Source organism: Phyllosticta citriasiana, assembly GCF_038021145.1.
Source record: "Phyllosticta citriasiana strain CBS 120426 chromosome Unknown IWZ02scaffold_14, whole genome shotgun sequence".
Taxonomy (NCBI): domain Eukaryota; kingdom Fungi; phylum Ascomycota; class Dothideomycetes; order Botryosphaeriales; family Phyllostictaceae; genus Phyllosticta; species Phyllosticta citriasiana.
In genome coordinates, this window is record NW_027117291.1 from 1 (window position 1) to 104,937 (window position 104,937).

General features: G+C 52.6%; 34 protein-coding genes across 34 annotated transcripts; 16 read left to right on the plus strand and 18 right to left on the minus strand.

Annotated features, from left to right (window-relative positions):
• Nucleotides 1–10,157: 10,157 nt before the first annotated feature.
• Nucleotides 10,158–11,839, minus strand: IWZ02DRAFT_436118 (uncharacterized protein; the record flags this gene model as incomplete). Its single annotated transcript, XM_066766503.1, has 4 exons — nucleotides 10,158–10,933; nucleotides 11,012–11,480; nucleotides 11,529–11,666; nucleotides 11,720–11,839. 4 exons carry the CDS (start codon nucleotides 11,837–11,839, stop codon nucleotides 10,158–10,160), a joined length of 1,503 nt encoding a protein of 500 aa, XP_066619180.1.
• A 1,198-nt stretch (nucleotides 11,840–13,037) lies between these two features.
• On the plus strand, nucleotides 13,038–14,252 carry IWZ02DRAFT_75394 (uncharacterized protein). The gene is made up of 2 exons (XM_066771178.1): nucleotides 13,038–13,610; nucleotides 13,660–14,252. Exons 1-2 carry the CDS (start codon nucleotides 13,338–13,340, stop codon nucleotides 14,167–14,169), a joined length of 783 nt encoding a protein of 260 aa, XP_066619181.1. The 5' UTR covers nucleotides 13,038–13,337; the 3' UTR covers nucleotides 14,170–14,252.
• On the plus strand, nucleotides 14,002–14,893 carry IWZ02DRAFT_75324 (uncharacterized protein). Its single transcript, XM_066771177.1, has one exon. The coding sequence runs from the start codon at nucleotides 14,213–14,215 to the stop codon at nucleotides 14,708–14,710; it is 498 nt and encodes a 165-aa protein (XP_066619182.1). The 5' UTR covers nucleotides 14,002–14,212; the 3' UTR covers nucleotides 14,711–14,893.
• Nucleotides 14,894–14,900: 7 nt separating this feature from the next.
• IWZ02DRAFT_460654 (kinase-like domain-containing protein) lies at nucleotides 14,901–16,666 on the plus strand. Its single transcript, XM_066768170.1, has one exon. It carries the CDS (start codon nucleotides 14,966–14,968, stop codon nucleotides 16,283–16,285), a length of 1,320 nt encoding a protein of 439 aa, XP_066619183.1. The 5' UTR covers nucleotides 14,901–14,965; the 3' UTR covers nucleotides 16,286–16,666.
• A 706-nt stretch (nucleotides 16,667–17,372) lies between these two features.
• On the plus strand, nucleotides 17,373–18,344 carry IWZ02DRAFT_384114 (putative phospholipase/carboxylesterase; the record flags this gene model as incomplete). Its single annotated transcript, XM_066765313.1, has 2 exons — nucleotides 17,373–17,958; nucleotides 18,022–18,344. The coding sequence occupies 2 exons, from the start codon at nucleotides 17,373–17,375 to the stop codon at nucleotides 18,342–18,344; spliced, it is 909 nt and encodes a 302-aa protein (XP_066619184.1).
• A 1,546-nt stretch (nucleotides 18,345–19,890) lies between these two features.
• Nucleotides 19,891–21,024, minus strand: IWZ02DRAFT_75410 (uncharacterized protein). Its single transcript, XM_066771179.1, has one exon. It carries the CDS (start codon nucleotides 20,770–20,772, stop codon nucleotides 20,086–20,088), a length of 687 nt encoding a protein of 228 aa, XP_066619185.1. The 5' UTR covers nucleotides 20,773–21,024; the 3' UTR covers nucleotides 19,891–20,085.
• A 2,791-nt stretch (nucleotides 21,025–23,815) lies between these two features.
• On the minus strand, nucleotides 23,816–25,515 carry IWZ02DRAFT_75442 (uncharacterized protein). The gene has a single exon (XM_066771180.1). The coding sequence runs from the start codon at nucleotides 25,190–25,192 to the stop codon at nucleotides 23,978–23,980; it is 1,215 nt and encodes a 404-aa protein (XP_066619186.1). The 5' UTR covers nucleotides 25,193–25,515; the 3' UTR covers nucleotides 23,816–23,977.
• Nucleotides 25,516–27,142: 1,627 nt separating this feature from the next.
• IWZ02DRAFT_471604 (Molybdopterin biosynthesis MoaE) lies at nucleotides 27,143–28,131 on the plus strand (the record flags this gene model as incomplete). The annotated part of the gene is made up of 2 exons (XM_066768887.1): nucleotides 27,143–27,296; nucleotides 27,758–28,131. 2 exons carry the CDS (start codon nucleotides 27,143–27,145, stop codon nucleotides 28,129–28,131), a joined length of 528 nt encoding a protein of 175 aa, XP_066619187.1.
• Nucleotides 28,132–28,636: 505 nt separating this feature from the next.
• IWZ02DRAFT_75496 (uncharacterized protein) lies at nucleotides 28,637–29,627 on the minus strand. Its single transcript, XM_066771181.1, has 2 exons — nucleotides 28,901–29,627; nucleotides 28,637–28,833 (listed from the first exon to the last, which is right to left on the minus strand). Exon 1 carries the CDS (start codon nucleotides 29,546–29,548, stop codon nucleotides 28,970–28,972), a length of 579 nt encoding a protein of 192 aa, XP_066619188.1. The 5' UTR covers nucleotides 29,549–29,627; the 3' UTR covers nucleotides 28,637–28,833; nucleotides 28,901–28,969.
• A 1,177-nt stretch (nucleotides 29,628–30,804) lies between these two features.
• IWZ02DRAFT_436125 (uncharacterized protein) lies at nucleotides 30,805–31,431 on the plus strand (the record flags this gene model as incomplete). Its single annotated transcript, XM_066766504.1, has 2 exons — nucleotides 30,805–30,851; nucleotides 30,900–31,431. 2 exons carry the CDS (start codon nucleotides 30,805–30,807, stop codon nucleotides 31,429–31,431), a joined length of 579 nt encoding a protein of 192 aa, XP_066619189.1.
• Nucleotides 31,432–32,026: 595 nt separating this feature from the next.
• IWZ02DRAFT_484591 (uncharacterized protein) lies at nucleotides 32,027–36,404 on the minus strand. The gene has a single exon (XM_066769193.1). It carries the CDS (start codon nucleotides 36,048–36,050, stop codon nucleotides 32,097–32,099), a length of 3,954 nt encoding a protein of 1,317 aa, XP_066619190.1. The 5' UTR covers nucleotides 36,051–36,404; the 3' UTR covers nucleotides 32,027–32,096.
• A 319-nt stretch (nucleotides 36,405–36,723) lies between these two features.
• Nucleotides 36,724–41,433, minus strand: IWZ02DRAFT_384284 (DUF221 domain-containing protein; the record flags this gene model as incomplete). Its single annotated transcript, XM_066765326.1, has 5 exons — nucleotides 36,724–37,221; nucleotides 37,720–39,282; nucleotides 39,346–39,570; nucleotides 39,874–41,152; nucleotides 41,201–41,433. 5 exons carry the CDS (start codon nucleotides 41,431–41,433, stop codon nucleotides 36,724–36,726), a joined length of 3,798 nt encoding a protein of 1,265 aa, XP_066619191.1.
• Nucleotides 41,434–41,977: 544 nt separating this feature from the next.
• On the minus strand, nucleotides 41,978–43,141 carry IWZ02DRAFT_75575 (uncharacterized protein). The gene has a single exon (XM_066771182.1). It carries the CDS (start codon nucleotides 42,794–42,796, stop codon nucleotides 42,191–42,193), a length of 606 nt encoding a protein of 201 aa, XP_066619192.1. The 5' UTR covers nucleotides 42,797–43,141; the 3' UTR covers nucleotides 41,978–42,190.
• Nucleotides 43,142–43,863: 722 nt separating this feature from the next.
• On the plus strand, nucleotides 43,864–46,403 carry IWZ02DRAFT_75641 (uncharacterized protein). The gene has a single exon (XM_066771184.1). The coding sequence runs from the start codon at nucleotides 44,180–44,182 to the stop codon at nucleotides 46,187–46,189; it is 2,010 nt and encodes a 669-aa protein (XP_066619193.1). The 5' UTR covers nucleotides 43,864–44,179; the 3' UTR covers nucleotides 46,190–46,403.
• A 131-nt stretch (nucleotides 46,404–46,534) lies between these two features.
• Nucleotides 46,535–48,359, minus strand: IWZ02DRAFT_75598 (alpha-galactosidase). The gene is made up of 3 exons (XM_066771183.1): nucleotides 47,757–48,359; nucleotides 47,326–47,696; nucleotides 46,535–47,279 (listed from the first exon to the last, which is right to left on the minus strand). Exons 1-3 carry the CDS (start codon nucleotides 48,233–48,235, stop codon nucleotides 46,618–46,620), a joined length of 1,512 nt encoding a protein of 503 aa, XP_066619194.1. The 5' UTR covers nucleotides 48,236–48,359; the 3' UTR covers nucleotides 46,535–46,617.
• An 879-nt stretch (nucleotides 48,360–49,238) lies between these two features.
• On the minus strand, nucleotides 49,239–53,450 carry IWZ02DRAFT_493552 (uncharacterized protein; the record flags this gene model as incomplete). Its single annotated transcript, XM_066769941.1, has 1 exon — nucleotides 49,239–53,450. The coding sequence occupies one exon, from the start codon at nucleotides 53,448–53,450 to the stop codon at nucleotides 49,239–49,241; it is 4,212 nt and encodes a 1,403-aa protein (XP_066619195.1).
• A 638-nt stretch (nucleotides 53,451–54,088) lies between these two features.
• On the minus strand, nucleotides 54,089–57,669 carry IWZ02DRAFT_493553 (uncharacterized protein; the record flags this gene model as incomplete). Its single annotated transcript, XM_066769942.1, has 2 exons — nucleotides 54,089–57,566; nucleotides 57,623–57,669. The coding sequence occupies 2 exons, from the start codon at nucleotides 57,667–57,669 to the stop codon at nucleotides 54,089–54,091; spliced, it is 3,525 nt and encodes a 1,174-aa protein (XP_066619196.1).
• A 962-nt stretch (nucleotides 57,670–58,631) lies between these two features.
• On the plus strand, nucleotides 58,632–59,749 carry IWZ02DRAFT_384137 (putative ER-golgi SNARE complex subunit; the record flags this gene model as incomplete). The annotated part of the gene is made up of 2 exons (XM_066765314.1): nucleotides 58,632–59,667; nucleotides 59,718–59,749. 2 exons carry the CDS (start codon nucleotides 58,632–58,634, stop codon nucleotides 59,747–59,749), a joined length of 1,068 nt encoding a protein of 355 aa, XP_066619197.1.
• A 2,401-nt stretch (nucleotides 59,750–62,150) lies between these two features.
• Nucleotides 62,151–64,405, minus strand: IWZ02DRAFT_75768 (uncharacterized protein). The gene is made up of 5 exons (XM_066771185.1): nucleotides 64,084–64,405; nucleotides 63,668–64,027; nucleotides 63,540–63,614; nucleotides 62,866–63,489; nucleotides 62,151–62,794 (listed from the first exon to the last, which is right to left on the minus strand). Exons 1-5 carry the CDS (start codon nucleotides 64,312–64,314, stop codon nucleotides 62,387–62,389), a joined length of 1,698 nt encoding a protein of 565 aa, XP_066619198.1. The 5' UTR covers nucleotides 64,315–64,405; the 3' UTR covers nucleotides 62,151–62,386.
• Nucleotides 64,406–64,418: 13 nt separating this feature from the next.
• IWZ02DRAFT_460694 (Alpha/Beta hydrolase protein) lies at nucleotides 64,419–67,327 on the minus strand. Its single transcript, XM_066768171.1, has 9 exons — nucleotides 66,751–67,327; nucleotides 66,626–66,705; nucleotides 66,473–66,577; nucleotides 66,353–66,423; nucleotides 66,131–66,303; nucleotides 65,941–66,076; nucleotides 65,804–65,892; nucleotides 65,463–65,758; nucleotides 64,419–65,412 (listed from the first exon to the last, which is right to left on the minus strand). Exons 1-9 carry the CDS (start codon nucleotides 67,301–67,303, stop codon nucleotides 64,891–64,893), a joined length of 2,025 nt encoding a protein of 674 aa, XP_066619199.1. The 5' UTR covers nucleotides 67,304–67,327; the 3' UTR covers nucleotides 64,419–64,890.
• Nucleotides 67,328–67,889: 562 nt separating this feature from the next.
• Nucleotides 67,890–68,222, plus strand: IWZ02DRAFT_460696 (uncharacterized protein). The gene has a single exon (XM_066768172.1). It carries the CDS (start codon nucleotides 67,947–67,949, stop codon nucleotides 68,157–68,159), a length of 213 nt encoding a protein of 70 aa, XP_066619200.1. The 5' UTR covers nucleotides 67,890–67,946; the 3' UTR covers nucleotides 68,160–68,222.
• Nucleotides 68,223–68,243: 21 nt separating this feature from the next.
• Nucleotides 68,244–70,381, plus strand: IWZ02DRAFT_477124 (cytochrome P450; the record flags this gene model as incomplete). Its single annotated transcript, XM_066769043.1, has 5 exons — nucleotides 68,244–68,267; nucleotides 68,288–68,624; nucleotides 68,646–68,690; nucleotides 68,746–69,828; nucleotides 69,919–70,381. 5 exons carry the CDS (start codon nucleotides 68,244–68,246, stop codon nucleotides 70,113–70,115), a joined length of 1,686 nt encoding a protein of 561 aa, XP_066619201.1. The 3' UTR covers nucleotides 70,116–70,381.
• A 3,435-nt stretch (nucleotides 70,382–73,816) lies between these two features.
• Nucleotides 73,817–74,917, minus strand: IWZ02DRAFT_484599 (uncharacterized protein; the record flags this gene model as incomplete). Its single annotated transcript, XM_066769194.1, has 4 exons — nucleotides 74,816–74,917; nucleotides 74,730–74,756; nucleotides 74,528–74,668; nucleotides 73,817–74,407 (listed from the first exon to the last, which is right to left on the minus strand). The coding sequence occupies exons 3-4, from the start codon at nucleotides 74,663–74,665 to the stop codon at nucleotides 73,817–73,819; spliced, it is 729 nt and encodes a 242-aa protein (XP_066619202.1). The 5' UTR covers nucleotides 74,666–74,668; nucleotides 74,730–74,756; nucleotides 74,816–74,917.
• A 288-nt stretch (nucleotides 74,918–75,205) lies between these two features.
• Nucleotides 75,206–76,471, plus strand: IWZ02DRAFT_493559 (uncharacterized protein; the record flags this gene model as incomplete). Its single annotated transcript, XM_066769943.1, has 6 exons — nucleotides 75,206–75,316; nucleotides 75,463–75,711; nucleotides 75,792–75,912; nucleotides 75,959–76,173; nucleotides 76,223–76,315; nucleotides 76,463–76,471. 6 exons carry the CDS (start codon nucleotides 75,206–75,208, stop codon nucleotides 76,469–76,471), a joined length of 798 nt encoding a protein of 265 aa, XP_066619203.1.
• A 1,237-nt stretch (nucleotides 76,472–77,708) lies between these two features.
• On the minus strand, nucleotides 77,709–78,794 carry IWZ02DRAFT_484602 (uncharacterized protein). Its single transcript, XM_066769195.1, has 2 exons — nucleotides 78,315–78,794; nucleotides 77,709–78,260 (listed from the first exon to the last, which is right to left on the minus strand). Exons 1-2 carry the CDS (start codon nucleotides 78,751–78,753, stop codon nucleotides 77,926–77,928), a joined length of 774 nt encoding a protein of 257 aa, XP_066619204.1. The 5' UTR covers nucleotides 78,754–78,794; the 3' UTR covers nucleotides 77,709–77,925.
• Nucleotides 78,795–82,361: 3,567 nt separating this feature from the next.
• IWZ02DRAFT_436139 (uncharacterized protein) lies at nucleotides 82,362–83,616 on the plus strand (the record flags this gene model as incomplete). Its single annotated transcript, XM_066766505.1, has 4 exons — nucleotides 82,362–82,422; nucleotides 82,476–82,512; nucleotides 82,537–83,013; nucleotides 83,073–83,616. The coding sequence occupies 4 exons, from the start codon at nucleotides 82,362–82,364 to the stop codon at nucleotides 83,614–83,616; spliced, it is 1,119 nt and encodes a 372-aa protein (XP_066619205.1).
• A 298-nt stretch (nucleotides 83,617–83,914) lies between these two features.
• IWZ02DRAFT_408068 (uncharacterized protein) lies at nucleotides 83,915–86,493 on the plus strand. The gene is made up of 3 exons (XM_066765690.1): nucleotides 83,915–84,322; nucleotides 84,376–85,213; nucleotides 85,260–86,493. Exons 1-3 carry the CDS (start codon nucleotides 84,235–84,237, stop codon nucleotides 86,419–86,421), a joined length of 2,088 nt encoding a protein of 695 aa, XP_066619206.1. The 5' UTR covers nucleotides 83,915–84,234; the 3' UTR covers nucleotides 86,422–86,493.
• A 1,313-nt stretch (nucleotides 86,494–87,806) lies between these two features.
• On the plus strand, nucleotides 87,807–88,945 carry IWZ02DRAFT_460711 (NADH-cytochrome b5 reductase-like protein). Its single transcript, XM_066768173.1, has 2 exons — nucleotides 87,807–88,141; nucleotides 88,195–88,945. The coding sequence occupies exons 1-2, from the start codon at nucleotides 87,826–87,828 to the stop codon at nucleotides 88,836–88,838; spliced, it is 960 nt and encodes a 319-aa protein (XP_066619207.1). The 5' UTR covers nucleotides 87,807–87,825; the 3' UTR covers nucleotides 88,839–88,945.
• Nucleotides 88,873–89,634, minus strand: IWZ02DRAFT_75858 (uncharacterized protein). Its single transcript, XM_066771186.1, has one exon. It carries the CDS (start codon nucleotides 89,429–89,431, stop codon nucleotides 88,916–88,918), a length of 516 nt encoding a protein of 171 aa, XP_066619208.1. The 5' UTR covers nucleotides 89,432–89,634; the 3' UTR covers nucleotides 88,873–88,915.
• A 407-nt stretch (nucleotides 89,635–90,041) lies between these two features.
• On the minus strand, nucleotides 90,042–91,320 carry IWZ02DRAFT_76012 (uncharacterized protein). Its single transcript, XM_066771188.1, has 2 exons — nucleotides 90,651–91,320; nucleotides 90,042–90,566 (listed from the first exon to the last, which is right to left on the minus strand). The coding sequence occupies exons 1-2, from the start codon at nucleotides 91,162–91,164 to the stop codon at nucleotides 90,196–90,198; spliced, it is 885 nt and encodes a 294-aa protein (XP_066619209.1). The 5' UTR covers nucleotides 91,165–91,320; the 3' UTR covers nucleotides 90,042–90,195.
• A 1,574-nt stretch (nucleotides 91,321–92,894) lies between these two features.
• Nucleotides 92,895–94,579, minus strand: IWZ02DRAFT_75872 (uncharacterized protein). The gene has a single exon (XM_066771187.1). It carries the CDS (start codon nucleotides 94,356–94,358, stop codon nucleotides 93,060–93,062), a length of 1,299 nt encoding a protein of 432 aa, XP_066619210.1. The 5' UTR covers nucleotides 94,359–94,579; the 3' UTR covers nucleotides 92,895–93,059.
• A 340-nt stretch (nucleotides 94,580–94,919) lies between these two features.
• Nucleotides 94,920–97,051, plus strand: IWZ02DRAFT_477127 (uncharacterized protein). The gene is made up of 2 exons (XM_066769044.1): nucleotides 94,920–95,737; nucleotides 95,799–97,051. The coding sequence occupies exons 1-2, from the start codon at nucleotides 95,135–95,137 to the stop codon at nucleotides 96,924–96,926; spliced, it is 1,731 nt and encodes a 576-aa protein (XP_066619211.1). The 5' UTR covers nucleotides 94,920–95,134; the 3' UTR covers nucleotides 96,927–97,051.
• Nucleotides 97,052–98,669: 1,618 nt separating this feature from the next.
• On the minus strand, nucleotides 98,670–100,257 carry IWZ02DRAFT_76130 (phosphopantothenate-cysteine ligase). The gene is made up of 2 exons (XM_066771189.1): nucleotides 98,828–100,257; nucleotides 98,670–98,750 (listed from the first exon to the last, which is right to left on the minus strand). Exon 1 carries the CDS (start codon nucleotides 100,117–100,119, stop codon nucleotides 98,878–98,880), a length of 1,242 nt encoding a protein of 413 aa, XP_066619212.1. The 5' UTR covers nucleotides 100,120–100,257; the 3' UTR covers nucleotides 98,670–98,750; nucleotides 98,828–98,877.
• Nucleotides 100,258–101,382: 1,125 nt separating this feature from the next.
• On the plus strand, nucleotides 101,383–104,702 carry IWZ02DRAFT_493566 (fungal-specific transcription factor domain-containing protein; the record flags this gene model as incomplete). Its single annotated transcript, XM_066769944.1, has 4 exons — nucleotides 101,383–101,603; nucleotides 101,655–101,760; nucleotides 101,876–102,717; nucleotides 102,767–104,702. The coding sequence occupies 4 exons, from the start codon at nucleotides 101,383–101,385 to the stop codon at nucleotides 104,700–104,702; spliced, it is 3,105 nt and encodes a 1,034-aa protein (XP_066619213.1).
• Nucleotides 104,703–104,937: the final 235 nt, after the last annotated feature.

Genomic DNA, 104,937 nt, shown 5'->3' on the forward strand with positions numbered 1-104,937 from the left:
AACCCTAACCCTAACCCTAACCCTAACCCTAACCCTAACCCTAACCCTAACCCTAACCCTAACCCTAACCCTAACCCTAACCCTAACCCTAACCCTAACCCTAACCCTAACCCTAACCCTAACCCTAACCCTAACCCTAACCCTAACCCTAACCCTAACCCTAACCCTAACTAAACGGCGTTACTAATGATATATATAGTCTAATTTAACGGTTAGTTAACTATAGCCTATAGGTAGACCTCCTTTAAGATATACTACTATAGCTAGAAGTTAAATATAACTATAATAATAAGTTAGATAGTTCTAGTAAATTAGATATAATAGAATATACTAAAATCTAATATAAGGTGTTAGGGTAGACCTATACTAAATAGATCTAGATACTATAGAGACTCTAGATCTAACCTTTACTACCTAACTATTAGTATTCTAACTTAGAGTTATAGTTTTAACCTAACTTTTAGTTATAAATCTTAAGAATAGTAGAAGTTTTAGCTATAACTTCTATAAGAAAAATAGAACTTTTAGTTATAGGTTATTATTATTTAGAGGGTAGGTAGATAATAAGAATATCTTCTAATATTAAGCTACTATTTTATTATAGTAGTATACTAGGTATAGTTTAGGGCCTAGTATATAGTATATATAGGGTTAGATAGATTCCTAAATAGATAGAATAGATAGTAGGGTATATACCTTCTAGAGGTATTCTAGTTAGAGAGGATTATAATTTAATATATTTATAATATTATAGGACCTATTATAAAACGTATTAGTAAATTACTATTAGTAAACTATAATCTAACTTTAGATACTTATATAGAAATAGATATAAGTAATAGAGTAGTTATAGGAGTTCTATTATAATATTAAGATAATTATAAATAGAAACTAGTATCCTTTTATTCTAAGGTAATATTAGATACTAAACTCTACTATAGAATACCTAATAAAGAACTCCTAGCTATTATATAAGGACTAGAGGAATAGAGATCTATACTTATAGGCCTTTATAAACCTTTTCTTATAATTATAGACTATTAAGCCTTAGAATACTTTACTTCTAAGTACTAATTATCTATATAATAAGTAAGATAGACTAAGTAACTTACTAAGTACTAAGTCTAGTTTACCTACTAACTAGGAAAGAAAAATATTATTATAGATATTCTTATAAGAAAGTAAGAGTAACTTAAGACTTAAAAAGAGAAAGTAAGAGCTATATAAGAGTAGTATCTTATTTCTACTTTCTAGGTAGTCCTACTTATAATAATAGAGCTAGAAGTTTCTCTACTAATAATTTTCCTTAATAAACTTCTCTATATAAATAGAGAAAATCTAGATCTTAAACTATAGAGAGAAATAGCCTATCTTTAACTAGAAAATAAATTATATTAGAAGCTATAGGATAGATTACTTCTTTACTATAGTATATTAGTTATTCCTAACTAGGATAACCTTTATATAAGAATAATTAAAGTAATATATACTACTTATATTACTACCTATCCTAGAATTAATAAAATATAAAAGCTATTATAGTAATACTATTACTAGTCTAGCTAGACTTATATAATTAAGAGATATAGCTAAAACTACTATATTTACTACTAGAACTATAAATTTACTAATAAGATACCTAGTCTTCTATATCCTCTACTAATTCCTAACTATCCCTAGTAATATCTAGCTATAGATTTTAAAGAGATACTATAAGACTAAAAGAGATTTAATTATATTCTTATTATTATAGACTAGTTATCCTAAAGAACCTTTAGTTTACCTTATATAAAGAAAATTAACGCTAAAGGAGTCTCTTAACTTTTTTATAATTATATCTACTAAATTTTCGAAAATCCTAAAAGTATACTATTAGATTAAGGTCCTTAGTTTATTTTAGCCTTTATATAGGAGCTATATAAGTTAACTAGTATTAAATAATACTTTAATTTAGCCTATTACTCTTAGATAAATAGAATTACTAAGATAGTAAATTAGGTCCTTATATACTAACTATAACCCTTTATTAATTACTACTAAAATAACTAGTCTAATCTTCTACTATTAATAGACTTAGCTTAGGCTACCCTTCTATATAAGGCTATAGGTCTTATACTAGTAGAAGTAGATCTTAGCTTTATACTATATATATATTATAACTAGACTACTTATATAATAATAACTACTTTATCTAAAGATAGAATATAGTCTATAGCTTAGTCTCTCTAAAAAAGAAGATAAGAGGCCTATAAGTACGCCTATAAATTAATTTACTAATTATAAGAAAAGAACTACTAATAAGCTAATAAATACTATTATATACCTAACTTTAATATTAGAGACTTTATTTATATTAAGAAGACTAGCTAGATAATAGACTAGCTAAATCTAAAATTAGATACTCCTAATATAGGACTATTTAAGATTACTAGAATAAAAGGATATTTATATAAATTAGATCTTCTAAAAAGTATAAAGATTATAAATCTTTTCTATACTAATTACCTACCTAAAGTAGCTATAGACCTATTACTATAATAGAGATATACTAAGCTAGAACCTAAGGTTATTAATAACTAGTAAGAATAGGAAGTTAACTTTATCTATATAAGTAAGGTTACTTATAGAATTTTAAGGTATTAGGTCTAATAGGTAGGAAATAATTAAGATAATAAGTAGTATATAGTAAGTTCTTTTATTAGGACTCCCTAAAAAGTAGAGAACTTCTATACTACTAATCCTTCTACCTATAGACTACTAAAGAACCTAGAAAAATAGAAAAGAGGCTTCCTCTAATAAGAATTATAGAAAGAAATAAAATCTAATAACTAGCCTACCTATACTCTAGTAAAGAGAATTCTTTAACGCTATAGTAAATAACCCTTATCTATATAAACTAATTTATCCTTATCTATTCTATTTTCCTATTTTAATTTTATTCCTTATCTTTTATACCCTTACTTCTCTTCCTTCTCTTTAGTAGAAACTAGAGCTAACTTCTTAAGTTTAGGCCTTATTATATCTTTAACTAAGTTCTAGAGAAAGTTTTTAACCTAGTTATCTATTATATAGTAAAGAGTAAGGTACTCTCTAGGCTATATCTTATCCTTATACCTTTTATATTAATTAGGGGAATAAGTACTAGTAAGGTTACTTATAGTATAGTTAAGGTTACTAGTACCCTAGATATAGTTTATATATTAACCCTATAAGAAACCTAGTAACTTATAGTAACTATAGAAGATATAAGTAGAGAGATTATTCTAGTACTTAGTATAACTAGTAGCCTAATTAATACCTATATATTAGATTAAATAAGTATTATATAAAGAATAATAAGATTTTATAGATATAATATTAAAATAATCCTTAGAAACTAGGATAATAGTATAATAAGCTAAGTTACTAAGGCCTAATTTATATATTATATATTAGCTAGTTTTATTACTACTAAGGGATTTCTATAATAAGTTAGCTATTACGTAAGGATAAGTAAGTAGTAATATATATCTTAGTAAGTTTTTTAAAGGCCTTATATAGGATAAAGACTATAATCTTATTAGAAGTATCTACCTCTAAGTTCTAATCTAAAGGTTCTACTAGTAATTCTATAGGTAAAGTAGCTAGATAAATAATACTACTATTATTACTTTTATATAAAGGTATACTTAGTAGTATACTAATATAACGGCTACTAGAATATATATATAAAGGTAAGATAGGTAAATTAGCTTATATAATATTTATATAAGGATTTATAGATAGAATAGTAATATATACTAGCTCTTAAGAGCTAGATACTATACCTAGACTAGTTAGCTTTACTTTATCTTTTTAAAACTCTAGATATATAGATAATTAGCTAATTATATATAACGTCTTATATAATAGTTCTAAGTTACCTTAGTATTCTCTTAAGGTATTATATTACCTTTAGGGCGCTTAGAGTAATAAAGTTAATTAGATACTATTACGTAATAATTAGTTAAGCGTTTTTAGACCTACTATAAATAGGAGGACTTACTATTATTACTAGAGCTAGTTACTTAAGTAAGAGATAGGCTAAGAGTAATAAAAAGATATAATAATAGAAGTAAGGTCTATTATTATTATTAAGGTAGTAGTAAAGAAGGTTAGTTAAACTATAAACCTAATAATAAGATATACCTAGTAGTCCTATACTTTACGCCCTTACTAAAATAGTACTAGTTAGTTATCTATATAAGTATCTAATAAGCTAACTTAGGCTTTCTATTAGGGGGGGGAATATTATAATAGCTATTAGATACTAGTAATATAAGTATATATTAGGTACTAGTAATATAAGTATATATTAGATACTAGTAATATAAGTATATTATAACTATACCCTTATATAATTACTTAATAAGCTAAAGCTAATTATAACTAAGCTATATAAACTAGCTAAGCTATATAAGCTAGTAGTACTAATAGATAATAAATACTACTAAGGATATATAGCCTACTTAATAGCTAATAAAACTTTATATAGTAATAAGAAGATTAATTTCTTATCTATTTTAATAACGTAACTAAAGTAGTAATTTACGTAGTAAAGAGAGAGTTTAGTTCTTATTTTACTTCTTATATAAATATATATAGAAGATAGAAGAGTATATAGTATCTTCTATATTTATAATAATTAAGAAGACTTTACTTAACTTTATCTTTTAATTACTTAACTTTAATTAAGTTCTTTTTAATTTTATATATATCTAACTAAGTAGATAGCCTTTAGGTAAAAAGCCTATATATTAGCTACTTAATAATTTATAATACTTAGTATTAATAAGCGCTTTATAGTCTAGTAGAGCTACCTATTACCTAGCTATATTACTAACTACTATATCTACTTATAGTAGATCTATAGTAATAAGCTAGAGTATAACGCGTTTATTATTTACTACTCTAACGCCTATCTCTTTCTATTCCTCTCCCTTAGTAATATAATTAAGGCTATATATAGTCTTATTCTTAACTACTCTAGTAGTCTATCTAACTATAAGACCTAGTTTCTTACCTACTCTACTAGTACTAATATCCTACTATTTAGCTAGCTACCTAATAAGTATAAGTCTAGCTAGGGTCTTATCCTCCCTATTAAGTAGTTCTACTACCTAATCTTTATCTATATTAGAAACCTCCCTAACCTAGGCTATATTCTCTATAAGTATTCTAGTAATAAGGAGTTCTAGGCCTACCTTATCTCTTATAGCTTTACTAATAAGTAAGCTACTATAGTAATCCTAGTAGCTATCTTAGCTCCTACTCTTTCCTTACTATTCCCTTTTTTTATATAGTAGATTAGCGTTATATTTAATAGCGTAAATAGGGGGGTATTATTATAGTTTCTAACTATTTATATTCTTAGATAGATCCTATAGTTAAAGTATTAGGCTTAAAGTACTAATTCTCTATATATACTTACTTAGATTAGTACTTTAATCCTACTATTATAAGACTAGCTTACTACGACTAATTATTACTATAAGAAAGGAGTTAACTTACGTATCTATATCTTAATCTCCTAATAAGTACTAGGGTTAGTACTATCTTATAGACTCCTTTCTAGTCTTTTTCTTCTTTACTTCTATAGTATCTAATAAGGTACTAGCTAGGGCCTAACTAGCCTTCTATAGAAGTTTATATAGAGGTTAGGTTAGCGTAGAGTAGTTCTAGATAAACTAGTAATAGAAGTTAGTAAAGCCTAGAAATACTTAGATATCCTTATAGCTTTATAGTTCTAGCTATTCTTTAATAGTCTAGACCCTCTTAGCGTCTATTTAGATGCTATTAGGGGTAATTATAAACCTAAGGAACTTAATATATTTTATATAGAATATATACTTTAAGATTTTAGTATATAGTTTCTATTTCTATAGATATTATAAGATTTACTTTATATACTATATATAGTCTACCTTATTTTAGGAGTATATAAGAATATTATCTAGATAGATAATATAGATAGAATCTAGGAGCCTAGCTATAGCTTAGTAGATATATACTTAGAAAGATATAGGAGTATTAGCTAGCCTAAAAGATATAACTAGATACTTATAGTAGCTATACTATATCTTAAAGGCTATCTTCTACTTATCTCCTACCTTAATCTAGAGTCTATAGTAGGTATTATAGAGGTCTAACTTTATATATATAGTAGCCCCTAATATATAGTCTATTAGCTCTCTAATTAGAGGTAAGAAGTAGTAGTTCTTAATAGTAACCTTATTAAGTTCCTAGTAGTCTATATAAAGGCGTAGGGTTCTATTAGCCTTAGGTATAAAGAGGATTAGGGCCTCTATAGGTAACTTACTTAGTCTAATCTATCTAAGATATAGTATCTTTTCTAGATACTCTCTAAGAATACTTAATTCTCTCTTAGATAGGTTATATATAGGTAACTATAGTAGTATTCTACTATCCTTAAGATTAATTATATAGTTATATACTAAGTTCTAGGCTAATATACTAGTAAGATTACTATTAAAGATATTATTAAATTTAGTATATTACTCTAGGAGGCCCTAGATTAGGCTCCTACTAGTATCTATATAGGCTACTAGATATAGAGTATAACTACCTTTATTAGAATAACTAGTAGTTACTAGTAATTATATACTCTATAGAGTTCTACTAGGGCCTAGATAGCTAACCTATTAAGGTTATTATACTATAGACCTATAGGTCTAGGTACTATAGATATATCTCTTAGGACTAACCTTCTTTCTTAATTCCTCTAATAATACTTATTTAATTATAGATTTATAGTCTAGGTTTACCTAGAAGAAAGATAGCCTATATTTCTAGAAGTACTTAAAATAGTATTTAGCCTTAGAAATCTATTCTAGGCTAAGGATAAGTTTAAATACTATATCTTAGCTCTTCTAGAATAGTTAGGGGCCTATAGCTTAGCTCTAACCTTAATTATCTTACGTAGTTATAGTAAGCTAATAGGCTAGTTCTAAGATAAGAGGAGACCTATTAGCTAAGGTAGTATTTAGATAGTAACTAGATAGCTCTTAGATAGAGACTAGGCCCTTATTCTAAGCTACTAACCTCTAAACTAGGTTTAGGGTAGTACTATTATTAATAAGAGCTATTAGAAAGTATATCCTAGTAGCTATATTATATATAATATAAACTACTAATAAGTAATATATTACTTAATAGTCTTCTTATTAATTCTCCTACTCTAGTTACTAAGATACTCTTAGGTATATAACTAGGGCACGCCTTTTTCTAACTTTTTATTAGTTAGTAGTAGTTAGTCTCTTCTTAGCTAGGGAGTACTACCCTTTTAGTACTAATTACTAGTCTAATAGTTCTTTAGCCTACTCCCCTATTAGGTTACTTTATTAGCTATACCCCTAGATAGAGAGTTCTAGTATTTCTTCTTAGACCTTAGCCCCTAGGGGGGTACTAAGCTAGATTTAAACTAGTCTCTTTTAGGCGTCCCTTTAGGGTTACCCTTTAGGGATATCTACTCTAGAAGCTCCTCTACCTTCTTAACTTTAGTAAATATATTATACTTAGTCTTTATATAACTCTTAGTACTTATCTTAGTTAGCTTAGTATATAAGATTAGGTATACCTATAAGAACTAGTATATAACGTAGTACTCCTTATTAATAATCTTAAACTTAAGATATTATTTCTTAGCTTCTAGTATAGACTATAGGCTTTTAAACTCTTACCCCTTTATTTAGGTTATATTAAAGAACTTTATATATATCTTAAACCTCTATATATTAGGGTCCTAGATCTAGTCTATAATAAATATATAGAAGTCTTTAAAGTAGACTAGGGGGTTTATTTTTAAGTTAAGGGTATTAAATACCTTATTATATAGGTTTACCTTACTAATAGCTAACCCCTAGATAGCCTATTATAACTAATACCCTAAATCTTTAGAGGTACTATATATCTTAAACGCGTTATTTAGAGTCTAAAACTAGGAGTCTATATTCTTTACCTCTAAGCTTATAAGCTTAGGCGTAGGGGCCTTAATAAGGAAGCTAAAGGGATTATAATAGAGAGCTTATAAATTAGGTTATAAGTTAGGCCTAACTAGAGTTATAATAGATAGCTCTAAGAGACTTTATTTAATCTTCTAAAGCCTCTAAACCTATTAGTATAAGTTAGTAAGCTCCTCTATATTTATAGAATTAAGTATTACTAAGAGCGCTATAATTTTATTATTAATAGTTATAATATATAGATTTAGTATTAGAGTAGCTAAGAGCTAGCTCTTACTATTATTTAGGGACTAGATTTTAATATAAGTATCTTTATTAACTAGGAGGAGAACTATTCTCTAGTTAGTAGCCTCTTAGCCTCTAACTAGCTAGTTTATAGCTAGAGAGCTAGCCTCTAGGTTAATACTTCCTAAATAAGTTATAGGAGCTATTTTTAATTTAACTAGCTATAGTAGTTAAAGGTTTTAAATATAAGATTTAGTACTATAGAGAGTTAAATTAAGGGTAAATAATAATAATATATTTAGTATAGATATTAGATAAAACCTTAGTTTATTAGGTTTTATCTCTTAGGGCGTTTATATATTCTTACTAATATATATAGCCCTCTTTAGGTCCTAGTATAGCCTTCTTTAGGTTCTAGTTAGAGTTCTCTAGGCTCTATCTTAGTTATAGTATTATATTCCTATTCTTAATAAAGTAGTATAAGAAGCCTAAGTTCTAAAGGAGTAACTATTTATCTATTTATCTAGTCTAAGTAGATTTATAGATAGCTACTAAACTAATATATAGCTTCTAATCTTTACTCTTACTCTTTCTACTACTCTTATTTTATTTAGTAATAGCCTTACTCTTAGTATATACCTTCTTACCTTTTTTAGAATTCTTCTTATCTTCTTTCTTATTATTACGTCTTTTAGTACTCTAGCTATTAGGAGTCTTTTTAGGATATTATTTATAATAGGTCTTAGGGCTTACTATCTATAGATTTACTAGTAAGCTTATCTATAGCTAATATAGTAATAGTAGTCTCTTAACCTAAATTATATTATCTAGCTACCTCTTAAAGAGTACTTATTATAGTATTAATATCTATATATCCCTCTTCCTTAATAGCCTTAGTATTATACTAGGATATAACCTAATTAGTACTACTTATACCTCTTATAAATAGTACTACTACTAATCCTAGGGGTACTTAATACTACTTAAGATAGGACTTATTAGTATATATAAGGTAAGCTATATTCTTAATTAATTTAAGATTCTAGCTAAAGGAGCTAATATACTTATTAATATCTAATATAAGCTTAATATAGAGTAGCTTATCTATAGCTTTAACGTATAGGGTTAAGAAAGATAGTTTAAATAATCTTATAATATAGTTATATATCTCTTTAGCTATAGTACCTTTAGTTATCTCTAGTTTTATAGTTTTATTAAGATAGATTATAATTAACTTAGCTATAATCTTATCCTTTAAGATCTACTTCTTAATCTCTTAGGCTCTAGCTTTAATCTTAGCTACTTTAGAGTTAATATTAAGTAGTAGAGAATATAGCTAAGGCCTAATACTATCTATATTATAGAAGATATATTCTATTATCTTATCTTTAGCTAATCTAGCCTATAGGCTAGTCCTCTATAATAAGAATAATATATTCTTCTTTAGAATAGTTATCTTAGAGTATTTATTATCTAAAAATATAGTATTATAGTAAAATAATTATTTTAATAGGGTAGTAAATAAGTTAGGAGAAATAAGAATAAGTAAGTCTTAAGAGAGAACTTAAGTTAGGTAAGTAGTAGTTATAACTTACCTAGGCTTATAACCTATTATAATCTTAGTAATAATAAATAATCTATTAAATCTAACTTAATAACTACTACTAATATATAATAATAATTCTTATTATACTAGCTAGATTAGATTAGGTAAGTAATACCTAACTAATTACTTATTATAAATTTAGATATTCCTAAAGCTAATATAGGTAGATATTAGATTATTAACTACTAATATCTAGCCTTAGGTATAATAGTTATCTTAATTATAGTAGCGTCCTTACTAACTCTCTTAGATATTTAAGAGATAGCGGCCTTCATAGATATAGCATGGCTCTCTATTAGTAAGTCCCTAATATCGACCGCAGTTAGCTACTCCCTAGCGGAGGCGGTCCGGAATGTTGTGGCAAGTGCGGTCCGAGGTTTCTTGAAAGCCTTCGTGGTGGAGCGCATGATGTCCTTCTCGCGTAAATGTTTGCTTTTTGAGGCAGCGGACGTGGCAGCAAGCTTGCGCATAGAGGGGACAGTACCTGGCTCCGGAATCTCGCGCAGTTCTCGATGAACAATCACCGGGTCGGGGTCGAGGCAAAGCCTTTTGGCCATAACCTCGTAAACGCCTTCAACAACTCCGGCCACGTTGTTCATCAAGTCTACCTCAAATTCCGTGACCTTTTTTCTGTACAGATCCAGCTCGTCGTGTCGCGCTTGATAGTCGTCGCGCTGTCGCTTGTAGTCGTCACGCTGTTGTCTATACCGGTCTCGGTTCCTTTTCGTGTCTTCTTGCTGATTCGTCCAGTAGTCACGGTTCCGCTTGGCCTCATCGCGATCCTTGATGGCTTGCTCGAACTCTTTGAAGTAGTGGTCGCGCTCCCGTAGGTATTGGTCGCGTTCGTTCTTGTACTGGTTGCACTCCTGCAGGTACTGGTAACGTTCGTTCTTATACTGGTTGCGCTCCTGTAAGTACTGATCGCGCTCTTTCTTGTACTGATCGCGCTTGTTTTTGTACCGGTCGCGCTCGTTCTTGTACTGGTCGCACTCCTGTTCGCACTGCTCATTCTCGGCCTTGAGCCGGGCGTTCTCTTCATGGCCTTTGCGAAATGCTTGAGTGATAAGCTCAGCCTGATGCTCAACCTCGCCGGGTGAATTGGCTTGATTGGCGCTGAGACGGACCGTGTCGGCATTTTGTCGAAACGTGTGCCTGGAACTGAATTATTCCATGACTTTACCCTTTTTGTCCCTGGCGGTATCGAGCCGAGCTTCGGTTCTCTTGCCATCACCCTCGCGGATGCCGAAGACAATCTCCAAGTCCCTCTTCTTTTGGACCATGCGGTCACGCACATAGGTCATCTGATCGCTCATCTCATAAGGGCGACCCGATGTCCTTCCTCGAGGTGGATCAGGGTCGTAGTTGCGATCCATCGTGATGGGAAGGGCGTGGTCGAGGAGCAGTCGAAGTAGGGGCTGCGGGTTGGAGCGGTCAAGTTGTGGTACGTGCCGGTTGCAGTCGTGGACGGTGACGAGTCGGCGCGGTGGAGGAGCGGTCAAGATGTGGCACCAGCCGGGCGCAGTAGTTGACGGTAACGAGTCGGCGATGTCGAGCAGCTGTTGACGCGTCCGAGGAGCAGTCGACAGATGAAGCGCGAGGCCGAAACGCGAGGGCGACACGTAAACACCGCGACTGAATGGAGCTCGGGCCTATGCGACCGCTGCTTTGCCACCAGCGCGATGCAGCATCAACCTCACATCATCCTCACCGGCGTTCTTCTTCGTCTCCGTCCGCTCCGAGTCAGGTCCTCCATGTGATTGCGCGAATCCACCCCAAACGACCTTGCTAGCAGAGACGACCAGCAACTCGCTCCGCAGCGACTCGTCCGCGCCAGTCTACCTCAGCACCAGCGATCCCACTCCCGCAACGCAGCGCTGGCGCGCCTTACCCACGGATCTACACGGAAAATGAGTTGGAAGGGATGGGCGGGGGTCCCAAGCAAGAGCAACGGGACGGGGCGCCCCGAACTTGCTTCAAGAGGCAAGAGGATGCGCCGCCACGGGGGCATCTTCTCTGGTTCGGGCCGTAGGGTGACGGTTTTGTCGCAAGGATCGATCGGTGTTCCACACTCGCCTCTGCGTCCACGACCATCCGGTCGTGGAAGGGGGCCCTTGCAGTGTGCTCTACGTAGCAGTGCAAAATGTGGATTTTTTTTGGCAAGCGCATGCGTTGGACGTGAGCAGCGGCGGCGTTGAGGCATGCGATTGGAGGTCAGCCTTCGTCGTTGGAATTGGGGTGATTGTCAAGACAGCATACTTTCCCATCTCCAAAGGGATGGTTGCTAACGTCACAATGTCAATGAGGTCCTGGCGACAGCAAGCTCGGTGTGTTTTGAGGCCGGGGGAGGCTCCATTTTTGTCTATTTGCGCGAGAGATGAGCGAAAAGGTGCGTCTGACGGTGCGAGCCCCCAGATTAGAGCACCCCAGAATTCCGGCATCTGCCAATTTTTCAATCCGAGTTTGATTGGCATCGGCTTGGCCTTTTTCGACCCTCCCGATACGTATCGACTGACGGTCCAACCGGGCCATGTTCCTTTTACATTCGTGTCTCCGGGCCAACTCCGTGGAGTTTGCAGCAAACCGCCCTGAATGTGGAGTCTTGTCAAGTATCTGCATGTACGGGAGGTTCCTTGGCCTTCACCATCTTTGCTGCTGCCCTAGAAATTCTTGGAGAGGCTTGGGCCCCTGCACTTTTTTTTTTTTTTTTTTTCCCCTCCACGGCCACAGGCCTTACTCAACCGCCATGACGAGCCTGCTAAAGTTTTTTTTCGAGCCACACCATAAGATACTGCTGCCGCGCACGCACAGTCTTCCTGGTTGGTTGGATACCGTCCCCACGTCTCCCTTGGGAGAATCTGGGGAAGCCGGCTCGGTCGAGCCACGGCCGATTCCACAACTACTACCATAACACTTACCGATATCTACTGCTTTGGACCTCAACCTCGCCTATTCCAAGAAAAATTCGAGCAGATCTCTCCCCCCGCTATCCCAGTATCGTGCTTTGTTGCAGTATCGCTATCTTCATCTACACCCCCACCTTGCTTACACACGCAAGACCGCGTTGATTCTCGGTGGCTTTGCTGCTTTTGATCCTCCCATGTCTTGCTTACACCTTCTCTCGCCATTGGCTGATTGAGGCTTCGCTTTTCCACTCTTGTATATAGCGAACTTGCTATCCTTCTAGTTTTCTGATGAACCGTTCTTTCAGTCTGCCGTCAATCTCCATTATTTTCGTCGCCCAGGATGCCGGCGGCTGTACATAATGCTGGACAGCTGGAAGGGCTCCAGAACAACACGGATCCCAAGTGGTGACGAGATGCTGGACTCAGGCGCCTTATCTTCTGGCAAGGTTGTGTCTTGGTGTCGCAGATGATGGTCTGCTACGATGAAAGTGTGATCGGAAGTTTGCAAACCATGCAGCCGTGGACAGATGGTGAGGGTTCACTCGAACTTCCCATGTCTGAGTTGTTAGCAAACGGGTTCTATGAGAAGTCCTTCTTCGTCGGATGTTGGCCTCATCACGGCCATTTTCTTTGTTGGCGGTGTTGTTGGAATCTTTTTTGCTTCTTCGCTGGCAGATCGGTATGGACGAAGAGCATCCATCGCCTTTGGATCCTTCCTCTGCATTGTGGGAACCACGTTGCAGAGCTCAAGGCAAGGGCATGTTCATCGGATGTCGGTTCGTGATTGGACTGGGCACGAGCTTCACCATCTCTGCCGGCCCAAGCCTCCTTAACGAACTGTCGCATCCTCGCATGAGGGGACAAATTGCTTCCACGGTATATCCACTCGTTATTCTTTACCGCTCTCCCTAACGATTCCTTCCAGTTTAACGTGCTGTGGTACGTCGGATCCATTGTCGCGTCCTGGCTTACCTTCGGGACTGGACATCTTACCTCGACCTGGTCCTGGCGCATTCCATCCATCGTCCAAGGCGCTCTCAGCGTCTTCGTTATCATCTCCACAATTTTAATGCCCGAATCTCCAAGCTTTTTTTACGCTCGCGGCCGAACAGACGAAATTCTTGCCGTGCTCGCAGAATACCACGCCAACGGGGATTACACCGACTCGCTCGTCACAGGAGAATCGGCGCAAATAGCCGCAGCTCTTGAACTCGACCGTGTCAATGCCGTAACCTCGTGGCGTCGCATCGCGCTTGGCCGTTGTCTTCGCGGTCGCGGTGCTGGCTCTCTGGAGCGGCCAAAGCGCCATCTCGTACTATTTTTCCCAAATTCTGACCTCCGTTGGTATCACTTCCACAAATGCTCAGACCGGGATCAACGGCGGTATGCAGATATGAAATCTGATTTGCTCCGTCACTGGTGTCATCCTCGCTGAACGCATTGGTCGACGCCCACTCTGGTTGGTTTCCTTCGTCGGCATGCTGGCTGCCAACGTCCCGCTGACAATTGCTGCCGCTCGGTACGCCGCTGCTGGCTGTTCTGCTGCCGGATACGTGACTGTCGTCTTCATATTCCTGTACAATGCGGCGTTCAACATTGCATGCAATCTTTTGGTGTACGCATATCCCGCCGAAATCCTACCCTACAACATCAGGACCAAAGGACTTGGATTCTTCCTTGTCGTGGCCGACGCGCTCCTGATGTGGAACTCGTACGTCAATCCCATCGCGCTGGAAAGGATTGGATTCTGGGTGTTTGTGTGCTACGCCGGCTTATTGGCTTGTGCGACAGGAATCATTTGGAAGTGGTTCCCAGAGACCAAGCCAATGACATTGGAGGAGCTGGCGGACTTGTTTGTCGACGACAAGGAGATCATTGGAGTGGAGTGTGGCAGTCAGAACGATAAAGAAGAAGGCGAGGCCACTGTCGTCCCGAAAGGAGAGGACAAGATTTCGCAAAACCCCATTGAAGACTGATAGTCGGGACAAATTGGACATGCAGACGAGCACAGGACGGGAAACATTCGATCAAGAAAGCCCCATCCGCATCCCCTGCATTCTCCCCAATGAGATTGGGCTGCCCCACTGTTGCTGCGCTGCTTCCGTAAAGTCTGACTCAGCAAATGCAGACGCTATTAAGCGCCAGCCGTGCATTTTCTCTCCTGTCAACCCATATCCTTCCACATCTTCACGTCTCATTCAACCACACAACGGCAGCATCAAACCGCAGACATGGATCTCGATAAACTCCGGAGAGCTGAATTTTCTCGTACCGCCGACGACTGGGCCTCGACGCTGACGATAAGAGATATCCAAAAATTGGCATCGTCATACAACGGCGACCAGCCATGTACACTTGGCGTACGACTGAGGGGCTCGTACAATCTGAGCTTCCCTGTTCATTTTGAAGATGGCACAAAATGGCTCATAAGATTCCCCATTCCCGGCTACTTGACTTGCCTGAAAGAGAAGTTCCTCTCTGAGATTGCCACAATGAAGCTTGTTCAAGAACAGACAAACATCAGAATCCCTGCCTTGATTGCTTGGTCAACTGAAGGCGACCACCCGACTGGATCTGCTTTCATGCTGATTGAGTTCTTAGAGGGTGAACCCCTCGGCAAGTGGAAAATTCCCGAGCTTCCTCTGGACAAGAAGGTGTTTGTGTATCGTCAGCTGGCCCAAGTTCTGCTCAGTCTTTCAGATCTCAGATATGAGAAGATCGGCTCCTGGACGCTGCAGGGCGAAGACGACTCTATAGCCTTGAATAATCGGCCTCTTGCTCATCAGATGAATGGACTTATCTTGGACGGAGTCAACGTCGACGCTATTCTTCCGGTCGATCAAACTTTCGACTCCCGCGCCGAATACATCACCTGTCTCGCTCGCATGATCCGCGCCCGTTTCGAACAGCAGCGAAACAGTGTCTACGATGAAGCAGACGGCCAACAAAAAGCATGCGCTATTCATCTCTTCGAATCACTCCTCGAGGGCTCTGAAATCCCTGACTTTGACAGCGGATCTTTCGTGCTCATCCACGGCGATTTGCGCACGCCAAACATCATGATCAACCCGGACACCTTTGAATTTACTGGCATTGTGGACTGGGAGTGGGCTCGTGTTGTTCCTATTGAGTTGGTGTTGCCACCGTTCTGGCTGACTGGCTTGAGTGTCCACGAGCTCGCCGAGTCGGATGCAGGATCATACTTTGAAGAATGCAACCAGTTTATCAAAATCATTGAGGAACTTGAGGCCTCAAAGCGTTACCCGGAGGATCATTTACGGCTTTCAACAGTTATGCAGAATACGGTGGCAAGTACAAGGAGATTCTGGATTGCCATGTGCCTCCAACACCCATACGACTTTGACACTATCTACTGGGATAAAATCGACCTTCTGCGCAGGCCTTCGGATCAGACGGAGGGGGAAGTGGTGGAAGAATTTCTCAGCGGACCGTGCAGACAAGCAGTGGATGACCTTGTCAAGCGGAAAGTGGCAGATTTGGATGACTACCGCTGCGACTTTGCACGAGCTGATCAATCCGAGTCGCCCTGAATGCAGTACCATCTATTTCCCTTTTATCTTCTGGTCGCTGTCTTTCTTTTCCCTCTCGGACTTTTGGCGACGCCTCTGGGCCTCATTTCCACTTTCCGTAAGTTGTCGGGCCTCTTCTTCCGTTAATTCGAGATGCTTCTGCCCAGACGAACTTTGGGCACTTCGGCTTTGGCTTTGGCTTTCGCTGCTGGGCATTGTCTGCTGAGGCGTCAGTAAAAGACATGATGGCTGCTCTTGTTCGAGGAGTTACCGATGAGACGTCTCTTATTGAACGTGATTGTAGAATGGAGACTTGGGTTTGATGATTACAACAGAAAGGCATCTAGTCGCTGCATTCTTATATAGTTGCCATCTCTCTGTTTTCCAGCTCGGCTGTCTTTTTCCGATCTCCTGTACAACCTCAAAACGAAAAAACTTGCAGACAGAACAGCTGGTCCAGTCATCTCGCGCTTCAATAACTGTCGCCCCGTTGAGTCGTTCAGCAAAGCGCCTTGCCTCAGCCACTTTCGATGCAATCATGCGAGACTGCGCAGCCAATGCACATATTTTCGAAGGATCTGTTCGTGTTGACACTAACTCCAGTCTGATTCGCTGCACTGGGCAGTCCGTACGTTCATTGAGAGATGCATAGAACTCTCGCTGACCATTGGGAAAGACTGATTTGGCTGTGCCACTCAACGCGCCCACGTGTCTCTGAAAGAGACGCCCGCCATTCCTTGCAGGCTCTTGGAAGGCCTCATTCTGGTAAATCTGCCGCGGCATTTTTTCTACCGCATTCTCGGACGCGTCTCTCGAAATGACTCCAAAAGCGGAGACGGGAGGCAAACGACCGGACAAAACAAGTCACTGCATCACAGAAGGGCAAACGCGCTTAGGTCACATTTACACTCTGTGACTCCCAGCCACAGCTGTGTTACTGGCTGCTTAAATTTGGCGCTCTGTCCCGATTGGCTCCAGCCTGGCTCCGCAACAATCTTCCCATGACCTCTTCACTTCCTTCCTTTCACTGCATCCAAGAATGATGGAAGCCATGGAACAGGGAGACGCAGGCGACAGCGCTTCATTGAGCAAAACAAAGCGAAAGCAGATGATTTGGCCAGACCCTCTGATCTTCAGCCCGACTGCGCCGCACTCTCACAGCATCATCCTCCTCCACGGTCGCGGTAGCAACGCCGAGCGCTTCGGTGTCGAACTTCTCAAGAGCCGGAACTCCGAAGGCAAGACTCTAGCCGAATGCTTCCCTGGGACCAAATTCATCTTTCCTGCTGCAAAGAAGCGCCGCTCTACCGTCCTCAAGCGCATTCCAATCAACCAATGGTTCGACAATTTTTCGTTGGATGACCCTTCCGAGCGGCAACATCTCCAATACGACGGCATTCGGGAGACGAGCGCATTTATCCATGATCTGACTGAAAAGGAAGCCTGCCTCGTTGGACTGTCGAACGTTGTGATTGGTGGGCTCAGTCAGGGCTGCGCGGCTGCGCTTCACGTGCTCCTCAACTTCGGGCCAAAAGAATGCGTCGGCAAAGAGTCTGCGTCGCTGGCAGGGTTCGTGGGTATGAGTGGTTGGCTGCCTTTTGCGGACATGTTGGACCCGCAAGCCACGGACAGGCATGAGCAAGATGGAGAGGAATGCGTTGATCATGAGGACGACGACATCTTCGGATCTGACGGTGAGCACAGCGACTACGACGACGGCAACAAAGATGAGAAAGACCGCGTTGAGGGCGAGAAAGAAGAAAGCCTCGAGCCGCGCCAGCTTCGCGCGTTCAACACGGCGCGCGACATCGCCTCGCTGCCACCGCTTTCTGGGACTCTGGACGAGGCCGCAGCTTTCGCCCGCACGCCCGTGTTCTTGGGACACGGCAGACACGACGAAAAGGTGTCTGTGAAGCTGGGCTCTCAGGCAAGAGCTGTGCTTGAAGCACTGGGTTGCAAGGTGCGCTGGGAGGACTACGACGAGGGCCACTGGTACAAGGTTCCCGACGAGATCGATGACATTGTGGACTTCTTGCAGACCGAGGCGGGCTTTAGGATGGCAGAAAATGATTTAGTATGAGCAGTATCATCAGGATAGCAGATGAACTTCATTCGACCGATGCAATACTGGGCAGGAGGGTTATCGCTTGCTGTGGAGACGCCTTTTTCTTTGCGGGCTCTTTCGGCACGGAGCTCCAGATTACCATGGCGGAAAAAAAAAACGACGTCTGAGCTGTGAGCAAAGATTTCTTCGAGTGGTTTAGAAACGGCATCGCCAGGAAGAATTGGACTCTGCACCAGATTGGAAACTCAAATACACTATCGTGTTCCATGTCAAATTAATGTTTACCACCGTTTCGTCTGCATTTAAGCCTCGACTATGGAGGGCTTTTAAACTTCCTTTTCCTGACTCCAGGTGGCAAGCCAAGAAGGTCCATAGTGTCCAGAAGACTTCTTATCAAGCCATAAAGCTCTCTCCGCGTCTTCAGACGGTCAGTTCCTCGATTTCCACCTTCAATTTCAACCAATGTCATTTCTCCAACGTTGTCAAGCATCCTCACGCACCGCTATCGGAGCAAGCTCATCGGCAGCGATTTTTGGCCCTCCCTCACATCGCTCGAACGCATCAGCGGCGCTATTCTTCAAGGGCTGCCTTTTTGCCTGTCACACTGGGCAACTGCCATTGGTGCGACGATACAATACAGGCACCGTGTGCATGGTCGCAGTAGACCAGACCGTGCTGCACATGAGCTGCACATCTGCTGTGGTGCTGCGCGGGCAGATATGTAAGGTCCAGAGAAGAGACAAAGGGAGCTGCAAAAAAGTTGCTGAACACTGGAGTGCGCGTGATGCAGTAGTGTGCTGCCAAGGTGCCGCCGCTAGTCGTGTCTGCCGTAGTCGGTGATGCAGGAACGACGGCAGGATTTTCTTCCTCCTCGCTCGCCGATGCGGCCAGAGAAGATTTCGGTAGTGAGATGGAGAGGCGGAAGGATCCGAAGCAATGCGCATGTACGAAGACGAATGGGTGGTCGGTTGGTTGGCTGAGTGGTGAGACGTTGCATCCATCAATACGTCGAGCCCAACCTCATCCTTTGACAGACAGATGGTTTTTCGGCTGCTTTAGCACAGCAGAATCACCTGCAGTCAATAAAGTCGAGTGGCAAGGAAGATTTCTACTCCATGGCGACACAGACACGGGCACAGCGGCGGCAGAAGCATGCTCCCCCTGTCAAGCTCAACGGTCACTGTCCCACCACGTCGAGGCAACCAACTTCGCGCTCGCGGCACTGAAAAGCAAAGGTTGACGCCCACCAGCATTCCTTACATCAATTCTCGCTTTGCCCTGCGCACGCCGTGCTTTTTGATTACGCCCAAAAAGCATCTAGTCAGCTCGCTCGACGACGGCACCACGGGAAGCCCGCTAATGTAGGCACGCGAACATGTCTCACTTCCACGCGATGCGCTGCGCTGCGAGCTGAGGAATGCGACGGAACCACCGGGGGGAACCACTGCCGTCGGCAATGTCAACACCACCATTGAGCGAATACCACCATCACGATTGCAGCCGCTGACCACCAATTCACTCGCCTCTCTTTCTTTGCAACGCACGTCACTTACATCCCTAGACTGACAGTCAGGAATGACCTATCTCATCGACGATCTCGCAAATAGGCCTCAACTTCAAACAGGAAGTCCGCATCAGTTCGACGCCAATCGATTCTCGGCACGGAGCTCGTCGCCCTTCCATTCTCGCCATTTCCAGCATCACGACCAGACCACATGATGCAAAGCGCACGCTGCCAAATCCGCCCCGCAGCAGTTCAGAGGGCCAGGTGGGCAGGCAAGCAGGCACCTGCTCCCTCCCTCCGCCGTCTCCTTGCTTCGCAGCGAGTCCAGTCCGCCCCGCCCGCTGTGTCTCGACGCTGGGGATGGCACGATATTGCCTTTATTGCCATCGGTCGTGGAGCCATCGCAGCAGAGGCTGAAGCAGAAGCAGAAGCCGTGGAAACAGCCGCGGATGAAAAAGAACCGTGCGCGCAGTGGAGGCGAGTCAATACACGCTGGAGCTGCGGCGAGGCTGGCAAGCTGGCTCTGCAGCTTCGACGAGTAGGGTAGTGTCCGCGCAGGTTGCTGCTAGATCGAAGGGCTTGACTCTTGGTTTTCGCACTGGACACCTTCCTCGTTGTTTGCTTGCCCGTGCCCAGGCGCCACGATGCTTGAGCGAGGGTGCCAAGTTCATGCTCCGACTGATGGTGGGTTGATCGCAAAGATAGGGCAGAAGCGAAGCTGCGTAGGGGTTCTGAACCAAGTGCTGCAAGCAGGTCAGTGAGCGATTGAATTGAAGGGCGAGAGTACGGAATTGAGAGGCTCCGTGAGAACACCATTGCCCCTCCTACATCAGACAGTTCAAGCGTCTTTTCCTGTCCTGGGTTGGAAAAATGTTTGCCAATAGCACAAGAAATCATTCCATCTATTTGCATCGTGGATCGGACTCCAGATCTTGACATCCCAAGATCCCGCCCACCTCAATCACCAAGGGAACATACTCCCGTCGCCGCGCTTCAAAGAACAAGGACCTTCACTCCTTGTTCCAAGATCTTTGGCACCCCACCTTCACACGAGCCCGCTGCTGCTGCGTCACCACTTGCGATCGTCCAATTTTGGTTGCCCTTCCTATGCGCAGTCCGTATCATCCTTTTTGTTTTTCATTTTTCATCTCTCTTCGTGTCTGTCGCCTTCAGGGGAAGCGGGGTAAGTTGGGCTTGACGAGCGAAATCAAAAAATTAGACCAGCGGTGAAAGGCTAGAAAAATAAAATAAAAAATGAAACAAGACGGTACATGTACGAGGTCAAAAAGGCGTGCAGACAACAAAAAAGCAAAAAAGCATGAGGGAAAAAAGGGCAAGGAGGATAGAAACAATGAAATGGGATAAATCTAATGAAGCGATCGGGGCAAGCTGTGGCTTGGATCCGCATCCTTTGCGGGACCGCCTGCCCGTGCTTCCTGTGTGATGCTGCATCTGGTCGCTGTGTGGGCTGATGAGGACGATTCTGAGGCTCTTGCTCCTGGCTGGCTCTGGCTGGCTGGCGGCTGTTCGACCCCCGTTGCCGCCCCGCAGGTGTCTCCACTGCTTGCGAAATCCCCACACCAAACGCGTAACGCACATGCCATCACGCGTGGCGGCCTGTCAGGCTGTGGTGCGATTCCGCGGACGGCTACTGGGTCAACATTGGACGATGGATGGGTTGTTGATCGGCTCAGGCTCCAGGCGTTCGTCAATCGTTTACCAAAATCATTTACGATATTTGGTTTGAGTCGCAGGATTAATTGAATTTGTTGCAATCGACTTCTGACAGGGAAACGCTCACCACTAAACACTTTGTGATTTTGGTAGTGGCGATGAGCGGGGAATACGATGAACAGCACTGCTGGTGTGGTCTGGTGGTGAGATTGGCCTACGTATCCAAAACAAACAACAACGTGAGGTCAAGCCACGGCAAATACGTGCCCGTTGCCATGTTGCGCTTCAGCCATGTGTAACCAGCGGCTGCATCTGCTCTAGTTACCCCCTGCTGCACAGTTGAAAGCTGAAACGAACAGGGCATATGTTTTGACAGACGAGAGATGAGAGATTGCTGAGGCGGTCGAATGCGTAGACGTGTTGAGGCCAGGTGGTGGTAAAATGAGATTGTAGATGGCCGCATAAGTGCGTGGCGTTGAGAAAAGACAGCGGGTTCCTGCATTGCCATCTTTACAACTCACCACATCATCATCTCACCACCGTGTTTTGGTCGGCCGGTGCGAGTTTAGAGTTCGAGCGTCGTCGAGTATGTAAGAATGTGCCAGACATAGCACACACATGCCAGTAAATATAGGCAAGTGTGTTGACGCATGTGGGTACGACGATGTACGGTAATGATGAGCCATTGTTGGTGGGACGAAATCTCGACAACAACAGCAACGGCCTTGTCTCAGACCTGTGCGGCGAATGCAAGATGCGAGATGCGATATGCAGCCTCAACAGCAACTATCCACCCATAGAGCGCGGCGTTGGCTGTCAGTGGTCGGCAGAATGAAACGGACGTTGAGCTTGGTCAATCTCAAACTCGGCTCGCCTGCGCCTCCTCACCCTGTTTCCGAATTCTCTCGTCAGTCAGGCAGTCCAGAACCTGAGCCGCGCGTTACACAGGATGCACGCGCGATGATGGGACATGCCTGTCAGGAAGTCAGCAGCCGGGCAGGCGGACAGACGGGCTGCCATTACCGCCCGTCGCCAATCGTGAGATCCCAGAGTCCAATCGGCCGCGGACCCAGGGCGATGTGGGATTGGCAGACGAGCCGGCGATGCGGTGAGATGCGATGAGATGAGCAAAGAGGCGCGAGCCATCCGACCCAACCCAGCACCAAAGTCCCTCAATGAAGCAGAGATCGATCAGCCAAGCCGTCCCAATCGGAACGACGTATCGCAAAACCAACAATCAAACCTGATCGACTGCCGGGAAGAGCGACGGCGCGTCGTTCCGTCGACCGTTTGGTCCGGTTGAGTCGTCAAGCCACAGAGACAGGCGACGACCGGCCGCTGAGCCGTCGACTTGGATGCAGCACATCATATAATATCGACAACGACAGCGTCGCTGCGAACCCCTGTCGCTCGCCCACACCGCCTCTCGCGAGCCGCTGTTCCGCGGACGGGGGTGCCGATCCTCCCATCCACCCCCTGCCCTGTGCCTAGGCTGGGCGACGGGAGCAGGGGTGGTCGTCTCGTCCGGCGTCCAAGGGTCTGAGACGTGTTGTAGGGGCTGGCGGGAGGAAACAGAGTGAGAAGTCGGGGCTCGGTGTCTGTCGTTTGTGTGGGTTTGCTGGTTGTGGAGACTGGACCGGTGTCGTGTGGGCGAAAGGACGGACTACACCTGCTGACTGGCCAAGTGGAGTGTGGAACCTGGAATTGGAATTGGGCTTGGAAGTGGAGAGTCAATAACGACTGTCCACCGGGTCAGGTGGAGAGAGGAAAAATCGATTGCGTCAATCGCATCATGCGACGCTGGAGGTGACGGCGACGAAAGAGCAGGTGGATAAATAAGACAGACGACAAAACATCAAGAAAAGCGCGCGCAAAAGGACCAAAGTGTATGCAAATGGTTAAATTCGTGCCAAAGAGGCGTCAGAAATCCCGAAATGTCCATGTCCCGCTCTAGTCTCTTTTCCTCTGCCGTCTATGTGCAACCAACTCCCAAGTTCCTCCACAATCGGTAGAGACTGCAGGCAGACAAAAGAAAAACAAATCAGCCGTGATAGCAAGCAATACTTTTGGGTGTTCGCCGTTTCGTTTGTCCACGCGTCCAAGCAGCCGTTTCAAATTTCCGTGACCAAGACCGTAATCCGTTGACCGTTGCAAAAAGAAAGTCGTTAATGGTTCCGAGCGCCGTCGTTCCTGTGGCCATTTTTTTGTTTCGTGTTCCAAACACCAAGAGAATGAGTTCAACAACCAAGGCCGTGACGCAAAGATGGACAGACAAACCGAACAGACAAAAGGGTCAAAGCAACACTCAGCAATAATGAACCAAGACAGTCGAATCGTGCCGCCAAAGCAAAAAACAAACAAACAGTTACGCTACATACAAACAAACAGGATATCTAGTAGAAGGTTGAACGCAAAGGCAAATCATGTCCCGTACCATCCTTTATCATGCGCCATCAAACCAAAAGAGAAATCATGGACTCTGCTCAGGCGTCTTACCGCATCCAAACACTCGAATGACGGCTTCGCGCATCGTGCTGCGCCTTCTCCTCCTCCTCTCTCTCAACTTGCTGTCTTGGTCGTCGTCAGAGCTCTTTGACCGCTCGCTCGCTGCGCTTTCCCTAGACTTTTCCCGCTTCTCACGATCCGAAGAAGTGCGACCAGACATGCTGCTCTTGCTTGCGTGGAGGGTGCGGCGGACGTAGTGCATCAATCCTGCATCCTCTTCGTCGTCCGAGTCGTCCGAATCCCACACCGAGACGGTCTGGTGCAGAGCGAACGACGCGTTGTGCACGGGCGTCATAGGCGGAGAGGGCTCCGAAAAGGACTTGGGAGCCGCCGATGCGGTAAAGGATGGAGTGGAATGGGAAGAGCGGGGAGGAGTAACGTCTTGGGCCTCGGCAATGGAGTTTTCCGGAATGCTCTCGGTGCACCGGCGACGCGATGACGATGAGCGGTTGCTGCGGTCTGCGCTAGATTGAGCCGCCTGGCAGAGACTGGGAATGAAGAGAATTTCGTCGGGGCGGGGAGGGCGCGGCGGGCACTTGCGCCGTTGAGATGAAGAGGATGTCTTGGGACGCGTAGGACTCAGAAGTGCAGGAGAGGCGAGGGTTTGACCTTCCCGCCGACGGCCAGAGGCGCGCTTGTTGGTAGGAGGGAAGACGTGAAGTGTTTGGGAGCTCTTTTCTTTCTGAACTTCTTGGGGGCACTTGAGTGATTCGACGACGCCCTCAGTCTCGTGCGCCGAGTCGGCGCGATCCCGCTCGGGAAATCCAAAGTTGAATGAGCTCTGAGAGCAGCTGTCTGGCTTGGGCGTGGGAGGATCGTCCTCTCCTTGGCTGGAAATCATTTCCAAGGCAGCTCGGTTTTGGCGGGAGTGACGGCTCGACTTGCTTGCCCTTTTTGTCCTGCGCTCTCTCAAATGCTTCTCCAGAGCGTGATCCCAGTACTCGGCAGTGCTGGTGGGCGAGAGTGGTAGAGCAGGTGTTGGTGAGGCGGGAGGTGTGATGCGATCCGAGTCTGGAGAGGTGCACCTTTGGGTGTGTCTTCTTGTTGGATGGGAAAGTGTGTCGGCCATGTTGTTGTAGAGGTAACCTGAGCCGCGAGGCGATGGTGGTTGTGAAGTGGTGGTGAGGAACGGAAGCGGTTGGTTGGTGTCGAAACAAGGCACGATAGGCTGCTGGATCATATATGCGGACGAAGACCCCTTCAACACAGCCAGTCAAGGGGCCAAGAGACCCACTTGTTTATTCGGTCGTCCTTGTGGCTCAATGTTGAGCGTCATTGCCCGCGTTACCTGACCCTACGCCCTGGACTCTGGCCCAGTCGAAAATCAGGCAAATCCACCACACGTTATTTGGCCCTTGTTCAGTCCGAGCGGCATGGCCCGCCGGTCGAGACCAATCAGACGATCGAGTGCGCGCGTAATTTTGACGCTGTGTACTCGACCGTCTCTCAGGCGTGCGGCGATCAAAGCAAGGGGACAGGGTATTGGCTGGTGCGTTCCTTGCGTGGGCAAGAAAGCGCAACACGGGCAAGTGATGCATCGCAGAGCGGACGAGTGGCCCGCGCTGCGAGAAAGCAATACTGGGTAAAAGTTTTAATGGCCATAGCTCAACGGCGGATCTCCAGCATCGTGCATCGGGGAAGCAAGATTCGAAATCAAGAAGAGATGTGGTGCATGGGCCCATGGCCAGGGAAGCGAACTGCATCTGGAGAGCAATCGAAGTCGCACAGCTACGAGGAATGAGACAGACGACGACGAGGAGGACGCCCGAGACATTTCCAGAAACCATACGGCCCATGGACGCAGCAGCGGGCCGCTGATAGAGACCTCATGCCTCGACAAGACTCAACAACGAAAGGTTTTTTTTTTTTTTTTTTTTTTTTTTTTTGTTCTTGGCCGTTGGACTATCCATTGCAACGAAGCAGGGAACAAGGGTTCCTTGCTTGCGTCCCGGACCCGCGCGTAGATCTCGCGGCAATCGGCTGACTGGCAACAGCAAACAATTGTCGAAGGTCGAGAGCTCATGTGGACGCAGCGGGGGGCTCAGTTGATACTCGAGCATGGGGTTGACGTCTGGTTCCGTGGCCGCGAGTGACCAGGACTGTGGTTGCGACCGAGTGAACCACATGTGTTACGACCATGTCATGCTCTCTTCTCTACTGAATCAGCTCGTTCAGCCCGCACGCAAAGAGCGACGAGAAGGGACGCTGCCATGACGTGCGGCCAAAGCCCCGCCTTGCAGATTACTGCCACTCTTCCATTCTTGCTCAGAGGCGTGGTCCGCAAAGAGCAAGTCACGATGGTGTCGAGGCTGACGTCTGAGACGGTGAATCAGATCTCAGAATCATGGCGCCTGTCATGCCCCGGGGCCTTGATCGTAAGGGATCTCGCATATGCGACGCCTCGCAATCGAGTCGACTGCCAAAATGTGATAGAAAGGAGGTTTCTTACCCTCGCATCTGCCAGGGTCCACATATAGGTACACGCCAGCCCCGCTACGATCGGGTCATCCTGGAAGGAGGTTGGGGGAGAGCGCGATCATGGAATCCAGACCAGATTCAACCTGCGCAGGCCCGCCGGTCGGCTCGCTCCCGCTGCACGCTCACTCGAGATCAAGACCGCCGACCGGGGAAGAGGGAGCGCGGGCTCCGCGTCCGGGGTTGCCGTCGCCATATCGTCCGCGGCCCATGAGACGCGGGATTCCTGCAATCATCCAGTCCTACTCCACTTTGATGAGGTGGCAGCAGAAACAAAATGACAATGAGACGACGACGACAGTGATTCCAGACGATGCGACGGGGCCCGGTCGAGGGCGCTTCATTCCTGGAAACGACGGCGGAACCCGGCAGGATCTCTGTTGAGCACAGTGCCATGGTGCAATGGTGCACGATGAAGGGTAGTGGACGTGGATGAATGGCGATGGATGGGATTGATCCAGAGCGGGTGAAGCTTTTCGGCTCAAAGAGGCCAAGCCGAGCCTTAGCCCCACGTCAGCTCGCCCGAATCCGTCGCGCTGCGTCTTCTTCGCCCTCGACCCTTCTCTGTCTCAGACCCTCGTACTATCAAGCAAGCATTCTTTGGCCTGGTTGTCGGTGCAGCTTGAGCGCGTACAAACGCAGGTTGCCGCTGACAATGGCCTCCACCTCTTCCAGCGCAACCGATGCCGGACCCATGGTGCGGGAAGACGACGTCGTCCACGTCGAGTTGACCTACAACCCTTTGGATGCTGTCTCGGCCATGGCCAGAGTCAAGAGCCCCAAGGCCGGCGCCGTCGTCCTGTTTGCCGGTTAGTTTTTCCTTTTTTCCCCTTTTTTGGGGGGGTTTTTTTTTTTTTTTTGGTCCATTTTTCATTTTTCGGTTTTTTCATATTTTTGGTCCTCTTCCGCGCTTCTACCCGTCGTCGCGCTCCACTTTCGTCCAGACCGCTTCGTCCGTCACCTTTTCTTTTTTCTGCCCTCTCGATGCCCGCCGCCCAAACGGGGAGTCGTTTGTAATCCAACCCCGAGTTCCTTCTCGAATTCCTCTTTCCCTCGATTCCTGCACGAAAGACCCGGGCCGGCTGGCCGCTGGCAGTCTTTTGGCAAAGCAAAGCGATTCGGCATCTCAAATCGAGAGACCCTGACGATACGAATCACTCTCGAATGTTGCCAAAAACAATCAATTCCTGCTATTCCTAATCCAACGTCTCCTGCGTTGTCTTTCCCCACTTTCGCCAGTCAACAGCCCACTTCTAACCATCCCTCCAAGGCACCACTCGCGACAACTTTGCCAACAAAGCCGTCGCGTCTCTCACCTACACTGCATACGTTCCTCTCGCTCTGCGCACCCTCCACTCTCTTGCCTCTGATCTCGTAAAGAAACACGACTTGACCGCAATCAGCATGACTCACCGTCTGGGTCCTGTGCCCATCGGAGAAGAGTCGATTCTCATTGCCGTCTCGAGCCCGCACCGTCAGGCTGCCTGGCGGGCCGGGGAGGAGGCGCTCGAGGTCTGCAAAGAAAAGGTCGAGGTGTGGAAGCTCGAAAGATTTGTTGGCGAAGAGGGAGGCATGTGGAAGGCAAATAGGGATGGACTGCAGGGAGTTTGGGTGCCAGACAAGAACGAAAAAGACAATCCTTGAGAAGAAAGGGCGGGCGCGACGTTGGGATTTGGGAATGCAGATGCAAATTTGTCGGCTGTGGACCATCGGCGCGTCAACTATGCCATTGTTTGGACTCGGCTGATTTCTGAGCAGACTGAGTGATGAGGTGAGCCGGCGATGCGCTGCGTGCCACTTTGACTGCGCCAAGACGTCTCCATTGACGCAGGAGGCTGCATTTGCTTGATGGAAAAGTGCTCTGCATGCTTCCGGCAGCGGCATCAGCACTCGATCCCGTTTCAGTGTTGGCAGTGTCGGGGGCCTTGCTGCTGCTCGAAAGGCTCATGATGAGGAGCAGTTGACAGACCAGGGGAAGAGGCCAATTGCTTGCCAGATGGCTAACGTGCAGCAGGCGGCTCGTCGGCAATGTTAGCAACTGCATAGTGCACAAATTATCTTGTTCAACGCAGTACGGCGGTTATGCGCTAGCAAAATTCTATTCTTGCCTGCTTCTGTGAGGAGATGCGCAGCCCGGGAACATCTGGTACTACCGAGGTGGCTGTCTGCCGTGGCTCCCGACCGCTTGGCCTGTCATTTGCCAATCAAAGGTGCATGTCCAGCCCCATGAGCAACGAACCCCACGAGCTACCAGAGTTGAATTTTAGTCGCGTTAGGTCCGATGTCGTCTGTTATTGTGCCGCCTGCAGCACATGGAGCCTGAACTGGGAAAATTGAGCGGAGGTGGTAACGTCTCTCATCAAGTGTCGATGGATGAGATCATCATCGCGTGATTGACTTGACAAGGCTCCATGTGCTCATCCACCTCCGTGGCAGACTCGTGAGCTCAAGGCTTCACCACGTTTTCCAGCTTGTGGCCCTGCTACCTCTTGGCGTCGCCGTGCTCTTCGCCTTCTGCGGCCTTTTCCTTCTCCAGCAGGGTAGCCACATCCATGCCCGTGGCCGTCTTGACAGCCTCCTTCATCTCTTTGCGTGCGAGTATACTGGCGATCCACTCTTCAATCTCCTCGTCCGACTGCTGGGTATCTCCCGTCCCGACGCGGTGCCGCACCTTGGCCCTCAGATCCTCCACACTGCTGACGTCCATGGCCCACATGGCACCGCCCGTGAACATCATGGCAGCGCTGACAACGCTCAATGTGGCCAGGTTCAGAGCTTCAAAAGCCTCGATGGCGCCGTTGGCTTGGGTATAAGGTTGGGTGTTTGGCTGGTAGAATTTGGGTTTGCAAGCAATGTAGCGGCGGACGCGTGCGCGACGTGTGACGAGCTGAGTGACGGTCATGAACGTTGCGCCTGCGCAAAAGAGGCCGAGCTGGCGAAGTGATCGGCGCGTCGCAAAGGCATTGGTAAGAGTGGAGAGCTTGTCGGGCATCGCGTCGGGTGTTTGTGGCTGGTCATGGGGAATCGACTGCGACGGCTCTGCTTGCGACGAGCTCAGCATGGCTGGAGAACGAAATAAGACTGGCTGTATGCGAGGATCGGGAGGAAGCGCTCCAATGCAGGTCGCGGTGGAGTAGCTGCGGCTTGTGCCCGTCGCCTTTTCGCCTGACAGAGAGCCTGCGGAGTACGGACAGATGGACCTAACGACGGTGGGCGTGGTCAATGGCTGCGAGACGCAAAAAGAGAGAGCTGAGAGAAGAACACGAGCATATGCAAAGGACTGCGGTCAGCGGAGTTGGCTGATGCCGGTGGAGGTTGGAGCAAGCTATCCACGCCACGGGTGTTAGTCAGCGGGTTAGCGCGATGCGGCGATGTGATTGGCCCCGCCGTTACCTCGACATCCACCCACCCGACCATGCACCACGAGCATCTGCATTTGATTCAGCGCCGTCTTTTCTTTTGCTCCAGCCAGTTGTCTCCTGAGAAACTGCCCGCTTCTTCCGACTCCAAACTCGCCGACCCGTGGCTTGCTCACCCAACAACCTCGCCTACTCTACCTGTGCCTGAAGCTAGGTAATGCTGCTTGGAGCTCCTCCCGTCTCGCACCAAGCTATTTCAGTCTCACTGTTGACCACGGAACTTTAGCTGGACCATCGTTGAAGGCGAGAATGAAAAATGCGACACGGTTCCCCGCACTCATGTATACTGCTGCATCGTGGGTTCCCCAGACGCTGCCATGTTCTGCAGATGCCAGCCTATCCCGAGCTCGATCGCATATTGAGATAGCACCGCACGTCTGGTGGCTATGCTTACTTCTTTTGGCTCACTTTACTACAGTTTCCCAAGACCAACTCAGCAACATGATGCGCCCATGTCCTGCCACCGCCTGCGAGGCGATTATGGACTCCCTCATGAGGCTATCTCCGCTGACTGGAGCTTACCACAATGAGACATTTTCTTTTTCAAACGCTCATTTTGGCCCCGCAACTGCTCTTCTGATGCCGGGTGCCTTGCCAGCGACCTCAGACTTGCATGCATGGGCAGCTGGAACATCGTGAACGAAAATGTGAGGAGAGCCGTCGACACCACTGACGTCTACGCCGTCTCGACGCCATGCTGCCTCGGAGCCAGCCTCACCATGTGGTACTTTTGGTCTTGGTCCTTTGTCGTGGACTTGAATAGAAACTCTATAAAAGGACTCTTGTCCGCAGTGAATTCCCATCATCACCAGCAGACAGCTTCATCGCCTTCGCTCAGCAGCAATCTTTGCAAAATTACCATCGCTCGATTCCATCGTTAGCTCAACTAGCCGCAAAAATGCTTTCAAACATGAAGCTCGCCCTTGTTGCCCTTCTGGCCTCGACGTGAGTTTTTCGTCCACTCTTTACAGTTCCATAACTTACTTGAACCAGCTCCGTGGTTGTTGCCGCTCCTGGCCAGCCCAAGTCGGAATCTTCTCCCGCCTATGCTCCGCCTCCGAAGACCTATGCTTCGCCCTCTTGCACGGAAGAGCTCAAGACCATCTACTCGACGGGCAAGTCCAGCGTCGTCGTCACCGAAACCAAGACTGTCCCGGCCGTCATCACCAAGACGGGAGTCAACAGCGTGACCGAAGTCGTCACGATCCCCTACACGACCGAAATCGTCGTGACCAAACCGTACACCATCACCAAGCCCTATGTCGAGACCTTGACCAAGAGCAAAGTCATCACCAAGACCTACACCGAGGTCGTCAGCACGAACAAGGTCATCACGGGCGCCAAGAGCGAGACCAGCCCCAGCGTCGGCCACAAGACGACCCAGACGGTCGTGACCAAGCCCTACACCACCGTTCTGACGACCGAGACGGCCAGCATCTGCCCCCTTACTTCGTACGTGCCTTACACCACCTCTTACGTCAAGACGGAGAGCAAGTGCGAGACCAAGACCAAGGGCGGCTGGTAAATTCGGTCCCGGTATCGCAGTTCTACTCTTTCGGCAAGTCTCCTGCAGTCGGGGTGTGGCGGCCGAGTCTGATTGAGAGCGGGATATGACAGGCGAACAGGGCCAATGAAGAATGGCAGGGCATTGCAGGGTGTTGGAAATCATCTTCCTTTCGTTGCGCTTGCAGCCACGTACGTGCTGCAGCGCCCTCTTAATTTTTGAGATTGGTGGTTGGTTGGGTGATAGACTCGTCAGAGTCTCCAGACACGCTCCTTTTGCAAAGAGTTGGCAGAATAGCGGGGCTAGATAGTGCTGAATAAAACAAATAAATTTGGATTAAAGGAATTGCCTGGCTACTCTGCTTTGCTCTTCTTTGTGTTAATTTTTGAGATGAGCTCGAGTTGCTGACCAACTTCTTCAGAAAGATTCATACCTCGTTGAGGTGTGAGCGGTATAATAATCTTCCTGTTATGCTGCCGCAAAGTTTGAGGCAGCTGCCGTCCATCTGCATCCTTTTGAAGAATCAAAGTTCTGGCTGATTTCTTGAAAAATAAACACTGAATTTTTTTCGAGGAATACGTCGAGCGCGAGTCTGAGAGATGAAAGAATTGTTAAGCCAGAAAAATTAAACGCTTTATTCGGTCAATCATTTAACCACCCGGCGAAAATCGTTTTTTCGTAATCACTCATCTCCTCAAAAGCCCCTCCGGCCACGCAAAAACGACGCGGCGTTCGCTCGTCGCGCAATCGACATCTGCCTCCTTTCCTTCCTCTCCTTCATCATCATCATCATCATCATCATCATCATCATCATCATCATCACCATTCGCCTCGTCCTCGTCCTTATCGCCATCATCGGCAGCCCCCGCGTCCGCCGCCTTGCTCGAAGCTTTCGCTCTTGAACGCATCCGCGCCTTCGTCCACGTACCACTACCACTGCCGCGAGACTGCGACGCCGTCACTTTCGCCTTTGTCGTTGTCTTCGTTTTCGTTTTCTTCCCCACGACAGCGCGTGCTTTGGTCGGCTTCGTCTTCGATCCCGCGTTCGCTTTTGCCACTTTTGACCTCGAGGCTGTGGCCCTGCGCGGCGCAGTTGCCGCCGAATTAGCGCAACATGGCTCGCAAAAGGATTTTAGCGTCACCGGCGAATGTGATGGCAAAAAGCCCAATCCGTTGATCCAGCGCTTCGTGCGTAGGACGGGAGGCGCTGGCGCTGCATCAGTAGCCGCAACCTCACTACTCCGCCGTCGCCGAGTGCTTTCAGACCCGGAGACCGAGCGCGAGGATTTTGCGCTGCTTCTTCTTCTTGCCGCACTCCCTCGTCGAGGGTGGATTCCCGTTTCTTTCTCAGCCTTGTTCGCGTCCGCGGATAGAGACGAAGCAGGTGGTGGGTCAACATGGTCCAGCGCGACCTCCAGCGACACGAATTTGTCGATGCGGCTCTCCTCGAGCGCGGCACGGCGGTCGAAGCGGTACCGTGTGTTGTGCGGCGTGTGGCTTGTGAAGGCGAGGGTGGGTTTGAATGGAGCGGCAGCTTTTCGACGCGTTTCCGTCACGTTGTCGGTCTCGCTCGAGTTCGGAGAGTTTGGTGATGGTGATGACGAGGAAAGTGTTGAGGAGGAAGAGGACGAGGACGAGGATGATGATGGTCTTGTTTCGGTGGTGTTGGTGTTATTGTGCCGCGCTTTCGTGCGTGATGGCAGCTGTGATTTTGGTTTTGTTGTCGATAGCCGTCGCGAGAGGATTAGGGGAGTGTCTGATTCGGAGTCTGAATCCGAGTCCTGGACGTCAGACCAGTCTGCTGCAGCTTCTTCCTCTTCCTCTTCCTCTTCCTCTTCCTCTTGTTTCGCCTTCGGATCCAAAGTCCTCTGTTCCGGTGCTGTCAGGCCCTTCTCGCCATTTTCACCGGTATCTCTTGCATCCTCGCCATCACTGCTGCTCTCGCTCATCGCAGCAGCGCCGTTTCCGCCCTGAGGCGACTCATCCCAGATAAAAACACCGCGGTAAATTTTCTTCGCCTTTCGTCTGTCCCCTTGTTCCTCATCATCGCCATGATGCTCAGCACTCGGATTCTCCTCGCCATCCCAGAGACGAGCAAGAATCAAATCGCGGCCATCCCGTATTGCCTCCGCGACAGCATCCGCCATGCAGCGATCAAACGTGGTAACCGACGCACGAAGGCGCCCCAGTGCTGCCTCATCAAGCTTCGGTTTGGTCCAGTTCTTGCCCTTACCCCTGATCCCCACAGCAGTGGCGGGAGAATAAGCGTTGTTCTTTCTGCCGTTTGTGCCCCTGAGATTGAGCACGCGCACACTGACGCCCATCTGCTTCGCGCGACGCCTCCTCTCGCGTTTTTCCTCGCTCTTCTGCCGCGCCTCCGCTCGCACCGCAACCATGGCGTCCAGTCTTGCCGCCAGCCAGCGATACCGTCCTCCCTGCACAGGTACTTTACCCTGTCCATGCCTTCCATTTCCCCCCGCCTCTTCTCCTCTTTTCCGCAACTCCCCCGCCAACATCGCCAGCGGATCGACCCTATTCCTCCTTCTCCGCCACCACTTCCCACCCGCGTTGCTTTGCGCAACGGGGCCATTCCACTCGCTACTCGCAATACGCTCGTCCAGTACCCACATGTGTCCGTGCGTCCCGACGCCAGCGCGGCACAACTGGACGTCGCGGAAGCGGCAGGATTTGAGGAAGGTGAGGGGTCCGGCGCGGAAGGCGCTGGACGAGGGAGGTGGCGGGATGAAAGAGTCGAGGGTGGTTGTCGAGAGGAAGGAGAGAGCGGTTCCTTGCGCAGGAGGCGGCGTGATGGGTGGAATTGTGGTTGAAGCGGAGGCAGAGGCGGAAGCGGAGGAGGGTGAGAGGGGGGAGAGTTTTGTTGAGAGTTTGAGGGAGAGGGGTGCATCGGAAATGTCGAAGTCGTTGTTTTTGGACTCATCTGCCTCCCTTTGAGGGCTTTTGATGGTGCCGTCTAGGCCATGGTCTCCATCTTCAGCTCCAGTCATCCCTTTGGCATCCACCGTGGAAATCGTGATATCCGGATACTGTTCCGGTGGCAACGGCTCCGGTGGCGGTGGCAGCATATTCTTGAAAACCTCCCCATTCAGGAACCACAGGGCGAGCACGGCCGCACTGAGGCTCTCATACACGCTGTCAATGCTCCTCCTCCTTTTTCCACTGTTCTTCGTTTCTCCTGAGAGTCCCGCCAGCATCTCAGCCGCCTTCGCTACGGTGCTCGCGCTGCGCAGTGCTTTGGTGTCGAGGCGCACGTCATAAGCACAGCAATTCGCCGCAATGGCAAGAATATCATGGGGCTGCGTGATGCGGCGAGCAGCCAGATCGGCAAAGATGGTGGTGCTCATGGCGCGCGAAAAGGGGCGCGAAGAGGCATGCTTCTTCTGGCTCTTGTGGCCGCGGTGATGGCGACGCCGCCGCTGCTGCTGCTTTTCTGCCTCAGCCTGGATCCGAATCTCAGTCGGCGACGTCGATCCCGTTGAAGACACGAAACCGTAGCGGTGCAGCAGGTTGTAGCGGCCGGCACGGTGGATGATGGCTTCGCAAGCTGCGGCACCACCCGCTGAGTGTGTGTAGCGGGGGTCGGCCAGGTACGCGAGACAGAACTTGGTTGCGGCGTTGAAGAAGGCGATGCTGCGGATGTTGAGCTCGTGTGGGATAGTGCCAAAGAGGTCGACAGCGTGGGCTTTGGAGATGTTGCGCGAGTGTGGGATCAAGAGACGCATCTTTGCCCCTGCACAGTAGTTCTCTTGAAAGATCCACGCGCGAGAGAACCACGGATCCGATGTCAGTCGCGTGAGGAGAGAGAGGGTCTGAGTAATGAGTGACGGATCGGTGCACGGGTGGAATCGGGGGTAGTCTGTTAACGGATCGACCTCTTTCTCAATTGCCTCCTTGCTCTTATTCTTGGTCCCTCTATTTTCACCATCAGAGGGCGGCGCCGTGTAGTCGCCGTCAAACGACGAAACCTCCACAATTTGGCCCCTGAGCAGCCTCTCAAGCAAGTCCACCTCCCCCTGACTCCAAGCTCCTTCAAAGATGAGAGCAATCGGATGCTTGGCCCACCTGTACACCAGATCCATACTCTGCATAGCCGTCTCGTGCAAATGCGGTCGCTCCTCATCGTCCTGCGGCACGCACTCGCGATCAATCCACACGAGCTCAGTCCCATGTGACTCGGCGTATGCGACGGCGCGACTCAGCACGCCATCACGCACCTTGCTGCGCTCGACGGCCCGCGGATTTCCCAGCATGTGAATCTTCCAGCCGCCAGCTTTGGCGCTGTCGCAATTGCTCGACACCGTCGTGCTGCCCGTCGCCGTATCGCAGACAGCAGTCGACACGGCCGGCTTCCACGGGTACGACACGGCGACATAATCGTAATTGCCATTGGTGCAGCCGCGGCCCAGCGTCGTCAAAAACCACTCGTCTTCGTCCTCTTCCTCGTACGCTCCGCGCCGCCGCTTGCGTGACAGCCGCCTCAGGCAGCTCAGGTTCCGCGCCCATTCCACCGACTTGAGATCGCACAGCTGGTAGTGGTTTTGGACCTGGATCATTTGGTCCACAATGTCGTACTTGCAGCTAGCCTGTATGTCGGCCAGCGTCTCCCAGAGGTCCGAGTCCATGCCGTCGTCATTTGAGATTTTGCAAATCGGAAGTTGACAGCGATGGCAGGTTTGCTTTGTTTTCCGTCTCGCGGTGGTGAAAATTCAGATTGGAGCGAGGCAGAGCTTTTCAGCCCCGAATGCTTTGCACAGCCCCATGATAGATGATCATCGTGATGGCATCTGGACGCCGTGAGAGGTGTTGATGGCTGATGTGCAATCGACGACGTGCCAGGGGTTTTTCTAATACTCGTCAAGCTCATGGCCTGTGCTTAATGTGGAGGTCGGACGTGGATCTACGCGGCTAACTTCCGTATGACACGACTTTTGCTTGCTGACTAGCACCGTCTGTTATTGCCTGCATTCTGCCTGGAGGCGGTAAAGATTTTCAAATGCTCAAGTCACTTTGAACATGTCAACGCAGTGATGAAGGAAGGAGAACCTTTTTGTCTGTCTAGTCTCTACCCTTGCCATGTAGATTGTCGCCGCACCATGCCATCGTACCATCAACTCGTCCCCACAAATGAACCTCCTGTAGCACCAGACTCCCCATTTCCGTTGACGACTCGGCGCCTGGATGCGACATGAACGCCAATGATTTTTTTTTTGAAAGAGCGGCGAACAACGACCGGGTATCTTGGCGAAAGCAATACAATCAAGGAGAGACGTGGGTATCGTGCAACAAAAGAAGCAGTTAAAGCTGCATAAACTCTTCTGCCTCGTCGAAATCTGGAGGCGGTCTGGCGAAGCGCACCTTGGCTTTTGCATCTACTGCCGAGTATTGGTTCGTGATCCAGAGGGCTTGCTCGCTTGGAGTGCCAAGTTCGTTGCAGAGGGCCTCAGACCGCCTGACTTCGTCGTTGGAAACATTGGCAATGTCTTGCGGAATCCATACAGCTGGCTTCTTCATACGCAAAGCTTCGTGATGAAAGGCGCGCTGGACCAAGACATCGCGCTCGAAGGGCGCCAAGTCTTCCAATTCATCCTCGAAGCCTTCGAATAAGAATCCAGACTGTTTAGGTCGCTTTGCCTCGGGATCTTCAATCGTTTTCGAGTCTGTTCTGGGACTGACGCCCAGTAAGCGACCGATTCTGGACATGACGTTTTCGTGCGGCTTTTTGTACTCCTTCGGCTCTGGCTCCCCGTCAAGGCGTGTCTCCTGGCCCCTGTTGTACTCAGAAAGTTCAATTTCCTTGTCATTGGCATGCCTCTTCTTCCGAGACGGCGCTAGGCCACTATCTGATGAGCTGGTTGACGTGGGTGAGATTTTGGAAACTTCTGACATGGTTTGAACGGCTCCAGGCCCTTCGGCGAGTTGAGGTCTGTTTGGTTTGGGGCTCGATCTTTGGAGTCCTCCATGCAGAGTAGCAGGATGTTTCGTCAGCTTCTCCGGATGGGCATGCATTGAGTTGCCGGAGACGTCGATGCCATCTAGAGAATACCCATTCATTTTGCGAGACTCCGGCAGGCTTCGAGAGCCACGCAATTGAGGTTGGGCCGTTCCTTGTGGTCTAAGATTGTCGTAGGATGGCGTGTTGTAATGCAAATTGCCCATTGTCGTACTCTCTACAGCTGTTTTGCCCAACGATACCAAAGGCGGTGAGATTTGCTCTTCCTGGTTAGCATGTTGGCGAATGGCAGAGCACTGGAAGGCGGACGTGGCAGGCTGTTCGTCGTCTTCGAACTCTACTAGTTGATCAAGTTCTTTCCGGGTTTGATCTGCTTCGGGGTCCTCGGATAAAAGCCGTTGGGCCTCTGAAGTGGTCGTCGTGTTAATATTCTTCTTGTATTTTTCCGCCAGCTTCTTCTCAAACTCAATCTGATTTCTCTGAGCTTCATCCTCCATCGTGATCGGGACGTAGGTGAACAATGATCCCAGCGACTTGTTAAGCATGTAGTGATAGATGATGACCAACAAGCCAACCACAATCATGACAATGGCGTGAGGAATACACACCACGTTGCCTTTTTTGTCGCGAACGAGAAAAAAGAGACCGATGAGGACGAGGACCAAGACGTAGATGCCGGTGAATGTCTGGTTGACGGCGCGCGGAAAGAATAGGCCACCGCTGTCTGTCTTCCAACGGTTGACAAACAGACAATTGTACCTCTGCACAATCAGATAGAGAATTGAGACCAGGCAGCCAAAAAACAGCATCAAGGGAGCGACGATGGAGTAGATGAGAACGATGCAGGTGAAGTTTGTGTGCAATGCAAAGGCCGTACCCCATCCAAGAGAGGGGAGCTTCGTGACGCGGTTGAATTTTTCTCGCGCAGTGCTGTCGATCGCTTTGCCCAAGACGTACCACTGGAATAAGGCGGCAATTTGCGACAGTGTCAAGGAACTACTCGTCAGGGCCTGTAGGATCATGTACGAGTAAAAGTAGTTGGAACCCTTGGGCAAGTTCTGAGCCAGAATCTGTGGAACGCTCAAAGGCGAGTTTGCAATCTGCTGAATGACGTTGGTCAAGCCAGACGAGAGCGTGACGACCAAGAAGACTTGTACGAAGAGGAAGATGAACCAGTATGCTTGCAGATCGAGCTCTACTTGCACTCGAGTCGGGACGCCAGTAAACTCGACCAAGAGTCGAAAAATGTCCGGCAGGACGATGAGGAGGAGAGCCTGGAGCGTAGGTGGCAAAACACCCTGAATGACCGACTTGAGCCATCTAGGCAAGTTGGCAACCCAGTGCAACCAAGTCAACCTGTTTGCAATAGTGTCGAGTTGAGACAAGAGACCGACAAAAGCCATTGGAATTGCCCATGTAATGATTATGCCGATGATGATGGCAATCACTGACGTTGTACGAATGTATTTGTTCCACCAGGTGATGGACAGGTTGTCCCAAATGACGTCCTTCGGATCCATCTCAATGATTCTCGGGCCCATGTTTTTGGGTTTGTGGTGGGTAATGCTCTGGCAAGCCATATGAGCGGCGGCCTGGTGGTTGAATTGGATAAAGGCCGAGTTCATCAGGGGAAATTTTTCGAGCTGAGCCTCGTCCCTAGCAATCTCCTTGTTGAGCTCGAGAAGTTGAAGTCGGCAGTAGAGAATAACGTCCACCTTTTTACCAAGAGAAGGCCACCACGAAGGCCAAATCTTCCACCAAATGATGGATTTGGGAAATAGGGAGATGCGCATTGTCTCCCTGTCCTTGCGCCTGATGTGTTCTGCCCATTTGGCTTTTTCGCATTCTTCGATGAGCTTGGCATCGTAGACTTCCCAATCAATAATCTTCGGCATCTTGGCGTACTTGTCTTTGCCCTTTTTGCCGGGTCCTGGTTTCTCAGTCTCCCGAGGAACCATCTCGTCGACATTTTCGGAGATCCTCGTATCTGTGGTGTGTGCTGCCTCTGCTCTGTTGGTGTGCCTCAGGTTGCTGGACGTCGTCGAGGAAGGAGAAAAGTCTGGTTGCGGGCTGGCCCGAGTGATGGGATACTCATCGTCTTGGAGGTGAGCAGGTTCTGGACTCGGGAAAGAGCTGGTCTTTCGAAACAAACGCCGCGGATTCAAGTGATGCAGCTTCGGTTCCGGCGAGTGCTGAGAGCTGCCATGACGCTTTTCTGGCAAAGATGATTTCGCAGTGACGGAACTCACTGAGTCCTGCGCCGGGAAAGAGTGGTTTTGGGGGTCGGACACGGCTATCGGAGGAGTGGAGCGAGGGACTCCGCCAAAGTCCCTGAAATACGTGATATTATCATCTGGCTGGTGATTGGACAGCGCTTTCATTTGCTGAATTGACGACCTGTGTTGTGTAGACGAGGTGCCGGCAAAGTCGTATCCTGGTGGGGTTCCAGACTTGTGGAGGTAGTCGCTGTTACGATGCGCGAGGGTATGCCCGACATCAGCACCAGCAGGAGCCTCAGCCTCCTCACTCAATTCCGGTTGAGCACCCGTTCGGTGGCCGTAAGAAGTGTCCGGACCATGGTGAACGTGGTCGGTGCTGGCAGCCAAATTGAGAGTTGCGTGCTCGAGATCAGATCCCATCGCCGTAGCGGCTCCGTCGACTTGAACATCATCAGAGTGGTCGCGTTCATGATGAAGGTGGTCAGGATCAGGTCGTTCTTTAGGAATCTCGGGAGGAACTTTTTGTTCGGGCACTCCGGGTCGGGGGGTTCTGAAGCGATTTGCAACTCCTTCGACAGTACTCTGCCCAAATTTCCCGACCGTGGATACACCCCAGCCGATTCCCTTGATTCCTACATTGACAGCACCAATTCCACCACCGATAATTTTCATGGGAAGAGCCGCCTTGCTCTGGCTTTTTGTTGGATTATGTCCCTTTCCTCGTTGAGCTTTGAGTTGGTCGATGAGATTGATTGTGTCTAGGGGCTTTCCCGTGGATAAACCTGGCGAGTTCATCAGACTGGTTGAAGCCTCATTCAGTGACTCCTCGTTCTCCCTGACCTCCTCTTTTCTCTCCTTGTTGCTCATTTGCTCGGGATTCCTAGCTTGCAGCGCTTTCCTACGGGTAGCACAAGCTTTCGCCTGACAGGCACGGATGAGGTTCGTTTCGGCGTTTTCGAGTTTCCTGGTAAGCTCGAGTTGCTGCCTCTTCTTGTCCAGCAAGTCCCCAAAGTCGCGATTGACCCAAATATTCCTAATACCCCCAGGAAAGACATCAAATAGCTCGTCGAGTGCTTTGATGCTGCACCACTTGTCGGGAATGTTTTCGACGAGAACCGTGGTAGCAGAGGCTCGGATACGGTGTTTTGGCGACGTCATCCATGCCTGGCGGACCTCGATGTAGTGAATGAGTTCTTGGTAGATGACGTAACAAAACCAGATGACTACGAGTATTGCCATGACGAGGTGGCCGGAGTATCGCTTGGTGTGGGTGGATCCCAGATTGCCCCAAGCAAATCGGTCAAGGCCGCCTTCAGATCTATCTCTGACGCCGACCGAGTTGAGGCAAATGACAATGGGCATAACGACGATCGCAAGGGGGACGAATAGTTGCAGTTGCATGTAGAAGAAACGGGTAAAGCAATAGGCGTCCATGCCGGCTTTTTCGATGAACTCGCTTCTTCTGGTTAGGAAGACATTCTTGAGCCAAGCGACGGGCCCATCCCCAGGTGGTGACATCTGCTGCCTCTCGGGCACTAGATAGGTGGCCGGCTCGCTGGAGGCATGGTCAGCACATTTCAAGCGTGGGATGGGCTCCACTCACTAGATGCGCACAATGTTTTTGCGCAAGACGATGAATATGAAAAGGCAAAGCCCCAGAGCCGCAAGACCGACTGCGCAAGAAGCAAGAAGCTGGGGGAGAGACATGCCCTCATCTGCTTGAGCTGTCCCCGCGGCTTGGTTCCAGGCATCGCTAATGTTGATGTCTGACCGCTTCCATGCTATACCAACCCCTCCATCCCAGGGATCCTTCAAGGTGGTCCAGGCGAGAGACATGTCGAAGTTTGATTCTAGGAGCGGAAGCTGCGACGGGTGTCACAAAGGTGTAGTAGGTAGGTATGTAGTTTTGACAGCTCTACAGATTCAAGGTGGAACGTTAATAATGGTACGTGGCTTCCTTGTCGAGAGCAGAGGGCGACCCCACGACGCGTGGACCGCGAGCGAATTCGCTCACCACGTCCGACGGACGACGGGCGGTGGTGGCTGTCGTGGAGTCGGCGTGTCTTTGGGAGAAGAGGAGCAGTCGCAGGCGCAGGATGTGGTTGGGCGGGTATTGTTGTTGGACGAGATTGGCAACTGCCAGGCGGATGATTCTGTTGAAAGATGAAGGGACTGGAGGGTCGAATTGTCGAATTGTATCAGGAGGAGAGGAAATCGTGGTCGCGTTCCTTCTTGAAATACATGTGCGTGTGCTTCTTCGATGTGTGTGTCTGGTATCCTGTCGTGGCGTCGCGCCTGCAGGTCAGCAGGGAGACAGAGAGCCAAACGCGGACGCGCAGCAGGACGGACGTACAGCACAAGACACAGCGGGGTGGGATTGGCGTGGGTGGGTTTCGCGCGGGACTGGCGGACAGAGGAGTATGATTTGGAGAAGAAGGAGGAGGAAGAAGAGTCGTCGAAGTGCCAAGGTACGGTAGGTAGGTAGGTAGATGCAGAGCCGGCGGCCGGGGCGTTGAACCGTACCGGCGGCGGGCGACCACCAGCTGCCACCACCACCACCACCACCGACATCATCACGACAAAAGCCATCCACTCAAATCCCGCCCTCCCTAGAGCGCCCTGCGGTCCAGCTCCAGTCCAGGCCTCCCTCAACCTGCCAACCGTCAATTCCTGTTCTTGTCGCCCTTGTCCGACACTCACTCACCTCTTTCATCGCCGGCCTTGCGACATGCTTGATCGGCAACCTCACCCACATCCACAGCACACAGTCCACCACCTTGTTCGGAAAAAGACATGGCACTCGCGCCAGCGCCTCGGGACATGACCTCACCCGCGCCGGTCGCTGTGAAGCCTGGAAGCAAGGGGAATCCAGATCGGCGTGCACCCAACGAGTGCCACAAAGAAGGGTGAGCGACAACATGTCGTTGGAGGCGATGTTAGCACAAAGTTTGGCCCCAAGGAGTCGCAAAGCGGTTGAAACCCTGCCGCTGAGGGTTGAAACATGCTGCATCCCTGGGCCACCCGTCTGAGGTGTGCAGTGAGTGCATCGAGAATCTTGCCTGAGCCACTGCCACCTCGACGCTGTGTGAGCCACATCCACCCAGACCCAGACCCAGACCCAGACCCAGACCCATTTTTCTACACCCTCTGCCCTCAAGTCTGTAAGTCTCTTTGCTCTTTGTTCCTCTACAACCTTCATCCTTCTCGCCTCCGCCCGCTGCGCCGCACCCGCCGCCCTCGCTGCGTTTCAAACCGCCGTGGTCCCTGCGCCTGGGTCCTTCCCTCGACCCTTTGCGGGGAACATGCAGCTTGCAGTCGACCTGAGCTCGGCTACGCTCGTCATTCCTCCTCGCATATGACCACATCCGTGACCTGCTGAGAACAAGAATCTGCCTGCTTTCTCCCCAGCACCCGCTCGACGATTGGGAGACTGCCTGTGGCAACTGGCGCCCGAGCGACCTGTCCCGCACGCGCGCACGTTCTTTGCAAACCTCGGCTGCGGCCAGCGTGCCAGCGTGCGTGCCACCAGGCGGCTGTCGAATAGACCAATCAACGTCATTCAGGGCGAGCCAAGAACACGGCGTATCCGTATCGCCGGCCAAACGAGAGATTTATGGCGAGATGTTGTCAGTTGCACGAGGTGAGCTGGGGCGCGACCGGCGCTATCTCGACTCTCCACTTGTTGGTGTGCTGGCATCTGTGGCATGAAAATTCGGCGATTGCACAGCCACAACACACCGACTTCAACGGCTTCCATCGCCGAATGCCGAATCATATCGACCATCTTTCAACACAGACAAGACAAACTGTTTTGGGCCTGATCCATAACTCTCACACATACGACCCCCCTTCGTTGGTTATCTGCTAATGTGGATTAAAGAAGGCAAAAATGGGCTTGCAGAAAGGTACGACTTGTCAAGCAGATAACATCAAACGGACCGCACCGGGCCGGTCCGATCCGTGTTATGGACTGTTTGTGCATCGTAGGCTCAGCGCAAAGGGAAGGCCATCACAATGATGAGACGAAGACCAAGCAGGTAGCCGACTTGGGACAACTGGCATCGGCTTCAAAATATGTGCACTTGCACAAAACAAGATACAAGACGGAGAGCGCAGGCACTGCTGAAACTTACTGTTGCTCTGTCGCCTATCTGAGGTACGTGGTCTCTTTACATGGTCTTAGTTTTTTCTTTTCTCTTTCATGTAAGCCAAATCAAACCGCGGAATCACGTCGATTTCCATCCATCATGACCTACATACATGGCTTCCTCAGATTCTTCAGCCTCAGCTTATGTCACGGCATGGCGGTACTGTTTCTTGGAACTGATGGTGGTGCTGCTGACCTGCATCTGTCTATTCGTGGCATGTGTGGCTATGGGGGCCAATCATTCACTCTTGCTTGTTGCTGCCTCTTGTGCTGCTATGTAGCATGCAGTGTTTTGCGATGACTTGCGGCTTGGGTCTCTCCACACATGTAAGCGCCTGCATGAGTTTAAAAGAGACGGAATGCATTCAAATGTACACACCTCTCACACATCCATCGCCCCATTGACCATCCCAAAGCCAGTTCCCGAAAAATGACATGACCTCAAAAACTCTCACTCCAACACTAGAAGAGCTATGGCGCAGCCCGTCTGGCTCTTCACTCAGCTGCTGCGTCTGCGGTTCCAGCATCAGCGAACCGACTCAAACGCTCATCCGCACATTCGCGCTAGAATCACAACTCGAAGAATGCAGTTCCCGAGAAGAATCTTCATCTACCACGTTCTCCAAGAGAACCTTGTCGCACCGACTCGCCCAGAAAATGTCGAGAAGAATCCTTGTGCCAGAGGAAAACGACGCGCTGGTGCTCTTCGACCGACACGCGACGTGCATGACTGGCATCATGTACATCACCATCTCCCACGTGTGGAACAGAGAGGTGGCCGAGGTGCAGTACAATCGGAGGCACCAGAAGACAGACGCCCAGGTGGAAGAGGCGCGGCGGCTGGCATTCGCGCTGCCCATGGGGGTTTACCGAGTCGTGGCGGCGGCCGCAAGGCGAAGAGATGGGGAGGGAAAAACATGGGCAACAGCTGTTGAGATATGGCACGACTATATTAGCGTGCCGCAGTGGCAGGACGAAGACAAGCGCAAAATCCTGCTGCACATGCCGCGCATCTACGCCGACGCGGCTTACACGGTGGTGCACCTGGACGACGTGGACGCGGAGACGCTGGGGCTGATGCGGCACGGGCAGACAACACGCAAGCGCCTGATAGGCATCGTCAAGGTGTGTAACTCGACGTGGTTCTCCCGTGTATGGACTGCCATGGAATTTGTCCAGAGCCGCGAGCTGCGCGTCATGCTAGGTGATGGGACGCTCGACGACGCCGGGGGGGATGTGTTCTTGGACGAGATGCACCGGACGTATCGTCGCGAGGTCCCCGACGATGCTCTTGCAGATAGCCTCAGCGCAGACGATAGAACCAGTCTGTGGCCGTGGATGCTGGGCCAGCTAAGCTTGGTCCGCCACGATGTCAAGAGGCGTGGGAGCACCCATTTTGCGCTGGCCTTCTCGCTGCTCTCGCGGCGTCGCCGCTCAACGCTAGAGCGAGACTTTTTCTACGCGCTGTTGGCCATCATGCCTGCAGAGGTCCAGACCGGCGATTTGCGCAGTGATCCGCAGAGAGTGTTTTTGCGACTTGCAAAGGCGCACATGAGCCGTGGCGACTACAGTCCGTTACTGATGGTACCCGAGTGGGCGAGGAAGGCCGACCTAGAGGATAACCTGGAGATCATTGGCTTCAGCGACCTGAAAAGCTGGGAACTGGGCTGGCTCGTCTCGCCAGCGACCTTCCAAGACGGAATCACCATTCGAGGCGACGACACCGTGGCACTGAAATGTGTCGAGATCGGGACCGTCCATTTCATTCGCCGGTTCCGCTACATGGACCTCACAGTCGAGGATCCTACGGAAGTCCTGAGCTTCGCGTACATTTCGCGGCTGGCCCTGGACTTTACGGGACCCGACATAGACGCGTTCGTGGAGACGGTGGGTGGACGGCTCTACGGCCAGAACCCACAAGCCATCTTCGACCGACTGGCACACGAGAATCGATATGAGCACGTCAAGCACCTGCTCACGCTGCGTTACAATTCTCCGACTGAAGAGCCGTGGTCAAAGCACAGTATACGCTGGATTGCGGAGGCATTGGGTCTTTCCACCACGCAACTGGAGGGAGGCATGAGGAATGTTTCTCCGCTGAAGTTTGTGCGCTATCACGGCGCCCTGATCCACCTAAGGGAGCGCGCTGCCATCGTCGGCATCACGTGTTCAACCTGCCACGGCCGCTTCCTGTACCGCGTTGCTCCGTACAGGAACCTCTCGGACACGCTGGGAGCCGTCGCGTACAGGATTCCCGGTCTGAGGTACAGCCAGACGCACGTGGGTGGCGTTGCGATTCTTGTCAAGGACGGCTACGTCGTTGGCCGCATGGTATGGGCCACGCCCGCTTGCTCGTGTTACCAGGTCCGAGATGTAGAGGTTAGGATGGCAGAGTTGCCGTTGCCGGCGCCAAATGATTATGAGTATAGCGATCTTAAGAGTTGAAGGGGACTGGGGAGTTTGTGCTTACCATGGCATCATTTCTTGACGCTAATGACCGTTGTGAAGGAAATGTGAGAGACGACTCTGCTCCTGACTGTTTGACAATGGCGGACGGTGGCTTGGAGGGTTGCGCGTTGGCATCTATCTGTTTGGGCAGATGCGACGTCACTTGCGGTGGGCAAATGGGCAGGCATGCCAGACGGGGAGGTGGGTCGCGCATGGTCGTGCGTGGTGGTGCTCGCGAGCACACAAGGCTTTGATTTCATTCGCAGGACAGGACAGGAAATTGGTTGTCTATGATGGGGAGAGACAGTGATGTAAAATAGGGCGGTCGGGGTGCAAGATGGGATGCTTCTTGGTCTATAACTCTCTGCCGATGGGCAGGGTATAAAAACGGGTACCTAGTCCGTCAATACAATAATTTCTTGCGGCTACAACTCATCCCTCTTGCGCAGACTCGCCTGCGTCGCGTTCCTCAGCCTGAACAAGCCAACACTGTGCCTGTCAACCTCGGCCTCCCACACACCACCAGCCTCAAGCCGGCCGACCTTCTTGCCAAACAGCGCGGGATGATCCTGCGCCAAGCCATCGACATAGCTAAGTGCAGTTGCATTATACCGGGTAACGCTCGTGCTGTTGGCGCCAATGCTCGTCGCGTTACCCGCAATGACGGACGCGGCCTCGGCATCGGTCATGCGGTTGGCCCACAGGTCGTACACGTCGTAGGGCGTCGACAGCTCGGGCGCGGGGACGTAGGTGCCGGCCGTGGCCTGGTCGAGGAAGATGTGCTTGGCGGTCGCGCGCATCGTGCGCGAGCTGTTGCCGGCGTTGAGCAGCGCGATGACCGTGTCGCCGTTGTCCAGCACGCGCGTCCACAGCGAGATTTCGCCCTGGCCGTCGTCGTCGATGTCGGAAACGAGTTCGCGCCACTTGCGGATCGCGGCCGTGCCCGTCGGGTCCTGGTTGAGCGCGATGACGGCCGGGTTGGCGAGGATGGAGAGGTGCGCCGGCGACAGGGTGGGCACGTTGGTGCCCATGAGGAGCGGCGAGGAGAGGAGTGCCCACATGGAGAAGTGGACGACGTATTCCGAGTCTGAATGTTGTTAGATGAGACTGTCATGTGAGAATTGAGAACGAACCGGATTGTCCTCCGTTGCCGACCTCCAACATGTCCATGTCGTTGAAGGCACCGGGTTGCGAGCGGGACACAATGGGCGCCATCTTGTTGAGAATGTTCATGACGGAGCAGTGGTAGCCGGGCCAAGCGCAGGGCGTCTCGGTGCAGGGGCATCGCGCGTCGGGGCGCTGGAAGCTGTCGAAAATGTCGCCGCTCATGCGGTAGCTGTTGCTAATGGTGTAGGCCCAGTCGTACGGGTCATCGTTGCCCCAGTTGCACAGCGCATACACAACGGGGCGGCCAGTGTTGTTGAGGGCCTTGGACATGACGTTGTAGCGGTTGAAGCTGATCTGGGGCGTTCCCGATTGGCCCTGGTTGTAGCAGTTATCGTACCTGGTAAACGCCGCCGATTAGCACAGGGAATTTGGGCGCGTTGAGTCAGGGGATTTTCACTTGAGGTAGTCGACTCCCCAGCTCGCAAACATGTCCGCGTCCTTTTGCTCGTAACCCAAGCTTCCCGGATAGCGGCCGCAGGTGAAGACGCCGGCGGAGCTGTACATGCCAAATTTCATGTCCATGGCGTGAATCTTGTCGGCGACGTGCTTCATGCCGTTGGGGAACTTGACCGGGTTGGGGACCAGGTAGCCCGACTCGTTGCGGCCAATGGACCAGCAGTCGTCGAGCACGACGTAGTTGTAGCCCAGGTCGCGCAGGCCAAAGTTGACCATTGCTTCAGCCGTCTCGAGAAGCAAGTCCTCGGAGACGTCGCAGCCAAAGGCGTTCCAGTTGTCCCAGCCCATCTGGGGCACCAGGTTGAGGCCATTGTAGGAGCTGGCGCCGGGAATCACGACGTCGCCGTCGTCGGTGATGTAGGCAGAGACGGTGGAGGCAGCGAGGCCTGCCAACAGCAGGCGGCACGCAGAGGAGAGCATTTTCACTAGTCCAGAGGTCCAATGGCGCCGAGAGGGATGGGTGGCAGAGGGCGGTACCTTTTAAAGGGCGGCGGCATTTTGATTTCACCGCATGACCCGCAGCATGACAAGAGTGGTTCGGTGAGGAGAGCCACAGAGAGCCGGTGGGATGTTATGTTGTGGATGCGTCATCTTGGCAACAGACCGGGGACGGAGGGGGATCCATCCGTGATTGGGGATGTCAGTGAGGCAAAGTCGGATGGGTTGAGATGTGTGGGGTGCGGGGTGCAGGAGCTGGAGGGAGTCAGTCGATGACGGGAGGATCGGACCAAGCTGAATTGGTGTGTCTTTGGCAGTGTCCATTCCAACCTCGCAGATGTCAGTCTCATTCTCTGTCATTCAATCCCGTTAGCGTTGGCGGGTGAGGTCGACTCTGGTTGTTTGTGTCCCCGCAAAATCGAAATTTCCCCGCGTTGGCATCCCGCACTTTCGGTCCGAATGTGCCCCGACCGTCGGGAGTGTCCTCTCAGTGCATTCATTCATTATACATTTGCTATTGACAACCCCCTGCACCAACAACGAATGCACGCCAATCTATAGTCATTACAAAAACTGTTCCTCTCTTCGCTGATGAGTCTGTGCAAGTCAATGCGAATCCAACCTAAAACAGCCCACTGTTTAACAGAATCGACACGAACGAACAAACCCGGAACAAGCGCTAGATGCACAGCCGACCGTCGCTATGTTGCCAAAAAAGAGGCCAAGAGACCGTGATGAAGGGAGTGCTGAAGAGTCTAGGAAAAGTGTAGCCGCATAGACATGTTGGCCAGGAAGGATATGCAAACCCAAGAAAAACAAAGAGAAAAATGATTAAACAATTTAGGCGCTGCCTGTGCGAGCGTGCGATCAACGCCGCGCTACGCATATGCAGCGCTGAAGGGTTGGAGGAGTGTCGAGTATTACAAGGCGTGGGAGAAGGAAAAAAAAAAAAAAAAAAAAAGTCAAAAGGGAGAAGAAAAACAACTCACTGGCCACCCCAACCGACACCAGGATGCCACTCCATGCCGGGATAGCTGCTCCCAAGCATACGCACAGGCTCTTCGCCCTGCCCAAGGCTCTTCCGTCCCTCTGTACCAGCGCTCCTCTCAGAAGTCCCATTCGGAGCGGCAGCGGGAACACTGCCCTGGCTCAGCCCGCGAGGTCTTGGTCCGCTGCCTGCTCCAACAGGTCTGCCACGGCTGCGACTTCGGCTCCCACGGCTTTGACTGGCGCTGCGACTGCGACTCCTGCTCTGCGCGCGCACCGCCGACATGCGCGCATCGGCATAAGCTTCCGCCTGCGCCTGCGCCTCGGCGTTGGCAAAGCCTGGCCAGCGCCCGCGGCTGTCGCGCTTGTTCTCAAAGTTGCCGTCGTTGTACGTCGCGTCGTCGTCGGGAAAGTCGTACACGGCGCTACCGCGGTACGGCACGTATGCCTCTGGCCCAGGACGATGGCCGCTGGACGAACGCCGTCGATTTTGCGGCGCCACGCCGTTGCTATACGTTTGGTAGATTACTTGATCCGTGTAGCTGCGGGCCGGCGGCGGAAGATGCATCTGCGGCGGCGGCGGTCCATTGTGAGGAGGTGGCGGTGCGTACGCAATGGGTGGAGCAGAGCCGCGCCGGTGGTACGGGTCTGCTGCCCAACTCATCGGTCCGCCACGCGAAGATGGTCGGACAGGCGCATAGAATGGCGTTTCATACTGTCGTTCCGATGAGAGACGAGGCTGCATTTGCTTTTGCTGAAACTGTTGGATTTCTTGCGGAGATGCTTCGCGCCATCGAGGTTCGGGCCGTGGACTTGGTCGGAACGACTCCGGGGACTCGAAGCGAGGGTTTGAACGAGGCCGAGCCTCTGGAATAGGGTTCGGCGGGAGGCTGAGCAGGTACGGACGTTGATGCTGGTGCTGCTGTTGTGGGGGCACTTCAGGAGGTGGAGGAGTTGGTGCATAATGCTGCATGCGGGAATTACTGTCGTCGAACGTAGGCGGGCCAGGCACATAATGCGCAGCTTCATTAATGCTGCCATTCCTGCTGGCATCATCTTGATCGGACTGCTGCTGCTTTCTTTGCTGTTCATAAAAGATGCGCTGTGCAGTGAACGGATCGGGCCGTGGAATCGGGGGCGTCTTGCTTTGCGGCCTAGAGAAGCCCTGTCCCCCTGCTGAGTTGGGTCTCGACGGCATGTAGCTGATCATTGGAGGTGCAGGATCAGGACCGCGACTCCTAGACCATTCTCGTGCGGGAGGTGATGCAATCCGACTGTCTGGCGGCGACGCGTGCATCCCAGCAAAGTTGCTGAATTCGGGCATTGTGCTTTGACGCGCGATGTAAGGCTGAGTGGGTGCAACAGGAGGACCATTCATAGAGCCAGGCTGGCTTGAGAATCGACTAGGCTGGGGTCGCGGAGGTGTGGTTGAGTTCAAAGGACCTTGAGGTTGGTAGTAACGGCTTCGAGGCGGTTGAGGGATTTGCTGTCCGGCGTCCATCGGAGGTTGGTTTTCGGGGCCAGAGGGAATGTAATAGTTTTGAGGTGGCGGCGGCGTCTTGAGACCTCTGTGCCGATGAAGGTCAGTGGGATTGACGTTGGGTAGAGAGGGTTCCTTGTGGTAGATGCGGGACTGCGATTCGCCGCTGGGCTTGAGATGTAACGGGATCTCAGGAATTGCTTCATACAGTTGTCCTTGGCTCGGCCTCACACCGTCACTCAAAGCCTCATCTGCAATTCTCCTCTCCGTCACAGCTGGCATCTTGGACAGACGCTTTCCTTCCGCTCTGCGCGTTTTCTTCTCACCCTTTTCCTTGGCTTGAGAAGTAGACGCGGAGCGACCAAACAAGCTCCCAAAGATGGATCCACGCCTCTTGGCTTTCTCCTTGGGCTCCGGCGACGGTGTGACTGCCACCGAATGATTTCGCTGCAGAACATTGCGACCTTTCTTGTTCGGGCTGGGCCCTACAGACGGTCCACTCATGGGCGTGGGCGTGGGAATGGCTGCAGGTGGAGGAGCCAAACTTGCGACTGCAGCTCCAAATCCAGAGCCAGAGCGCGACGTGGTTTGCGATTCAATGGTGGACTCATTTGCAACCGAGGTCCGCCTAAACGGTAGGAATCCTCTGGATCCTCGCCTTACAGGAGGCTCAGCGGGTGGGGCGTCGGTTTCTTGCCTCTCGTCGTTGCTGGACTGGTACGAAAACTTGCGCTGCGCAAGATCTAGATCCCGCGGATTGATGCGCTCGTTGATGCGTTCTACCGAGGATCCACTGGGTGGTGTCGAGTGTTTACTTCCAGGGATGCCAACGCCGAGGAACGACTTGCGCTTAGTGTCAGATCTACTGAGATCAGGTGGACCGACGCCAGGCAAGGTGAACTCGGGGGTGTAGGCTCTGGGATCAAACTCCTTGGCAATCTCTTGACTTGTTGGAGAGCGTTCTTCGACAAACGGCTGAAAGGCCTGGGGTGCACCGCGACGGCCCTGTTGTGTCCCATACTCCACCAAACCGGGAGGTGGTGACATGAATCTCTGCGGCATGGGTGGTTCGCCCTGGGAGGCTCTGTATTCAACCACACCTGGTGCCGATTTTTGGAATCGCGCATGGCTACTTGCGTCAACCAATCCTGGCACAGGAGATGTAAACCCATGCGGACCCTGGCGAGGGTCCTTGCGCTGCTTGCGAGTGCGTGGGACTAGCCATTCGCCCTGGTCTGGTTGCGGGGAAGGGCCAGATGTTAAAGTCTGTGGTACCTGCTCGTCCATGGCCAGGGTAACCTTTTTTACTGGACTGGCTGCGCGCTCTTTGTCGCCGACTTCTTGACCGACTGGCTCTTTTTCCAGCGGCAACTCAAAAGGCTCATCCTCGCGCTCAGATGCTGCAGTGTGGAAGGAAAGACCTGGAGATAGTGGTGCACCAGCAGATGCGTCGGGCGCAGAAGAGTTTAACGACCTCACCGGAGAGACAGTCTTTTCTTCAACAATCTTGGCAGATGGTTCTCGTGTTTCCGCAACCTCATTGACCGATTCTTCGGCCACTTTGCCGTTTATGGCAACTTCGGCTGCATCTTCGGCCCCCTCCCCCTCTTCTCTGGCCATGCTCCTGCGGGCGACCTCGTCCAGAGGAACAGGCAAGAGTGACGAAATGGAAGCTTTGGAGCCTCTCGTGCGAATGGACCCCCTGGACGGAGCCGCTCTCAGCGACGGGGTCGAGCGCCCATCTCTCACAAAGGATGGCCTTGATGATAGAGCCCCGCTCCTGGTCCCCGCCGGCTTCTCCTCTTGGAATCCGGGCTGAAGAGTGGGCGTGCCCGTCGCTTCATCCTTGGCATCATCCTGTAGCTTCGAGGGCTTCCTGGCGACCCGTTCGCCCTTGAGTTCCCTCGAACTGAGAGACGCGCTGTGGCGAACGACGCTCTCTACCACTCTTTCGAGCCGCTGGTCGGCCCCAACCGTCTTTCGCCGTTGTTTCTCTTCCGGCCAGTTCATGGGCTCGATGCTGGGACTTGGTAACACACCAAGGCGCTCAATCAGCTGGTCGCTTGGCTCTCGCTCCGGGGTTTCAGGAAGCTCAGCAAGGCTCCGCTTGCTAGACAAGAGGCTGGACGACCTGAGATTTTGTAGAACTTGGGGACTTGAGTTGCGCCTCAAACGCTCCAAGCTCCTCTGACTGGGTAACATGTGTCTGTCAGTTTGAGGAGTGCGCTCGTTTGGTGTTCCGCGACCGCCAGACAGTGTTGGAAGCGTGTCCCACTCCTCGGGAGGAACGAATGCGCCGCCGCTGACTGGACGAGAGGCAGCTGGTGAAGTATAGGCCGAGGCACCACGGCTGCGGCTTTTATCGCGAACGCTTATGGGTCGAGAGGGCATGCGCGCAAAAGGGTCTTCTTCAGAGTCCATGCTCGAAAGGGAGCGGGCGCGGTCTGCTCCAGGTGGGCTAGGACTAGCTGCCGGAGGTTTTGGATCGCCGTTCAAAACGCTGTCCAAACCATTCTCCGGCTCAGCTATGGGCCGTTTTCCTTTGCTTTTGTCCACGCCATCGTCCTTTTTGATATCGTGCTGAAGATCTTCTGCAGTCCCATTGGTCAAGGGGCCCTTGGTCAAACCATCCAATGCGACGCTGAACCGCCTTATTTGCGCAACTTCGACAGGCGGCAACGGTGATGCGACTCGTTTGCCCTTGTCAACCGTGGGACCTTCTGCTAACATGCTGGCAGGTCTGCTTCCGCTTCGTCCATGCGCGATCCGGCTTATGGCAGCTGAAAATCGTTTCCGCTTCTTCTTGTCCTGTTTCGGTCCCTCTTCATCGTCCGAGAGCGGGCCTTCCCCAGTTGGCGACAAGACACGAGGTTGGTCGCCATTGGCAATCGACTCACTGCTGCCAACCACCGGAGGCAAGGGGCTGTGCGACGATACGGGACGCGATGGCAGGGCACTGGATGAAAAGAGCGAACTCTTCCGGCTAGTAGGGGCCGTGGTAGTGGTGGATGGAGCGTGCGAGGTATTGGCATAACTTGCGCTGCGTTGGGCCTGCTTGCACAGAGAATACATCAACACTTCATGTTCCACCAGAGCAACGTAGCGTAACAATCGATGTGGTGGCAGACAAAAACCAGTAAGATTAGGAACTACAAAGTACACAATACAGGTAGAGGGCTGCAGAAAAAGACCGCCGAATCGACACAGTGGTTGCTTTTGCTAGACCAAGTGCAACGGCAAAGGGGAGAGATATCATAGGCCGTGTAAAAAACCAGAAGGGTACGTGTGCCACCACCATCGATTGCAAGAAGCTCGCCGAACCAGAAGGCAACGATAAGGGTATAGGGAAAAGGGACGTAAGGAAATTCTCAATCTACCTTCTCGTTTCTGCCAAATCGGCTTCGTCCCTTGGCGAACAAGCCCTTGGCCTCCTTCATGCCCTTTCCACCAAGGACACCGGCGGCGCCCTTGAGCAAGTCTTTGCCCTTGGCCTGCATCCTCTCCCGGTTCGCGCCAGAGCCTGACGCGCTTGAGCCTGCTGCGCCGCTGGCCCCAGGGTGAGCTCCAGTCGTTGCAGACTCGGAAGTGGCGGTCCCGCTGGTTTTGCGGAGGCCGGTGGCAATGTGTGAGAGCGAGGCTCCGTGTTTATGACCGCGGACGCTGCCCGAGTTGGCCGACATGGGTTTGGGTGGGTTCCTCGGCAAATCCGCCAACTCAGCGTGCTCGGGCTTTTTCTCCAGTGTCATTGCGACCCAGGCTCTGAGGCCCGTGTCCATGCTGGCAAAAGACTCGCGCGTCTGGTTGAATTTGGAGATGCGCTCGTGGGACGACTTGAGGGCAAGAATCTCGCGGAACAGTGGAATGCGCGACTGCTCGCCACCTCCGGACGATGCCAGTGTTTGGGATACCGAAATCGAACGTTCACCCAAGGTTCCGGCGGGATCGACGGCAGTGGACTGTGCACGCCACGCGTCGGCGTCAAGTGGTTGATTGGGAGCTGCAGGGGCCGCGAGCTCCACCGGCTCAGGTGATGGGGACGATTCTGGCTCGGGGTTCACCAGCTGAAGACCTTCGGAAGACCGACCCGCGTCGCCGGACAAGTCGTCGATCGACTTTGCGGCGAGGTTCTCTCGGCTGCCCAACAGCTTCGACGGCGTTTGATGGGCGGGCGTGCTGTTTCCAGCACTCGATTGCTCCCAGCTAAAGCGCTTGGTCAAGAGGCTGGGTCTGCCAGGGTCGTCTCTCTCTGGCGAGGAGAAGGGAGAGGGCTCGACGGGCCGGATGGTTGCGTCGTGAACGGAAAGACCAGTCTGCAGGGACTGAACATCATCTTCACCGCCACTGGTCCAGTTTTTCTCGAGTTCCTGGGAGAGACTCGAGCCCGCACGATTAAATGGTTCCACATTCAAGTTTCCAAGGCTTGGGTTGCTCAATCGCTTCATAATCTCCTGTTCCAACGCCTCGCTTTCCACGTCTTTGATCGTCTTGCTGCGGGGAAGAGGAGTCCTGGCTTCGGGCTGAGTAGATGGGCTTCGGGACGACCTGAGGGGAAGAGGCGCATCGATGGGCGAATCACCCAAATGATCATCCTTTGATTGTAAAGTCATTTCAGTTTCAGCGGTGGTAGACGTGTTGGTCCTGTCAACATGCAGCGGGCGCAGCCAAACATCGCCAACCGCCCGTGCCTGTCGATGATCCTCAGCCTTGGTCAAGTCTTCGGAAGACGATTCAGCCGAGCGCTCGCCTGGTGAAAGGGCAGACCTGATGGATTCGCCAAGTGCAGCACCCGTCGCAGCAAGCGCACCGGTCGGATTCTTGATTGGATCAACGGGCTCCTTGTAGTCTAGCTGCTGTTTCGCAGTGGTAGGCGCAATGTCAAAACTTTCCGCTGTTGTTTTCCTCGACATTTGCACTTGCGGCTCGGGCTTTTCCTTTTCGGGCGAGCTCTGGCCTGGGGTTGTGTGGTAAGACTCCCAGGTTCCTGGAATTTTGGGCCTGAAACTGATTTCCCGTTCGGCCTGTGGCCGCTCAGCAGTAGCGCTCTTCGTTGGTGATGAGGGTCGGGGGGATTTTTGTCCAGAGTCGTGGCTTTTTTGCGACGAGATGGACTGAGTCGAGTTACGCCTGGAGTCGGCGATCTGTTCGTTGAGTTTGCCGGCAAGATCGCGCACCCGGCCCTTGGTCGGAGATTCCGACCGCGAGATGGGTGACGAGCGCTCCGGCGACTCGGGACCTGAGCTCCGATGCGAGTCTAGAAAGGACGCTTGCGCCTGGAGCTCTTCCAGGCCAGAGTTGGATTTGCTGCTCTTTGAGGGCGGCGACGCGAGATCGACCTCTCGCGCACCATAGTTGGCAGACATTTCGGCCGCCGATGCAGCTGCAACAGGCATGGCTGGCTCAATGGCTGGCGACCTGGCAGGACTGTGGTTTGAGCTAGGTCGGCCCGTTGGGGTGCTAGCGCCAGGCAAGGTGCCGCCAGATGGGTTCCTGGAATGCGAAGTCGATGGCTTTTGCGATGAATCAAAGGGTTGGATGGTGCCAGATGCAGAGCGCGGGCTGGGGCTGGGCTCTTCTGCAATTGCAGGGGTCGACGTGTCTGTCCTCAAACTTGGCAGCCCACTACCCGGCACCCCACTCATGATTGGACTGATCCCAGCAGTGCTATCCGTGTTGCTCCTCGAGACGTTACATCCAGATGTGGAGAGAGAATTCGACTTGGAAATGGGCGTGGGAGGCACCGAATTGTCGTCCTTTCTCTCAAAAGCAGCCCGCACGGCAGAGCGGAATCCAGAAGAAGTCTGGTGCTCCAGCCCAGTTTGCGGCGGGCTCACTCCAGATTCACCTCCAGACTTGCCCAATCCCTGTGTGGAATCCCAAAACTCGTCCCGTAAAGTGGATCCCGAGTGGAGAGGTGGCAGGGACGGACTTGAGACCCCACCAACAGAACCGCCCGCGGGGTGTCCCGGTGGCTTGGTGACCTCGAAGCCTGGCAAATGCTCGTGCTGTGGCTTCGTTTCGCCTTTTGATTCTTCGCCCGCTTGTCCTCCCGCTTCCACCGCGCGCTTGTATATGTCGGCAGGGCGAACAAAGGGTAGCGGCTTGTTTGGGTTGCTCGGTGCGCGCTGACGTTCGGCGATGGGGGTCGAGTCCTGGGAGACGGCTGAAGGCATGGCGGTATCGGGAGCGAGGCTGTTGGTCCTTGGGCGATGGCCAAGAGGAGTGTCGGGTGCGCTGGTGGGAGCAGTAGCGGTGCGCATCTGCAAGGGAGGGGGAAGCGCCGAGTGTTCAAAGTCTCGACGCGTATGAGGGTCCTGGAAGGCCGATGAGTCGCTCTTCAAAGAGGTTGCGCCCCAGCTCAATATAGAGCCACGACTTTGAGCCGATGCAGGCTCTCTAAGGCTGCAAGGGGCGCCTTGGTGGGGAGATGCTGGGGCCTTGTTTGGGCTTACACTTGATTCCGGTTTTTTCCCAGCGCCGCTACCTCCTTGTACCGAAGTATTAATCGGTGGCAGCGCATCCATTGGACCCATTGAAGATGAAAAGGCCCGCTTGTCATCGCCGAATTCGAACGAATTTCGGCGCTCCGTTCCAGGCTGCGGGTCCGTGAAGCTACGAGAAGCTTTCTCGATGCTCTGTCCTCTTTGTCTCAGGCCAGTCGGGACCTGAGGAGCCTTTGAGGCATGCTCAGACACACCGTATTCGTCGTCCTCGTCATAGTCGCCCCAGTCGTCTCCGTCGTAGCTGTAGGGCTTGGCCTCGACCCATTTCTTGGTCTTGTTCCGGTTTATGTTGGTCTTGAAGGAGGGCGGTTGTCCCGACGGAAACGGATTCACGGGCCGCTGGTCTCTGAGCGCACATCAGTATGGTGTTTGGAAAAGCATTTGTCTGCGGATTATACTGACAGCGGCGACGTGACGCGCTCTGGGGGAAATCGATAGGGGCCCGACATGGCAGATTGACGGCCAGCGAACTCGAAGTCGTGGTGGGAGAAGAGGAGAAGTCTCAGAGGCAAAGATCGGGGCAAGACATTGGTCTTCGCGCGAGCGATGCGGTTGGAGGGTTGGAGGGCGAACGAGGGGGAACCCTGGTGACGCTCGCGAGGAATGCGGCACGACCGGGGGACGAGTCAGGGAAGAAGACGCTCTTCAGGCCGTAGAGGAGCGGGACGGGGCGAGGATATGGAGAGGCGTCTGTCGGTGTCTCTGTTGTGCGCAGATATCTTGGGCAGATGGAGCCGAGGCGGTGCAGTGGGTGAATCTGATATTGACAGCGGGCCGTGAGACTAGACGGGGATGAGGCCGGCACAGCGAAACGCTCGGTCCGACAGGCCTGCAGTCGAAGAGGTCGCGGAGAACAGACGGTGAGGGGGGGAGAGATAAGGGAGAAGAGGGGGGAGAGAAGGAGAGGTAGAGGGCAGGGTGGACGCAAGCCCAAGGGGCGGTGATGATGGAGTGAGAGGGAGGAAGACGGCGAAGGCGCAGGCGCAGGCGTAGGCGTAGGCGGGGCTGGACTGGATCAAATCATGGCGCAGGGAGCTGACGCAGCCCGTCAACCACATGCACTCCACCCATCATCCAATACGTATCCTTTTTGTCTCCCTCTCTCTTTCTATCTCTCTCCCCCGACATCACAGTCTTTCAACCTTTTCCATTGCCTACCGACGCCTCCGCGCCACACCTCACGCCCACACCTGACTCGTCAACCCAACATCTGTCGTCCGCCTCTCCCTTGCTCTCGCCCTTGGCCGCCTTGCCTTTGCACGCCCTCCTCCCATCATCTCCGTCTCTGTCCTCACAACCGCCATCCACTGCCACCTATCTCTCGTCTCCGACTCCAGCGACTGGCCCTCTCCGCCGTCCGCCTCCTCCGCCTCCCTCCGCTCCTGTCCGTCTCTGCCGCTGTCCGCCTGCCATGGCCGCAGCCTCGATCCAAGACCGGACCCCCGAATTCCGCTCCATCCTGCAACAGGCCCAACGCCGCGTCGCAACCTCAAAAGCCAGTCAACAGCGCCAATCGCTCCTCTCCGCCTCTCAGAAAACTGCCGCAAATGGCTCCGCCACGTCCCCACAAAAGCAACGCTCCGAGTTCGCGCGCAAAGCCGCGGAGATTGGCCGCGGAATTTCTGGCGCCATGGCCAAACTCGAGCGCCTGGCCCAACTAGCCCGCCGCAAGACGCTGTTTGACGACCGACCCGTCGAGATTGCCGAGTTGACCTACGTCATCAAACAAGACCTCGCCCAGCTCAACAACAGCATCAAGCAGCTACAGTCCCTGTCGGTGTCGCAACACCCTGCGGCAAAGAACTCGTCGGCGGACCAAGAGGGCGAACACAACAAGAATGTGCTGCTTCTGCTGCAGGGCCGCGTCGCCGATGTCGGTCTGTCTTTCAAGGAGGTCCTCGAACTGCGCACCAAGAACATCCAGGCATCCAAGTCTCGCACAGAGAACTTTGTCTCCTCCGTCTCACACCAGGCCCAACAGACCACGCTTGATCCTGGCCGCACCGATTCTCCTCTCTACCAGACTCCTTCCCGTGGGCGCAGCCCGAAGCCCGGTATCCAGAACACGAATGCAGCTCAACAAGACCTGCTCTCGCTCGAGCCCAACGGTTCCGGCTCGTCGGCGCTCATGGGTGGTGGTAGAGGCGGTCAGGCCTCGGACCAGCAACTGTTGCTGATGGAGGAAGCCCAGCCCACAAACACGTACATCAACCAGCGTGGTGAGGCAATCGAGGCTATTGAGCGCACCATTTCCGAGCTCGGAGGCATATTCGGGCAGCTTGCGCAGATGGTCTCGGAGCAGAGCGAAATGATTCAACGCATTGACGCCAATACCGAGGACGTGGTGGACAATGTTCAGGGCGCTCAACGCGAACTGATGAAGTACTGGAATCGCGTCAGCGGCAATCGGTGGTTGGTTGCCAAAATGTTTGGCGTCCTCATGATTTGTGAGTCTACCCTCCCCGTCCAATATGGTATTCACTAACACATTTCCCAGTCTTCCTCCTCTGGGTTTTGATTGCCGGTTGAAAACGTAGCCTTCCATCCCCACTAGACACCATTCGCTTCTTGCACACAAGGTTCCCCAGCGACACCATCGCATCACAATTGGCGTTTTCAAAGTTTGGGGGCAGCATTGCTCACATTTTCTGGACACTGTAATGCTGTCATTTCTGCACGCATACGACGTGCACCGGCGTCCGTAGCCGAAGCGTGAGTAGAAGAGACGGATTGGAAGATGCACTCTCACATAACACTTACGCCTTACCCTGGCTCATAGCCTCCCTCCCTCGTCACCACTTACCTGCTCTTTCACCGCACTTAATCATGGGTCGTTGCGTCCCTGTCCTTGTCCCTGTCCCTGTTTCAATCAGGCTTGCACTGCAAAGCAAAAAGACTGTTCTTGTACAAGTAGGGAAAGTCGGCGGGATTCTGCGCCATACATACAGCACTGGCTACTTTCACTGCCATAGTACTGTAGTACTTCATCATCGATAGACGAACGTCCTTTAATGCGCATCCTGTTGTCGCGCTGGTCGTCGACTGCTTTATCATCGCGATTCAATCTTCTTGTCCTATCCTCTCTTCACACGCAACCAATCCAACATCTGGGCCCCACATTTGCCTATCTCTCTCTTGATGCTGTCATGCGAAAAGAAGTATAGCGCGCAGGAAATGGCGCGCCGCCCGTCAGCGCGTCCATGACGTCTGCACCACCCAGGCTTGCTTCAGCCACACCGACCATCGGAACGCCAGCCAGCCAGCCAGCCAGCCAGCCAGCCATACCCAGCGCGGTCCGGGCTGGGCTGGCTGGCTGCTTAACTGCGCTTCCGGACAGCAGCTTTGGAAGTTACTTACCTTACCTACCTTACTGCATCTACCGTGCCCCTGATCCAAGGATTCGAGATGTGTAGGTTGAGGGATGGAACTGTGATGTGAGATGGAGGGAGCGGCGTTTACCATGTTTCAGTGTCTATTCTGCTTCTGGTTTTGGGTGTGGAGCGCCCGGTTTGTGTGGGTAGGCGGTGAAAGGGCAGGATGGTAGGTGATTGATGAGAATGGTGAGCTCGTCGCCTTTGGAACAACCGAAGGTTGAGGCGCGATGGAGGAGAGAAAGGCTGAATGAAGTAGACACTGTACTCAACGACCGACATCAAATGGCCCGCACATTTGCCTGCTCAAGTTACAAAGAATCTCCGGAATCCCATCCTGCTTGCCACCAAGATGCGTCCGAAGACCTACAGTACAATATATGGCCGAGCGATTGACTTCACTTTCCTCTGCACCAGTGCCTTTACCCGTCGACCAGCTCGACCCAAAAGAGGAACGTGCCAGCGCTTCACGCGGCTGCCATCCCTCCCTCCCGTCCCCTCATCCTTACAGCACGTACGCATCTATTCACCTTACCTACCTTACTGCCTTGCTGCCCTACCACCACCGTACTGCCTACTGACACGACGTGCGTTTCTGCTTCCCGCTTTGCTTCCCGCTTGCTCTGTGCGAGACGGGCGGGTTATGGACTGAGGGATGCGGGTGAGTTGGATGCTGTAGTGCGTGCGCTTTTTGTTGGATTGAGAATCCAGTTGGCGGGTTGTTCGAAATGTGATGCCAATATCTAGCCATTGAAGCATACACAGGTAGGTACCTAGCGGAACAGACGGGCGATGCCAACGCCATGCCGGACGATGCACTTGCATCATGCGAAGACATGATTCTCGTCCATCGCGCATACACAGCAGTTTTCGGCGTCGCCGTTGCGGTCTGCATGCAGACTGCCGAAGAAGGAGGGCGGGTAGTTAGGGAACTGCCTTGCCGTCGAGATTCCATTTGTCAAACGATGAGCTGTCTGCCTGTCTCTGCGAGAGGGAGGCCGAGGCAGACGCACATGTTGTCTGCTGAGGACGGACGCATGTGCTTTGTACTGTGCGTACCTACTGTACCTCTACCAACCTTTGGTGCCTTGTCCTCGCTGCTGCTGCTGCTGCTGCTGCAACCCATAGAACTTCCAACATAGCACAACAAACCCACCTCTCAACCTCCTCTCCGCTCCCCACCTCTCCATCGCTCACTCGCAAACCCTTGTCGCCAGCTATTCTGGCTCAGCCTGCGCATGCGTCCACAAGCCAACTCTATCTATTTTGGGTTCGGCGGATGGGCCCCGCCCGCCCGTCCGTCCGCCCGCAGGCAGGCTGGTTGATGCGGTGTGGCTCAGCTAACTTACCTTGAACTACCTAAAGTAAGCTATAGGGTGGAGAAGCTGGATCCCGTGCTGCGAAGTTGAGGGGCTTTCGATGTTGCTTGTTTTTAGTTCGAGGGTGTGGCTGTTTTGGTGAGCTTCCGTTGCTGATTTTGCTTGTGCAAGGAGCGGATGAGGTGCTAGAAGCAGTAGGTGACTCGATTTCTTTCGTGCATGAGAGAGGTCGTTTTCTTTTGATGTGTTTTTTCATTTTTGGCGAGAAATTTCGTGGCTTCGATGTCTGCAGTAGTCCCACACATGTCCAGAGATATTTCTTTGTCAGATTACGAGCTATCCTTTCAAAGTACTCGCAATGCTCATTCCGGGACATGATGAAATCTTGCATGATGCACAACCGAACGATCCAAACGTTCAAATGCCGAACCACAACCATGAAAATCACGACCACACCCTCCATTCGACGTGGGGGTCTACAGCTTCGCTGCCGCTTTCCCTTCCGTCTTCACCTCCTTTTCCGCCCACTCCCTCAACACCCTCTTCAAAATCTTTCCACTCGGATTCTTCGGAATCTCATTGACAAACACGATGCCGCCCTCCAGCCACTTGTACTTGGCCAACTTCTCCGCAACAAAGCTCATCACATCCTCAGCTGACAGCTTAGCGGCGGTAGCGTCGTTGGGCCGCCGAACGATGTAGGCGCGGGGGAGCTCGGTGGCGTTTTCGGTTGCGCCATTGGAGGAAGACGAGGAAGTGTTTGACGAGTTGAGCGACGACGACTTGATGCCGATGACACCGGCGTCGACGATGGACGGATGGCTCAGGAGGACGGCTTCCAGCTCTGGCGGCGCGACTTGGAAACCACGCACTTTGATGAGTTCCTGATAAACAAGTCAGCATTGGATGCGAATATAAGTAAGGGAATGAGTCAGTTTAGAGGAGCAGTACTCGCCTTTTTCCGATCAACAATGTACCAGTACCCGTTCTCACGCTTGCAAAACGCAATATCGCCCGTATGAAAGTATCCCTCTTCGTCCCAGCTCTCCTTGCCCACGCCCCCCAGGTACCCACGAATCACCGTCGGACCGCGGACGCATAGCTCGCCGCGGACGTCGTAGTCGGTGATGTCGTTTCCCGCGTCATCAACGAGCTTCATGTCCAGACTCGGACACGGAATGCCCACGCTGCCCGTGTCGTCCATGGTCGGATACGGCACCAGCGTCGCGATGCACGTCGTCTCAGTCATACCCCAAATCTGCGTGATGGGCGCGTCGGGCGGGAGCAGGCGCTGCAGGCGCTCCTGCGCGTGGCGGTCCAGCGGCGCGGCGCCGCAGCCGGCTGAGCGCACGTGTTTGAGTGGGTATTTGGAGGTTAGGTGCGGCGAGTTGATGAGCACGATGGCGATGGGCGGCACGATGCCCATTTCGGTGATCTTGTACTCGGACATGTACCGCAGATACGGTTCTAGCTCGAAGCGCCGCATGATGTAGCATGGTCGTCCGTTGCGCAGAGGAGAGAAGTGCACGCCGGGCGCAACGGCGACGTGGAAGCAAGGCATGGGGATGAGGTAAGAGCGCTGGGTGGACGCTTAGTTTGGAACTGTTTGGTAGAGTTGGGCGAACTCACTGGGAAGGGCTTTGGTTTCCAATCATTGACCATGCGGTACTGGGCAATCAAGTTGTAGTGCGAAATGACGGCGGCCTTGTCAATTACCAGTCAGCTACATTGAAACCAGGGATATTCATCACTCTCACCTTTGGCAGCCCCGTCGTCCCGCTCGAAAACAAGCGCGCGGCATCCGTGTTCTTCGCCGTCTCCAAATCGTCGAAGCGCTCCCAATCCGACTTTCCGTGGTCCAGCAGCGTGCGCCACGACTTCATGCCCGGCGGGACATCCTGGCCAGGCTTCTCAAAAACCAAGACGTTTGAATTGGGGATACCGCTCTCCTCGGCGGTAGTCAAGACATTTTTGACCAGTTCGGGCTCAACGATGAAGAACTTGACTTCAGCGGCGTTAATCGCGTGTTTGATTTCGTAAGGCGTATAGGACGGATTCGTGCCACAGAAGATGCCGCCAAATGCTACGACTCCGTTGACAATGATTGGGTAGTCCACCTATATCGTGGATATTAGTGCAAGTGTTTCAGGGTCTCCCAACGGCTGCATCTTACGTCATTGAAGGAGTGCAAGCACACAACGTCGCCTTTCTTCAGCCCCGCAGCCTTAAAGCCCGCGCACAGCTTTTCTATCACCTCGCGTGCTTGCCGTGCTGTGTAAGAACGTGACTTGTTCGCGGCATCGATGTAAATAGGGTCGTCGTGGTTGTACTCTGGATCGTCAAAGTACCAAGACAGAAGATCCTTGGTGGGTACATCAATGTGTTCTTTGGCGAGGAAAGGCATTGCGGCGCCTAAAAAATCAAAGTAAATGACCTTTGAGATGAAATTTGGAGCGTTCTCTTGGTGGAGACGAAGAAGAGACTGAAATACACAGATAGGTGGTGGCCGGCGGGCGTGCAGCCGTCTCTATCTCCGCCAACCCTCGGCTGCGAATCCACCCCCGCATTATGTTCGACGATGTCATCTGCGGAAATAATCCCTGTCGCGCGTGTCTACAATGCTTAGATTTTGTAAGCCTCTTCTTCCCTGTGATGACTTGCTTGGTAGGAAAAGCACCGAGGGGTGCCACTCTCCAGGCGACACAGGCATGCCACTGCAAGCGGAAGATTCGGAAATAAATGGCAGGTTTATCATGCCGAATCTTCTCGTGCCTAATGCGAACAACATCACTAATTTGTGGACTTGTCCTGAGAGTCTTTGGTGTAGAGTTCTCTGGTTGAGACAGAGGATTGTCAAGGATTGCTGACGTCAGGTGGAAATTCAAAGAAAAAAGCCAAAAGCCAACCATTTTTTTTTTTTTTTTGGCCGAGGTTCAACATTGAGGCTGAAAAGAACGAGCGAGATAGTTCGCGCAGCAACCTAAGAGATAATTGGAAGCTCGACGTAGCTGTCATACTTTCCGCCGGTGTGCACGATATGCTTACCGACATTTTCGTCGTTTGGTTCCTTCAATCTGAGCATCTCGACCTCTGGCAATCCCAAATCGTGTCCAGCTACTCGGACCATGAGTCCTTCTCCCTCGGCAAACACCATGCCAATAGGCCAGACGGCAATCTCCAGAGGAACAATGGTGCCCGGTGCAACCGGCTCTCTTTTTTTGTGAGCGTAATACGGGCGACCGTCAACGTAGCTCTTGGTGCAAGAATGAGATGCCCGCAGCTTGCCTTGCGGTCCGAGGTGTTTCGCAACGTTGACGTCTGGCACTTGGTCGTCGGGGACCGGGCATGGATAATTGACGGACACCAGTGGCTCACCTGTTTTGGATATTTTGCGGAGCTGCACCGACACGTCCATGTCGTCTTTTTCGGCGCAGGACATCCAAAGTTTGACGACGGGATATCCAGAGAGTTCGGTGTAGCTATTGAAGAACATTCGAAAGTCCTATGAAAGATGAGCAAGGACATTCAAATATCTTGTCGAAATTCGCTTACCAAACAGTCATCCAGACTGTGCGACTCGTAAGACGCAGAGGACTCTTGCGATGGAAGATCAACCTTCCCCGTCTTGTCGGAAGTGTCAAAATGGTACTTCACGGTCTTCGTGTGGGCAAGAGGATACTGTTGTTCAGGTCGCTCGATGATCGAATCAACCACGCCGCCATTGAATCCCAACAATGTGAGCCGCAGTGGAGGAGTATCCTTCTCCCAGCCGTTTTCAATTCCTTTGCAGTAAAAGTCGAAGAATCGCTGCAAATCGTCACTCGCCTCTGGTCGATAGAAGTCGTACCCTGCAGATATCAGCAGTATTCACCTTAGCCACGGTATTCACTTACACTCTTGGGTGTTGTGTACACGCAACCATTTCTTTTTCGTTGGTGCTTTCTCAAAAATCTCAAAGGAGCCACGAGAGTGTAGGCTGGTCCTGACGAAACTTCAGCTTGCTTTTGAGTTAATTATAGACTCTACGTACGAGTACGAGGCCGTCTGATACATGGGCAGTTTTGTATTTTGCATCCTCGAGATGTCGACCACACTGCTTTTCCAGTAGCCGTCGAAGAAAGGGCGATGTAGAATAGCCCCGGGCTGATTTTCAACGCTGTTTGTCCCTGAGTAGACCAGTCAGCATTGATTTTTTAAGAGCGTGGGCGCAAGCCTCCCACCAGCAAATGTTGAGAGGATCATTTTGGTCATTCCCGTGTTCGGGATTCCTCCACGAGCCACGGGATCTCGGTAAGAATCGGTAAAAGATTCCCAGGGAGCTACGGCTTTCAGAGCCGGATGATTGAGTCTGGAGATGAAATTGACCTGAGCTATCGCGAGCCATGAGTTCCCGCTGCTTGATGATTAGCAGCTGTCGAACGTGGGATCAGTGCAAGCCTTACGCCATGGCGACACCAGAGCACCAGGATTGCTGAGACAGCCAATCAATGAGGTCATAAATGTCTTCTGCTTCCTAAGGCGAGCTCAGGACCAAACCCCATGTGCTATGTCGTTTGAATTACCTGTTGGCCAAAGAACATGATTTCGCCGTCGGAGGCTCCAGCACCACGAGCATCCGCATTGACAATGGCGTAGCCACGCTCTGTCCATTCTGCAGGGCACGGTGCCTAGAAGCGATGAGAATGGCGGGATTTGCGAAGAGGTCAACGTGTTACCTCGAAGCTCTCGTAACCCGAAGTTCTGTCCAACGGCAAGCCGCAGCGGAATGGTCCCATCATTTCATAGTTTTGAACACCTGAGACAGTGAGAAAATTTCATCAATGACGACAAGTATGCTGACCTCCACCCGTCTTTCCGTACGGACTCCAAGCAATGATGGCGGGCACCTTATTGTCTTTGCCAGTCCCTGCTGGACGAAAGACATCGACATACAGTTTAACATCATCGCGGAGCTTGATAGCGACGTCCCTCTCGAAGATTGTTTCAACTCCAAACAGGCGGCGGCCGGGCTTCCTGACGTGACCCTTTGGAAGGACTGTCTCTGATGGGTTGAAGCCCTCATATGCATAGACCGGATGATGTTCTGGTGGCGGCACTTTGACAAATTCAATGTCTGGAAAAGATTTGTGGAGTTTTTCCATGTTGTTTGTAGTTTGTGCAGCAGTCTGAGTCCTCTCGCACTCCAATGGTTGAGAAGTGCACTCCACAGTCTTAAGTACGGTCATGATGAAGTGGTCCCGAGCAGTGTCGCTGCCGAAACGCCTGCCGAAAGAGGAGCAAAAGGCGCTACGACGAACATGAAGCCAATTCGACGAGGCGCTCCGGGTAGAGACGGCAAACACGAGGATGAAACGCAGCGGCGAGATGTCAAAAGCGTGATGTATTTTGTGCATCAGTGATGCCAACGGCAACGATTGTGGCTGTTGGACAGAGTGGAGACGTCCGCTAAACCCGACGGAGACGGAGACGGAGACGGAGACGGAGGGCGAAACCGGAACGGCCGTCCCAATCACGTGATCTCCACCCAACGTCGGGGCTCGGACTTTTTTCGACGAGGTGGCCATATCCGACTCCGCAAGACTCAACACCACGCTTCAGCTCGACATGCGTTGCATCGTCGTCCAAGAACTTGGCGCCTAAGTCCCACCTGGATGATCGGTACTTTAGTCCGTGGGACACCCGGCTTGTTTCCACTCTTGCCAATTTCAAGGATTGTGGCAATTCACTTTGCGAGAGAAAACTTGAATGCCCGATCAAAAATCCATCACTCCGCCGGTCTTGGTACGTACAGAAACTTCTCGGGGCGATGCAGCTCGCATCCGCCCACATGCCTCCCGAGGTTTCTCCTGAGCATCATGATGTTGGCGGGCCGAATTACCAGGACAGCCTTGCCGTTGAGCTCACTTGTCAGCCATTTACCTCGAATCCTAACCTTGATTGTTCAAGCGCGAGAGACAGCCCTGCAAACTGCTGGTCACTGCCGAAAATCTGCCCGTCGGCCACACCGAAGGTGCTCGTGGAGACATTCGTTTCGTTATGAGACGGAGGAACAAAATCTCCCTCGGCCTGGCCTGCTTTGCATGTGATGTGCTCGGCGAATTGTTTCGATATAAGCTGTGGCTTACTCGAGGCTTGCAACTGCATTCAAAAGGTCGGCGCATCCGTGTAACTTCCACTCCACATCAGTCTCGCCGTCACCTCCTTAGCCAAGTAGACAGAACGACGTACGGGGACTTGGCTGGAAATTAAGCTGAAGTCTGATTTCTGGTCGTCCTTCACAACGTGTCCGTTGTTAATAGACTTGCTTCGAAGATTGCGGTCTTTGTTTTCACCATGAACGTCACAACATCAAGCAGTGTGCATCAAAATATGGACAGCCCGGTACCGTTTGCAAACTGTCGCCCTGGTCCGGCGCCGTTTTCGGGTGTCTCTTCTACATCTCGACTCAATCTATTGAACTAGATCACCACGCTTGGCTTCTCATCGCCACGTACAACGGCCTTGTCTTAACAGTCACCGTTTTTCTGTCGAAGTTCAGTAAGCTTGGACTTCTCGCTGCTGCTTTTCGCGCTGTTCTGTTCTCCTGGGCAATCCTTTTTAGTCTTTTTTCGTGCATCATTGTCCAAGTTCTGTGGCTTTCCCCGCTCAAAAAGTATCCCGGCCCGTTCCTTGCTAGATTGACCAAGTTCTACACCACCTACTTGCAACTGAAGAGTGGCAACTAGCTTTACAAAGACATCAAGCGGCTGCACAAAGAATATGGAGACATCGTTCGGACTGGTGAGACTCTACACAGCCGCCGGCGTTCGGCTCCAAAGTCTGACGATGCGCACAGGACCCCGTGAGCTGTCCATCCTGAACCCTTCTGCCATCCCGCTCATCTACGGGGCAAAATCAAAATGTACAAAGTCAACATTCTACTCCCAGTACAAAGTCTATGCGGAAGAAGATCACAATGTGTTCGCTCTCCGAAATCAACAACAGTATTCTTGGAGGCGACGGAAGATGGACCATGGGCTTAGCGTCAAAGCCCTCAACAGCTACGAGCCACGCCTAAGTGCCAAAGTGGACCTCCTCCTCGACCAGCTTTCTGCGCGGCAAGGGCAGCCCATCAACACCACAGAATGGATGTCTTTCTTTTCGTTTGATGCAATGGGCGACGTGCCCTACGGACGGGACTTCAAAATGCTGGCCAAAGGACACGGCACGATCGAATCGAGAGACGGCAAGGAGGCCAAAATCTCGCACATGCATGCGGCCATGAAGATGGTCGGCGTGCTGAGCTCGGTGCCGTGGATGATCCGCATGTTCGCGCAGACAGAAATGGCGGGTGACTACAGCGTCTTGATGAATTGGTGCAAGGACACGATGCGGGAGAAGCAGGCTGCATTGCGCCCAGACCAGATACCGACGGACATTGCGTCGCATCTCATCATGGCGCGCGAGACGAGCGAGCCCGCCCAGCGGCAGACGCAGACGAGCCTCGACGAGGACTCGATGCTGCTCATCGTCGCTGGCTCTGACACCACATCCGGCGCCCTCGGCAACACCATGTATTACCTTACGAAGCATCCACGCGTCTACCACAAATTGCAGGCTCTCGTAGACGAAGCTTTCCCCAACGGCGACACCGACTGGACCTACGACGAGGCCCGCAAAATCTCTTACATTGACCAAATTTGCAACGAGTCGATGCGGATGAAAACTCCCGCCCCACAAGGGCTCATGCGCGAGGTGCCCGCCGGCGGACTGCAGATAGAAGACGAACACATCCCCGCCGGAACTATTGTCAGCGTGCCGACGTGGACGCTTGACCACGACCCGCGGGTCTGGAAAGACCCGGACTCGTATCAGCCCGAGCGCTTCGAGGGTGTCGATGTCAATTCGGAGAGTGTGCCTTTTATGCCCTTCCTCAGAGGTACGTTGATGACGCATACTCACTCGCACACTCCCCCATCTCGCGTAAAAACTCGTCGGATTCATGGCTGATCTTTTGATGGTGCCACAGGTGTCTACGCTTGTCCCGGCAAGAACCTCGCATACATGGAAATGCGCAGCGTGCTCAGCCGTCTGGCACTACGCTTCGACCTGGCCTTCGCTCCCGGCGAGACGGGCGTCGCGTTTGACGAAGGTCCCATGGACACTTTTACCTTGATGCTACCGCCGCTGCATCTGGTTTTGACCGAGAGGAAGAAGGGCAACTGAGTGACATGAAGTTGCGGTTGTCTTTCAAGACGACAGGTTGGATGTTCGATATTTTTTGCTGCTGGCGTTGCAGCACGGCGTTTTGTGGCTACAGTTATGAGCGCAGAACGCAAAGGAAGAAGACCGCTCGCTGCCTTCTTGGTCTTTCATGAAACATCCGTACCCCAGAAACTCTTGCGAGCTTCATAGTCCACCTTCTCTCTCTCTTTCCTCATTCGTTTACATACACTGACTCAGAGATAGGAATGGATCAAACTCAATGCTGCCATGGTTTGCACGATGACTCGAAATGTTCGTCAGCTCCGGTTCAAGCTGACGTGGGAGTAGCATTATACAGACAGGCATTTTGCGGCTTACAGCAGCGTATGATATTCTACCCATGTATGTGCTGCTGCTTTCTCTTGCTGCCCTCGTGACACATTTGTAATTACTGACATTGCTGCAGCGGGATAACGAACAATTGGGCTCTCAGTGACAGACTGCACTCTTCCTTCCGACTTCATCCAATCACAAATGATGCGGCTGTTCCGTTGTGTGTTTAAGTCACAGGTGTCTACCTTTCTACCTACATGCCTACAACCGTCTACCTCCACATTTCTAATCATCCAGAACCCCATACATACCACTCCACGGCATTCAGCCTACACACATGCAAATAACGTTGCCAACATGGGCCAACTTCCCGCTCACTCGCCTGTCCGATCTTTACTTCGTGCCGCCACAACTTCGGCGTCTTGACAGAAGAGAGAAAATTAGACATCTCTTTGTAGTAGAACTTTGCCGGTCTTTGAGTTGCCAGGATACTAAGGGTGGGAATGGGAAAGAAAATGGCACTGTAGAGCTTCAATAGCAGACACGTAGGAAGCAGACAGAATGACGATTAGGTGAGGGGAAGGGAGAGAAAATGCACAACCCATTCAGTTACTCATTCGCGCGTTTTTTATGGCGCTGCACTGGATAGGGGATGCATGAACACAGAGAGATGGAGGAACTCCATCCAAATGCGCACCAGTCTATCCTGCATCTCGTCTTGATTCCTCTCCTTTGTGGTGATCATCGATGTACTGTTTCTCGTTCCTAATCCTTCGTTCCTCCCCTTCCTTTCCTTCCCTCCTCCTCCTCCTCTTCCTCTACCATTACCATATTCACCGGCTCCTACTGGGTCCGTCTTCCACCCCTCTATTATTACGTCTTTCCATCCGGTTATCAGTGCATCGGCTCGGTCGTCGACGTCGCCTAACATTTTCCTGTCGACCATGAACTATGTGCGCTACGGCCAGTAAATAAGAGAACGAACTTCGGATTTTGGTTTGGCGAGGTAAAAGCCGAGAATGTAGCATCTCCCCCTTCTCCTTCCCATTCAGCCTCTCCGTTTAGCGTTTCCCTCTTTTGTCATTCGCGCTTATTGCTGCTGCTTCTTGTTGCCTCCAAGTAAATTCACCCAATCGCGTTGGCCTTCTTGTCCCCCTTTCTCATCCAGACCGATTGGACGTGCCCTCTGCGGCTCACATGCTCGCGCTGTTCTGAGCGTCGCTTGGACTTACCGGTTTGGTTGTTGTGATGCCGTAACATTTTTCTCGATGCTGAGAATTAATGTTTCTGTTTTTGCTTGGTTATTTGCTTTGATTGGTCGTTACCCCCGCTGGAAGATGCGGGTGGAGAGGAGAGGAGAGGACCAGAGGGAAGAGAGAAGAGAAGAGCAGCGACGATGATTCTACCAGCTCTTCGCAGAGTAGCGCAGCGCTTTCGTGTCTTCTCTTGCCAGAATTTCCGTTACACCATCCCCTGCACGAAGGCCTTGCACGAAGGTTCAAAAGTTTCGGCGCGCCAAGTCTGCAGGTACGCGTGGAGGTTCACTTAGTGATCGGGACGGTCTGTTGAGCCCGTGGGTTGAATATGTAGCTTTGTAGCGTTCCAGTTGCAGCGCCATTCCTGCAAACCGATTTCTTCCCGCTTCTCTTTTTCCGTCTCGTGAACGGCCTTGCGGCAACGCAGCTCTGTTCGTTTGGCTTTTTGTCCGCCAACCGCTGCGAGCACGTTGAACCGTTCAGACACCGCAAGCGCGCCGCCCAGTCCCGTCGCTCTTGACATAAATGGCGGCCGACTGTTCAATTATCGACTGCGCCGGCCTTCGTCTGTCGCTCGGCAGTCCAATCCAGTTCAGGGATCAGGAACAGGAACATTAAAACGGTCTTGCTTGGCGCCGATGTGCTGGCAAAATGGCGACGCCAAGCAGACAGGCATCCTTGCTCGTCAGCCCAAGGCCCAACCGCCAACGAATCCAGGATGCCAAAGAATTTCCAGAAACCATGCCCGTACGGTAGTGGAATTTGGTTCAGCCCAGCTCTTTACGGGCCTGTCCCTCGGACCAACACGTCGCCGTCGGCGTCTCGTCCCCGAGTCCCGATGCCGAGGACTGCCCCGGTCTCACTGTGCCCTTGTGTCTGGAGTGCATCGTAGGGATGCTGCCATACTTGGGCCTGGGTATTGTGCGCCGAAAGCGGTCCAAATACAATCGTCAATGGGGTAGTTGCGTCCCATCCCCACGCTTCTATGAGCTGCGAGCGCGCTTCTTGGGCTGGCCATCCGTGAAGTCGGTGCACGCGCGAAAGAATATCGTGCAGAGCCCGCTGGTGTGGCGTGTAGGTGAAGCGGTCACCGCCTGGAAGTGGATGGGTCAGCGTGGCTGCGTAATCATGGGAAAATGAATGAAAATGGGAGAATCAGAACAGTCGAAGAAAGAGAAGGGAAGGTGAGGGGATAGATGGGAAGGAGGAACATGCGAAAAGCGCAGGAACTGGGGAAAGTGAAATGGCGAGAAAGATGGAGGGAGAGTAGGACAAATAGAGGGATGGTTGGAAAGAAAAGCAAGAGAAGGAAACATGAAGAGAGACAGGGGAAAAAGTCGGGCGAAACAGTGAAAGAGATGGAGTTGAACCTACACATGGAAATTGCTACCAACGCAATAATATTGGCCGATCCATGGTCGAGATGGCTGTTAGCGATGCTGCAGAGAGTGCGCACGTCGCGGCGTAGCTTTTTATGAACGGCAGCGACGCTGGCTTTCCGGCTCGGACCTTATTTTGGAATCGACGGGTCGTGGACAAGTAAGACGAGGCGCGACAAGATGTTGTAGTCATAACCGAGAACTGTTTATGTGTCAGCCATGACACGAGAGAACGAGGATTCCGTACTCGGGTGCGGTGCGAGTTGCACTTTTCAAGATTCAAAAAGGACAAAAAACGGCGAGCTGGAGCTTCAAAAAGGAGTTCTCGTGTCCGACAAAATTTACCTTGCCAATTGCCCATCACAGAGATCTCTGTAAACATTACCTCTGATGGCTGCTCTGCTTTATCCGATACTGGAACGCGTCCGAAGAATGGATCAAAAGACCCTGGCCCTTCTCGATTCCATGCAGCATTGTCTTCAATCAGACGACCCCATCGCTCACGTCCTCTTGCTTTGAAACCCTCACCTGCACGGCCGGCTCCACCTCCACCTTCCCCACCCCCAAATGCAAAGGCCAGAGCATCCCCACAGTGGGCTATGGCACGCTGGACCCATACCCACTCGGGGGCCTCGCACCAGTCGTGGGCGTCATCAAAGCTACATATACGCGCCGACAACGTGACAGGGCGGTGCGTTTGTCATGACATGTAAATCTCCTGGCAGAAGGCGATCCAGTAGGCGGGCAGGCAAAGTCAGCGCGGAACAGGTGGGACGGGTTTCTTGTTGGCACCCAACTGCTCCTGCGCCGCGCGGATTAAGGCCGCTATCCCAGTCAGATGGCCGTGCGAGTCGGAAACGACAATGCCGACTGCAGCGGGGTCAAGATCAGCTGGAGAATGAAATTGGATGAGTGGGGCTAACTTGCCAGCCATCTCCTCAAGCATACGCAAGAGAATGGTCGCTGTCAGGAGGGCGTCATCTAGGGCGGCATCCTCATTGCTGAGAACGGGGATGAGTTGGTCTAGACATGCCGAGTAATACTGATCAGCAACTAGCGGATCGTAGTCCTGCGTATAGGCCAAATGCTGCGGGGAGAGGGCAAAGAAGGCATTGGCCAACGTGCTGCTGTTGCGAGAGCGTTGTGGAACGTCGAATCTGAAGTACGTACAAGGCGAGGTGAATTCAAGCTGCAGTCTGGGGTCAGAGGGCCCGTCAGCCGCGTCTGGGGAAACACATATTGTCGGAATCTGCATTCCCCTTGTGGGGAGGGACTGACCCACGAAGCACGATGACTGGGAGGCGGTTTGAAGTGGATCTCTGGGAAGGAGGATCCGACAGCAGCGCTGTTTGGGTCTCCATCATTGAACTAGTCCTGGATCAGGTCTTCGGTTTCGTTTACGAAGTCGACTGTAGAGGAAATTGCCAGTTAGCAGCGACCCACGAGCGTCGGGATGATGACGTACTCTGCGGAGGAATTGGAAGCCATCTTTGGTCCTTGAGGGGTTGGGAGGGCGCATTGAAATGCCGCCAACGACGACGTGGCTCTCGGACGCGTTGCTAGCCAGACTGTTTACAGCGAGAACAGCGTGGGCGTATTTCATCACCTGCGGGTAGCCGTCAGTCGGAGAGGACAGTAGCAGTTGGCGGCCAATGGGGCATGCACACTTGTGGTGACGAGTCCGGCAACTGATGCTGAATTTCGGATCAGTTGCTGCGGCCAAAAGAAGCAGTCTGTGTACCGGGCAACCCACCAAGACATGTTCAATTGCTGAGTTCCTTCGTGGGGAGTAACATTGGGGCGGGAGATTTGGCCTATGGACGGTCGGACATTTCCAAGAAAGACGACGATGATGGATTTGGGCCTGGGAAGTGTTGCTGATTTAATCTCTTCAGGGTAGCCCCACCCGCACTAAGTGTGGAGAGAGATCGCCGCCCAGAGAGACAATCATGCGCTGCCCGTACGCCGCATCTGTTTCGTTGGTCCGCTACGTAGCGGGACCCTTTTGCGGGGTGAGCCAAGCCCGCGGCGGACCTTTTGCCTCGAATGGTTTTCATGCGGCAACCCATCCGGACTACTTAAAGAGCCGTGATGCAACCGGATTGAGCCAAGGATTAACATAAAAATCGACCAGAGTGTTATCATGGAGCAGCAAATGTCCGTCTTCCATCTTCACGACTCGACAACAATACCTCACGCTACATCGCCCGACGTCGAATCGAGCTGGCCTGGCGCCCCTGGCGCCGAACTCTTTGTCAATGACGGCCCCCTTGGAGCTTCAGAACTTGCCCCTTGAAAAAGTCATATCCATCAGAACCCATTGAAGAGCTTCGGAAAAGGTACAACGAGGAAGGCTATATTTGATGAAAGGACTCATCCCTCGGGAGGACGTCTTGAAAGCTCGCGAAAGCTACTTTAAGGGGCTCGCACCCAGCGGTGTCCTCAAGCCCGGGAACCGAACCCGTCGAAGGCATCTTTGATGACGCCAAAGACCCTCTCAACAATCCGGGCATTGGAGCAGAAGCCGTTGGCGGCAACGATCGTCCAGGCGGCGAATCGGCCGCGGTCTTTGTCGATCTGGCGTTGAAGCAGCACACTGAGCCGTGGTATTGCGAGGAGTTTGCCAAACACCCGGCGCTGTATGAATTTGTCAGCAAGTTGACGGGTTGGGGCAGCGACACTGTCGCTCAAGCGGACACTGCTCAGAACTAACACGCCGGTAAAAAAAGGCCATTGGCGTGCACTACGATCAAATCTTTCTCCGTTACAGCGAGCCGACTTCTGTGACGGCGTGGGTTCCCATGGGTGATGTCAGCCTCCAGGGTGGTGGATTGATTTACATGGAAGATGGTGAGCTGTAGCGATCCCCGCAGGCTGGTCTCTCCTGATTTTATAGGCCACAATGTTGGACAACAAATCGAAAACGAATTCACCGAGAAGGTTAAGGCAAACGGCCTGACCGAGGAAGAGGCCAAGTACGCCTTCAACAGGAACATGATGTCGGCCAGATTTCTGGCCGAAGGTCCCGCTGGCTTTGGTCGTGAGCACGGCGCAAAATGGCTGCTGAACGACTTCAAGGCTGGCGACGCTGTGCTGCACCACCCACATTTTGTACGTCTGATTGTGGTATTGATAGTTCGTTTTGCTGACCATGCATTAGATTCACGCCTCGACCATCAAACACGACCCGCAAAACCGAATTCGTGTCGGAACTGACCTGCGCTTCGTCAACTGGGCTCGTCCCTACGATACGGTACGTGACCACCAGATGCGTTCGAGAGGCTCAAGTGACTGTCCAATTCAACGACGGTGTTTAATTGATGAGCGTGACGACTTTTGCTTTTGTTTTGACTCGAAACATTGCTTGGAGACTTTCAGGGTAGATCACGACTGTTTGCAGGTTGCATGATGCGATTTCATGAAGCGGACAGACTTGGAGGCGAGGTGCCTAGCGAACGGCTAAAGAAAGTGCGTGGATCGCGGACGTCGGCAAGTTGCATGGAGCCATTTCGACAATTCTGGAAAGTGAGTCCTGTGGCTGCCAGAATGCACGCGGTACGGTTCAAGGTGACCGGGAGCTTCAAAAATGCTTGACCACTGCATCGAAGAGTACCTACAGGTACATGTAGGCCTGTGCGCTGCATGGGTAAAGTGACGTCAGATGCCTCAACGTCGTGGCGCCCGTGGACGCGTCTTCGCGTGTTTTCGGATTCTTCGCGCGTCTCTTTCTTTCGCTATGAAAACATTGCCGTCGTTCATCTGCAATCTGGCCAAGATGTCCCATGACCGAAGGAGATGCCATCAGGAAACGACGGCAGAAGCGACAAACGAGCCCGCAGGAGTCGCAGAATCGAGCCAAAGGCGAATGGGAAAGAAGGAGCAAACATTCTGTGCACTCACAAGAGCTGATGGTCGTTGAGACGTCAAGCTGTTTGATGCAGATGCAGAAGCTTCCCGTCGGTGAGCGCTGCATGCGCCGGCAGCAAACACAGGATGATGAAAGCAAGGAGTCGCCCCGTGCATCGAACACTGCAAACGATCGACAATCTATTGCAAAAGCCGATGGACAGACAAGGAGACCCGAGTTTGGTGTTGATTGGGACGAGAGGCGGCGCGGCAATGCCCGCGAGTGTAGGGATGCAGACAGGTACCCGCCCACATTGGTGCACAAGTGCGGACTCGACAAACGGCTGCATTGCGGAGCAGGCTTCATCGACGTTGGGTCGCTGCGAACCCAAACAAGCGCCTGTTTGCGCGCGCCACCCACTCAAAGCCCTTGTCTGTTTTCACTTTGCCCGCGCGGCCACGTTTGACCTCATGCTCTGGCTCCTTTTTCGAAGGCGGGGCAACTGAATCGAAGCACCAAGATTGATTTCACGGCCGTATCAAAGCTCTGAAAATGTTCAGAGCCAGCCGGTCCTGTCCGCGATCGCTGCACAATACCCTTACGCGTGAATCTCATCTCTTGGAACATTCGCGCGAGGGGCATGTGGGCCTGCTGGCAGCAGGGACTCCCTGGATTGTCAGCCCTATCCGCTACTATATATCCTATATTTAATCATCCTTGTACCAGTGAACCGTATTTGTCATCCCGACTCAACCTGATCAACAGCTCCATCCAATTTCGGGAGTTTCACCTTCATCGTGTTCCATCGAACAAATCCGCTTCTTCATCCGACGACTCCGACAAATCCGAGTGCATTGAATGAATGGCAATGGATCAATTTCGTTTCTCAACAACTAAAAACGGTCACACGACCATCTATCGCACAATATTGCTGCAGCATGTATGAAAGCCCCGTAAGTCTCATGACTGGCCTGAACCGGAGAGCGAAGATATAACCTCCTATGCGCCAACATCCCTCAAATAAGCTTCGATCCGCCTCCTGGGTTTTTGGATACGGCTTCCTTGGAAGTATCCGGAGGACCCTTTTCCAGATCAGTTTCGTCATCGTCTTTCTTCTTGCCCTTCTTATTGGGGGGTCCGATGGTCCAGTCGACATCGACGGCTACGTGCTCGTCGTGTTTAGGGTCGTCGCATGCCATGGCACCAGCTTCGCTGACAAACTGCTTGTACTTGCCCTTGGTGGAGACGTAGCCGTCTGTGGCGTACTTGGTAGCCGAGTCGAAGCCCAAGTCCCCGATATCGTCGTTGCCTATGGCAGCAGCCCGACCTTTTGCAATAGCGAAGAATGCGACTAGGCGCGGTTAACAGCCTGAGCAGAGATCAAGGATCACGACAAGTGACATACCTGATTTGTAGCGGAGAATCTCGCGACCTCTAGTAGGAACAACCCACTCGTGGTTACCCACCACAACTCGATTGACCATTTCCAGAGTGTCTTCCACAGAAGGCCTGTTGTCGGGATCCGCAATCGTAACAGTAACAAACGAGGAAGAGCCACAATCGTTCGCAGTTCCAGGACGGTTACGACCTGCGTGATCATTGGTACGTCCAGAAGGCGTAACGGGATTGCCGTTTTTGTCGGTCTTAGGCGTGCCTTTTTTACCGCCTTCGGTGCCTTCGGTACCTGGGGTATTTTCGGCGCTCAGCATGACGCCAGGAGGAGAATTGGCGGGCTGCTGCTCGGTGTTCTGCATAAGCCTCTTCGCGGCGGCGGGCCCGATGGCCGTCCCAGCCAAGCTAAAGCCGGATAGCAAAGAGAAGACAAGACAGATGTCGAAACGCATGTTAGATATGAATTCCGGGTTTTCTTGTAAAGGGTGAGTGGTCGGAAGGGAGGAGGTGGAGTCGGAAATTTTCGAGCGTCGGATACAGAAAATATATACTCGCAAAGACTAACTATAGATCTACTGACTGACCAAATATCAAATAGGAAACTATTAATCAATATGGTCTTCAATCGCCGTGCTCTAGAGCCAAGGCGTGAAGAACGTTATGCTTCCGAGTTTCTAAACGTTGTCAAGGTTCAGCTCCTTGCAAGTGACAGGCAGCATCGCTGCCGCGCCTCGACTTCGCGCAGCGGTCCCAGCCACTAGAACGAGGCCCGACAACTGGTAATAATTGTTTAGACTTCAGTCTCTGGCCTTGTCTCATTTTCCACGGAGGCTGGCGGAAGCATGTTCAGGCCACCCACCGATTTAGCCTGTCCTATCGTGACCAATTCAGCCTTAACCAAGCACTAAGGTACAGAAGGATTCTTGCCCCTTGTTGGCTCTGTTGCAATGGCATTATATTGCCATGATGAGGTAGGGCGCCACACCTCGGCAGGCTTTCGCTTGTTTGTTGTGCAATTTTGGTAGCTAAATGCTTCGAAACTTCGGTCGAATTTGAGTCGCGATGCCGACTGGTAGTAAACCAAGTGCCGCTCGCGCAACACCTCAATACCGGTAGGGCTTGCGGGACGCTGCGGCACCTGCCGAACGCTATCCAGCTTCCCGCTGTACCGCTTTGCTTCCGTAGCGACGCCTCCGCCCCGAGGTGAGGAGAGAGTGCAGCTACTATACAAGACACGGGGCCAAGCCGGGAAAGCAGAAGGCAAGCGTACGATTGATGGCTTATTTTTGGAGTGCCACGATGCCCCTGACTGACGACCGCTGTACCGGCGATCCGAATCGTATTCTAGAAAAAGTCTTATTTGCGTCGGGCTCAGCCAATGCTTCGTAGGCGATGCACTGCGCCTTTCCAAGGCCCGCAAAGGCCAACCCTTGGCGACAATTTTCAAGTCTGTGCCGTCATCACGTCTTGCTTGGGTGGTCTTGTTCGTAACTAGAATTGTTGCTTCATCCCGCTGCTTTCTGCGAGGGCGGGAATGTGACAAGGGTTTCTCGGGCGGAACACGCAATAGAAGAGCTTTGTAGCCGCTAGACTAGGGGCCTTGTTCTCCGCATGCTTCGGTAAGGACGGAGAGTGGACTGTCACGGGGCTGAATCATCCGCCTGAATGAAGCAACTGTGTTGGCAAAGTCCCGGAGCGTCCTGATATGGAAATGGAGGCGCCGAGACTGTCATCATTTTACTGTTGATTCAATACTGCGAATGCCGCTTGTGGATAGGAACTTGCATCTGGTCCTGGAGAATCTTGGCTTCTCGCGACTGGTGATGTCAACAGATGTCCGATTGAGGTCGGGTGTTTCGAACACAGCAACAAATGACAGCGCTCCAGTCGTGCCGCTTTGAGCAAGTGAGACGCGCTGCGGGGTAGGTAGGCCGAGTATTCGGTTTATTGACCGGTAGCGTGTATAACTAGAAATAGCGAAAAATACGGCGATAGATTTAGGCTGTTTCGTAATACAGCCGACAGTTCTGTGGTGAGAATGCTCTTCGGTCCGTTCCAATGTTTGACCGCAAACAAATGGGTAATGATGGAGCCGAAGATGTTTAATGTACGTGTGGCGAAAGCATTAATCGGTTGTGGTTGAGGAACGGAGAGGAAGAGTGTAGAGATTTCTCAGAAGGAGTGATAGCGCTTTGCCTGCGAGTACGGTACTGTTAACGACGCTGGTCAAATTATTTGCACCGCCTGAGGCTCGCATTGGTGGCGGAATCCACAATCTTGAAGTGATGGAGTTACATCGATGGCAACTTGCCGGAAATTATCCGTGTCGTTTATCAAAGTTGCAAGCAAACCTTTGTTGGTCTCGGTCTGCTCTTGTGGACTGATTGGACGACAAGACGATCATTCCCAATTGGCTTCTATCTGATAATGCCCTACGCCGTGGTTGGCACAGCATGAAGAGGGGGGTCCACAGCCCCGCGATATGAAGTGTACGCGACACTTGGTTGCGCCACCATGAGGAGATACCAGGAAAGCTCCAGTGTCCAGGTCTGTCGTGGTGAGCAAATCAGTTTCCGAGCGAAATTGGCAAGGCCAGAAGCGCAGGGAGATGTCTAAACTTACGCCGAGCATTTATGTAAGTTCCCGATTGCGCCCCGTCTTCGGTGAAAACAACAGCCATGATGGAGATCTTCGAAATTGCTTCTGTCTCCTTCGACAGGCAAGTCACTTTGGGAGTTTTGTGGTGGCTCATTACATGCAGTGGAGATGACTTGACATTGCTTCGGCATTATCATGCTCGAGGATTTGGAATCCAATCTTGTTAAACTTGTGCCACCACAAGGCGATTTGAACAGCGTCGAAGGAGCTGCCTCCGATCTCGTCAAATTCCGCGCGACATACGAGCAACCTTTCCATGCGCGTCTTCATCTTTCCAGTTTGACCAACGATTATTTCCGGTGGCGCCTCGATGCAGATGAGGCGTTGATGGCAGGTCGTTGGTCGGCTGCATGCGGCAGAGTGGCGCTACGGCACCGAAATAGCTTGATCCACGAGGTGTCGACAATTTTGAGTTGCTGATGCTGGCAAGCTGGTATTTGATGAGAGCGGGTGTGCTCCGATCCTTTTTTGGACTATTGACGGAGCATTTCAACATCTGGAAACTGCTCCTGGCGTGGTGCAGTGGGCAGCATCAAAAGACGTCGAACGGCAGTACGCCTTGTATTCCTCGCCTGGCGCCTTGAAGGGCATCATCGATCCTTGGCCGCGGCCACATGCATGCTAGCCAGATCCGTCACGCATGTCTCGGCATCTCAGCTCCTCTGGCAGTGGAAGGTGATGGTGTCGATATTCGCGGTAGACGATGACAGGCAATTCTGGCTCGGCTGGTCTCCTAAAATCTCTGAGCGGAACTAAGGTAGCCAGTGTTCGTGATGAAGACCAGACGGAAAGTTCTCGACACTTCCTTAGTTTGAAGTTCAATTCCTCATTCCCCACTCGCTGAACGGGTTCGACGCTTGCCGAGCGAGTGGATTTTCTTCATCATGCATGTTGCCCTATTGTGGCTTTCGCTGTTGACACTTGAGCCACTGGCGGTTTTAGCAGCGTCTTACAGCTCCAACACGACACTGGGCACAAATGTGACCGACCCGCTGAGCACGCTTCTATCCATACCAAAATGCGGTGTAGGTGGTTACATCTTTCTGCTTCTGAGGCTCTGTGAAAGGCTCTTGCTAATGGATTGCAGCAAACCTGTGTCATGCGAGGTGTAAACCTGAAAACGGACTGCGAAGCGACCAACACAACATGTCTTTGTGCATCGAAAGCTCTCGAAGAGTGGCTGGTTGATTGCCTGACGGCAGACTGCAGTGTCAAAGATGCCCTGAGTGAGTGCCCATCTCGAGCAAAATGAGCCTGATCCTGACAATGCGCAGTGACCAAACGCGTTACAGCCAGGACTTGCGACTTGCCGGTCAGGGATACTGGGTATATAATGAGTTGGACGGGTGGTGTTGGCGGGCTTGTGGCCACAGTGATGGTGGCATTGCGGGTTCTGTATCGAATGCCGTTTCTGGGAGGAAGCTTTTGGTTGGACGACTTGTTTGTTCTGTTCCTTCTCGTAAGTAAGTCCAATCCGAGAGATGATGGGTGGATCAACTGCTCACTATGGATCTAGTTATCCTTAATTCCGCTCTGTATCCTCTCATTCTGCAGTAAGTCCATTCAACTTCACACAGTCCACAGCGACTAACGAAGGAATCAGTCAACCACTTTGGTCTCGGCCGCGACGTTTGGACCGTCTCGTTTGCCCATATTACCGACGTGTTACACATCACGTACTGGGTGGAAATCCTCTACACGCTGTGCTTGTATTTCGTCAAAACCTCCATCCTGCTGTTCTACCTGCGAATATTTCCGGACGAGCACTTCAGGCGATGGCTCTATCTAAGCCTCGTGCTATGCTTCTTGCACGGCGCCGGCTTTGGACTGGCGGTGGTTTTCCAGTGTCGACCGATCAGCTATTCCTGGACTGGCTGGACGCGCGAAGGAGAGGGAAAGTGCATCAACGTCAACGTCATGTTCATGGTGAGCGCATACGTGCACATATTCCTCGATCTGCTGGTCCTGGTGCTGCCGTTGCCGCAGCTGGCCAAGCTGACACTGAGCCGGTGGAGACGGGCTCGCGTGATGTTCATGTTTTTGGTCGGTTCGTTGTGAGTGGTTCTCCCCCTTGTCCATTTGGAGTTAGTGGCCACCACTGACAAGACGCCAGCGCAACTGTCGCCTCCTGCATTCGCATCAAACACATGAAAGTTCTCGGTCGGTCCCACAATCCAACTTGGGACTATGTTCCGGTTGGCTACTGGTCAACTATCGAGGTAGACACAGCCACCGCCTGCGCCTGTCTCCCCGCCGTGCGCGGCCTGATCTACAAGATATTTGTTCCGCAAAATATGAATGACATACCCGAAGAGATGGACAGGTCGAGATACACTATGACCGGTTTGCCTCGGAGTGATGGGCTAGTCGGGAAGCGAGCAGCCGGGAGCGACAGAAGAGACACCTGCCAGGAAACGGGAGTAGAGTTTTGTCAAAGGAAAAACAGTGGAAGGGGAAGAGATGATGAAGAAGGCGAGATACAGACACAGGTCCAACAGGTAGTAATTCGGCGAAAGAGTGACGAGAGAAGTGAGGTGGCAATCTTGTCAATGGAAGAGTCCGATGAGGAGCGGAGTGACAAGTCATCCAATTGGGGAGCAGCCGAGGAAAGCAGCCGCAAAGGTGCTGGGAGCAGTGTGACCAGCATTTACCGGTAGCATACGCATCGCGTGTTGTCAGCTTCTTGCAGAACGGAGCGTGGCTTGGTGATGGATGGCCTTGTCGTATTCCCACTGTCAAAGTTTTTGAGCGCGTAACTCAAAGTCTTCGTAGAGAAAGCCAAAATGGCGGCATGACCATATCTGCCGTTCGTGGGGTCGGTTGTGGTAATGGCCTTCAGAGTAAAGTCAGAGCAGTCGTGTTGGTAGTACAGAGGACTTCGCCACTGCAGGTGGCGTGTCATGGTGATTCGCGTTAACCTTGAATTGAATTGTCGCAGAAACCTAGACGACGTCAATCCCACCACAACACCGAAAGCGACGACAAAAGTGATCTTCATGGTCTCGACGATGAAAAGCCATGTTTTGATGGGCGCTGCAGCCGCATTGGGGCTCCCTTCCGATGGCCGCTCCGGATCTGTCCGCTCAGACCGCGCCCGCGCCAGATCGATCTGAGGCTTGCCTCCATTCAGCAGCCCTGGCTCTGTCCCTTGCCAACCAAAGTCATGACGCACTTCAGACCTCCAAGCTCGGCCAGTCTGCCCTCGCGCTCCACCCATCCTTCCTGGCTGCTGTCGTCGTCGAGCTCTGCAACGAGCGCGTCTTTGTCTCAAGCGCATGAAACGACCAGCCAAGCCGCTGCTGCCCACCACCATGGCCAATGACAGGAGGAAGAGGGTGTTGGTTGTCGGCGCTGGTGCCGCAGGTCAGTCCGGATCCTCGAGCTCGTAAACTCTCTTGCTGACGGCTGCTTGACAGGCATGGCCTGCGCACATCATCTCGCCGAGCATCGCGACAAGTTTGACGTGACCCTCATCGACAGCGTCGACTATTGTGGTGGACAAGCGTTTTCGATTCCTCTGGACAAGAACAAACATGGCGCAAGCTGGCTCAACCAAGGCGTCCAGGGCGGCAGCTACATTTTCCACCACACCATGACCATGTTTGCGCGTCAGGGCTACCAGGCGAATCCGGTCAAGCTGCAGGTCTCTTTTGGAAAAGACGACACTTTTTGGACAAACGTATATCCCACAAAGCTGATTGAAAAGTATCAGAAAGAAGTGCAGCGGTTCTTCGGGATGCTGGGGATAATTCGGGCATTGGAAGTCTTTTTCGTGCTGTTGCCCATCAAATATCTCTTGAAGATCTTTCGTTTTTCGTACGAATTCGCCAATGTCGTCGCCCTTCCAATGGTGGCATTATTCCTCGGCACTGGCAACTACACGCCAGAGGTGCCCAGCGTGATTCTCGAGCGGCTTTGCACGAGTCCGACCTATGGCATGTGGTACCCGCCAGACAAGCACAGCATCATCAGCAATCTTCCGCCAATGGTCGTCTTCCCAAACTTTAGCGAATTTTACGACAATTGGCGCAAGAGCTTGGAGGCGAGAGGAGTGACTGTCAGACTCTCGACTGAATTGGTCGAAGTGGTCAAAAGGAATAAGAAGGGCGTCAAGGTCCGGCTGATGAAGCGGACACCAGCACCAGACGGCCACAATCCAGCCAGCGCAGAAGCACCAGAAGATCCTAGCAGCAATGCTGATGCCGATGCGCCCAAGGAGGAAGAGGAGTTTGATGAAATCGTCATTTGCACACTGTAAGGTACCATGGCTCCGCGCAGACGAATGTTGCTGACAGACCAGCGCCGACACCACCAAACGCCTTCTAGGCAAAACGGCCTCTTTGCGCGAGCGCTTCGTTCTTGGATCCGCCAAATTTGCTGACGATATTACCATTACGCACAACGATGCAGACTACATGCGCAAGCACTACCAGACCACCTACGACCCATCAACCGCAGTGCGCACCCTCGCTGGAACCGACCAGTCCTCACGCGTCGACTTTGCCGCATCCAACTTCCGCCCCATGTACCTCATCAAACCTTACCCTGCCGACGTGTCCAAGATTGAAATGTGCTTCGACTGCACGCACTACCAAGCGCAGTTCCCGCCATCAACGCCATACTCGTCGCACGTATTCCAAACCATCTTCCTTAACCGCGATCGCGACCGCAGACTGTGGACGGACAATGAGATTGACCCGAGCAAGATCATTCGCAAGGACTGGTGGCACCAGCTCTGCCACAGCTGGACGCACTACGCGCGCGTCGTGCCCTGGCTGTGGGCGCTGCAAGGGCGCCGCCGCACGCGCTTCGCTGGGTCTTGGACACTTGTCAACGCGCACGAAACGGCAGTCATCTCGGGCATTGCGGCGGCTGTGGACCTCGGCGCTGCGTACCCCGAAGACTTGGAACGAGACAGGTGGGCTTTGCTGGCTTTTCGCTGCTACTATGCGCTGGTGTACGGCAAGTGGTATCGCCGGAAAGCCAAGAAGCAGGGCGAAGGCGAGGAGTGGGCAAGTGGCGTGTACGGTAGCGTGTACAAAGGCCCAGGTGTCGTGGAAGAAGAGAGGAAGATTTGGCGGAGCGAAGTCGATCAAAGACGCAGCCTGAGCGAGGACGAAGTGGACAGGGTACTGGGTTCAGACGACAAGCATACGGAGCCAGCGGAGCACGCGGAGTCGACGGCACACTCCGGGCCCGTATCGACCGAGGTTCGAATGGAAAGTTCCAATACGAACGGTCTCAGGCTTGGAAATGGCAACGGCATGGCTGAGCTTGTTCACGACAAAGTCGACGGCCAGAGCTTCGTGTCAGAGGATCAGAAAAAGGACAGCGGCCAATACCAAGACCGTGACGCATTCTTTGGCAAAGTGATTGGGCTGAAGCCAAACGGTACCAAGGTCCCACAGCCTCAGCCAAGCGCACCCGTTGAGCAGTGGAGTTTCTACGGCACCGACGATTGATGGTCGTGTATCGAGGGAGGGTTGGTCAAGTTGGACTTTAGTGCATTTTCAGGTGTTCACTACATATCTATTTCATGGTTTCATGCTTCTGTTCGCAGCAGATGATCTCGTCCAGATGAAGTTCTGCTCCGGCGCACACACCAGCGATTATTCCAGCCAAGTATCGAAACTCGAATCCAGAAACTCATCGGACAGTATTTTAGATTTGGCACGGACGACAAGTGCTAGCCGGCTGCAGTACCCAAAACAGCAATGGACCCGCCTTTTGGAATGGCCCGTGAGGTCGTGTCTCCATCGTCGGTCTTGGTCTGTGAATGTAAATGGCCCAAGTCAAAAGTACTCGGCTGCATCCAAAGCTCTTTCAATCACAGCGTCAATCCCGTTGCTCGTTCACGCCTTTGATGGATCTCCTTCCTGTTTCGTTTCGATGATCAACAGTCTTACTGGCAAAACCTCTTTGATGCCTACGACACCGTATGCAAGACCGTAAGTTTGAACAAAGCGTGTTGGCTGAAAAGACTGATGGTTCAATTGCAGCTGGTGGGGTGAAGCTGTTGCTCAACCACGAAAAGGATCAAAGAGGAGATCGTCCATGAGCAGGCGTCGTTTCGTTGACAAGCCAGGAATGATCCAAGCGACTAAAAGACGACCATGTTGGTGTAGAAAGACTGTGCGACACGGGCTCAGCCACGCGGACTCGACTGACTGTGAAACGAGACGCGGCGCGATTGCCTTTGGATGACTCTACACGGCAACATTTTCCGCTTCCTTGGGCACCAAAAAGCAGAATCAGAACACTGTCTGCCAGGCACGCACGTGAAAGAAATCTATCTCGGGGTAGCAGCTCGAGCGACAGACCCTCCAATCCCCGACGTGGTCGTCTCCAACACTCCGCCCCCAAGAGGCTCTGCCGTGGCGAAACATGGTCCCAAGCAGTGCTTTCGAGCCGCACGTCAAAGGTTGCGAATAGCCGAGCATGCCACTTGACACCGTGGTGCCTCAGCGGGAGCTTTATGCACTGCGGTTCGCTCTGCACGCTTCAAAGAGACTCGGTGAGAAACGCAAGCGGCTTGAAGGCGCTGAAACGACGCGCATCGCGTTTCTTAAAGCCCGACTTCTTTCAAAAGACGGGTCTTCGGAGGATAAGAGGAGCATTTATGTCGTCTGGGGGCGGCCCCCAACACCAACATAACTTCATGTTCCCAGCCACCTCGTCGGTCGTCGGCCTCGGTCTACTCCAGTTCCCAGCTCCCGCAGCTGTCCCAATCCGTCCTTCTGGCATCCCTGTCCGAGCATCCGCGGAGCCTCCGCGGAACACAACGACCAACACTCCAACGCATTTATTTAAATATGTCCGCCAGAATGAGTGCGCTGAATCCTGCCATACCCTTCTCCCTATCGCCCATGGCCTCAAAATCAAACATCCCTCTTTGCAAAATGGCAGCACGCCCGCTCTTCGCCTCGCGCATCACCAAAGTGGCTGCCACATCCGCCGCCGCCAGCGCCGGCCTTTTCGCATACAACCAGTACCACACGCGGACCGTGTACGCCGAGTCAACGGCGACGGCGACGACGATGGCGGAGTCGCCCAAGACGTTTGCAAGTGGCTTCAAATTCACGACGTTGCGGCTGCACAGCAGCGAAGACATCAGCGCGGACCTCAAGAAGCTGCGGTTCGAGCTGCCGGAGCCGGAGGCGCGGAGCGGGATGAAGTTGACTTGTCAGTGGAAAACAACTTATGGACATTAGGACGACGTGCTGATCAAGAAAAAGCATCCCTCGCAACCGTGATCCGCAAACCGGGCGGCATCTTGCCCATCTTCCGCGAATACACGCCCATCACGGACCCCGATGCGCCCGGCTACATCGAGCTGGTCGTGAAAAAGTATCCCAACGGCCAACTATCGACGCACCTTCACTCGCTCGCGCCGGGCCAAACGCAGCTCTTCGCCGGGCCGCTGACGCGGTACCAGTGGAAGCCTTCGAGCAAGCAGCAGGAGCAGCACGTCGCCATGATCGCCGGCGGCACGGGCATCTGTCCCATGTACCAGCTGCTGCACGGCATCTTCAAGAACCCGGCCGACGGGACCAAAGTGACGCTGGTGTGGGGCGTGAACAACGACGCCGAGATATTCCTCAAAGACGAGCTCGACGCGCTGCAGCGCCGCTTCCCGGATCGTCTGAACGTCGTGTACGCCGTCAGCAACCCGGCGCCCGGCTCGACGCACGCCAAGGGCCGCGTGACGAAGGAGCTATTGCAGAGGGTGGATCTGGGGGCGCCGGGGAAGGTGGCCAAGATGTTTGTATGTGGGCCGCCCGGCATGGAGGCTGCGGTGGCGGGGAGCTGGAATTTTGGATCCAACGACGGCATTTTGAGGGAGTTGGGGTATACGAAGGCGCAGGTTGAGCGGCTTTGAATGAGGTGAGGAGGAGGAGGAGGAGGAGGAGGAGGAGGAGGAGGAGGAGGAGGAGGAGGAGTCGTTTGCTTGAATACTCAGCTAGCCAAGGTGGAAAGCGGCGGCCTGAAGACGTTGACTTGACACTGCATCAGAGCCTCAGGCAGCGCGCCCGGAGAGGCTTCACGATTTTCTTTCATCTCAAGGCGTTTCGGGACAGGGGCAGGGTTTGGCGTATAGATTTGCCTTGATCGCTGGAAAGAAGAATGAGAAGACGGAGTCGAGGAAGATGACCAACAATCGGCTCGATTCGTAGAGCAGAGAGATAGAGGGGAAGCAGTAATGACATACCAATCAAACAAACGACGCACCTCTCTTTCTCCTGTCATCTTGCCATTGCTGCAGGAAGTGTCGTCTTTTTGCCGAACAGACCTGAGCCGTGTCGATTGGGCGATTCCTCTCATCACTGTCCCGACGCCGGCTGGCTGGCTGTCAGCAAGTGTCCACCAGATTCCAGTCTTACCTACTTCGGAAGCGGTGCTGCAATTGTGTTGGAAGAAAATCAATGCCAACATCACCAACGAAAGCAGGACACCCTTCACAAAAAGTCTCATCTACAATTCCTTGATTTCCAGCCTCAAGGCGCTGCATTGCGACGTGCCGCAGCTCCTCCTCCTGATCTCTTATTTTTTGTTCTTTCTCTTGACCGTGTCGTTGTCATGTCCTTTACTCGGGCACATTAATGGGAGGGGATGAGTGTCTCAGGGACAAAGTAGATTTAAAGTTTCCGAGCAGTAAGACGTAGGACTGGGGAGACGTGTAGAGTAGTATGTGGCGAGCTGGCTTGCGCGCGGCCGGCCAGGAGGGCCAGAAAAAGAAAAGTAGAGGTAGCGAGCGAGAGGAGGAATGAGAAAGGGGAAAGAGAAAAGGAGGAAAGACAAGGACTGAGTACCTTACACATGCAAGAAGCTGGCAGTTCCTCCCACAGCCATCAACGTGTGTTCCCCTTCCGTACTCCACATGTACGCATATGCCGTGTCACCACCCATGACCGCACGCAGCCACGCCATGCCACGCCACGGCAAAACACAACGGACACAGCTTTCCCCATCCTCACGAGACAAGCAGCAGACCGCAAGGCATCACCTGCCAACCGATGCTGGGCGGGCCGACGGCTTGCTTTATTCATGCTTCGAGATTGACGCACGCGTCGCAGCCAGAGGCGTGTGGATAGCAGCGGACATGGATGCTGTGGCAGACTTTCGCCATCAAGCACTCTTTGCTGGACGAAGAGGAAGAGAGGGGATAGATAGGAAAGGCGGCCAATGTGCTTTGCGAAAGCACTCCGCTTACCATGGCGCCCAAAGCCTCCCCCAATTCACCGCAAGCATCGCCAGCCGCACACCGATGATGCAACGGGGAAAGCAGCCATTCCATTCCAAAGAGCGTCCGGCGGGCTCTTGTAGGTTTTTGGAGAGACGTAGGGGCGTTCAAGGACTAACCTGATGCGGCTGTTCGCGCCGGCCAAGACGAATGGGATGCTGCACGGATGCTGAGACGACTCAGAGGATGCAAACGTGGCGTATCGGTGAGAGGTAAAGGACGTAGCAGCATGAATCGAGAAAGTGGACAGAACAGGCTGGCACGATGTCGGCAAAGAAGAGGGCGTACAGCATTGCGCCGAGACCGTAGAGAAAAAGAGCAGTGAGAAGCTCAAAGCGGCAAACCGGTGACTGCTCGTCTTGCTAACTGCTTTGTCTCAGGCTCCGAGAACTTGGTAAAAGTCATCTAGCTCTCGAGTAGAGGACCGCGAGAGCAATCATCCACGCATACCAATGGTGCAGGAGAGAAGGGGAAAAGGGCCGAAGGCGCGCCCGTGGGGTCTGTGTTGGGGTCCGGGGAGACGCCACAAGGCCGTATCTCTTAGGCGCAGTGGGTCCGGGGCGCGTGGAGGAAGGTTGAAGAATAGGGGAAGACGAAGAGAAGCAAAAAGAGAAAAGAAGAAAAACAAGAGAAGAAGTTCGACAGTGAAAAGAGAAGAGTCAAGCAAAACAAAAAAACAGTAAAACAAAAAGCACGCGGAACAAATCTTCGTGTAGAAGTGAAGTGAATACAAACGAGCAAGCAAGCGAAGACGCCACGACGACGGCGGCTGGGAAATGGTCTCCGAGGAGGAAGGGGAAGGAAAGAAAAAAAGAAAAAAAAGCCACCACCCCATCCACTGCACGCACCGATTTTCCCCGTCTGTCAGGGTCCTCCGCGCCATGGCGCTTCTTGCGGCGCATTTCAGCCTGGAGAAAGACACCGCGGGCCAGGGCCAAGGCCTAAACCCGCAAGGCGCAGACATTCAGGCTGAATCGCCAAGCCGAAAGGGGCGTGTGCGACGGCGCAAAGGCTGCCGTGGCTTGCTGGCAGCATGGCAGCAGTATGTCGACAAGATGGCGGAAGGGGAGGAGAATTCTTGTGGATTGCCGCTTGTGGTTGCGCAACCGAAGCAGTTGGACAACATATAACAGAGAGTTGCTCCAGGGGGCTGGTCAGCTGGACAAAAAGCTGCATTTTCGAGTGCAGTGTCTCTCTGTGTTGGTTGCTTTGGACCTGATGCGGCTCGGTGTGGTGTTCCTCCGGGACAGGGAACAGACTTTATTTGAGGGGCCCCATGGCACTACCCCACGACGCGCTAGGCCACCCCCAATTGAACACACCCACCCACACACCAGCCCAGCCCAGCATTCCTTTGCGACGGCCCTTTCACCGCTGCCCTTTTCCCCCTTCGCTCTTATATAACACTTGCAACTGCCCTGGCCGCGGTCGGCCCCGTCTGTTCTCGCTCGACTTCCTGCTTTTGCGCTCTGTTCAAGTGGCCGACGACCAGCTGACCTGCCTCCCGTCTGCCTTGGTGTTGCACGTCATTCCTCGACATGAGGTATGTACATAGCATCCCTTCTGGCCCTCATGCCTTTCGTACCATCACCTACATGTATCCTCTTGTCCATCCATTGACCCGTTTGGGACTCTCGCCTAATCAATGCGGTATAGCGCGATCACCTCGAACATGGGCACTCTGATCCAGATCCACGACAGATTTCGCCGTCATTGAGAAATGCCGTCGCCAGCAGCAAGACACTCGAGATGAAGACGACAAGAGAAGGGTCATGATGCTCAACCCATTGTCGACGTGTCGACGGTCGAGGTTGGGCCAAGCCAGCAGACAGGAATCCGAGCAGACTTCGTCAAAGCCTGCCAGGGGTTGGTAGCCAGGAAAAGAGCTGGGGAACCAGGACGGCAATCATTCGAGGAGACCGGAGCCCAAAAACCCCCGAACCGAACGGACGTTGGAGACCCTCTCATGACGTCCACCAGCAAAACGCGATGCATACCGTCAGCGTGGATGCGGTGGAGGAAGACAACGACCTTGTTGCCCGCCGCGGACGACGGGACGCTCGCCATGGTTTACAGCAGCAGTAGTCAATCCGCAACATCACCGTCGACTCTTCATCACGCATCGCCGCGTTTGGCAACCTTGCGTCTTTTTTGTTTGGATTTGCTTCCTTGATTTGTAGCGGCTTACCTCACAGACTCCATCAGCAGCGCCGTCAGCATCGTCATCAGCATCATCAGCTCCTCGTTTCCAGTGGCCTCATCTCCGGCAGCCTCATTTCCACAATTTCCCCGGCCGGGGACCGCGAACTCCGCACCTGACCTGGTGCCGGGCAGCCAAGAAAGTCCCTCGAAACGTCATCGGACCGAGCTTCGACGTCGAGTGCACTGGTACTGCAGGCCTCGCATCACCATCACCATGGTCGCTCCACCAGCAGCGGCCGTGTTGCAGTCGGTGGATCCCGGCGCAAAGACGACGAGAAAAAACGGTCTGCGACAGGTGTCGGGCGGTCGATGACCAACAGCAACGCATACAAGGCCACACAGGCGTCAAGGCACCAGGCCCAGGCACCCCGCGCGAGCCAAGACCCCGACCAAAGGAGCAAATCCGATGCGACGCTGGGTTACCCGATGGGGGAACGCCCCGCGTCGCCAATTGCCCCAACGGGAATGCCACCAGGTCTCGGGAATGGCTTCGCCCTTCGTGCCGACGTGGAGCCGGCGACGGACTTGACACGGCGGGCGGCTACAGGCGCGGCGGCGGCGGGTAGAAAAATTTTCTCTCCTGCTGCTCATACCAGGCCGCCACCTGACGGTACCTACCGCGCGAGTACTCTTTTTGCGACGTGCGGGCGGCACCATCTACGGTAACCAGTTTCCGCAAGCGCCCAGGCCGGGCGCGCGTGACGCCGTGGGTGGGCTCGTGGTCGTCAGACGATTTCTCGGGGCCTTCGTATCACCTTTGAGCCGAAGGCGCGGGGATATTGGGAAAGCTGGGGAGAGGCAAGACCGTCGGGGCAAATTGCAGCCATGGGCGGAGCAAGCCGAAAAGAGGGAGAAAAGGAAGCGGCGACGAGAGATCACAGGTTCACGGCACCGGCACCGGCACCGGGGGTCGTGCATGGCATTTGGGGATGAGCATTGATGGGGAAGCTTCGGGAGTTTGGCACGCTGTCCCGGGAGCGCAAACACGAACGGCAGTCTCGAGAGGGTCGGACGAGTCGGGTCAAAAGTCACAATCATCAAGAGATGGGGGTTGGTGTTCAGCATGCGAGCGAGAGAGCGGCGTGATGGGTGATGAGTGATGGGGGGCGGATGGGGGGATGTTGGGGGCGAGAGATGGAGCCTGCCCGCTGGTCGTCTGGAGAAGGAGGAGAAGTCTGGAGTCGGCAACCTGGAGTGCAGCGTGTCGTTGGAGCGTTGGAACGTGGGCCACGGGACCTCCCTTTTTTCTTTTTTTTTTTTTTCCAACCTCCACTTTTTGCTCGTCTCTCTCCGCCATTTCTCCGTGGACCGGCGCCGCAGTTGAGTGGGGACAAGGCACAGACATGGGGAGCAGTGCAGGAGCATCATGGCGATACGTGGAGTGACTGGAGCTTCGAGAAGAGTCGGTTTGGGGGCGGCAGGGAGAGCGGTCAGAGGAAACACGGCAGTTGAGGCGTCTGGTGACGGGCGGGCGACTGACGGGAGGTTCCCGCTCTGCCGGCTGTCACGCTTCAGCCGCTGATGGCATTGTGGCGTGTGGCGTGTGGCGCTCGCCCGCCCGGGTTTCGCCCAACGGCGCCGACCGCGACAGCGACAGCGACGACAAAGACAACGACAACGACAATGACAACGACAACGACAACGACAACGAAACAATCGACGACGGCCTCGCCAGCTGCATTGCAAATCCGCCTTGTTTTGTGCGCTGCACTGCACAGGCACGCCGTCGACTTGAGCTGGCGGCCGTCGGTCCTTTCTGGATTCGAAAGAACACTCGCTCGCAGGCCACTTTGCCAAGCTCCCTCCCTGTCGCCCTGCCCTTTCCTTTCTGGAAGATGCATCGACCCGACCTGACCTGGCCGCCACTCGTAGGTTACCCGTACCCGGCCTTTGATGCGACTGACTGACTGACTGGATTTCTTTGCGAGTCATGTGCCTTGGACTTCCTGGAATCATTCAGCCTTGCGACAGACAATCAATTTTTCACAACGTTGCAAAGCACAGGAGTGATGGTGATGATTGTCGTTGCGTTGTCCTTGCCGGTCGTCCATGTCGATAGCGGCTCGCACGGCCATCATCACGGGAGCGTCAGCCAAGGACGCCGGCAGCGGTAGAGCGGTGCGGGTACCGCTGTATTCCTACACACACACACACACACACACACACACACACCAAAACATCAAATGTCAACGTCGCTCTCCCGCATCCCGCATCCCGCATCCCGCGCCTAGTCGCCGTCTAGTCGCAGTCTAGTCGCCATCACTGCGCTATCGACCGGTGGTCCAGCAGTGTCCCCGTCCAACGAACAAGGCCAAGGGCAAGGGTGGTGCCATCTCTCGCTCGGGGCTCGTGGGCGCTTTCTCGGCTGCCCGTCGCTCGAGTGAGGTCCGGGTGGGTCTCAACCATTTTTCTGCCGCTCTTGCCTGGCCCGGAGCAGCGTCCCTGTCCCCTGTCCCTGGCCTTGGCCCTCCCTCGCCCTCGCCCTCGCCCTCGCCCTCGCCCTCGCCCTCGCTCTCTCACGTAGCATCCCCCCCCACCGACACGCCATCGGATGCTGTGCCCAGTGCATGCTAGCTATGGAGCCCCGGCATCTGGACATCATGTCTGCACGCCCCCCGTGACGGACCTCGTCCGACGACATCATCCTCCCTCCCTCTATAAAACCCTAACCTTCCCCGGCTGCCCACCGTCCCTCAATTCCCTCTCCACTTGACAACCTTCACACTTCCATCATGGGCTTCTTCACCAAGAAAGAGGAGGCGTCTCACGACGTCGACCCCGAAAAGCACACCTCCGAGGCCACCACCCCCAATGACTCCCCCACCAGAAATGCCTCTCGCGACGACGCTACCAAGGGCTATGGCAAGGTCCCCGCCATTGCCGTCCTGCTAGGTGCCATTGCTTCGGTCGGTGGCTTCATGTTTGGTTACGAGTCTGGTCAAATCTCTGGTTTCATGCAAGAAACCGACTTCATTGCTCGCTTCGGCGAAAACGGCTCCTTTAGCAACGCCCGCCAGGGTACCATTGTCGGTCTGCTCTGCATTGGTACTCTGCTCGGTTGCCTGATTTCTGCTCCCATGGCCGACCGCATTGGCCGCAAGTACTCCATCTCGTTCTCGGCCTTCTTCTACATCGTCGGTGTCATCATCGAAATCACCTCGACCGACAAGTGGTACCAGTTTGCCATTGGCCGTCTCGTTGCTGGTTTTGGCATCGGCTCACTCTCCACTTGCGTTCCCATGTACCAGTCCGAGTCGACTCCCAGGCGCATCCGTGGTGCTGTCGTGTCCTCGTACCAGCTGTTCATCACCCTTGGCATCTGGACCGCCTACATGGTAAGCTGCAGAACCTGCCGCCGTCCCTTGACTGGTACTCCTGCTAACCCACCACTTCCAGATCAACTACGGAACCCACAAGGACTACTCCAACAGCGCCCAGTGGCGCATTCCCAACGGCCTGTCGTGCTTGTGGGCCATTCTGCTCGGCACCTCGATCCTCTTCATGCCCGAGTCGCCTCGCTGGGCCTACCGCATGGGACGCGTCGATGAGGCCCGCCGCCAGATGGCCCGCCTGAACGGCTGCGACCCCGACGCCCCCCTTGTCAACCAAGAGATTGAAGACATTGAGGAGAAGCTGCAGGCCGAGCGCGCCGGTGGCCACCACCCGTGGTACGAAATCTTCACCGGCCCTCGCATGCTGTACCGCACCCTGCTCGGCATGGTCCTCCAGGCTGGTCAGCAGCTTACCGGTGCCAACTTCTTCTTCTACTACGGCACGACCATCTTCGCGGAGACTGGCCTCAAGGACTCGTTCGTCACCTCCATCATTCTCGGCACTGTCAACGTCGTCGCTACCATTGCCGGTCTGTGGATCGTCGAGAACTGCGGCCGCCGCAAGTCGCTCATGGCCGGTGCCGCCTGGGCCGTCATGTGTTTCTTGATCTACTCGTTCGTCGGCCACTTCATCCTGACCGAGGGCGATGGTTCCAACAAGCAGGCTGCCGGCGCTGTCATGATTGTCTTCTCCTGTCTCTTCATCTGCGCCTTCGCCACCACCTGGGGCCCCTTGGTCTGGGCTATTGTCGGTGAGCTGTACCCCGCCCGCTACCGTGCCATCTGCATGGCGCTCGCGACGGCCAGCAACTGGCTCTGGAACTTCCTCATCTCCTTCTTCTCGCCCTACATTACCGATGCCATCGACTACCTGTACGGGCTTGTCTTCGGCGGCTGTTGCCTCGCCCTCTTCTTCATCGTCTACTTCTTCTTGATCGAGTCCAAGGACCGCTCGCTCGAGGAAATCGACACCATGTACGTGTTGCACGTCAACCCCATCACGAGCGCCAAGTGGGACAGCAGCAGCCTCAAGCAAGACGGCGCGCCCAACACGGACAACCTCTACCTCAACGCTGGCGGCCGCGGCATCCAGAAGGACCCCGAGGCCGCCGGTGGCGTGCGCGGTCGCAGCATCCACCAGGAGGAGGCGTTGCCCGAGCCCAAGGACATTGAACAGAGCGGCTCTGCTTAGATGTCTCGTTGTCTTGGTTGAGATGAAGCATGAGTTGGGGGGTGATGTGAGGTGGTGGTAATGCTTTCTTTGTTCTCTACTCGCATCGTTGTTTCTTTTTTTTTTTTTTTTTTTTTTTTTTTTTTCCGTTTCTTGATACCTCTTTTTGCATCGCACGCATCGCATCGCATCGCATTGCAGGCATCATCGCATCATCATACCGTACACGGTGTTTAATGGCGGACGGATGGGGGTTTTCTTCTGGTTTTTTATTGAATGATGGCACGACACGTCAAGTACAGTGTATCATACCACTGAGATGGGATGAGGAAAGGAAAGGAAGGAAAAGGGGATTGGATAGCTGGGGGTTGGCTTGTTGGATAGGTTAAAGAGTGGGAGAAGGGAGGAAAGAGAGGGAAGAAGAGGAAGGAGAAAAAGGTTATCAAAAGTTGAATACCAATCAATCAATCAACCAACAAACAAGAAATTGTGCAAATATCGTTGGAAAAGCTGTTTGTCTGTCGTTCATACAAAGGTGGTTGGTGTTTGGCTTCGTCGGAAACTGGCTGCCTATGTGGGTGCTCTGCTCCGACCACCACGTCAAACAAGTCAATGAGCGTGCATCGGGGCGCGTTTTGTTCACTAAGGCACGCACTTCAATGCCTGAAATGCGTGGTAGGTAGGTTGAGATAAGGTCGTTGTGTTATCTGTCTACATACCTATCTATCTATCTATCTATCTGTCTGTCTGTCTGTCTGTCTGTCTGTCTATCTATCTAGTATCCATCTCTTTGAATGGAGGGATGGGTACGTATATTTGTACATTTATACATTGATACCATTCATTCTCACCCGCCTATCACAGACTCAGAAGGACAACAGAAGTAAGTGTGTTTATTTATCTGACTACCTACCTACGTGCCTACCTGTCTATCTGCCTATCTATCTGCCTGTCTATCTGCCTGTCTATCTGCCTGTCTATCTGCCTGTCTTTCTGCCTGTCTACCTGTCCATCTTTTTTTTTAAAATTTTTTTTTTTTTTCCCCCAACTTCTGTGCGTAACTGCGCAATCGTGTCGGCAGCGGTAGTAGGCGTTGTTGTCGCGTTCCTACTATTAGACGTGCGTTCCCCGCCCTCTCTCTTTCTCTCTCTTTCTCTCTCTCTTTCTTTCTCTCTCGCAGGTAGCTAAGGTGGCTAGGGTAGCTGTAGTAGCTAAGGTAGCTAGGGTGAGGTAGCTAAGGTAGCTAAGGTGAGGTAGCTAAGGTAGCTAAGGTGGCTAGGGTAAGGTAGCTAAGGTAGCTAATGTTGCCAGTCACCTGTCTAGTCCTATCCTGTCCAGTCCAGTCCTGTCCTATCCTGTCCACTGCATATCTGCATGCATATCTGCGCATGCATGCATAATGTTATGGTCAGAGCAGGTGAGGGAAAATCCGGAGAAAGACGTGACGATTCGCGCGGAAGAGCAACGCGAATCTTAGGGAAGAGAAGAAGTAGGAAGGAGGGGGAGGAAGGAGACAAAAGGGGAGGAAAGAGGGAGGGAATGAAAGGAAGGATAATGTTGGAACGGTAAAGATGCGGAGAGGAACGGCGTGTGGGTAGCGCTGTTGCAGCACGGCATGCGGATGTAGTTTTCATGCACGACTTTTGCTAGCGGGATGGGGGTGTCATGGATGGACCGTGGATCGTGGGTGCGTGTCTGTGCAAGGGAGCAAGCAGGTGGGTGGGTTTGTGGTGTGGTGGTTGTGGATGGAAGGTAGAGGATGGTGGCTGTTAATTGCTCGTTGATTTGCTTCATTCATTGTTTCATTCGGCATCGCTGCTGCCGTGCGATTTGAGATGGCTGTATCTATGGCCATGTCAAATTACCTCTTCGTGGGTCGTATATCACCTCTCAAAGCCAGCCACCATCATCGACTCACTCACCTGACTCCTGCATTCTCTTTCCCCAGCCCCTCGCTCCCTCCCATACTCTCTCACTCCGCCCGCGCCCTCGCTCTCTCAATCAGCCGCCTATGCATGCTCGCTATCTCAGGCACAATCAGACTCTCAATCTCGACCGACGGCTCACCCGCCTCGCGTTCGTCGCCAGCGCTCTTCTCCTCGACTAGCTGCTGCTGCATCGACTCGGCCATGTCAACGTCGGCTACCGCCGGCTGCCCGTTTGCCGCCGCCTTACCAACCAACGACTCAATGCCCGACGCGCTGCGCGCGCGCCGACTACGCGGCACGCGAATCCACTTTTCGCCCGTGCGCGCATGATCCTTAGCTCCCTCGCCCGCGTCGTCCTCTTCCGCGCTCACAAACACTACCTCCCACTTGCGCGTGCTGAGCAGGTTGCCAATGACGAGGTGGTGGTGGTAGCGGTGCAGCGCGTACACGGCCTTGCGCACCAGCATGGCCGGGTCCGTTTCCAGCTTGAACGACACGATCATGGCGTCGGGGGCCCAGCCGTCGACGAGCTGCTTGAGGAACTTGGGGACGGGCTCGAGGTCGATGATGAGCGACTTGCCCTGCGTGCGAGCGGCGGGCGGAGGCTTGGCCGGGCCGTTGGACTGCTGCGCGTCGCCGGCCGTGGTCGACGAGAATTCCTCGGCCGACTGGATCTTGTGCTCGACCATGCGGTCCTTGGGGACGAAGAAATCCGACACGGCGGCCGCCAGGTAAAACAGCGCGTTGGCGCCCAGCGGCCGCATCAGCTTGGCCACCTCGCGCAGCTCCCACAGATAATCCGTGATGCTGACGAAACTGAGGATGAGCAGCGTGTTTGCCCTTTTGACCTCGCTGTACTGCCGCAGAACGCGCAGCATTTTGGACTGATGCACGGCGTCCACGACGACGGTCCCCGTGGCCGGGTCCTCGGCCATGAAGTCCAGGAACGACCGCTTGTCGTGGCTGTAGTGCCGGCTATATGGCAGCAGGCTGAATTGGCGGTGCAGGTAAATCACGGCGTAGCCTTGCGAGAGAAAGTACTCGGCGGACGTGGCGCCGCGCGTGCCGGCGCTGAAGTTGTCGATGAAGCGCACCGTCTGCTCTTCGAGCGGCACCGTCGTGCCGCCTGATGTGACCAATGCGACGCGGCGTCCTTCGGCTGCATGGCGCTCGATGAAGGCGCGGGCGAGGGTGAGGTGGTTTGAGAGGTTGGCGGGCGGCGGGTTGAGGCTAAAGTATTGCGATTCGGCGGCTGCCGGGGTGGGCGAGGGCGCCGGTTGATCCATTTTGTTTCTCTTGTATTCTTCTTTGGAAAGAGATGATGCTGGGCTGGGCTTGATTATGACTGCCGTGGGACCTGGAGATGGATGGAGTCGTGTCGGCAGTTTTGCCGGGCCGAGGTTTAGACGTATGACGGATCGGCGGAGCGGCACGAGAAAAGGATGCAGCCAAAAGTGGATGTAGATATGGTCTGTTTGGTGGTTGGAGATGGGTTCTGATGCTTCGTCGACACTTGGCTGGTTGTTTTGTGTCAGTTCTGCATGCTGCGCTGCTGTTGGAGCTCAATTTTCTGAGCCAGCCAATGTGCCCTTCACTAACAGAATGCTAAATTTGAAAAGCAATTCAAGGAAACTGGCCGAGCTGATGGATCTGGTGGTGAGTAGGTAGGATACCTGAGGTAGCAGAGTGAGACGTGAGGTGTTGAGCCGAGTCATGTGACGTGGCGAATCTCGTTGGCAGCGGACCTTGTTCCGAGCCCTTTTTTTTCTTTTTTCGGATCCAGCGCTTGCTGGCCACCCCCAACATCCATCGCAAAAAATAAGGCTCTGCTCGTCGTCGAGTCTATTCCAACATACGATTCGGATCATCTTCAGCCTTGTCCGGCTTCGAAAATTGGCTGTCCTTGTCCTTGTTCGCCCCGTCTCAGCCATCATGGCTGCCCCAAGCCAAGTCCGGAGCAATGCCCGCGTCCCCGTGCCACCAATCTGAGCCTCATCTCACAGCTCGCATGTCCTACGGCAGCTCTGACCCGTCAAACGTCTGATTTCTCTCGATGACTTGCATTCGACTCGACTCATTTGCCTGACGCCCGTCGGCTCCCTTTGCCACCATTTTTGACCCTCTCGGTACCACGTGAGCACCCAGATCCACATCGACATGTTGTTCCTCAGGGCTTGCTTGTATTCTGCGTACTCTGCCCGGATGGCCTTTGTGCCCGGCTGTCTCGTCCCTCGCTGTCAAACCCATCGTCTCCCTGGTGGATGGTCGGCCTTGGCCAGCTCTTTCTTCGTCACTGACTGTCGAAATTGACAAGTAGGCCAAAGAGGTAAGATGGCAGAATGCGATGATGAGAAGAATCGGCTCACAGTCCCGTCATGAGCAGGGCTCTTGCTCGACTCTTCGACCGCGCCACCAATCGGACCTCATCCAGCTGTCCAGACTCGTTCTCAAGAACCGTCCGCCTCAGCACCTTGACCTAGCACAGCCCTCCAACGGTCCGGCCCGTCAGGATGAGCCAAGTCAGCAACGAGAGCCCGTCTCCTTTCAGCATGGCACCCCCGTCCACCTCTGCCAAGGTCGCGATACCTCCTTTGCGCCATCGAGCCCACACTCCTCCCGTCACGACCGACAAGAAGAGGACCGCCAAGGCATGCGCCGAATGCCGCTCGAGAAAGATCAAGTGCAGTGGGAGGCAGCCGACATGTGACCATTGTGACCAGCTCCAACTGCCTTGCGTCTACAATGACGGTAAGCGAGAGCGTCACAAAAAGTGAGATGCCAGCCTGGCCTGTCTGGCCTCCGTCGAGGCTGACGCTCCCAGGGGCCTAGAGCGCGGTGACCGCATGCTGCAGCTCCTTCGCGACATTTCTGCCACTGTCCATCTACCTTCAGACATTCGCTCGAGAATCAAGTCGCTCGAGCTAGAGGTAGAGTGCTGCCCCGCTACAACACACTACGCCGTCAGGCGCAGCATGTTGGCATCTTGTTAGAATCTTCCACAAAGGAATTCGCCAAGCAGCACTAACCAGCCCGTACACCCAGGTCCCGGATGACAATCTTTCCATGGCCTCGACGGCCTCGCAGAAGCGCTTCCTCACAGTCGGCGTCTCAGTCAGCAACAAGCGGCCGCGATCGCACTCGCCCAGCATGGGGCGGGTAGAGAATCCAGAGGCCATGGTATCTGCCGAAGTGGGCTCTCAAAGGTCGGTCGACCTCGTCGGCGAAGACTTGGTCCAAACCGAACAGACGCGGGCAACTGGCTTCATTGGCAAAGTATCCGAAGTTGCCTGGGCTCAAAGCCTCGCCCACGTGCAAAACTCGCAGACAAAAGACGAGTGCGACGGGAGTCAGGTCTTTGGCACGGCCGGCGACGGTGAGCGAGCGCAAAAGGACCGTCTGGAGGCCATGGGACGACGTCATGCGCCCGAATATCGCCCTCAGGACCGGGTTTCCGACTACAATTACCACGCCGACCAAGAAGATGTCCTATTACTGTCCAACGTTGACAAGGACGAGCTGCCCACTGCGGAAATGGCGACCAACATTTGCGAGTGCTACATGAAAAATGTTCAGGGCATGTTTCCTGCGCTGAGCAAGTCTGATTTCATGAACCAATTCGAAATATATCTGGGCTCGCGCAACCCCGAAAACCTGCCGGCCAAGTGGCGCGCCATTCTGAATCTCGTATTTGCCATTGGGGCTAGATTTTCTCACCTCGCGGAGGCGCCCTGGAGAGGCGATGAACGCGATCACCTCATATACTTTACTCGCGCGCGTCATCTTGGTTTCAATGGGGAAACTTTGTTGGAGCACCCCGACATTCAGGGCATTCAGGTGCTTGCCCTCATTTCATTCTACTACTTGGCCATCGGCCAGGCAAGCCGGTATTCTATCCCGATGACTGATCTGTCTGTGTTCCTGACCGTAATGCAGAGCTTGGGTCATGGTTGGCTCTGCTTGTCGCCACGCTGTCGCTCTTGGTATGCACCTCCGGACCGAGGTGCCGTCCATCCCGACTGTGCAAAAGGAGAAGCGGGTTTGCGTGTGGTGGTCACTCCATCGGCTGGATCACGTTCTCTGCGAGATTACTGGGCGCCCACCAGCCATCAACCACTTGTTTGCTTCCGTCCCCGTTCCCACTCCGCTCGAACGAGACAATGTGTCGCCAGCGTTGGACAGAATGAGTCTCGATGGCCGGGAAAGAAAAGAGGGACGCCATCCAAAAGACGGCATGCACATCAAGGACTCGGAAATGGATGACGTCCAAATGACCATTTGCTTTCGTCACCACGTCCTACTTGGCCTGATTGCACAAAAAGCCATTGTCAAGCTGTACTCTGCAGCGACCGTGACCGAGTCTTGGGAAGCGGCGCGCGACTCCATCGTTGCCCTGAGCAAGGAGATTGACCAATGGTACTCGAATCTTCCTCCAAAATACCAGTTCTACCACAATTCGACGCCCGCAACGCTGCGCGAGCGGACGCTGCTGGGCTTTTCTTTCTACAGCACCAAAATCCTGCTCAACCGACCGTGTCTGTGCCGCATCGATGTGCGCATGAAAAACATTGGCGAGCATTCGAAAGTGGTCAACGACGAGCGGTCGCGTGAGTGCGTCAGGGCAGCTCGAAGCATGGCGGACCTGCTCCCCGACGGCGCCGAACCCGACGTGCTGTGGCTGTACTGCAACGGGCCCTGGTGGTGTATCGTGCACCACCTTATGCAAGCCATCACCGTCTTCATGCTGGAGCTCGCCTTTGAGCTGAACCACATGTCCGAGCCCAAGGCGGACCGCGATGCCATTCTCGCCGTGCTGCAAAAGCTGATCCGCTGGATGGAGAAAATGGCCGACATGGGCAACGCCACGGCGCGCGGTGCGTACAAGCAGATTCGAGAGCAATTCAGAGGCTTTGAGTCGTCCAGAGACAGCAAGATTCACGAATTCGCTGGAATGGTGTTTACCAAACAGGCAAGGCAGTCTGACGTTGAATCGCCGCTCGCAACGCCGCGACCATCTACTTGGCAGAGCCAGGCAGCGGGAGACGTGGAGCTCGATGGCGACGACGGCCAGCAGCAGGACTACGCCGAGACGTCCGAATCGGCCGACTACTTTGGCCAGCTGCACCGCGACCAGCATGGCGTATCGCTCAACCAATCCATGCAGACGCACCAAACGGTCAAGCACCAACATCACCACCACCAAAACCACTACCACTTGGACGACGTCTGGCGGCACGCCGCTCCCCCGGCCGCCGCCTTCAATTTGCCCCTAAACGCCGCGACAACGACCCCCTTTGGCGCTGGCCCCGGCGAGCCCTGGGAGACCAATCCAGACCCGACCTGGAGCAACCTCATTTGGCAGACATCGCACGACCAGTTCAACCCCTTTTCGCACCTTGCGCCTGGTTGGCCGCTGTTGGCGCCGCAGCAGCTGCAGCAGATGGATGGCGCCGCACTGCAGCATTCGCAGTACGCGGCAGGCGTGTACGTTGGCGCTGGGCAGACGCACATGTCGGCGTTTGCGCGGGTGCCGTGGGTGCCTTCTTCCACGCAACAAAATCATCACCATCATCGGCACCATCAACACCAACACCAGCAGCCTCATCACCAACAACAGCAGCAGCACAGGCAAAACCAACACATCCCACACCCAGACCAGCAACAACAGCACCAGCACCATCAGCTTTCCTACAACGACTTTGCTGACGGTGACATGGATTGTCCCTACGACGCCTCGTCTTCGATGGACCCCTCAAATTCGCACTCGCACTCGCTGGCCGACGGATACGAAGCAGCGGCTGCACTGGAGCACGTGCAGGGAGTGGAGAGGGAGCGGGACGGGCTCGATGGGGTGGAGAGGCATTTGAATTGAGTTGAGCTGGGTATAGTGGGCGTCTCGTCGTTGTGGATATCTTTGACAGCATGGTCTTTCTGCTGTGGGCTGTGGGGGCAGTTTGTGGCGGCCGGTTTGAGAGAATTGCTGGCTAGCTTCTCGTCTGTCTGTCTGTCCGTCTGTCACTTTTCCTCCGTCTTTTACTCACTCACCCTTTCTGTTGTAGTAGTAGGAGTAGTCTCGGACTATCACTGTCATTCCATTACATGCCAAA

Excerpts from the sequence above, each read along its gene's own strand:
- IWZ02DRAFT_75394 (XM_066771178.1), top strand. The coding sequence starts at position 13,338 with ATGTTGGCCTCATCACGGCCATTTTCTTTGTTGGCGGTGTTGTTGGAA. Across the intron at positions 13,611-13,659 it reads GGGGACAAATTGCTTCCACG|TTTAACGTGCTGTGGTACGT; the intron begins GTATATCCACTC and ends GATTCCTTCCAG.
- IWZ02DRAFT_75324 (XM_066771177.1), top strand. The coding sequence starts at position 14,213 with ATGCTGGCTGCCAACGTCCCGCTGACAATTGCTGCCGCTCGGTACGCC.
- IWZ02DRAFT_460654 (XM_066768170.1), top strand. The coding sequence starts at position 14,966 with ATGGATCTCGATAAACTCCGGAGAGCTGAATTTTCTCGTACCGCCGAC.
- IWZ02DRAFT_75410 (XM_066771179.1), bottom strand. The coding sequence starts at position 20,772 with ATGTCAAGATCTGGAGTCCGATCCACGATGCAAATAGATGGAATGATT.
- IWZ02DRAFT_75442 (XM_066771180.1), bottom strand. The coding sequence starts at position 25,192 with ATGATCCAGCAGCCTATCGTGCCTTGTTTCGACACCAACCAACCGCTT.
- IWZ02DRAFT_75496 (XM_066771181.1), bottom strand. The coding sequence starts at position 29,548 with ATGCTGAGCTCGTCGCAAGCAGAGCCGTCGCAGTCGATTCCCCATGAC.
- IWZ02DRAFT_484591 (XM_066769193.1), bottom strand. The coding sequence starts at position 36,050 with ATGGACTCGGACCTCTGGGAGACGCTGGCCGACATACAGGCTAGCTGC.
- IWZ02DRAFT_75575 (XM_066771182.1), bottom strand. The coding sequence starts at position 42,796 with ATGAAGGTTGTAGAGGAACAAAGAGCAAAGAGACTTACAGACTTGAGG.
- IWZ02DRAFT_75641 (XM_066771184.1), top strand. The coding sequence starts at position 44,180 with ATGACCTCAAAAACTCTCACTCCAACACTAGAAGAGCTATGGCGCAGC.
- IWZ02DRAFT_75598 (XM_066771183.1), bottom strand. The coding sequence starts at position 48,235 with ATGCTCTCCTCTGCGTGCCGCCTGCTGTTGGCAGGCCTCGCTGCCTCC. Across the intron at positions 47,697-47,756 it reads TGGGGAGTCGACTACCTCAA|GTACGATAACTGCTACAACC; the intron begins GTGAAAATCCCC and ends GGCGTTTACCAG. Across the intron at positions 47,280-47,325 it reads CGGCAACGGAGGACAATCCG|ACTCGGAATACGTCGTCCAC; the intron begins GTTCGTTCTCAA and ends AACAACATTCAG.
- IWZ02DRAFT_75768 (XM_066771185.1), bottom strand. The coding sequence starts at position 64,314 with ATGCCTTTCCTCGCCAAAGAACACATTGATGTACCCACCAAGGATCTT. Across the intron at positions 64,028-64,083 it reads GCTTGCACTCCTTCAATGAC|GTGGACTACCCAATCATTGT; the intron begins GTAAGATGCAGC and ends TCCACGATATAG. Across the intron at positions 62,795-62,865 it reads ACATTGTTGATCGGAAAAAG|GAACTCATCAAAGTGCGTGG; the intron begins GCGAGTACTGCT and ends CTTGTTTATCAG.
- IWZ02DRAFT_460694 (XM_066768171.1), bottom strand. The coding sequence starts at position 67,303 with ATGCACAAAATACATCACGCTTTTGACATCTCGCCGCTGCGTTTCATC. Across the intron at positions 66,706-66,750 it reads GTACGGAAAGACGGGTGGAG|GTGTTCAAAACTATGAAATG; the intron begins GTCAGCATACTT and ends TCACTGTCTCAG. Across the intron at positions 66,424-66,472 it reads TCATGTTCTTTGGCCAACAG|GAAGCAGAAGACATTTATGA; the intron begins GTAATTCAAACG and ends AGCTCGCCTTAG.
- IWZ02DRAFT_460696 (XM_066768172.1), top strand. The coding sequence starts at position 67,947 with ATGAGACGGAGGAACAAAATCTCCCTCGGCCTGGCCTGCTTTGCATGT.
- IWZ02DRAFT_484602 (XM_066769195.1), bottom strand. The coding sequence starts at position 78,753 with ATGCGTTTCGACATCTGTCTTGTCTTCTCTTTGCTATCCGGCTTTAGC. Across the intron at positions 78,261-78,314 it reads GATTCTCCGCTACAAATCAG|TCGCATTCTTCGCTATTGCA; the intron begins GTATGTCACTTG and ends AACCGCGCCTAG.
- IWZ02DRAFT_408068 (XM_066765690.1), top strand. The coding sequence starts at position 84,235 with ATGAAACGACCAGCCAAGCCGCTGCTGCCCACCACCATGGCCAATGAC. Across the intron at positions 84,323-84,375 it reads TGTCGGCGCTGGTGCCGCAG|GCATGGCCTGCGCACATCAT; the intron begins GTCAGTCCGGAT and ends GCTGCTTGACAG. Across the intron at positions 85,214-85,259 it reads GAAATCGTCATTTGCACACT|CGCCGACACCACCAAACGCC; the intron begins GTAAGGTACCAT and ends CTGACAGACCAG.
- IWZ02DRAFT_460711 (XM_066768173.1), top strand. The coding sequence starts at position 87,826 with ATGGCCTCAAAATCAAACATCCCTCTTTGCAAAATGGCAGCACGCCCG. Across the intron at positions 88,142-88,194 it reads GAGCGGGATGAAGTTGACTT|CATCCCTCGCAACCGTGATC; the intron begins GTCAGTGGAAAA and ends ATCAAGAAAAAG.
- IWZ02DRAFT_75858 (XM_066771186.1), bottom strand. The coding sequence starts at position 89,431 with ATGAGACTTTTTGTGAAGGGTGTCCTGCTTTCGTTGGTGATGTTGGCA.
- IWZ02DRAFT_76012 (XM_066771188.1), bottom strand. The coding sequence starts at position 91,164 with ATGTCTGCGCCTTGCGGGTTTAGGCCTTGGCCCTGGCCCGCGGTGTCT. Across the intron at positions 90,567-90,650 it reads CCTTCTCTCCTGCACCATTG|TTAGCAAGACGAGCAGTCAC; the intron begins GTATGCGTGGAT and ends GAGACAAAGCAG.
- IWZ02DRAFT_75872 (XM_066771187.1), bottom strand. The coding sequence starts at position 94,358 with ATGATTCCAGGAAGTCCAAGGCACATGACTCGCAAAGAAATCCAGTCA.
- IWZ02DRAFT_477127 (XM_066769044.1), top strand. The coding sequence starts at position 95,135 with ATGGGCTTCTTCACCAAGAAAGAGGAGGCGTCTCACGACGTCGACCCC. Across the intron at positions 95,738-95,798 it reads GCATCTGGACCGCCTACATG|ATCAACTACGGAACCCACAA; the intron begins GTAAGCTGCAGA and ends CACCACTTCCAG.
- IWZ02DRAFT_76130 (XM_066771189.1), bottom strand. The coding sequence starts at position 100,119 with ATGGATCAACCGGCGCCCTCGCCCACCCCGGCAGCCGCCGAATCGCAA.